General features: G+C 41.9%; 1 long non-coding RNA gene across 2 annotated transcripts; it reads left to right on the top strand.

Annotated features, from left to right (window-relative positions):
- The first annotated feature begins 37689 nt into the window (after nucleotides 1-37689).
- Nucleotides 37690-143817, top strand: LOC121488277. 2 transcript variants are annotated; one of them, XR_005987008.1, is made up of 5 exons: nucleotides 37690-37756; nucleotides 58208-58280; nucleotides 58538-58607; nucleotides 60758-60935; nucleotides 143703-143817. It is a non-coding gene; the product is annotated as an uncharacterized LOC121488277 (long non-coding RNA). The 2 variants fall into 2 exon arrangements; XR_005987009.1 differs by lacking the exon at nucleotides 60758-60935 and having other exon boundaries at nucleotides 143703-143807.
- Nucleotides 143818-144179: the final 362 nt, after the last annotated feature.

Below are 144179 nucleotides of genomic sequence, written 5' to 3'. Positions count from 1 at the left end.
ATTTAGAAAAGGCAAACCCACCTGCTGTCATGAAAAATACCTTCTAGAAGCTACTGGGTAATTGGGTGATATTTCTGGATTTGTCTCCCTGTCTAATGTACATCAGTTAAACTTTTGACTCTCCAGTGCTTTCTGGAGAAAGTAATAATCAGAAACTAAATCGACTTGGTTTTTTTTTTCTCCCCCTTTGCCCCGTATTTGTAAAGATTAATCTTCAGTATCTATGAGTGCTGGGTGATTTGCAGAAACTGCAGCTGCTTTATCAATATCAACCTGGCCTCCATTGATCAAACCCTCATTTAGGTGCTTGCTGCTGCTGGCTGCTGCTGGCTGCTGCTGGCTGCTGCTGGCTGCTGCTGGAAACAGCTCAGGGACAAGGAAGGAAGGGGAAAGGCAGCTTCAGAAGGCCACTTTGCCTTTGAGTTTCTGTTTTCTGAGATGATCTTGAACGGCACTGGGCAGTACAGTCAATCAGGGAGGGGCCTTGAGGTTGGTGCTGTGGTTGAGTCGCAGTGTGGGAATAAATCCCAACGGTGGCAAATGCAAGTGAGGTGGTGGTTGAACTATCCTGGCTGAATTGTTTCTCGTCTTTCCCTCCCAGCTCTGTGTTCCCTCTGCCCCTGTCTGTGATCTCCTGGAGTGGGGGTGAGGACTTGCAAACGAAGAGATGTATCTCCCTTTGGTTGGAGGAGTTCTTAGTGTTTATCTAGAGGTTAAACAATACTCACATATAAATGAGATTGCACTGTATTTGTCCTCATGTGTATGGCTTATTTCACATAGTATAATGTCTCCAGGTTCATCTTCAGTGTTGCAACTAGCAGGATTTCCATCTTTTTAAAGGCTGGATAATATTCCAGTAGATGTATACACTGCATTTTCTCTTTCCATTCATCTACCAGTGGGTACTTAGGTTGTTGGCTACTGTGAATAATGCTGCAAACACGGGAATGCAGGTATCTCTTCGAGATCCTGATTTCAATTCCTTTGGATAAATATCCAGAAGTAGATTTTATGGCAGTGCTATTTTTAGTTTTTTTGAGGGAACTATACTGTTTTCCATACCAGTGGTACCATTTTACAGCCCTACTAACAGTGCACAAGAGTTCTACCTTTTCTACATCCTCATCAACACTACCCCCCCCCTTTTTAAAGCCATTCTAACAGGCATGAAGTAACATCTTATTGTGGCTTTGATTTGCATCTCCCTGGTGTTTCATTATGTTGAGTACCTTTCCTTATACTTGCTGGCCATTTGTGTGTCGTCTTTGGACAAATGTTGGTTTAAGTCCTTTGCCCATTTTGAAAATTTGTTCATGTTTTTCCTAGTGAGTTGTATGAGTTCCTTATATATTTTGGATATTAACCCCTTATCAGGGGTTAATATCAAATATTTTCTTGCATTCTGCAGCTTATATTTTTATTTTGTTGAGTGTTTTATTTCTTCAGCAGAATGGGAGGTGATGGTCAAAGAGTATAAAGTTTCAGTTATGCAAGATCAGTATGTTCTGGAGATCAACCATACAGTATAGTTTTTCTAGCTAATAATACTGTATTACACACTTAGCAGTTGCTAAGAGGTTAGATCTTATGTTAAAATAATATCGGCAATTGTAATAGAGGATGAGAGGAAACTTGGGGAGGTGATGGGTATGTTTATGACCTTGATGGTGGCAATAGTTTCACAGGTATGTAGTTATCCCCAGACTCCTCAGGTTGTACACATTAAATATGTACAGCATTTTAGATGTCACTTATACCTTAATAAAAATGGTTTAACAAAAAGTGATACAATGCTTATCATTTTTTGAACAGCTACTACATGTTGCTCACTTTGTATAAACTAAGTCTAATTTTAGCAACTTATGATGGCTCTGCACTGCTTCTCTAATTGATATATAAAACCCCATTAGATGGGATCCCTATTTCTGCCACCTTATCATTCATCACCTTCTTTTTATCTACTCCATTCCAGCCATACCAAACTTTCTGTTGCTTGAATTGATTTTGCTTACTTGCACTTTAGGGGCTTTGCACATGCTATGCTCTGGGCTTAGAGGATTTCACTTTCATTCCCTCAACTCACCAGTATCTTGCATGGAGTAAGGGGCTGCCCATGGCTGCAAATATTGGAAAGCTCTACTATAACAGCATGATTGGGCATGGTTTCATTTGGCTTGAGAGATAATAAGCTCAGCAGTAGACAGACTGTGGCTGGTAGAGTGAGTCAGAGATGCCATCTGGGACCCTGGCTCTCTCATCTTCCTATTTTGCCATACAGCTCCCACCCTCATGGTTGCAAAATGGCTGCTTTACCTCCAGGTATCATGTCAGCAGGCATGGAAGCTGAGGAAGGACAAAGAGTGTACAGGTACATTCAGTCTTCCTTTCACCTGTTAGAACTAGGTACTTTTATTCTGGAGGAGGAAGGCAGACAAGAAACAAGAAACAAAGTTAAAAAAAAAAAAACCAACCATAGTACTATAGAAAGTAACAACTGCTGTGGAAAATACAGAACAGGTTGAGGGGTTTGGGGCATGTAGTTGGGGTGGTGGTGGCTGGGCTTGGCCTCACTGAGACAGTGGCAATAGTGTGAAGACTTGAAGGAGATGAGGGAGCCAGCCAGTGTGTCTGAAGAAAAAGCACAGGGTCTGAGGTTGGAACCTTTTGTGTTTAAGTAAGAATAAGGGAGACTGTGTGGCTGGAGGTCAGTGAGTGAGGAGGAGTTGGAGGTGATTAGGTAGGTCTTCATGGGAGGAGCTTTGTTTTGGACATGTTATGCTTGAGCTCCTCAGGGTCAGAGCTGGCATTTGGGCCCCGGCCTTTCAGCCTTTCCCATTTTGCCACATCTGCCTGCCAGGCAACAGGAAGGCCCAAGGCTCAAACCTGCGGGGTTGGAGGAAAGGCCTCAGTTTTACATGGACAGACTATTTGGCAGCCACTTAGGTTGCAAGCAGAAGTGCTTTGGAGTAAGTGATTCCACATGTGATGATTATCTTTGCCACAACCAGTAGCAGAGGCCTGCATATGAGATCATCCTTACAAAGAACCAGGGTGTGCTTTGGGTCAGGCAGAGTACTTGGTTCAAACCCTGGCTCTGCCTCTCATTAGCTGAGTCACTTTGGGTGAGTGATTTAACCTTTCTGAGCCTCACTTTCTTAACCTGGAAAAATAAGGTAATAATGGTATCCTTCTATTTAGGGTGGTGGAGAATTAAATGAACTGATGAATACACATGGCTTAGCATGGTACAGGTCCATAGGGACAGTTATGACAGTGGAATGGGAGACCCCAGAGGGAGCCAAAGAAAACTCGGGGCTACTGAAGGAAAGCACATATCCTCTCCCATCGTCATGGTGTGATGGGTACATGGGGAACAGTAGATGTCTTGCTTATCCCAGAAAATCCACACCTCCATAGGGGGGCCTCATACTCACAGCAACTGAAGAGTGAGTTTTCAGCAGTCCAGACTTACTGACTTCCCAGCCTCATAGAATGTGGCATTTTTCAGCCGCCTACCCTTGCATGTCATGCCCCTCATTAAAAGTGTCCTTCCTGCTTCTTGATGGCTAGATATCTATCCCTTTATGACCCAGCTCAAATTTCTCAACTTTATTTTTTTTTAATTTCTCCACTTTAACATGCCTTTTGTTATTGTTCCAGCCTATAGGATGCTGTTTTGTCCAGCTCCCTTTTGCATTGCTTGCTGGGACCCATAGACACACCACTAGTGAAACTTTTGGGTAAGGGTTGGGGAAGGGGGGCAGGGATACGGACTGTTCATGGGATGATGGCAGGGATCACCACACGATGGCGCCATCGAGCCATCACTGTCATTTGGGGCACCCTACAGCCAACGTGGTTTGTCTTTGTTACCATTTTCTTTCTTGATGAGACATTTGTGACTTCCAAACTGTCCCAGAAGAAATGGAACTGTCTGGTCCTACGTGCTGTTAACACGTAGCTCTGATAGTCCAGTCACATCAACCACTGTTAAAATGTCCACCCCCACATCCAGGGGAGTCAGAAGGAGAAAGTTAAGTACTTGCTCCTTGCAAGTAATTTGGTACTTGCTGTTGACCTTTGATATCCAAAGACTGCTTCCTCTTTTTTTTGGATTGTACTTATGTCTGGATTAGATTATAAATCTCTGGAGGGCAGGACATGGGATCCATGCTAACTCAATAGAAGTTCTATAAAGTTTTGTTGACTGTTGCCAACTTCTCCAGGGTATAAAATCCAAGCAGACTCTTGGAAAGCTAGAAAACTACCCATTTTCTTTGAAGCAACTCTGCTCCATTTCCATACCGATGGAAAGGAAAGCAATAAATCCTTTACAGCCAAGAGCCAGTCCTCTTCATTTCCTCCTGGAAGTGCTATTGATGGTGGCTGGGTACGTCATTTGTCTCACTGTCTCTCCCTTGGCAGGGTCCGATTACTCATATCTCTTCCTTATGCTCTGTGCGGGGTGCAGGGGGGCAGTCTTCAGAGGCCTAGCAGGCAGGTGGGGTTTAATGCACACCAAGAAGATTATAGCGTACATTAAAGAAGTTGGGTGGTGTCATGTGTCCAAGCCTCAGCCCTATTGTCCCTCACTCTACCTGTAGAGTGGTCCTTGAGTAGATTTATACAGGCAGACCTTGAAGTCAAGATGCTCTTGCAAAACACAACATTATTGACAGATTTAACTTAAAATAACCAAATTTTGTAATTGATTATATGCCAAGTTGGATACCATATTGCGTTGGATTCTTACACAGACAAGTAGAAGTTGGTGCCAAGACTGAAGGAAAAATCAATGGGAGAGAAACAGAAATTTGTTTAACAGTTAAAACTTACCTATTTTCAAATTTTTCTATTTTTAGGATTTAATCATTCCTCCAGCCACTCATTCATGCACATACTTTTTTAACAGGGTCTTTAAAAATCATTGTTATATTATTGTTTATCTTCTTTTAATTAATTATTACAGAGTGGGCACATGTGCAGGGGTGGGGGGCGTGGCAGAGAGAGAGAGAGAGAGAGAGCGAGTGTGCGAGCATCTTAAGCAGGCTCCATGCTCAGCAAAGAGCCTGACTTGAGGTTCAATCTCACGACCCTGAGATCATGACCTGAGCTGAAATATAGTTGAATGCTAAACCAACTGAGCCACCCACGCACTCTTATTATTGTTTATTAATAGACATTACACAGCCCAAAATTTGAAAGATAAAGAAGATTTTATAGCAAAAGGTAATTTCCACTCCCACCTTTGTGCCATCTGCTCTGTTCCCTCTTAGGGATAACAACCACTGTTGATAGTATCCTGGGTTCCCTTTTAAAAATAGAGTATACTTGTAAATGCATATCCATTATCTGTTCGTCCATCCATCCATCCATCCACCCACCCATCCACCCACCTCCCATCATCCATCCATACTTACATACATACACTTTGGTTTTTTTGTTTGTTTGTTTGTTTGTTTCAGGAATAAGGAAAAGGCAAGCATTACTTTATGGCAGACCAGTCTTGTTCCCTTGATCCATTGGAAAAGAGATTTGGAACCACTGTCCTTGCTGTTGAGCCAGCCACTCTAAGGCTAGAGTGTTGGAATGTCAGAGATCTGTCAGGGAAGACTGGGCATTTAAAAAAACCGCTAGGTGTAGCTATTCAGGCTTAATTATTGTCTAGCCATATGGTCTTGTATTTGATTCCAGGGGATAGGGAAGCATTCAGTAAAGGAGTGAAGGGAAAACAAAAGTTAGTGAGGAATCAGTGTTTAGAATCAGATATTCTTTTTTTTTTAATTTTTTTAAAAAATTTTATTTATTTATGATAGTCACACACAGAGAGAGAGAGAGGCAGAGACAGAGGCAGAGGGAGAAGCAGGCTCCATGCACCGGGAGCCCAACGTGGGATTCGATCCCGAGTCTCTAGGATGGCTCCCTGGGCCAAAGGCAGGCGCCAAACCGCTGTGCCATCCAGGGATCCCAGAATCAGATATTCTTGGTTCCCTCACTTGGTTTCCTCACTTCTCACTGTGTCAAGGACCTCTGCTCCTGGCAGCATCCCTGTCCTGCCACTATCTCTGGGTAGGGTATTCGTGCTTCCGGCCTGGGTTGTGCCCTCACTCCTTGCAGCCTTGCCCTCTTTTTCTTTTTCTTTTCTTTTTTTCTTTTTCTTTTTCTTTCTTTTTCTTTTTCTCTTCTTTTCTTTCTTTCTTTCTTTCTTTCTTTCTTTCTTTCTTTCTTTCTTTCTTTCTTTCTTTCTTTCTTTCTTTCTTTCTTTCTTTCTTTCTTTCCTTTCTTTCTTCTTTCTTTTCTCAGCCTTGCCTTCCATCTGCCTTCACTGTTGCATGTATTGGATCTTTCTAATATACTAGTGTCACCTTTCAACTCCCTTGGTTAGAACTCCCCATCACCTTCAGGATACATTTAAATTCCTTAGCACAGGAAACCTTTGCTATGGACTGAATGTTTCTGTCCCCCTAAAATTCTTATGTTGAAGCCTAATCATCAGTGGGATGGTTAGGAGGTGGGACTTTTGGGAGGTGATTTGATTATGAGGGTGGAGCCCCCATGAATGAATTAGTGCCCTTATGAAAGAGGCCAGAGAGCTAGTCCCTGGATCCTTCCACCATGTGAGGACAGAGCGAGAAGATAGCCATCTGTGAAACCAGGAAGGGGGTCCTCACTAGACACAAAATCTGCCAGAACCGTGGTCTTGCACTGGATTTCCAGCCTCCACAACTATGAGAAATAAATGTGTGTTGGTTAAACCACCCATCCCATGGCATGCACCTAAGTCTTGAGGTTTGGTGCCTTGGCATGCACTGTCCCCTCTCCCTGAAACCCCTGCCCTTTCTTTAGCCAACTCTCTCTGTTCTTCCTTCAAGACTCAGCTCAGACAGTCCTCCACCAAGGTTTCCATGACTTCTTCAGATCAATGCCTGGTCTCAGTTTACCTGTTGGGGGTACAGTGGGCGCCTCCATATATCTCTTTCGATGAAGTATCTCAAAGGGGAGAAGAGAGATCAGAGGGTGAGGGTTAGGGCTAGAGGTCTTATAAATCCATGAGGGTGGGAGCTGAACCAACTACATTTGCTTTTGTGTGGCAAGGCTTGCTGGGAGTGGTCAGCAAACACTGAGAACCCCACTTTTTTCAGCAGAGTGGTCCTGTACCATTTGATAGAGGGTGAACATCCACTATATATTTTTTTTCATCCACTGTATTTTGATTTAATTTTAGTTTTTGTTGTTTCTTTTTGTCTTTGTTGAGATTTTAAAATATATATATTTGGTAACAGATAGGTATATAAATAAATATAAATGGAGTCCCAGAATTGGCAGTGCCCTCCTTTTTGTATTACAGAATGAGTAATTCTGTAATTTGAGTGTTACATTTCTGTGTTACGTTTTATCTTGTTTTCAGGCTGCTATGTCAAGCATATTGTATGCTGAAGTTGAACTTAATTATTTTCATCAAGCTGTACATTATACAGAGTAGATTTTCTGTGGTCTATAAAATGAAAATTCTTCTAATTTTGAAATAATTTTAGATTTATAGAGAAATGTCTGTGGTAGTACAGAGTTCCTGGTTTCAGATCCTCTAATATTATCAATTTATGTTGCTGGGGTATGTTAATCACAACTACAACACCAACACGGGAACCAAATATTAACCAAATGCTAGATTTTATATGGATCTCACCAGTTTTTCTATGAATGTCCCTTTTCTGTCCAGGATCTTAGCCAGAGCCCCATGTTGCCTTTAGCCTCTTCTCTCCTTAGTGTCCTCTGGTTTGTGACAGTTTTTCAGTGTTTCCTTGTTTGTTTATTATTTTTTTATGATCTCGATAATTTTGAGGAGTACTATATTTGAAGAATTTTGTAGAATTGGATTTGGAGATTTTAACCAAGGTCTGGCTGCCTATTAGCCACAGCAATGAAAACCTTTCTTGGAATTCACCAATGGCATGAAAATTCCAGGTGAGTCCACCATCTTTGATGTCTCTTGAACACAGGAGAGACCTGCCTCAGGAACAGAGCACTCACAAATCAGGTGTTTTCTCTGGAGGTGATTTTGTCTGTAGGTTCAGCACAAAGTTAGATGAAATTTTGGCCAAGGCCAGGGCAGCAGGATCTGTGCTAAAAAATTCCAGATCTACTTCCTTGCTATGGGAGGCTGAGTTCCAAATCCTAGCCTGTGTGCAGCCAGCTTCACCGAATAATGAGGCACTGGGTACTTTTTAAGGCAGCTGACCTTTGGAGCAAATTATCCAAGGAAATCTGATTAGCTAGTTCACTGGGTTCCTGCAAAACGGATCTTGGTGTATTTCTGCAGCAGAAATGTCAGCATAATTGGAGTTCCTGGAGCTCAAAGAGCTTCTTTCTCATTGTTTCCATCCTTTAGAGAAAAAAAAAAAATAAAACACCAAATAAACAAAACCCAAACCTCTAAAGAATTATTCTTTGACTTATATTCTTTGCTTTTGCACAGTTCAGAAGCTGCTTCTGGCTGTGTTTACGACTTTATTAATCAGGGGAACAGCCTGAACATCATTTAAACAAACAAGCCAAAAAAAAAAAAAATTCCATCCCCATGTAGATGATGTGAGCTTAATAGAGATGGCCTAGCCAAAGACCTAAAATAAATAAACTGACTTTAATTTGAGCGAAAGAGCATGGGGTGGTAATTACTTGAGGCTGTGTGCCATGCAACGTAACCAAATTCGAAACTCACTAATTTCATTATTTTAATGGAAGTCTGCATCCCATTCATTAGGCTGACATATGAGTAGCCATTAGTAACAGTTCATTTCCAAAGCTATGGTGGATAAAGGAAATGAGTGAGGGCCAGGCCTGGTGGAAGTTGACAGTGCTCAGAAGGTAATGTGTGGTTGGCGTTGGTGGAAGGGGTAGCAACAAGGAGGTTTATCAGTTTGATAGGAGGCAGCAAGCTATAGAGTCGAAACACAGGCCCTGGATCCAGAGAGACCTGGGTTCACATTCTAACCCTGCTGCATACTAGTTGTGTTTTCAGGGCTCATGGCAAGCATTTAATTAATGGTAGCAATATGGCAACCATGATGGTGGTTTTGCTGGGCTTGGAGGTTTTACTGAGGTGGAGACTGGGGTTGATGGGAGTAAAGTAGGTTGTCTGAGTTTTCCCTGTTACTCAGATCCCTGATTCCAAATATGATGCTAATTTTAAAATGCGTTTTTAAAAATTATTTCATCTCTGAGTAGGCAATTGATTCACATGATTCAGAAGTTTAAAAACAAGAGTACATCAGGGTATCCAGTGAAAAATGTCCCACCTACTTCTGACACCCCTTTCACAGACAGCCATTGTTTGTAGTTTGTTTATCTTTATAGAATTTCAGGCATATAAAAGCAAATACAAATATATATACATTTCTTATGTTGTGATACAGATAGTTCTGTATCTTGCCTCTTCTACCTACCATGTATCTTTCTTCTCTGTCCACATCTGTAGGGAAAGAGTTCTTTCTTCTAATTTGTAATGATATGTTTTTCTGTTGTATGGATATATCATGATTTATTTAATTTTCACCCTCTTGATGAGCATTTAGGCTAGTTCCTGGCTTTTTCTATCACAAACCATGTTGCAGTAGATAACACTGCATGTATGTCATTTTGCACAGGCATGAGAACACCTGTGGGATAAACATATATATTTTTTTAGGATAAATTTTTGAAAGCAGAATTGCTGAATTGAAGGGCAAGTGCATTTGTGATTCTGATAGTGTTCAAAGGTCCAGAGGTGCTGGGGGTGCTGACTTAGCAAAGAGCATGAGCTGCCAGTTAGTGTCCCCCACTCCACCCGCCCCAACCCTCAATCCCTGATTCACATGTTGAAATCTAATCTCCAATGAGAGGGTATTTGGAAGGGGGGCCTTTGGGAGGTGATTAGGTCGTGAGGGTGGAGCTCTCACAAATGGGATTAGTGTGCCCTTAAAGAAGGGACCCAGAGAATTTCTCCCCTTCTACCATGTGAGGACTCAGTGAGAAGATGTCTGTCTATGGACAGGAAAGGGGCTCTCTCATGACACCAAATCTCCTAGCACCTTGATCTTAGACTTCTTAGCCTCCAGAACTGAGAAATAAATGTCTGTTATTAGTCACCCAGTCTCTGGTATTTTGTTATAGCAGCCTGAATGGACCAAGACCCCTGGTTCCAGTTTAAAAAAAATTATCTGAATGGTAAGTTGTTGAAAGAACACGATAATGCAAAGGCTCAGTAATAATAGCATCATTGGAAAGACAGAAGATGGGGAAGCCTGGTTGTGTTGGGAAGAGAGCATAGAATTTCAAGTAAGATGGGCCTGGCTTTGAATCTTGACTATGCTACTCATAGCTGTGTGATTTTAGGTGGGTTGTTTCCCCCCTAAGCTGGTATGGAGCTCAGTATTCTCACCTGTAAAATGAGGATTATAGTATTTCCATCACAACCTGCCAGGAGGATTAAAAGAGAACATACAGATACCAGTTAGCATGGTGCCTGACACATAGTGGGTGCTCAGTATGTAACTGGGGCTTCATAACTAACCAGCACTATAGTATTATATAGTTTATATATAATGTACATATATTATTATACTATCCTGTATTATCCTATATTAGTGAGGAATAACTACATTTATTGAGTGTTTGCTATGTGACAGACACTGTTCTTAACTGCTTCTCATGAAACAGTCCTCTAACATAACATAACAACTCTCCGAACTCTTGTTATCCTTACTTTATGAATGAGGAAATTGAGGCATGGAAGTTGAGTGCATTGTTCAACAAAACACAGTGAGTAAGTGGCAGAGCTTTTATTCAGACTGAGGCAGCCTGTCTGGGAAGGCTTCTCTCTCTTTTTTTTTTAATAAATTAATTTTTATTGGTGTTCAATTTACCAACATACAGAAAAACACCCAGTGCTCATCCCGTCAAGTGTCCCCCTCAGTGCCGGTCACCCATTCCCCCCCCCCGCCCTCCTCCCCTTCCACCACCCCTAGTTCGTTTCCCAGAGTTAGGAGTCTTTATGTTCTGTCTCCCTTCCTGATATTTCCCACACATTTCTTCTCCCTTCCCTTATATTGGGAAGGCTTCTCTAATCCCACCTCTTATTCTCTTGATCCATGCATTATGAGCAAGAAGCTGGCTCTCCCAAAAGATGGAGGACATCGTGGGTGGCACATTTATTCCCCAGAGCAGGCAGCAGCTCTTTCTCATGACATGGTGACCAAGTTTAGCTTCCTCATCTCTTAGGGAGATACTATTCTGATCTGAAAGGGTCAAGGTTCACTTCCTGGTCATCGTTTCCCTAGATGGCCCAAGACTGATGGTGTGTGATGAGCTCAAAATCAAACAAAGATTTTTTTTTAATTTTTATTTATTTATGATAGTCACAGAGAGAGAGAGAGAGAGAGAGAGAGAGAGGCAGAGACATAGGCAGAGGGAGAAGCAGGCTCCATGCACCGGGAGCCCGATGTGGGATTCGATCCCGAGTCTCCAGGATCGCGCCCTGGGCCAAAGGCAGGCGCCAAACCACTGCGCCACCCAGGGATCCCCAAACAAAGATTTTTATCCTTATATGAAGAATACATACATATAAACAACTTAGCTCTTGATTAAAGATACCCAGGATCCATCCTATGAAGGTTGGGATTTTAGGGAAATTGAAATAAGAATACACTAAAAAGTAAACTCTGTGAGGGCAGGGATTTTTGTTTTGTTCACTATGGTAACACCAGTGACTAGAAAAATGCCTGGCACCATAGGAGACATGGATAAATGCATGCATTCAGGGGAAATAGATTTTTGCCACAGAATCCTAAGAGATTTGATAATCTTGTTGTCATAGAAACCAGGCAATATGCCTGCCACACCCAACATCAGTGACCACACATACACACATAGTCCGGTAGGAGAGAAAAGGGCCACTTTTTTGGTGGGAGTTTTGATTGGAGGCATCTCTGCCTCAGGGAGTGAGGCAGGCTTTGTGAGTGAGCTCTTGGCATCTGGTGATCCTTGGCAGTTACTTGTAAATGTGCAAGAATTTGAGATTCACTTAGACATCTTGACATGCAGTACCAAATCTCTAAATTCCTAAATTTATTTACCAACTAGGGGAAGCCTATTCCCAACTATAATTTTATTTACAAAGGGCTCTAATCTGGTGTGAAGTCTGAAGGCATGTTTGTTTAACAAGTTGCTCAATTAGCCAGCAAGAAAAGAACAAAGGAAAGTCATTATGCAGATGTATGCCCATTCAAAGCCATTGTGCCTTTAGATGCTTTCTTTATGGAGGAGAGATTCCTAGTCTGAAAGTTTTCTGTCCCTGCTGTGTTTATTGCTAATTCCCTTCTAATATTAGATCACTAATGATTAATAATATTGCATTTCAGCACTCTTAGATTTGTCAGTTTTTTTCCATCTAAAAGCATATAATTATAGGTTATTTTAAAATCTGGGAAAGGAAATCAACCATGAACCACACTCTAACTCATCCACAACCACTTTGATAGATTTCTTTGAGTATTTTTCTATACATAATTTTACATATTTGTAATCCTAGTGCATATACAGTTGTGAATTTTGCGTTTTCCACCAATGGAGTATTACAACTATTTTGATTTCTATAATGAAACTTTGAAGCATACAGGAAAGGAAATAGAGTATATAATAAACACCCATAAATATCATTGCTTAGAATTAATACTAATATTTGTTTTATTTCTTTTGTCTGTTTTTTTTTCCTCTGAAGTGTTTTAAAAAAATTACATACATCAGGATATTTAGCCCTAAAAAATGGGTACTCAACCAAGGATGATTTTGACATGCTCAGGTGACATTTGGTAATGTCTGGAGATGTTTTTGTTCATCACAAAGGGAATGCTCATCTAGTGGGTAGAGCCCAGGGATGCCACTAACATCCTATAGTGCACATGATAGCTTCCCCACAATAGAGAATTGTCTGGTCCCAAATGTTGGTAGTGCTGAGGTTGAAAATCTTTGCCCAAAGTTATGAAGAATGCCTTTTCTAAAGTTTTATAACCACAGATCACCATCACCAAAATTAAACATAATTCCTTAAAAATCATCTAATAATGAGTCCATATTTCCAAACAATTACCCTAGAACATCTTTTATAGTTGATTTTAGCAAACATTTTCTCATCTTACTAGTGCTGTTTAGAGAATTTTATTCTAAGTTACTAGAAAATTGTCTATTGTATGAATTCATCAAATTTTATTCAAATAGTACATTGTTTTTTGGGCATTACACAACCCCCTGTTTCGGGGTTGTAAAGAAATACTTCTGTAAATAAGAACAGTTTACTTCTTTTCAAACTTTATGCCTTTTGTTTCCTTTACTTGCCTTTGTCCTGGCTAGGAACTTCAGGAACAGGTGATGAGAGTGGTCATCCTTGTCTTGTTTCTGATTTTTTAAAAAAGATTTTATTTATTTATTCATGATAGAGAGAGAGAGAGGCAGAGACACAGGCAGAGGGAGAAACAGGCTCCCTGCCGGGAGCCCGACAGGGGACTTGATCCCAGGACTCCAGGACCACACCTTGGGCCAAAGGCAGGTGCTGAACCACTGAGCCACTCAGGGATCCCCTTGTTTCTGATTTTAGGAGAAAAAGGTTTAATGTTTTAGTATTAATTATAATATTAACTGAAGTTTTTTCATAGGTGTACTTTATCAAATTAAGGATGGTCCCATCTATTTCTAGTTCATTGAATGTTTTGTTCATGAAAGACTAGCGATTTTTGTCAAATGCTTTTTCTGTGTATTTTGAGATGATCAGATGATTTTTCTTTTACTTTGTTAGTGTGATGATGTACATTTATTGATTTTCATGTTATTCTTAGAATAAACCCTACTTGGTCATAATGTATTATCCTTTTTATGTATTGCTGGGTTCCATTTGCTAATATTTTGTTTAGAATTTTTGTGTCGGTCTTCATGAGAGATATTGGTCTGTTCTTATATTTTTGTCAGACTTTAGTGTCAGGGTTATGCTGGTCTTCTAGGTTAAGTGACACCTCTTCTTCTGTTTCCAAATTTGTGCAGGATTTATATTCTTTCCCCCTTTAATATTTTGTAGAATTCACTAGTAAACCATATATACTTGAAGTTTTCTTTATGGGAAGGTTTTTCTTAGAAAATTAAATTTCTTTAATAGATACAAAGTTATTTATTTCCTTTGTTTTCAAGGTTGGTAATTTGTGGTTTCATTTAGTTAGTGCAAATTATTGATTGATTCCTATAATGTTTTAATATTTGTTTATTTTTTAAAAATATCTGTAGGATCTCTAGCAGTGTTTTATTTTCATTCTTGATGTTGATAATTTGTGTGTGTGTTTTTCTTTATTATTGTTAAGACTGTATTTACACTTCAGTATTTTTTCTTCTACTTACTTTACCTAAGATGGAAGAGTAGATTATCATTTATATATATTTCTCCAATATATGTATTTAAAGCCATATATTTTCCTCTAAGCTGCTTTAGCTTTATCCCACAAATTTTGATTTGTTGTGTTTTCATAATTATTCACTTTAAAATATTTTTTTTCCCTTTTTTAATTTTTTTTTTTTATTTATGATAGTCACAGAGAGAGAGAGAGAGAGAGGCAGAGACACAGGCAGAGGGAGAAGCAGGCTCCATGCACTGGGAGCCTGATGTGGGATTCGATCCCGGGTCTCCAGGATCGCGCCCCGGGCCAAAGGCAGGCGCCAAACCGCTGCGCCACCCAGGGATCCCCACTTTAAAATATTTTGTTATTTCTTTTGTGATTCCTTCTTTAATCTATGGGTTATTTAGGAAAGTTTATTTATTTCCCAATACTTGGGGGGATTTTCTAGATATCTCATTTTTAATGATATCTAATCTCATACTATGTGTTCTTCTGTATGGTTTCATTCCTTGATATTCGTTAGAATTTGTTATATGGCTCAGAATATGGGCTATTTCGCTGAATGGTCCAAGTTCACAGTAAAAGGGTATTTTTTCTGCAGTAGTTTGATGTGGAATCCTATAATATTATGTCAATTTGGTTGAGAGATGTGTTCAGATTTTCTTTATTTTTACTGAATTTTCTGTCTACCATTCTATCAATTACTGGGAGAGGACATACATTCTCCAACTGCGATTGTAAATTTATTTCTTTTTTCAATTCTGTCACTGTGGTCTTCATGAGTTTTAGAATTGTGTTGTTAGGTGGGTATATATTTGTCATTTTTTAATCTTCCTAATGAATTGGTCCTTTTATCATTTTGAAATGTTCTTCTTCATTTGCAGACTCTTTGTCTTAAAGGCTACTTTGTCTGATGTTAACAAAATAATGTCATATTACTTTGTTTCATGGTATATGTTTTTTCTATCCTTTTACTTTCTACCTGTCTGTATCTGTAGAATAAATTTTTGGTTTTTTGAAAACAGCATTTAATTGGGTCTTGTTTTTTATATCCAATTTTAGAATCTCTGCCTTTTGATGACAGTGCTTAGTCCATTTACATTTATTGTAGTTAATAATATAGTTAGATTTATGTCCCCCATCTTGGCATTTATTTTATATTTATTTTATTTCTTGTTTACTTCTTTGTTCACTCTTGTCTTCTTTTGGGAAAATTGTGTATTTTAAAATATTATATTTATCTCTTGTATGGTTAGGTAGGATATACCTTTATTGTAACTTTTTAAGTTGCTATAAAGACTACAGTGTACTTCTTCACTGTATACTGTACAATAATATTTACTTAATAAGCAATGTAAAAACTATACTACAGCATAATTATACTTATACCCAATTCTGTGTTTTGTGCTTTTGTTTTCTTTTGACCTAGTTGTAAGTCCCATAATACAGTATTATTATTTCTGGATCATGCAGTCAACATTAATTAAAGACAATTTGAGAAAATATAGACAAAATTAGAGGTCCACAAAAGGCCTTTTCCATTTAAACACAAATATTTACCCTTTCTGATGCTCTTTATTCTTTTTAACAGAGCTGAGGTTCTGCCTGGTATAATTTCCCTTCAATCCGAAGAACTTCTTTCAGCAACTCTCAGCTTTTGTGTCTCTGAGGATATTATGTTATCTGTTTTGAAGGATATTTTTTACTAGATATAATTTCTCTGCTTCCATTTTTTCTTTTAATACCTTATTTTTTTAAAGATTTTATTTATTTATTTGAGGGAGGGAGGGAAGAGAAGAGAGAGTGAGAGAAAGAAAGAAAGAAAGAAAGAAAGAAAGAAAGAAAGAAAGAAAGAAAAGCAGACTCCCTGCTGAGCAGGGAGCCTGACATGGGGCTCTATTCCAGGACCCAGAGATCATGACTTGAGCTGAAGGCAGACACTTAACTGACTGAGCCACCCAGGTATCCCATTCTTTTAATAGTTTAAAGATATAATTAGCCATAGTTTTCTGGCTTCTGTTTCCTAGCTTCTGTGATAAGAAGTCAGATATCATTTATTTTCTTTTCCTTTATATAGTATGTCATTTTGCTCTTTTTTGCTTTTTAGGTTTTCTCTTTATCATTAGTTTTCATGATTTTGACTGATGTGTTTAGATTTAATTTTCTTTATATTTATCTTGCTTGGGGTTTCACTGAGACTTATAGATTTATGGATTTATGGATTTCATCCATTTTGAAATGCTTTCAGCTATTTATTATCATGTCAAATGTATCTTCGACCCCATTTTTTTTCTCTTCTTCTCTGGGACTTCCTTCACACCACTTGATACCAAGTTAGACCCATTGATATTGTTCCACAAATGTTGAATATTATGTTCTGATTTTTTCATTATCTTTTCTCTTTGTGATTTAATTTGGATACTCTATTGGTCTTCCTTTTAGTTAAATGATAGTTTCCTCTGTTTCCACCCCCCCCCCCAGGTTTCTCATTTAACAAATTATTCATTTCTAATACTGTGTTTTTCTTTTCTAATTATTCCATGTGATTTCCAACTAACATTTCTAACATTTCCTGCTAAACATTTCTCTGCTTAAATTTCCTATCTCTTTATACATGTTGTTTACCATTTCCATTAGATTTTTTAAAAAGATTTTATTTATTTACTTAGAGAGAGAGAGAGAGAGAGAGAGAAAGCACATGAGTGGGGAGGAGCAGAGAGAGAGAAAGAAGTGGACTCCCCGCTGAACAGGGAGCCCAACATGGGGCAGGATCCCAGGACTTTGGGGATTGTGACCTGAGCCGAAGGTAGATTCTTGCTTAACATACTGAGCCACCCAGGGAACCCCCCCCCATTAGATTTTTAAAAGCATTTTTATTATAATTATAATTATTTTAAAGGACCTATCTAATAATTTCAATATCTGGATCATTTTTGGCTCTGTTTCTTTTGATTATTTGCTCTCTTAACTCTGGGCTACATTTTTTTTTAACTTTTAAAAATCATTAATGTCTTTTAATATTTGTTTACTGGACTTTTTGCATTAGAGATCAGTAGAGACTAAAGTAAAATAATATTTACTTCCAGAAAAGACTGCGCCTTTTCTTATGTTAGGCCGTTAGAGTGGGAGCTGAGTCCACCTGACCTGTAGTTGAGTTCAGCCTGGACTTTGTTGCAGCTTAAGATTTTTTCTTTTTACCAAGGTTTGAAATGTTTTGATGATGAATCAGAACTTTCACTTTAATGGGTCTTGGGATCTGTGTACTGGTGAAATTACAAAAAAACTGCTTGAGATTCAAAGCTGAGCCATTAGCTTTTGGAGCTATAAGGAACTTCTCATGCTTTAAAGTTTTAGTGCCTGCCCTCAGGGTCATTGGAATGCTCTCCTTGCTCTCCAGTCTCATTTTCTCTGCTTTCTGAACCTTGTGAGATCTGTTTTAACCTTGGTGCTCTGCCCCTGGGTATTCTGAAGGGGACATTTCTACTCGTCATGGAGTCCAGAATACCTTGAGAAGATGTTCCTTTAGTTCTCTTGCCCTTCCTCCGGGCTTTTCTGGTTGCAAGCCTGGAGAGCTTTAGAGCATCTCTGTTGCACTGCTTGTCCAGAATGCTTCTGGTGGATCTTTATTAGCTCCTTTACCTTGCCTGACTCCTTTTGTTTCAGAAAAAACAGCTGCCTTTCACTTTGTGGAGGCTTTACATTTTCAGGGAGAACTCTTTCACTTTTCACTCCTGTTTTGGTCTCCTGTCCCCCAAGTGTTAGTAAAGACCTGTGAGAAAGTATTCAAAGATGGGTGAAGATCTGCTTTGTGACCAGAGTTCCTTGGGATTCTTTTTTTTAAAACATTCATAAGCTTAAAAAAAAATAAACATTCATAAGCTTTTTAATCGACCCATATTGTATTTGTTATCCTCCAACTTCTTTCTATTATGATTAGAGTAAATCCTTAAAATGAAAAGAGATTTTTATTGGAGCAACTATATTTCCCTTCACACATGGTGAGAAGAGGCTGAGGGGCAAGTGGAGAACCTCTGGAGGCCAAGTAAATGGTGGTCTCATGAAGATGGAAAAGTTGATGTGCCTCTTGGACTTTTTAAGCTGACCCAGAGGAACCACTGGCTTCTTAAACTGGTCAAGGCCTTCCCTGATTAGGAGTAGAAATGGGAAGAGGATGCTATCTTTTCACTTCTTGTAGCCAGATGGGTAAGTGAGGGAGTTTGCACTGCAGACCTTTAAAAATAATGAGAAGAAATTTGTGGGCAGGAGTGTGTGTGTGTGTGTGTGTGTGTGTGTGTGTGTGTGTGTGTGAAGCCATGGCTGCCAGACTGTCTTCCTTGGGATTCTAATCTCTTGTGCTAGCCTACACAGGGCCATTACTAGTTTTCTGGGAGTTCAGCTGTTTTCTCTTTACCCCATTTATCACTGTTCTTCCTCCTCTAGTTCCGCCAGGGATAAGATCAGTGGTAAATTTCTTTTCTCCCCTAAAATGATACATGCCTCCTGAAATTTAGTTGATTTGGGTTTATATGTGTCCTTAGCTCACTGAAGGGTTTTTAAAAACTGGTTTTGTAGCTTATCTGGCTTGTGTGTGTGTGTGTGTGTGTGTGTGGTGAAAATAACATTCTGTTGTGATTTTCCATTTCTGAATGGGTGTGGAATGCCAATTGATTATATTTCATTAAAGATCTGCATTCATAAAGCCTTTAAAAATATTTATGATAACTTTCTTAGCATAGGTTCTGGAAAGTAGGTAAAGGGTTGAAATATCTACAGATTTCCATGATTCTTAATAAAATGTGGTGCTATTACTTTTTTAAAAAAAATGAAGAGAAGAAGGAAACAGTACCAATTTTCAGTGAATGAGAATAACCATTTTGATTCATAAGCTTTGAGTATTAGGACTTTATTTTGCAAATTCATTGGACTAAAATGTTATATAAATTCCACATCTTTAATTTCAAATATTGTAGAGGATCAAAATCTTATGCTCATTTTTTTTTAAAGCAGAACTGACTTTACATGGAGATTAAGTGAACCCATCAAGCATCAGAGTTGTTTGAGTAGATACTAATGGCTACTGCCACTTATTGAAGGATTATGGGGGCGGGGGGGGGGGGAATGGTGATTTAATCCTTATAGTTACCCATGAGGAAGTAAGTATCGTTTGATTGCTTCTTATGGAGGACTTACTCCTTATAGAGAAGAAAACAAAAGCTCAGAGGTGGTGGGACAGGATTAAATCCAGACTGGCCTGACTCCAAAACCTCAGTCAGCCATCTAACAGTGATGTGATTTTTATCCTTTCTGAACCCAGCCAGTATTGTTAACTGTATCAGTCAGCTGCTGCTACTACAATGCTATACAACAAACAACCCCTAAACTCAAACTTAAAGCAATAGTCATTTATTCCCACTGATCTGCAGATCAGCTGTCGCAGTTCTGCTTCAAAATTCCTCATTCAAAATTCCTCAATATTCTCCTTTTAATCATTTATTGAAGAAAAGTGTACTGAATACCTCATATTTCCCAGGCACACTTATGGGCTCTGGGGAAAGAAGCAGTGAATAAAAGGGTAAAAATTCTACCTTCATGGAGCTTATATGCTAGTGGAAATGACAGATAGTAAACAAAAAAATAGAGTATACCATAAGTAAGATGGTGAGGATTTCTAATGAGAGAAATACAGCAGGGGAGGAGGATGCAGTGGGTTGTCAGGTTGAGATGGGAGTTGTTGTGGCAGTGTGTTTTTACCCATCACCCCATTTCTCAGCAAGCTGTCAAACCCCAGCCTTCCTGTTCATTTTTATAATGCAGAGCTGTTTAGCTACCTCTTTGTTTCACGGTCTCCTTCTAAACTGTGCCCTGGGGGGGCTCTCACTTTTCATAACCAGAGCTGCCTATCAAAAAATTTTGCTAAAGAAAATATATTTAGTCTAGAGAGAAATAATGTCTCTCCCTTAGGGGCAGAAGCAGCTGCAGTCAGTAGTAGTTTTAAAATAGCATTTTTTCCCCTCTGTCACTCATGATTGCACTCTTTTCTTTATTTAAAATTGGGGATCAGAGGTGAAGATGTGTATGGAACTTACTAGGGAAAGGCAACTGATATTTTGGGGATACCTACTAGGTGCTGGACCAAGCAGGTATCTTCCTAATAATCCTTGAGTTACACATTAGTATTCCCATTTTCCTAATGAAAAACTGAGTCTTGTGCAGGCAAAATAATCCATCCCAGACACACAGCCAGCAAGCTGCAGGTACACAGTGTGATTTCTTTTCTTTCTTTTTAAAAAATGTTATTTATTTATTTGAGAGAGAGAGTGAGAGAGCAAGAGAAAGCACAAGTAGGAGAGAGGAATAGGCTCCTCACTGAGGAGGGAGCCCGATTTGGGACTTAATCCCAGGAACCCCGGATCATGACCTGAACTGAAGGCAGGTGCTTAACTGACTGAGCCACCCAGGCACCCCCAGTGTGTGATTCCTAAGCATGCCCTCCCTGCTCCCCCAACCACCCCTCTGTTCCTTTGGACTACATGTGAGAAGTGTTTATTCTTGAACTGTTGTGGCTAGTCTGGGATGCTAGCTTTGTGATCTCAGGTCTTTCTCTTCCATGTCATTGTTAGTCTGCGTGGTACGGACCCATTACTACCATAATGCAAGGAGGCCAGCAGAGCTGGGGGAAATGCAAGAGTTCCCAGGGCACTAGCCAAATGAATGAATTCCACTGATCTTGTTTGGTTCCTTATGGGATCATCCATCATGATTGTAACAACCTGAAGTCCTGAGAAGCTACAGACAGGCTTCCTGCCCAAAGCCACGGAGACAGTGTAATTGGTGGCTGAGAAACTGGTTTATTCTTCTGTTAATATTACCAATATCATGCCTATTATACTACATTATATACTATAATATAGAATTTAGACTCCCTTTGACTTCCCTGCCATTTGCTTATGGGAGACCTTGTTTTTTCCTCGTCCTTTTGTAATTCACTAAGGAGAACAGATTCGTGGAAGTAATATAAGCAGATATTTGTTCAGGGCACACTGTGTGCACAACAAATGGCATATACAGAAAAGCTTTGGTTTTGTTCTTGTCCTCAGGCAATCTATCCTCTTATTGCTTCATCATTTAATTTATTTTAAGGCAATATTTAAAACACACAAAAGAATACATATAAGGTATGTAAGTTACAAAGCATGTTAATAAAATGAGGACCCATGGAATCACTTATTAACTAAAATTGTCCATATTGCTGGATCTGCTCAGATATTACTTCCCAGTACCATCCCCTCCCCATTCTCATACAGAAATCTACTATCTTTCCTCTTTTGTGTTTTTCATTCTTTTTTTGCTTTGTTAACTTTATCATGAATGCATTATTCTCTCTTTTTGCTTGCTTTTGAACTTTGTAAAAATGGTATCATATTATAAATATTTCTCCTTTCAAATAATAGAACTTCACAATACTTTAATGCCAGCATTTTCCTCCTGACTTAAATGTCAGTGTTGTAATTGTTTTAATTTTGTCTGTTTTTAAAATCTTACAAGTTAGAATTTTATCATTAATATTTAATACAATGTTTTATATTTACCTACTGGTTTAGGAGTTTATTTGCTAACCATTTCTTCTTGCACCCAAGATCTTTTTTTCTAACACTATTTTTCTTTTTCTGTTTCATTTAGAATTCCTCCAGTGAAGACTTGTTAGTAGTTAAATCTCTGTTTTTGCTTGTATGGAAATGTCATGATCTCACACTCATTTTTAAAAGATAGGTCTGCCTGGTGCACAGTCCTAGAATGATGGTTATATTACTTTTGAAACTTTGGAGATTTTAGCCTAGAGTTTTCTGGCTTTTACTGCTATAGCTAAAAACTCAGTTGACGACCTAACCATTGCTCTTTAGAAGGTAATCTTTTCCCTCTTTTTAAAAAAACCTTTTTCCCCTGGGAGCTTTTACGTCTTTTCTCTTTGATATTTTGTGGTTTCATTGCAGTCTACGTATTTGCAATCAAAGTATGGATTTCTTTTAATTTTTCTTGTTTATATAATGTCATGCTTGTTGTATCTGGAGAGTTATATGTTTTGCCATTTCTGGAAAATGCCCATCCACCATCACTTTATTATTTATTAATTTTGGTTTTGATTTTTTTATTTTTTGAGAGAGAATATTTTAAATTAATTAATTTTTTTGTATATTTTTTATTGGAGTTCGATTTTCCAACATATAGCATAACACCCAGTGCTCATCCCGTCAAGTGCCCCACTCAGTGCCCATCACCCAGTCACCCCATCCCCCTGCCCACCTCCCCTTCCACTACCCCCTTGTTCATTTCCCAGAGTTAGGAGTCGAGAGACTCTTAAGCAGGCTCCATGCTTAGGCCTCCTGACACAGGACTCAATCTCATGATTTGGATATCATGACCTGAGCCAAAATGCCTAATCAACTGAGATACGCAGGCGCCCCAACTATTACTTTTTACACTATATCTCCTCTAATCTCTCTACTCTCTCCTCCTTGGACTCCAAAGAGACATGTATTAAGTAGTCTGTCTTGCTCTGTCCTCTTTTTAGGAACCTATGTAGAGATTAAGCCTCTTTAATAGAGGGGCTGACCTCTCTATTAAATGGTTAATAGTGTTCATCTCCCTGTCCGTGCTGCATTCTGGATAACTTCTTCAGATGCATCTTCAAGTTTCAGTTCCCTTTTACTCTATTTTAAAAAATCTGAACTGAGTTTTTAAGTTCAATGGTCTCTTTCATTTTTTGTATATTTTTAAACATTTTGTTTGGTTCTTTTGCAACTATGTCTGATATTTATTTATTTATTTATTTATTTATTTATTTTGTCTGATCATTTTTTATCATCTTTGGTTACTTTCTCATTTTCCTATATTCCATATTTCATTTCTTTAAATACATGTGTTAAACATGATTATCTTATGTATTTGGTTGTTCTTGTGTTTTCAGTATCTGTTGTCAGTGGAGGTAAAAGTATATTGTTTATTTTTTCTGTTGATTCTCACAGTTGCTTATTTCCTAATGAGTTTGATGGCCTTTGTGAGCTCATGGAGGTTTGATCTTAATCTGTGGAAGTCCTGAGGGCTTCAGTAGGAAATTCTTTCCAGCAGAGATAATTTGTGTTTGCTTCTCCATGGGGACCTTGTAGGGGGTACTTTGTCTCCCTTTAGAGCATTGGGCTAATGTGGGAGTCTCTGATTCTAGCCCCACTTTGCTACAGTCAATGATTGGCTGTTATTTTAATAATATTCACTTATGTGGGTTTTTGTTTGTTTGTTTTTTTAATGACACACCTGTCCTGGGTGTTTGACAAACAGTATTTCTGACCCTCCCCATAACCTTGTAACCCACTTCACTGATGAGGAGATAAAGGCTAGGTGAGGTGGGAATGCTCCCATTGTCTTGTATTTGCACACAATCTCTCCTCATCAAGATCCCTCATTTCCTCCACCATGTGGCTCAGGTGCTGCCTCCTCAGTAAACTGCTTAAACTGAGTTTAGGTTCTTGCTTCCCGTGTGTTCTCCTAACCCTTAATGTGCCCCAGCTCTTAGAGTATTCAGCCCGTTTCGTGGATGAAACATTTGAGGTCGTTTATGGATGGTCGTTTGTGAAGTACAGGTCCCAAACTTACATGTGTGTCAGAGATTTACTATTGTAAATATGTTCCCCCAAGACCCACTGAAAGTTCCTTACTCCTTGGGCCTGCCCTGATCCTCTAGTTATCTCAGATAAACAACCTTTTAAGTAGGATTTTGATCACAGATTGCACTTGGAGTATTTTTAGTGGGTCACCTTGGTGCTTCATGAGTTTTTTTTTTTTTTTGACACTTTTATAAGCCAGATCTTTGACATTTATTGACCTATAGTGTTTCTGCACATGACTTAAAGAGATCTTCAGAGAATGTTTATTTTCACCTCTTTTATTTGTTGACGGACATAAGCATTTCTGCAAACACCTCAGGAGCAAGTACTGTCACTTTTTTTTTCTTTCCCGAATTAAATCAGAATTGCTTGAAATTCCACCCTCAGGGTTGGCCAGAAGTCCCATATTACCTTTTTGGGGCTTTCTTCTACCATGGATCATCCAAGAATCCCAGAGTTCTGTGACAAGCCCCAGATAACATCATATTGAGTGGTAAAAAATTGGAAGTTTTCCCTGTAAGACCAGGGTTCTTATGTTGTTAAGAAGTCCTCCGGGCGCCTGAGTGGTTCAGTCAGTTGAGCATCTGTCTTCAGCTCAGGTGGTGATACTGGGCTCTTTGGATTGAGCCCTGCATCAGGCACCCTGCTCTGTGGGGAGTCTTCCTCTCCCTCTGCCTCCCTCTCTCTGTGTCTGTCATGAATAAATAAATAGAATCTTAAAAAAAGAAAAGAAAATAGAAGAAGTCCTTCTTCTTCCACTCTTAAGAGAAAAAGCCCTGGGATTTGTCATCGTGTTAGTGCTCGTCACTGCCACAGATGGCGCTGACGAGCACTGATCTGTCACTGTTGGGCTTCACTACAACGCAACCTGATAACTCTTATAGTCATCCCTCTCCAGTCACATCTGCATTTGACTCCCTGGGCTCCCCTAGCTACAGCTCTTGGCACCACATTCTTTCTTTCTTGCACAGAGCTTTCTGTCCCAAGGACTCTCCCCTTAAGAGGTCTCGTGCCAGATCAGATTTGTGTATCTATCCACCACCCCTGTGCCTTTCCTAGGGACAGGAAATTAAGGAGGATCAACTCAGGCCCAGGCCATTTTTACTTAAGTCCCTGAAAGAAAAAGAGAAATTAATCTGGTTCCCTTTTCTGGACAACAGGCATTTACTGTGGCTTTTGTTTGTTTGTTTGTTTTTAAGCAATATGCAGTGGAAAAGGAAGGACTAGACTTTAGATCAACAAATAAGGGCAGTCATCCTTCGTGGCAGAGAATGCTAGTTATATCCTGGCACTGATTTTATCCTATTCCTATTTCTAAGTAGAACCTCACAAGCTCTAACTGAGCACATGGCCATCCAGCGAGAGACTGTTTCCCAGCTTCTCTTGCAATTATGCATGGGCATACAACTAAGTAGCTACCAATGGGTTGGGAGCAGAAGTGATGTGTGCAACTTCAAGTCACGCCATTTGAAAGGAAAATGCTTGCATTCTATCCTCTCTAACATCTTCCTGCAGGTGGGGAATTTAGTGGGGTTGTGGGAAGACAATTTCATTCAATCGTGTGAATGAGGACAATAATCTGGAAGAAAGAACAGTAAGATAGAGGGATCCTGGGCCCATGGCTGATTGCAAAGTGCAGAAGAACCATGACAGCCTCAGAGTATTTACCTCTGGACCAGTATGTGAAATAGAAATAGATCCCTACCTTATTTGAGCCATTTTATCTTGGGTTACCTGTTCCAGCAACTTAGCCAAGTGTTCCAACTAATATCTTCCCTAGTGGGATTGGAGAATGTAAATCTCTATTTCTTCAATGAGTCAGCCTCTTCAGGATAAACAAGAATTTAATGCACACTTCTTCATAAAGCAGCAACGAACAACGCACAAGCGAGTGGGATACTTGACTGCATGTTATTTTTGGGTTCTGAAGCCTGTCTATCAAATGGAAGGAGGAAGAAGGAGATAGAGTGATGTGGCATCATAGTCACACATGCATAGAAGGCAGAATCATTTGGATAACAGCCTGCAGCGGGGAGAGGGGTGCAGGAGGGCATGGGCTTTGGAGTCAGATCAGTAGCCAGTCAGACAGGGTTAAGTCTTGTTCTCCACCACTTTACTGTGTAGGTCACTACTTCCTCATCCATAAGAAGGGAATGGCAAAGCATACCTTATGTACTTGCAGAATTAAACAAGATGATATATCTATAGGTTCTGGCACAGGATTTGTTAAAAATTAGATGCTAAATGGAAATAAATTCCCTTCTTATGTCTGGTGTTTCAATCATTGTACCAGGCTGTCTCCATAAGGCATGTATGATTCTACAGGATTTGACCCACTTTTACCTCTTCAGCTTCATCTTGGACCACCTTTTCCTGGCCCACAACTGTGTGGCTACCTCAAGCCCACAGCTAGCTTCCCTTTAACACTGTTTAATACTCCCAAGTTCTTTCCTGCCAGTGGATCTTTGCACTTCCTTTTCCTTCTGCTTGTGTCATTTTCTCATTTTCACGTCTCAGAGAAGCCCTCCTAAGGCCTGTTGTATCTAAAATAGCCCTGTGCCCCTCATGGCAGGTGGGATAACAACCTATGATTGCTGGATGTCTACATCAGAATCTCTCCAACCTGTGAAAATATGTTAGGTTGCATGGCCAAGGAGAGTTAAGATTGCAGATAGAATCAAGGTTACTAATCTCTGTATGTGAGGGAGATTGTTCTGGGATATCTGGAAGGGGTGAATGGAATCATAAGACTCCTTAAAAGTGGGAGAAGGAAGAGTAGAGTCAGAGAAAAAAGTGTGACAATGCAAACAGGGTCACAGAAATGCTCTGTTGTGGCCTCTGTGGGTGGAGGAAGGGGCCAGGAGCCAAGAAATGCAGGTGGCCACTAGAAGCTAGAAAAGTAAGGGGAACATAGTCTCTCTTAGTGCCACCAGAAGGAACACAGCCCTTCCAGCACCCTCATTTTGACCCTGTGTGACCCATGTCGGACTTCTGAACTATAGAACTATAAGATAATAAATTTGTGTTGTTATAAGCCACTAAGTTTGTGGTGACTTGGTACAGCAGCCATAGGACACTAATGCTGCCATATACCAGCCCATATCTGGCACTCTGTAACATGTCACTCCCTCTATTTCCATCCTAGCACTTACCAGAATCTCTAATTGTCGTGTTTATTTGTCCATTCAAAGACATCACTCAAATGTGTGTTTTATGGAGGCAGAAATGTAGGCGACCTAATTCACCAGCTCACTTAATAGATTCAGTATTTACTGAGTGAGGGCACAGGTGAAGAAATGAATGGAACCCCTAGAAACTCATTTTTAAAAATCTATTGGGCCTCTTGTTTCAGCATGGACATTCAGCGTTCCTGAGAGCCACAGGGTGACTGAAAGGTAGCACAGCTGGGGACCATGCCATAGGAAAAGCAGACCAGGAATTCTGACTGCTGGCCAAACCAAGTCCTAAAATTCAAGTTCTGTTGGGAAGTGAGACAGGATGGAGGAGATTAAAACCCAGCCTATCTTTTAAGAGCTTTTTTTCCAGCCTATTTTTAATCGACTATAAATCTTTAGTGACCATCAGGAGGGGAGCTGAACGTTCTGCATGCTGCCTTTTCTCGGGAAAACTCTTCATGCCAGGACACTCCAAGTTTTAACTATCTGCAACAATTCTGCTCATTCGCAGTGAGACCCAGCCCTCTGCCGTGGCAGAGTGTGTGTTTGTTTAATTAGGGCGCCGAGTACAGCCTCATCCGGTGGCAGATGTTGCCATGTGTAATATAATAAATAAAAGTCTTTATAGGACCCAGCAGGCAGTGGAGCCTTCAGTTAGCAGATGGCGAAATATTAAACTGGCAGAGCAATAACTTCACTGCCAGAATCAGCTGGTCCCTGCCCAGATTTGCTCCGACATGAATCAACTTCATATAGGATGTGTCACTCAGCTGTAGATTCATACCCTCACCTGCCCTCCTCCCTTTCCCTGCTAGCACCATTCTTTCCTTGGCATCCCATTATTAAAGTCAGCTTCCTGGGGAGTCGAATCTTGTAACCCCATTAGCTGGTCGATGAGAGGAGCTGGCTGGGCTGGGCCGTAGGGTTCCTTTATGGGAGAAGGAAATGCAATAAGCCTGGCGGATGTCCTCCAGCGCCAGTTTCTGCTTGGCTCCCAATTAGCCAGATATTAGTTACCTGGCCCTTGGGCCCTTGTGGTGAGGGAGGACCATCCCACTTGGCTCCAGGAATCCATTCATTTAGGATGGGGTCAGGGGAGGAAGAGGATGGCTAAGTTAGCTCAGGGGAACCCCAGTGAATTGGAGAGAACAGGCCATTTTGGTATGAAAGGGATTGACTAATATCTATATAGTTACTCAGGGGGGAAAGGGACATTGGATTTGTTTACCAAACACTGGATTATATTATTCATGTTTATAGAGGGCTTGCTCCATGCCTGCCAGGACTCTGGATGTGGGTTTTACAGACATAAATCCATTCAATCTTCATGATAACCCCATGAAGTAGGAATTACAAACCTTTTTGGCACATCCAGTATGCCACACACTGTTCAAAGAACTTCATGTACCTTATCCTTTGAGCCCCCCAAACCCCAAACATTAAACCCATTTCTCACATGGGAAAACTGAGGCGTTGAGAGGCAAAATCATTTGCTGAAGCTCACACAGCTAGAAGATGTCAGAGCTGGGATGCAAGCCAACTCTGACTAATTTGGAGGTTTTGTTCTTAGCAACTACATCATCCTTGACTCCAGGAGACTTAAAAGTAAACTTTGGCAGAATATAGTGAATATATAGGCAAAATACTACCCAGAAAATAGTGCAGAGATTTGATACTAGGAAGGAGGACAGGGGACCTGACATTTGTTGATATTTACTGAAATGAACTTGACTACTTTGGGGCAGATCTTTGAAATACATTCTCTCCTTTAATCCTTATAACAATCCTTTGAGGCAGCTACTATTATAATTTTACTGATGAGAGAATTGGGATCAGAAGGATGATTTTACTTCCCTAGTGTGGCACAACCAGGAGAGAAATTGAGAAATTACCCAAAGCCCCTTAATTAAATAAATTATGGTATGTCTATAACTTGTAATATTATGTAGAGCCTGTCTAAACAAATTTCGTTATTCATGCAGTGGTTTTTCAAAAGGCTTCTTGGAAGAGGGTTTTGGACATATGAAGAATCTAAATAAATAGAAATGAGGGAAAGGCATCCCAGGTAGAGGGAATAGCATGGGCAAAGGCCTGGCAGGTGAGGACAGTTGGGCATGTATGTGTGTTCTTGTGTGCACTCATGGAGATAGAAATGAAGCCAATTGCTGGAGACAGGGAACTGTAACCCCATGACCCAAAGACAATCACCGTCAACCTTGGGTACATTTCCTTACAGTGATTCATACAGACCTACACAAAACACATACACACCTGTCTCTATGAAATGTATAATTGAGATCATATTGAATATGTGATTTTGTTTCCCAGTTTTCCATCCTTGTAAAATCAGTACCAATTTCTTATGTCATTAAACTGTTTTGCAAAAATCTATAGGTATGGAAAAACACTTCAAAATAATATTATGAGGGAGAAAATCAGGATCCAAATTCATAAATTTGATATGCTTTCAGCTGTGTTAGCTAACTACACATGGGTGCATAATGCCTACACACTCAAAAAAACCCCACATGGAATGGAAGGACATCCTCCAAAATGTTAATAGAGGTTATCTCTGGAGAGTAATCTTTATTTTCTTCTTGACATCTTTCTGTATTTTCCACATTTTCAATAGTGAATTTTTTTACTAGAAAATTTTACATAGCTACATAATATTCCAAGGTATGAACATACCCTAATTTAATTATAGCCCTATAGTCCTTTGTGTAATTTATAATTTTATAATTATAAATAATGCTGCATTAAATATTCATTTGTTTGTTCAACAGGTATTCAAGAGCCTGTAATTTGCTGTATTATTAGCTTATGTTGTGCAACTTCTGTCATTTCATATAAGAAGAACTGAAGAGCAAAGAAATCACTAAGCTAGTTGGGGCAGACATGGGTCTGTGCCCTTCAGTTCTTCAATTCTGAGACTATCTTTGCCAGATTGACTCCCTCAAATCTCTAGCCTGCCTTTTGCAGAATCATGGCAAATCAGGAGGATCACTTTGGGTATACTACATCACAGATCTTCCCTCTCCCTCTGACTCCAGCTTTATTGAGATATAATCAACGTATAACATTGTGCAAGTTTAAGGTGTATAGCATGATGGTTTGATGTGATACACATATATATTGTGAAATAATTACCACAGTAAGGTTAGTCAACACCCTCATCACCTCACAGTGTTACCGTATGCGTGTGTGTGTGTGTGTGTGTGTGTGTGTGGTGAGAACTTTTCAGATCTATTCTTAACAGCTTTCAAATATACAATATAGTATTGTCAGCTGTAGTCACCACACTGTACACTAGATGCCCAGGATTTATTCATCTTATAATTGGAAGTTTGGATTTTTTGATCAATATTTCTCTATTCCCCTGCTCCTTCTCCCTCTAGCCCTTGGTAATCACCATGCTACTCTGTTTCTGTGAGTTTGGATTTTTTTTGATTCTGCTTATAAGTGTTTGTCTTTCTGTAGCTGGCTTATTCCACTTAGCGTAATGTCCTCCGGATTCATCGGTATTGTCACAAGTGGCAGTATTTCCTTCTTTTTATGGCTGCATAATATTCCTGTGTGTGTGTGTGTGTGTGTGTGTGTGTGTGTGTGTGACATTTTCTTTGTCCATTCATCTACTGTGAGACACTTAGACTGTTTCTGTGTGTTGGCTATTGTGAATAACACTGCAGTGAACATGAGGGTGCAGCTACCTCTCTGAGATCCTGTTTTCTTGTTCTTTGGATATATACCCAGAAGTGGAAGTGCTGGGTCATCGGGTAGCTCTATTTTTAGATTTTTGAGGAAACTCCATACCATATTCTGTGGTGGTTGTACCAATTTCTGTTCTCACCAGCATGACACAGGGGTTCCCCTTTCTCCATATCCCCACCAACATTTGTTATCTCTTCTTTTGATAATAGCCATCCTAACAGGTGTGAGGTTATAACAGATATCTTTGAATAGCATGTGGAATAGTACTTACCTGTTTCCACCTTATGCCTGGTGGCGTCCTTCTTCTATATGTGCAGATCCAAGCACATTGGCTCCTGTGCTCTTAAACCACTAACATTTGCCTTCATGAGAACTTGTTCTCCCTCTGCTTCACCAATGTACTTTCCAATGTGCTTATCATAGGTGTGGCTTTGTGACACCCAGTCTATCTGATTGAGATGTTCCTTGCTTTCTGGCTTGGTGCCATTTGAGATGATTCATTTGAGGTCCAGCTCAAATGTCACCTCCTCTCTGAAGTTTTTCAGACACCTTCAGACAAAGTTTACAGCTCTCTATGTTTCCTTAGTGCTTCCTCAATGGGCCCATTTTTAGTCACATCATTCTTATTTTTTTTAGTTTTACTTATTTATTCATGAGAGACACAGAGAGAGGGAGGCAGAGACACGCAGAGAAAGAAGCAGACTTCATGCAGGGAGCCCGATGTGGGACTTGATCCCTGGACTCCAGGATCACACCCTTGGCCGAAGGCAGATGCTCAACTGCGGAGCCACCCAAGCATCACTAGTCACATCATTCTGTGTGATAGTTTGGATTATTGCCCAGAAGATGTTTATTCCCTTCCCCTTCCAGTTGTGGTTGGAGTTTACTTCCTTACTCCATGATTTTGGGCTTGGCTGTGACTTCTTTTGGCCAATAGGATATTAGTGGACATGACACGAGCAGAGGTTTGAGATGTGACTGAGTTGTTGGGCTTGCACACTTCACCTCTACCTCAGCCATGAGAGTAGCATACCTTGACTAACCTGCAGGTCACAGAAGAGGCACGTGGAATGGACTTGAACTGAACTGGTGGCTGGTGGCCAAGCCCTGCCTAGGTCAGCCAAACCCAAGCCAAACAGTAGATCCATGAGCAAGAATAAATGCCCATCATTGTAAGCCACTGGATGTGTAGCATAGTCGATGAATACATTCTATTCTACTTTCTTCCTAGTCCTTGCCTTTGACATTCTATATTTTCTCTTTAGGGCACATTTTCCATGACAAAGGAGCCTGTCCCTTCTGTTTACTTTGTGATCCTAGCACTCAGGATATAGAGGGTGCCAAATAAGTATTTATTGAAGGACTGGCCACCCCTAAGAATACTTAGCACAGTACCTGTACCCAGTCAGCGTTGGCTGAACGGGATTGTCAAACCATCCAAATCCGTTTGTGTTGTTTCCCGACAAATACATCTTTAAACTCAAGTTGGCACGTGGGCCAGAAATGGTTAGCGGTGACACATTTCTCCCCTTTCTTGCTCTTGTACCACACAAAAGATCCTCCTTGTGAGGTTACACACACTGAAAACAGATGATGTGTCAACTCAGTAATTTAAAGCGTGAATCTGTACTTGCTTAAAGATGAACTTGTTTGGAAGAAAAATGAGAAAAATGCCTGTGACCGTCCAACAGAGTCCCTGGATAAGTGCATCAATTTTGGTTCTTGGCAGGTCCGACACACATAATAAAAAAAAAAAAAAAATGCTGAGGTCAGCAGCAGAGGGAAGCCACACTTCGTATTCTCACAAACACAATTTTGGGGATGGTAATCATATCTATTAGCAAGGGTGACACCAGTGTGGGCCTGGCAGAAAAATGAGCTCTCCCACATTGCAAAATGAGCAAAGTGGAGATCGATAAATCATAAAATTAGTTGAGACATCATCTATCTTTCATGGCTTTCCCTTTATTCCTGCCATGGTCCCTTAGGACATTAATTCATTTGTTGCATTCTATCATTGGGAAAACACGTCAAGGTTTAGAGGCTGCTTTCAAGTTAGGGGAACAGGGGCAATAATATGTGTCATTAATTAGGCAAGATTGGGAGTTTCAATCCAAACTCTGGTCTTCACTGACTTCCATAAATTGAGTTTTAGGACTGCTTCTGTGTCTTGTATTAGTTCATCAAAAAGAAGTGTTATTGAAATATGCCCTGAGAGGGGAGAGAGAGAGAGGGACATGTCCTCCACTCGCCCTGAAGAAGCAATAAATTTAGGAACAAACCAGGTGATAAGCCAGATGCAGTCTGAGTTGTCTAAAGATTTGTTCTGTTATCTACATGTAATTGAAGTAAATGTGATAATCTGGAGGACTTGGAATGTATGTGTCATCAAGTGGCCATATTCTTGATTCTCAGATTCTAAATCTGAGCGGATTTTTAAAGTTTCTAAAATCATGATGTATTTTTCATTTGTAATGTGCATTTAATGCAGGCTTATTACTACACTGAAAGAATCCTGGAACCCAGGAGACTAAGTAGTTATTAGATTGAGTGTCTCAGTTATTGATTGCTGCATATAAACCAGCCCCAAAACTTATTGGATTGAAACTAATTTATTATTATTGTGATTTTGGAGGTTGGCTAGGCTCAGCTGGCAAACCTTCTGCTCTATGTGACGTTAGCTAGAGCTGCAGTCATGTGGGAACTCAACTCGGCCAGAGCCTCCAACGTGGCTCGCTTACATGGTTGCAAATTGGTGCTAGCTCTTGGCTAGGAGCTCAGCCCGAGTGCCTCAGTTCTCTTCCATGTGTCTTCTCTATGTGACTTGGGCTTTCCCCAGCATGGAAGCTAGTTTTTAATGGTAAGAAAATTAATGTTGCCAGTTCTCTTAAAGGCTCGGAGGGTCTGGCACATTGCTTCTATCCCAAAGCTGTTCATAAGGCCAACCCAGCTTACAGGAGAGGGGAAAACAGCCCTGCCTCTTCACATGAAGAATGGCATGTATGTTAGGGGTCATCTTTAGAAACTAGGAACCCAGTGGACTCTGGTGCAAAATCTAACATAAACCTACTTGTGTAAGTGGTCCTTTTGTGAATCGAAATGTCTCCTTTCTTCTCTGTGCAAGGAAACTGGGTTTAGCTAAAGCAAAGAGAAAGTTTTTGCCAGAAGGGAAAGACTGTGCTCTGGAGATGAGTGGTCAGTGGTTTCCAATATCCAGAATAAAACTCAGACCACTTCCAATACCCAAAATAAAACCCAGACCACTTGCTCTGGCCTGCAAAGGCCTTTTGGATCTGGAACCTCTATAGCTCTTGCCTAGCACTCTCCTTCTTGCCTTACTGGCCTTCTTCCTGCTCTGTTAGCTTGCCATAGTCTTGTGTACCTCAGGGCCTTTGCACCTATTATTTGTCAGGCTCTAGTGGTGCATCATCAACAGGCCCTATTCTTCTGGAGCTTTCAAAGAGGAAACACAAAGAAAACCTGTCAACAGGCAGATAGATGTCAAGAGACAGCATTATGAGGATAAATAAAATAGGTAAGGGGACAGAGAGTAGGTGCCTCCCCCCCCCTTTTTTTAAAAGATTTTATGCATTTATTTTAGTGAAAGAGAGAGAGAGAGAGAGAGAAAGAGAGAACATGAATGGGGGGAGTGGCAGGAGAGAGAAGGAATCTCAAGCAGATGCTCTGCTAAGCGTGGAGACTGACACGGAGCTCGATCTCACAACCCTGAGATCATGACATGAGCTGAAACCAAAAGTCAAGACACTCAACCAATGGAGCCACACAGGTGCTATGTGGGTGCCTCACTTTTGATAGAGTGATGAAAGAAGACTTCTCGAACAGCTGGCTCTGAGCAAAGACCTGACTAAACCAGGGATGAGCCATGCAGATACCTGGGGTGGCAAATGGGGCAGAGGAAGGAACTAATTCTAAGGCTCCAAGGTGGTCAGATAGCTGCGGGGCTTGGAACTGGAGGCTATAATCATAAAACATGCAACAATACGGCAGCCCGGGTGGCTCAGTGGTTTAGCACTGCCTTCAGCCCAGGGCATGATCCTGGAGACCTTGGATCGAGTCCCACGTCAGGTTCCTGGAGGGAGCCTGCTTCTCCCTCTGCCTGTGTCTCTGCCTCTCTCTCTCTCTCTCTCTCTCTGTGTATGTGTCTCTCATGAATAAATAAATAAAATCTTTAAAAAAAAACTTGCAACAAACAATAGAAGTTTTGAGATTAAATAGGAACGTCACACAGCTGAGGCAGTGATGAGTTCTTTGTGGGGGCGTCCATGATGAGGGGCTCCCTGAGGTAAGGATGCTCAAAGGAAGTACTTGGTGACTTGAATGGAAAGGGCCGGTCCTCAGCTTGTGTTCTGCTCTTCCCACTGGCGCTTGGTGTTAGGCTCAGTGCTTGATGAGGCTCTGCTAACTCGGTTTCCCTGGCAGAGCAGACTGCTGATATGATCTCTTGGTAATGAAATCTTTGTATTCCTGTTGACACTTCTCAGAAGGGCAGAAGAAGAACTACCAGTTTCCATTTTGCTTTTTTATTTATATTTTGTCACTTCTGAGGAGATCTATCTGGAAGCTTGTGGGATCTGAGCTCAGATGGAGCTGGACTTGAATTCTACCCAGGTTGTCACTGCTGTGGGATTTTGATAAGAGTTGCCCAAACCTAGACTACATGCTGATGGTTCTCAAATTTGGGTTATTTAGGCCTAGTGTTATGTCTCTTTCCTTTCTGTTTTCAAAGTTTGTCTTAGTTTTAGACCCGTAAAGCATTTACTTATTTCCAAACCAAGAATGGTATTAAAAATGTACCCTCAGAGCATGGGGGCAGGGTGCAAGGTAGTTGCCCTGGCAGGAGTGGGGTGTTTGAGCACCCACGCTGTTTAGCATTGTCAAGACACGGTGGTAATAGAAAGCACAATACCTTGAGTTGCTTCCCTCCGTCTCTTTCCATAAATGCCCGTTCATTCATCTGCCATTCAGCATATCTCATATATCTTTAAAAATAAACCTTTTATTCTGGAATAATTTTAAATTTACACAAAAGCTGGAAAGATAACACAGAGAATTCCTATATATACCCTTCATCCAGTTTCCCCTAAGATTAGCATCTTATGCAGTCATGATACCTTTGTCAAAGCTAAGGAATTAACATTACTATAGTACTATAGAATACTATTAAGCTATGTATACTTTATTCACATTGTACCACTTTTTCCACTAATGTCACTAATACCACTTTTTATGGCCCAGGATCTACTTTAGGACATCACATTGCATCGTACTTAGTTTTATTATTATTATTTTGTAAAGATTTTATTTATTTATTCATGACAGACACGGAGAGAGAGAGGCAGAGGCAGAGGAAGAAGCAGGCTCCATGCAGGGAGCCCAATGTGGGACTCCATCCTGGGTCTCCAGGATCACGCCCTGGGCCGAAGGCAGGCACTAAACCGCTGAGCCACTCAGGGATCCCCTTAGTTTTATTATTTTTATTTAAAATTCTCTACAAACAATGCACCTTATTGGCAGCCTCTAGTGGGGTAGACCACCCCCACACTCCTCCTTTCTTGGTACTCTATTCCATGCTTTGCCTCCAAGAATGCCACTTCCATTCCTGTTACTCTCTCCACCCAGGAGGACCATTTTCTGCTGGTTTATCCTTCTATTGTTTCAATTTGCTAATGTAAGCAACAATATTTTCTCATCTCCTTCCTCTATAAGATCATGTACTTTGGGATGCCTGGGTGGCTCAGCGGTTGAACGGCTGCCTTTGCCTCAGGGCATGATCCCGGTCCCGGGATCAAGTCCTACATCAGGCTCCCTGTGAGGAGCCTGCTTCTCCCTCTGCCTGTGCTTGTGCCTCTCTCTGTATATCCCTCATGAATAAATAAATAAAATCTTTTTAAAAAATCACGTACTCTCTTCTGAACCTTGCTTATTTCATTTAAAAGTTATAAATTGGAGACCACTTTATATTGGGGGTATTGAGTCTTATTATTTTTAAAATATTTATTTATTTATTTAAAATGAGAGACTGAGCAAGGGGAGGGGCAGAGGAATAGAGAGAGAGAGAATCTCAAGCAGGCTCCACATTCCGCACAGAGCCCAACCTGGGGCTTGACCTCACCACTTTGAGATCATGACCTGAGTCAGAATCAAGAGTCAGACGCTTAACCGACTAAGCTACCCAGACACCTCTTCCTTATTCTTTTATTATGATTTTTTAGCCCTCTGTTGGGTGGATATGCCATGGTTTATAAAGGCATTTCCCTACTGGTAGACATTTGGGTTTGATTCTGTTCACTGGGTATTACAGTGCTGCAAATAATCAGTTGTGGGCAGAGAGATTATGCTGGGAGGGGAGAAAAGTGGCAATCATTCATCCTACAAAGAATGAAACTGAAATGCCTTTTCTGTGGAAACCAGGAACCCCTAAAGCAAATCTGACTCTTTCCGATGGCAGTGTCCTTTGCCATCCTTGACTGGGGGCAGATTGTGAAGTTGTATCCTTGACGGTAAGCGAGGGACCCTATATGTGAGGCATCAAGATCTGTACTCGCACTTGCTCTGCAAAGCTGCTGGGGGAAAAATATGCCAGCTCAGGAAATGGACTCTGGTCAATAAGGCCTTCAGTGCAAATATTCTCCTGGAATAATTTATTAACTCCCTGCAGACCTTGTGGTCAGGCACAATTAGAATCTTCTTCCACAGAGGCTGCGTGCCATTTACCAGGTGGTGGCTATGGCCTGCGACAGGAATTGAGGAGGCCCCGGGGACGCCCAGGCCTGAGGTGAGCCCAGATGGAGTGGAGGAAACAGTTCACTGTTGAGGAAAGAGCTGGGGCCGTAAGGATAGACAGACCTGGGTTCAAATCTTCCCTCTGCTGATTTTCCAGCAGAAGTTACTTTAGCTCTTCAGTTAGATGGGGGTAAGGACTGTTGTGGGGTTTAAGTGAGCCAAAGTATGTAAAGCATTTACTATACTGTATATAAGAGATGACAGGTAATTTGGGAAGGAGTTTCAACTCCATAGGATTGAAAGCCGAAAACGTGCACAGGGAAGTGTTTGTTTTTTATCCTATTATCAACTGTGTGCTAAATCTCCCTACCCCCACTGGGTGGCAGATCTCTTATCTTTCTGATTCGTTTAAGCTATTAAAAATCTCAGGCCCAGTTTAAACCTCCCATTTCAGACCCAAAGAAAACTCTCCCTTCCCCAGTGGCAGGGACCTGAGAAGGTAGGGGGTGTTCAGCTCTTTATACCTCCACCTCTCTCCTTGATGTGCTGAGAGGGAGGAGGGAGAAGGAAACTGGAGGCATAACCCTTCTGTGCCTTGGCAAGGCCGTTGCTGCGAGCTGGCATTTCTGATCTCACTCTGGCCAACACCAGGTCTGTTTGCTTGCTGCTCGAGACTTCAAATGCAGTAGCTCTGTCCTTGATGGTGGGCTAGGTTCCAGCTTTCCCTGTGCCCTATCTATACCTAAGACTCCAAGAGAAGGCCAGCCATCCTCCCTTTGGCTCCTTTCTTTTAACTTCTTATACTTTTTTAAAAAATTGAGTTATAATTAACATACAGTGTTGTATCAGGGAAATGCAAATTAAAACACGATGAGGGGCACCTGGGTGGCTCACTCAGTTAAGTGTCTGCTGTCGGTGCAGGTATGATCTCAGGGTCCTGGGATCAAACCCCGCATCGGTCTTCCTGCTCACTGGGGAGTCTGCTTCTCCCTCTCCTTCTCCCTCTCTTTCCCTCTGTGTGTGCACCCCCCCTCAAATAAGTAAAGTTTAAATAAAAATAAAGCCACGATGAGGTATTGCCTCACACCTGTCAGAATGGCTAAAATAAAAAACACAAGCAACAAGTGTTGGTGAGGATGTGGAGAAAAAGCAACTCTGGTGCACTGTTGGTGGGAATACATACTGGTGTGGAAAACAGTGTGGAAGTTCCTCAAAAAATTAAAAGTGAAATTGCTCCTTTCTGTCATCCATGACTCCAAACTCCCAAACTTCCCGGCTCCCTGGATGCCTCCTAGCTTTTCGCTGGCTTCCTCCTGTACCATAGAATCATGGACATCCCGAAAGAGCTCTGAGGGCATAGGGCTGAGAGGAGGGATGCTCTCTGTATCCTCTGCTTTCATGCTCTGCTTACAGAAAACATTCTTGAGAGTCCTCACTTGGCTTTGCTCTGATGACAGCACTGGAGGGGCCTCGTGGTTCTGTAGCTCAGGGATTGGGATGCCAGGCCCCCCTTCCTTTGGTCACCCCCATGCCCAGCTCCAGGGTAGTCGACCGTATAATTTATTGTTTAAACTTGGATGCTACTGAGCGTGAAAGGGAGTGGAGAGTTATTAATAGTTATCTTAAGACAACAGGTATAAATTGGGACCATCTTGGGCAGGCATGGGATGTATGATCCTCTTCCCCAGGAGTAATTTTTCTCAGAGATCTCCTGCCCTGAGCTAGAAGCCAACTGCTTGCCATAGTCATCAATTCCAGAACAATTGGAAAATTCACACTTGATTTCCTGTTACAGCAGCAGTGATAACCAGGCAGGGCATGGTGGTGAGCATTAATGGGAGAGCCCATTTAAAGTGCCCAGCACAGCTGCCAGCACACAGTAGATGTTCATAGTAGGTCCTCTTGCCTTCATTCCTTATTCCACCCCACAGAACTCTATCTGACCAGTCTGCTCTGAATTCAAAGCTGAATGATAATAGTTCATATTCATTGAACACTGACTATGCGCCAGGACTATGCTGAGTACTTTATATGTCTTACCATTAAGAATCCTAACAACCCTAAGGTAGGTAAGTATTATTATATCCATTGTATGGTTAAGCTGACTGAGGTTCAGAGAAATTAAGTGCCTCCCTGAGGTCACACAGCACACAAGTGGCCGTGCTGCTATAGAAATACGAGGATTGCCTGACTGCACAGTTCATGACTTTTACCGTCGTGTTGCATGAGGAATTGAGAGAATGTAAGTATAGATAGGGTTTGAGCCTTTTAATTCCTGAGCAGACAAGCCAGAGATCCCAGGCCTGTAACCCAACGGAGGGAAGTACAGAAATTGTCTCTGAGTTGGAAGAGGAGCCATGTGCAAGAGTGAGAGATCAAGAGAGTTCTTGGATCTCTTCCTGAGGGGTCTGAGGCAGTTGGAAAGGACCCAACCATGTGCAGGAGGATGGATGGCATGTGAGAACTAAGACTGGGAAGCTTGCCGCTGCATCATCTGTTTTAAGTCCTCTAGCAGATCTCATTGGATGGAGGGCGTTTAGAACACCTGAGTCTGTACAGACTGATTCAGTCATTGTCCCATTTTGCGAGCATTTTGACTTTGGTTCATTGCAGCTTTTCTCTGACATACCTCAGCTTGGCTGTGTTCCTAATCAAATGCTGATTGACATGTTTACATCAAATATCTTGAAGTGTCCAGCTCTGTGGTGATCACTTGGGAGAAATGCAGTCTGTTATGAAGGAGTCACTCCCTAAATATAAGCCAAAGGTTGCTTATATTTATGTATTGATTACTTATATTTGCCATGCTTTGGGTGTCATCCTTTACCTTTGCACGAGGGAGATGTTTTAGTTAGCTAGTGCCAGAATAGTGCCACATAACAAACCCTCCCCACAGTCTGGCATGTCATGCTGGACATGAATTGAGCTCATGCTCTGGGGAGATGGCTGGGGAGGCTCTGTGACATGTATCTGGGTTTGCTCATGCAATTATAGGTCCTCAGAGGCTTTGCTGGGCTACGATGGGCTCAGCTGGCTGGTTCTATGGCAGGTCACAAGTCTGTGGATTGGCTTGAGTAAGCCCCACTCTGTGTGTTTCTCACCCTCTTTGGACTCAGGGGACCACCCAGGCACGGTCTTCTCATGGTGGTGGCAGAGATGCAACATGGCACATCTGGCTGCCGAAACCTCGACTTCTTCTGCTTACATCATGTCTGTTTTCATCTGTTCTCAAGAGATAGGGAGAAGCTACCAAGCACATGGCAAAGGAAATGAGATCGAGCAAGGAGATAAAAGACCCAGAGGGAGTAAGAAGATATCATCACAAAAGACTCCTGCTGTCTTTTTTTTTTTTTTTTAAATTTTTTTTTTTAAATTTTTATTTTTTTATTTATGATAGGCACACAGTGAGAGAGAGAGAGAGGCAGAGACACAGGCAGAGGGAGAAGCAGGCTCCATGCACCGGGAGCCCGACGTGGGACTCGATCCCGGGTCTCCAGGATCGCGCCCTGGGCCAAAGGCAGGCGCTAAACCACTGCGCCACCCAGGGATCCCGACTCCTGCTGTCTTGATGTTGTTAAGAGGGTTGCCTCCTTTACTCCCTCCTTTACTCGTGTCTGTCATGAGTCAGCTTCAGGGGAAGTGTGCTTCCCTTGAGCAATGAGCAGCGGAGGTTTGTTTATTGGATAGATGTCATGAATATCATGTTTCCCTTGTTGCTGTGGCCCACAGGAAACCCAGAATCAAATTTTAGCTCCTCTCTACCTTATGGCTGTCATCATTATTTCTTTCATTTCAATATATATATATAATATATTTTTTTAATTGAAGTTCGATTTGCCAATATATAACACCCAGTGCTCATCCCATCAAGTGCTCCCCTCAGTTCCCATCACCCAGTCACCCCATCCCCCCCCAACCTCCCCTTCCACTACCCCTTGTTCATTTCCCAGAGTTAGGAGTCTCTCATGTTTTGTCACCCTCTCTAGTATCTCCCACTCATTTTCCCTCCTTTTCCCTATAATCCCTTTCACTATTTCTTATATTCCCTGTATGAATGAAACCATATAATGATTGTCCTTCTCCAGTTGACTTGCTTCACTCAGCTTAATACCCTCCAGTTCCATCCACGTCGAAGCAAATGGTGGGTATTTGTCGTTTCCAATGGCTGAGTAATATTCCATCGTATACATAGACCACATCTTCTTTATCCATTCATCTTTCGATGGACACCGAGGCTCCTTCCACAGTTTGGCTATTGTGGACATTGCTGCTAGAAACATCGGGGTGCAGGTGTCCTGGCGTTTCATTGCATCTGTATCTTTGAGGTAAATCCCCAGCAGTGCAATTGCTGGGTCGTAGGGCAGATCTATTTTTAACTCTTTGAGGAACCTCCACACAGTTTTCCAGAGTAGCTGTATCAGTTCACATTCCCACCAACAGTGCAAGAGGGTTCCCCTTTCTCCACATCCTCTCCAACATTTGTTGTTTCCTGTCTTGTTAATTTTCACCATTCTCACTGGTGTGAGGTAGCATCATTGTGGTTTTGATTTGTATTTCCCTGATGGCAAGTGATGCGGAGCATTTTCTTATGTGCTTGTTGGCCATGTCTATGTCTTCTTTGGTGAAATTTCTGTTCATGTCTTTTGCCCATTTCATGATTGAATTGTTTCTTCGCTGTTGACTTTAGTAAGTTATTTATAGATCTTGGAACCTAGGCCTTTATCTGATATGTCATTTGCAAATATCTTCTACCATTCTGTAGGTTGTCTTTTAGTTTTGTTGACTGTTTCTTTTACTCTGCAGAAGCTTTTTATCTTGATTAAGTCCCAATAGTTCATTTTTGCTTTTATTTCCCTTGCCTTCATAGATGTATCTTGCAAGAAGTTTATTTATTCATTTTGAGAGAGAGAAAGAGAGCACAAGCCAGGGGGAAGAGCAGAGGGAGAGGGAGAAGCAGGCTCCCCACTGAGCAGGGAGCCCATTGTAGGACTTGATCCCAGGACCTTGGGTTCATGACCAGAGCTGAAGGCAGACACTTAACTAAGCCACCCAAGTGCGCCCCCATAATAATCATTTCTGATGCTTACCTAAAGCAGCCCACCTATGGCTTCATCTTATCTTTTCCTTCTAAGACTCTCTCACTTGTTTATTTTACCCTTTTGTATTGGATATGTTTTTGTTGACAACTACAGTTCTTTTTTAGAATAAGATAGAGTATAAATGAACACACCTAAGTGCTAGATGAAGAGAACAGATAATCCATTCCACTAATATTTACTGCACCTCTATTGTGTGCCAGGCTCTGTACCTAGTGAGGTTATGTGGTTGAGTCTTACACATCCCCTGCCCTTGAAGAACCCACATGACAATAATCAGTAGCAGGCTTTCTCTATGTCAGCACTATTGACATTTTGGGTTAGATAATTCTTAGGTGTGCGTGTGTGTGTGTGTGTGTGTGTGTGTGTGCGTGCATGCATATGCATGTGTCTGTGTTGTTGTCCTGTGTATTGTAGGATGTTAGTAGCATCATAATGACAGTAGTACCTCCTCAGCCCTTATTAGGACAATGAAAATTATCTCCATATCAGCCAGGTATCCTCTGGGGAGCCTGGTCTCTCCTGGTTGAAAAGCCCAGGGCTCCAGTGAATACATTTGTAGGAGGCTGGGAGCCCAGGGAAAGTTTGCCAGCGGAGGTGAAGCTGGAGTGGAGGCCTGGAGGCTAGTTGCAGGAGCCATGGGATGGGGAAGGGAGAGGTCATTTCTGTTACATGGAGCAACAGGTGTTGGGCAGCAGTGGTGAGACAGGAGGTTGGAGATGCAGGTGGAGCTAGGTCTTAAAGGTATGATTTTGTTGGCTGTGACACACACCTTGGACTCGTTTGGTTCTGTAAGTTTGTGCTTCTCCACTTGCAAGATGTCTAAGAAGAGATTCTTGTTAAATGCAGACTCCTGGGCCTCAATCAAGGAATTTTAATCCAGGATGGTTGGATATTATGAATAATGCTGTTATGACCATTTGTGTGTAAGTTTTTACATAGACATATGTTTTTAATTCTCTTGGAGATATATATATATATATATATAGAATTGCTGGGTCATAAGTTTAACTTTACACTTAGCCTTTTGTGGAACTGCTGGCTTTGTTTTCCAAAGTAACTGCACTATTTTCAGTACCTACCAGTAGTGCATGGACAGTTCAGGTATCTCCATATCCTCACCAGCACTTATTGTTGTCTGTATTTTTTTACTGTGTCCATTCTCCCGGGTGTGGCACAGGATCTCACTGTGGCTTGGATTTGCATTTCTTTGATGGCTAGTGAAGTCAAGCATCTTTTCATATGCTTATTGGCAAACCGTGTTGTAAAGCTTCCCCAGGTTATTTTACGATGGAGGCAGAATTGGGAAGTACCCATCTGTGTTTAGGGAAAGCAGAGATGCATGTGGGGTAGTGTAGCTGGGAAAAGCTAGTTGCAGGAAGGTGAGCAGCCTAGATAGCTTAGACTTGCGGCAGGACACACTGAAAGTGTGGGACCCCCTGGAAGTCCCCACGGGAGGGATTGGAGGGAGAAGAGCGGAGAGCTCAGGGAGAAGCCTCCTGCATGGGTGAGGTGAAAGAGTCTAATGGGGGAGACATGGAGAATTGGAATAGACTTACCTTCCGGCTGATGAAGTACTGGGGCAGGGGAGAGGTGAGAGTAGGAAGGAAGATTGGAATTTGTTCTCTTTTAGTGGCAGAAATGGGGAGTCCATTTTGGGGAAGAAAGTAAAGATGAGTCAGATCTGGAATAGGAGCAAGGGAGATGTGGGAATGGAAACAGTGTAAGTTCAGGGTGCGTCCCTACTTTCTCTGAGTCCTGGCTCTGAGTCCTGGCAATTTGGGGTTACAGTCCTTTGTTGCTGGGTGCATATGAAAATTAAGTTTAGTAATGGATACAGCCTAGAAGGCTATATTGACGTGTACTTTGTTCATACATCTAATTTATTACCTTGTATTATTACTTACGTTTGGCTCTCTCACTACAAGACTGTCTTATTTGCCTTTATGATCATCTCATGTATTCATATAACCTCAGTGCCTGTAACTGATCAGAACCTGATTTACAGTTTCCTTCCTTTCCCATTCTTAGCAGTTGAGCATTCACTAGGTGCCAGGAGATGTATATATTGGTTATGTTCCCTCTGCATCCGACAACCCTGGGGGTCCCCCCCCTCATCCTTGATTTACAGGTGAGCAAAACCAGCCCTTCCAGTGTTACTTGGCTGTGGGATGAGTAAATTTATAGGGCAGCGGGAGAAAAGAATGAAGGTTTGTTGATTCTATGTTGTATGCTAGATTATGTATAGTTTTTCCTACTTAATCCTCCAAACACCCAGTAAAATGGGCATGATTATCCCGATTTTGCAGATAAGGAAACAAATTTCCCCAGACTCCACAGTTAGTGAAGTGACAGGGTCTGACTGCAAAGCCCCTTGCCCCCCACTGTAGCACACAGCTTCTCCTGATACCTTCAGGCAATGGGAGATGGGATAGGGGAGGGGAAGGGTCCGCAAGAAGTCACAGGTGCAGTACCTGCTTCAAGGAATGGCACCTGCGGTACCACCCTCTGCACATAGATGGCGTTCAAGGCTTGGCTTCCAGGACACACCTAGTACTCCAGCCCACCTCTGGTCAACAAGCTACAGGTTTTATGCAACAATTTATTGTAAGGAAAGGAAGAGACAAAACAAAACAAAACAAAACAACCCACCTCCTCTGTTTTGTTTTTGTTTCTGCTTGGGAAAGGAATCCACTGCCTCTCAGCCTGCAGTTCATCTTTGTAGTGATGTCAGCCTAACGTGCTGGCGTGCCCCTGAGGGTCGGGCTGGGAAGGGCATTGGCAGGGTGAGACCTTTCAAGCACAAAATGAAGTGAAATGGACCCATCATAGAAAGCCCCCTTCTTGACCCCTTCATCAAAGTTGCCACGGTTTATAGATGTCAGCAAATTCCCCCATCCTGGAAAACAGGGCCTCCGCCAGTCAGAAGAAGTAATTTTGTCAGAGGTGGAAAGAGTTTCTCTTTTCGAGGCTGACCCCTCATTTTCTGGATCTAGAAGATGGATGGTAAGTCACGGGTCTGAACTCCGGTCTTTCAGTGTAACTTTGCTCACCCCTTTGGTCTTTTCCGTGTGTGTGTGTGTGTGTGTGTGTGTGTGTGTGGTGGGGTTTTGGGTTTTTTGTTGTTGTTGTTGTATTTTTATTATTATTATTTTTGCCTTTTTTGCTTTTTTAATTTAAGCATTAGTTGCCCAGACTGAGATTTGCAAACATGGTGAGCGGAGTGGGTGACAGGTAAAGCATAGGGAGTGGAGAGGACTCTGGCAGGCTGGAGGTGCTATTCTCTGTTTAAAGGGTCAACTGTTATTCACCTACGAGGAGACACCGTATTGCCTTCAGAAACATTTTTTTGGCCCAATTTTTATTTTTATTTTTTTTATTTTTTTATTTTTTTTTAAAGGAAACACCTCTTTTTTTAAATTTTTATTTATTTATGATAGTCACAGAGAGAGAGAGAGAGGCAGAGACACAGGCAGAGGGAGAAGCAGGCTCCAATGCACCGGGAGCGCGAGGTGGGATTCGATCCCAGGTCTCCAGGATCACGCCCTGGGCCAAAGGCAGGCGCCAAACCGCAGCGCCACCCAGGGATCCCTGGCCCAATTTTTAAAAAGTGAGAAATCAGGACTTTTATATGATGTTTCTTAATGTTTAACAGTTTCCAATGAAATAAAAGAAGGGAGGTGGTGAAAATACTCTGTAGTTTCGGTACAAACTGGAATGGCCTCCTGTCATATCCTCGTGTGTGTGTGTGTGTGTGTGTGTGTGTGTGTGTGTGTGTGTGTGTGTGTGTAGGACGATTAGAAAGGAGAGATCAGAAATATACTTGGTTAGTCAGGTGGCCAGAGAGAAGAAGGGCTGTCTTCCCTGGAGGATGAAGCAGATCTTCCAGAGTCTTAGAGGGGTTCGTGGGACAGTCTTGGGTGCTCAGGGTTTTGTCAGGTTTGTGAGGGGGTTGGGCGACAGATGGCAAGGATGAGGGGTGGCCTGAGGGGAGTGGACATTGCAGGTAGGGTGAGCTAAAATGGGGCCCAGCACATCAAGTCAGCTCAGAAGGGTTTTGCCTGGTGGGGTGGGGAGGAGGATTGGCTGGGCTGTCAGCTCTTGGGACCATCTTCAAAGTACAGACAGAACTGTACTGAGAAACTGAGAGTCATGTCATCTTTACTTTCTACTTTTTTCTTCATGATTACCCTTAAAGCCTAAATGTGAAAAATGTGGGAACTCTCTTCATGCACATTGTGGATCTGGATACTATAAGTCTAATCAACCCCCACTCTCCCCCTCTCTTTTTTTTCCTTTGGCAGCCAGGGAGCTTGGAATCCAGTTGGAGTTGAAATATCTAAAAATTGTGCAGAACCTAGATACATTTCCTTTTGTTCTTCATCTCTTATCCCATATATATTTCCCCTGGCTTTGTCTTTTAATTACATTTTCCAATTTTATTGTGTTGTGTACCTTTTCAGAAGCTGCCTCAAGTCCTTTGTGGGATGAATAAAAATGCTTGTGTCGTGGGGCATTTTGGTTGACTGAGCTGAAGGTCTAGATGGCTTTTACTGTGAGCTGTACTTTCCTCTCCTCTGTCCCCTCCTGGGCCCTGGAGCTTTTGTTATGGGAAGTAGGGAGACAGAGGGAAAGACTGGCATCTGTTTTCCATCTTGCCCTCTGTGCTGCATTTGAGGTCCTCTGATGAGAGGGACAGAAACGGACAGCTCTTTGTCATGGGAGGCTTGTGATATCCTAGGCAAGATATCGTGGCCAGAAGTTATCAAAACTGTCAGAGGGTCTCTTTATGGCTCTGGAGACAAGCAAAGCAGCTTCAGGGTTGGGGTAACAATTGACACAGGGCTGGTGAGAGGGCCATTCTCCCAGGCTCTGCAGGGAATCTTGCCTTTCACTATTCTCAGGCAGCTCAACAGATTGGAAGCTTTGGGGGCATCTGGAATAATCTGTTGGCTTGAAACAGCAGTAAAGCTTCCCCCAGCCTCTTTGTGAGCAAATGTGTGCCAGAGCAGACACAAAAGAGCTTGGTGGACTCCAGTTGTTAAGTGCAGATGGACACATCATGGGCGCTCTTCAAGTTGACTAGAGACTACTTTGAGAGAGGTTAATTTCTGCAAACCAGGTAAATGGGGGCACATTTGTTGTCATTTGTGTATAAAAGAAAGTGTGACTAGTTTCTCAACATCTCCATTAATGCAGCATTTCTACTTCTTGGAATCTGTACTACAGAAATGTTTAGGTATGTGTGGAATGACATATGTTCAAGATGTTCATTACAGCATTGTTTGTAATAGTGAAAAAGTGGAGCCACCTAAATATCCATCAGTAAGGGAGTGGCTGAATTACCACTGAGTGCCATGAGATGTTAAAAAGGTGAGATAAATTTATGTGTATTAACATGGAAATATCTCCCAATCATAACTAAGTTGATTAAACTGTTAATTTATCTTCATATATATAGAGCTACATATAATATGTAAGTAATTAATATATAAAGCTACACATGGAGCTATATATAAGTAAATACATGTGTATATGTGTGTGCATACATACGGTGTATGATTTTATTTATATACAGTAAACATGCCCCCCCCTCAAAGGAATGCATCTGGGTTTATAGACTGACTACTGATAACTGATGTGGTAAATAAAGGCAAAGAAAAAAAAAAAAGATTTCCTGACTAGTTATAGCCCATTGACGAGTCCTTGAAACAAGCAGAGTGACCTTCCTCTGGGAACTCAGCTGCCTCGATGTTAATACTTTGCTAAGGGCAAAAGGCAATCTTAGCTGATTCCCCTTCTTATCCCCTCCCCCCCACTCAGGTGTTCTGTGAGTCTACTTTAACACGTAAAAATTCCTTGGAAACTTCCTTTATCTCTACTCCCCAAGATATATGTTGGCCATCATCCCCAAGCATATGAGCCACCAATATACAACTGAAGGGTCTCATGACTGAGTTTTATACTAGACAGTAATAAATTATCTTTTCCTAATGATAGCTAGTCCCCTCTGGAAACCTTGATTCCGGTATACCTTGGAGATTTGTGCTGTCTCTAACCCCCTCCCAACTTGAAAGTATATAATCCACTACTCCTCATGACCCCAGTGCAGCCCTTTCTGCCCGCAGGTCCTGTCCCCATGCTTTAATAAAACCACCTTTTTGCACCAAAGAAATCTCAAGAATTCCTTCTTGGCAGTGGCTCCATACACCAACATCTTTTCTTCATCAGTAACTAGCTGATCATAAAAAGCCATTGTATGTGGTTAGGGTCATAATCAAAATATTCAACCATTCACGGGCTATGGGCATTGACTCACCAGAATGTTGGGGTGCATCCTGCAGAAGCAATCCTTACTGTAAGGTGTTAACCTTTAAGTTCTTAGGTCAGGGTGGAACAGGGGTCTGGAAAGTCCCAAGAGTGGCTGTTGACTAACAAATGTGCAGGGATTTCAGTACTTTAACCCCTGGTATGGCCATACTAATGCTCCTTGCTAAAGATCGGCCTTGCCACTGGTAATTATATTTTAAAATTCTGTTAAAAATATGACAGGCTTACTCTACCTTGGTTTACTAGTATCTAGCTGTGAAGTGGGCTCCACAGAACGTAAGTGTCTGTGGGTTTCCTGGCCTTGACCTGTGGCCTTGCAGCTCTGGGAACCAGATCCCTGTCCTGGACATTGCCTGTGAGTCCCGAGATATCACAACCTTTAAGAGAACTAACCCAATCCTGCAGAAAACTTGGTATAATTAGTTGTTAATACCCACAGCCCAGGTTCCCCACGGTGCAAATTGTTTCCGTATTGATCTCTACTTGCATTGTCAGCACTCTGGAAAGATTGAACTTTAAGTGCTTAATTCAGCCCCATTCAACCGATAATTTTGGTTTTGTCCTCCAAACAAAAGCACCGTTGTTTGTTCTTTTTTCCTCCCACAAATAATAAAATCAATCAATTTCTCCCCCTTCCCCTGCCCAAACCTAGTCTGCTCCTGTAATCAATACATTTCGAAATGTCAATGTATTCCTCTGTGAGGAGCTGGGGAGGGGCCGAGGTGGAAGGGACTGGAGCTGATGGGAAGACGGCTTTGGAATCCCCAGACAAACAGCTTGTGTTTAAATCTGCTCACAGCAAATCTCCACCCACATCAGATCTCTGTGCTTCCACACCTGGGGGTCTGTGGCCTTAGAAATGGCCTGTTGGATGTGGTTGACCAAAATACACATCTGGCACTTTCACATTTGCTTCACAACCTCAAAAGCAAACTGGCAAGCTTTTGGCTTCTTGTATTTATCAAGTAAACTGTTTTAGGTTTACCCTAACTCCAACCCAGATCACTTACCCAGAGTCCTAACTTTATCCATGAAGCTTGTGTCAGTGGGAGGCTATGGAAGAAATAGGGGAGCAAGGATGGGGAGAGACTCAGACCTGGTCTGTTGGATAAGTCAGAACTGAGCCAGCCAAGCAGAGGTCCACTTCTCCAATTTAAGAATTTAATAATGTCCCTGAATAATCAGAGTTTGGACAAGTTATCAGAGGTCATTGTCTGGGGAAAGAGGCATTCACGTAGAGTATCTACTGTCTGCCAGTGATTTTATAAATAGTCTTTTCAATTATCGCAGTAAATTATTCTGCATCCCAGAAATGAAGAAATAAATGGAGACCAGGTGAACTGCCCTGAAGTCATGTAGAAGGTAAATGACAGAACCATATTAAGAACTGAACTATTCTGACTCTAAAAGTGTGTGTGTGAGCGCATGCACATGTGATCTCTATGTGCCTCATTTGCCTCATCCAAAAAAAAAGAACAAAAATAGTTCCTCCTCATGGAGTGGTTACAAGAATTAAATGAGCTATGCTTATAAAGTGTTTAGTCATATTAAGCACTTAAAAATAGTTTGCATTGTTATTATCAGTGTTATTATTCCCCTGATATGCATAAAACATTTGCTTTCAGTAATTTCTGGTTTGCTCAGTTGCAAAAACTTAAAAAAATGTTTTTATCCTTAAAACAGGAGTGGCAATGGAAATAAGACAGAGTCTCTATCCTAAAGAGATGGCCATTTGATTTTGGGGGGAGACAAAGAAGAAAAGAGCAAGTTGTAATACTGGGTCATATTTACTCTAGAAGGAATATGTTGGAGGGAACACAACAGAAGGAGGCCTAACATAGCCTGGGGAGGGGAAATCAGCAAAGGCCCACAGGGGGATCTGAACTCATGAAAGATGATAATTAGGGTGAGCTGAGCAGCCAAGGAGTGGGAGGGAATTGTGGGCACAAAGAACTGCATATTCAAAGGCATGGAGGTGGGAAAATGCATATGGGGGACTTGTAGGTCAGTAGTGGCATGTCACAGGAAGGGGTTTGCCAAGAAATGGCCATAGATAGAGCTGGGTTGGTGGGCAGGGCTAGATAATGGTGAGCCTTCCTGGCTGAGGAGCAGAGATTTTATGTTGGAGGTTTCCTGAATCCTTGAAGGGTTTTTTTTTTTTTATTTTTTTTCTTTATTTATTTATGATAGTCACAGAGAGAGAGAGAGAGAGAGAGAGAGAGAGGCAGAGACACAGGCAGAGGGAGAAGCAGGCTCCATGCACCAGGAGCCCGACGTGGGATTCGATCCCGGGTCTCCAGGATCGCGCCCTGGGCCAAAGGCAGGCACCAAGCCACTGCGCCACCCAGGGATCCCCTCCTTGAAGGTTTTTAAACAGGAAATTGTCGGAATCAGAATCATGTTTCAGAGGATGACTCTGTGCTGCATGTGGAGCTCTGCTGGGCGAGACTAGAAGTAGTGAGACCACACTGAAGCTGCTGTAATATTCAAAGAAAATGCTCTGAGTGTCAGCTGGGAATGGAGAATAATAGGCTGGGAGAGCCATTCAGACCTGGAGTCCCTAAGAATTGGGGATCAAATGGATGTGGGAGTGAGAGGAAGTCTAGAATGATTCCAGTTTGGGTGGTCATTTGGGCCACTGGCCAAGAAAGGAGGCAGGAAGAGAAGCCATGTTTTAAGAGAAAGATGGAATGTCAAGTTTTGGGCATTTTGATTTTCAGGCATCTGGGCATCCAGGTAGAGGTGAGCAGTATATATGCTGCCTTAGCTTTATATGTAGAACATAGTGTTGGGCAGCAAATAGATAATAAATATTTGAGGGAATGAGTGGATGGCTAAAACCTCAATGTGGATGAAGTTGTCCAGGAGGAACATGACTCAAGGAGGATGCAGAGGGAAGAAGAGTCCTGGGGGAACATTGACTTACCTCACGGAGCCCCAAATGTTAGGAGAAGCTTCGTATTCAGAAATCATAAGCATATCGATCAAGAAAAGAAGATTCAGGGTATGGAGAAGAGTCATTTTCAGTACTGATGTTGGCTTATAAAATTTATAGACTAGCTAACCTTTTTCTTTCTTGAAAGTAATAGCCAACGTTTTATTGAGTACTTTCTGCGTGCTGGGCCCTGTGTCAAGAAGTTTCCTGTATTTCTTCACTTAGCACTCACGACCTGATGACAGTGGGATGCTAGGTTTATTCCTCTTCTAAAGATAAAGAAACTGAGGCTTGGAGACATTTATTGCTCAAGTCCTACAGTGTGGGTGTGCAGTGAGATCCCCCCACCCCCGCCCCGGTCAAGACTTGACTCTCAGCCAAGACTCTTTAGCACTCCTATCTCCCTATATTCCCAGCCATTTAAAAATTGAGGCTGTGGAAAAGGTGCTTTGGTTCTTAAGATAGTCATGTTGAGAGAATGCTATTTTGGAGGAACGTGGGAAATACAAGTTGCTGTGCTATCCCTGCCTATTTTTGTTTGTTTTTCCAATAGTGTACCTTCCACTTGTCTCATCTCATCTCTTATGATATTAAGCTGATGGCTTTCTCAAAGCTGCCAGCTCTAGGGGAGTGGTGGTCTGTTTTCCAGCCATTGCCTGGAGGATTTTTCTCCTTCTGGATGATCTGGTGAGAGCACTGAGATCAAGGATGAGCTAGTCCCAAGGTCAAATGGATGAACAGATCCTTTCTTTTGTTGGCCTGTGGAAGCCAAATTAGTAATTGTGGATGAAGGGATTCAATTAAATGCCTTCAATGAGCTAAGTCAACTAGGGACAGAGGTCAGTTCCTAAATGAAGTGAGGGCCTATCTGGACTCAACATACCCTTTGCCCTGGCTTTGGTGGCTTCAGGGCAGCTCTTTCAAGGATCGTGCAGGAGAAGGTCTACCAGGACTCCAATGCATTTATTTTTTTGAGCAGCTTGTTTTCCTCAGTTCCCATCCCATAGAGTAGAAAAAGCAATCTTTAGAGTCACACAGGCATAGCTTTGGCCTCTAGTTCCACTTCTGACTAGATGCACATACTTGTGCAATGATCAACCTCTCCAGATCTTTGTTTTTTAAGTCTGAAAAATGGATCTAGTAGAGCTTACCTGGCCATTCCCTCACAGTGGACAGGAAATGGGATACCAATTTTTTAGGCACTCATCATGGGGCCTGCTACTGTGAAATGCCCAATGTTTGTGAGCCCTTTTTCCTGAAGGTGATGGATGGTGTGCCTCCTAGATGATTTGTAGCTGGATACTTATTCCATTACCTCTGGAAATTCTGATATTTTCATTGAAATGAAATCTGATATTAAAATGGCCTCCATGTTTTGTCACCACATTGCAAAAGCTATCAGAAAATTTCCCAGAAATTTAGATTTCGTAACAACTACTTGCAAACCATTGCTTCTCACTGAGTGCAGGGGCACCTGATAGAACTCCATATGTGCACTTCCATATTACTTGTGCAGAACCACACAAACTGTATTTCAGTTTAAATGAAGAATACCCCTGACCCCTGAGAAAGCACAGGGGTGGTACAAGATGTGCAAAGCCAGGCTGACATTCACAGCCACACATGGACCTGTGGTCGAAGGTACAACACTAACTGGAACTTAAGCCAATGATCCTGTGAATCTGGGACATTTTTGGATGCTGGTCACCTTCCACAGGTAGATGTCCAGACAACTCTGAAGCTCACAAAGTGTGACGTGATGTGATGTAAGGTTGATATAGGGACAGGTCCTTGCAAGACCATGTGGGAGAAGACTGGGTTGCATCTTGACAATTAATTCTTCAAGATGTTCTCTCAGAGAGTCTTGGAATGGCAGAGTAAAAGATATAGAAGGTGCAGGATGTCCAGAATTTAGTTAAGGCATCCTCTGTCACTAGAATCTAAAATTAATAAGCACTGGATCAAAGAAAAGAACTATGATATCACTATAACAACAACAGCAGCAAAAATGACACATAATGCTAAGTGCATACTGTATGCCTGGTCTTGTTCTTGGCTGGGAGTTCATCTAAGTTTGGGCAAACATTCTAAAGGGGAGAAGACACAATAAATCAGAACATTATTTTGTATAATAGATGATATGTGCCATGTGAAACAGAAAGAAGACAGAGTGCAAGGTGAGGTCGCTATTGTTGTGTCAAGTAGGCAGTTATGGGGGGTTTCAGTGAGTAAATAACACTTGAGCAAGATGTCTGCTCAGATCCTGAGAAGAGCTTTCCATAAGAGGGAACCCCAAAGTGCCTAGGCACTGAGGCATAAGCATGCTTTACATGTTCAAAGAAGGGCAAAAAATCCAGGGTAGCTGGAATGGAGCAAAATTTAGGCAAGAACAGGGTGATGGGAAATGAAGTCAAGGAGCTAAGATTGAAGTTTCCTGGGATTACCAACTTGATGTTCATCCCACTGAAGGGCTTACTGTCGTCATCATCATCTTTCCTGTTTTTATCACTCTTTTCCTTCCTGTAACATTTTGCTAGGCACTTGGACAAGCACATGACTTTAGAATCTTCTCAGTCCTCATAACAACCCTTGGAGGCCGATTGAATGTTGTTCCTATTGCTCATACAGAAATCAAGGCTTAGGGAGGTGAAGTAATTTGTAAGTCCCCCCAGCTCAGTGGTAAAGGCTCAGTGCATTTTCCATCATGCTGGCCTGTGTCCACTTTCAAGGCAATGCTTGTCTGTGTCCAGCCTTCCAGATTTTGCTCAGAGCTTTTCAAATGAGAGCATTTGGGGAGATCTTGTGTATTCCCGTCATATTTCGTCTTCCTTCTTTCTGAGAATTGGTAAAAAAGGAACTAGCAGATGCAGCTTCTTTGGTCCTTCCTGTCATGGACTGCATGTTTGTGTCTTCCTCAAATCATATTTTAGAGCCTCAGCCTGCAGCAAGTTGGTACTAGGAAGTAGGGCCTTTCAAAAGTGATCAGGTTTACCTGGGGTCATAAGGGTGGAGCTTTTGTGATGGGATTAGCCTACTTATAAGAGAAAGAGACCAAGGTGTCCTCCCTCCTCCATGAGAAAGTGGCTATCTGTAAATCAGGAAGAGTTTTCACCAGGGCCTGAGCCTGGTGACACTTTGATCATGGACTTCCAGCCTCAGAACTGTGAGAAATGAATTCCTGAAGTCCAAGCCCAGCAGTCCATGGCATTTCTGGTAGAGTGGCCTGAGCTAAGACACTCCCATTCACTTTGCACAATATTTCCCTCCTGAGTTATGGCCAGGCGACTTTGTTCATAGCACCAAACTTCCCTGCATGCTTGGTGATTCTTAGTTGTGAATTTCTACCAAATTCTCCCATGCAGAGTGTGCCCTTTCTCTTTACTTGATCTTTGCCATCCAGCTGCTAATTTTTGTTTTCGTGTTTTTTTCTCTCCTTGGGCAATGTGTTGAGGCAGGATTTGTCAAGTGTTCATTGCTGCCCATGGAAGCTTTCCTTTTTTCTTTTTTTAAGGGATTTCTTTTTTATTAGAGAGAAAGAAAGAGGGTGAGAGAGTGAGCACAAGCAGGAGGAGCGGCAAAGGGAGAAGACTCTGCTGAGCAGGGAGCCCAATGCTGGACTTGATCCCAGTACCCAAGGATCATGACCTGAGCCAAAGGCCACCCAAGCGTCCTAGCCATGGAGCTTTCTTCCTCACTTTTATAGAAACTGCTGTGGTAGGAACTTTAGGTGTGCCACTGTCTGGTTTCTTTCTCTTGGGCAGAGAATGATGCTTCTCTGCCCCTCACATGAGAGGTTAGGTCCTGTGCACGGAAGTGATGTGTGCTGCTTCTGGGCAGAGACATTGCATTAGTGATGAGGAACCCACAGGGCTCTTCCCCTGATGGAGGCACAGCTTGAAGCATCTATTGAGATGGAGGTCCCATGAGCTTCACAAATGCTGAGCCACCACACAAAGGACAATGGTCACCCGTCCTAGAAAGCTGCCCAGGCTCAGGGGTATGAGTGTTACTGCATCAGGGTACTGTAATTGTAGGGTGTGTGTGTTGTCACTGTCAAGTTCCCCAGCCCATACGGAGGGACTCCACTTCTTCTGCAGATTCACATTGTCATGTCTGGCAATGCCCTGCTTTTTTGCTCAGCAACATGGTGTGAGGTTAGAACTGGAGACTTTTAAGCAGGCAGACTTGCACAGGATGACCCAGAACAAGTGACTTTACCTTTCTGCATTTTCTGCTTTTCTGCAGGTGGGAGAGATGTAGACCCACCTCTTGAGGCATTAGTGGGAATTAAGTATAGTAACACATACAAAGTGGGTGGCTTATAGTAGGTATTTATGAATGCTTGTTTTCTTTCCTCTTTTCCTGCACCATCGTTAACATCAAGATTCTCTGCCGATGTGTCTTCTCCCAAGGATTCCACTCCTTTCCCATCAACCAATGTTTCCTTGTTGCCAGGATTTAATGCCAAGTAACCATTTCCCCTGCCACATCCTCTGACTTGTGAATGATGAAATCGTCAGTTAGGCAAGGCGGGGATTGATCAGATGAGACGCCCAGCAGATGTCCAGAGAGTATGAGTCCCCACTGCTGCTCCGTCTTGCTTCCATGCCAGGTTTGTAATCTGTATTAGGAGAACATGGTCTGGTTGATTGCCCTGTAATAGACGCTCACAACATTAGCACTTGTTTCTCTTTCTCCTAGTTCTCTGCGATATTTGTTTTCACTTCCAATTTGCATTCCATTCAATTAGATGCTTGTTTTGACTCAGACAATGAGCTGGGCATGCAGGACACAGAGGTAGATTAAGGCAAATCTCCCGCCTGCAGGAAAGTCACTCTGGTGAGGGGAACAGATCTGTTAGCCAAGCCAGCCAGACACCCAACCAAGAGAACAAAACTCCAAATGCTGTGATTATCACAAAGATGTGAGCAGCTGCATGATAGAGAGAGAGGACTCAGAAGGAACTCGTGTGTTCTACTGGGTGCAGAAGTAGGAGAGGGATGAGGAAGGCTTTTTCCAAGAGGTTATGTTTCAGCAGAGTTTTGGTGGGTGAGCAGGAGTTTACCAATTAGAGTGTGGAGAAAGAGCATTTGGAAAAAAAGGAACAGGGATCCCTGGGTGGCGCAGTGGTTTGGCGCCTGCCTTTGGCCCAGGGCGCGATCCTGGAGACCCGGGATCGAATCCCACGTCGGGCTCCCGGTGCATGGAGCCTGCTTCTCCCTCTGCCTGTGTCTCTGCCTCTCTCTCTCTCTCTCTCTCTCTCTGTGTGACTATTATGGATAAATAAAAATTAAAAAAAAAAAAAGAAATCTCTTGGAAAAAAAGGAACAGCATTTGCAAATGCCCAGTGGTATGAAACACGAATAGCTTTGGGCAATAAATGAGATTTGGTATTTAACAGAGATAAAGGCCCAAGTGGGAAGTAGTAGGAGATGAGGAAGAAAGTTGTGCCAGGCAGACCAGGGAAAGATGTCACATTTATGAGTTTTATGGGTATTTATTAGAACTGATTCTCTTTGAAGGGTGCCTGGGTAGCTCAGTCAGTTAAGCATCTGACTCTTGGTTTTGATTCAGGTCATGATCTCAGGGTTGTGATATCAGGCCCAGTGTCAGGCTCTGTGTGCAGCACAGAATCTGCTTGTCCCTCTCCCTTTGTCCCTCCCCCTGCTTGTGCTCTCTCTCTCTTTCCCTCTAAAATAAATAAATAAAATACTTAAAAAAAAAACTGCTTCTCTTTGAGATTTACCTCTTATTTATTTATATTAGCCACAAACTCCAGTTATCAGAATTATATTTGTTGCCTTGCCTTATAATTTTGGATGTTGAGCCCTCATAGGTTTGGATGTAGTAGAAGGCTCTGGAGATGTGCTAGAAAGAACATTGAGTCAGGATAAAGATTGACTCATGTTTAATCCTGGCATGCTTTATTTGACCATGTTCTTGAGTAGTTACCAGGAGGTTTCTGGAACCTCTGAAATCATGCCTGCCTCCCTGAGCATCGGTGAGGATTAAAATGAAAGAAATATTTGAAAGACCCAGCTCAGAACTTGGCATCCCTTGGGTACTCAGTACATCTTCCATTTGGAGAAATCATTTACAGTAACTCCCTCCCCCACCCACAGTTTTGCTTTCTGTGTTTCAGTGCCCTGCAGGCAACTATGCAGGCAACTATGACCCAGAAGCAGATGATCCTCCTCCTGATGTGCAGTCAGAAGGTCAGTAGTAGTTTAACACTAAGTCATAGCACCTATGTCACATACTTTGTTTCATGTCATCACATGGGCATCTTATCTCACATCATCACAAGAATGGTTGGCACAGAACAATCAGATATTTTGAGAGAGAGATCACATTCACCTAAATTTTCTTTTTACAATATATTGTTAAAATTGTTCTATTTTATTATTAGTTACTGTTAATCTCTTACTGTGCCTTATATATGAATCAAACTTTATCATTGTTTTCTCTGTAGGAAGAAACATAGTACACAGAGGGGACTCCTAGGCATTCACGGAGGGGGTCTTGGAACGTAATCCCCACAGGTAAGGAGGGACTGCTGTATTTGTGTTTGGGAATTGTGTTCAGCTCACAGAAAAGCAGCTGAAAATCATTACGATTGATCTACAAAAATACAATTATGCTTTCTTTCTTTTTGAGAGAAGTTTTTGATTCTTTTTCATGACAAACCTTTCATTGCCCTCAAAGGAGGAAAACAAACTTCACGCAAAAAAAGAAACTTGAAACAGTATGACATTTCTGTGGTATCAAAACCTCAGAGGTCTTACCTTGAGATTATTTTGGTAAATCCATTTACATTTTTTACTCTCTCCTCCCCCCACAAATGTCATGTGTTAGAACACACTGCTGTTTTGACATCTCCATTGTGATATTTATTTTAAGCCATCAGTAGAGTTTTAAATATCTCAGCAGTGAACTCTGTCCTTTGTGGAAGGCAAACTAATTATTTGCCAAACTATTCCATAAAACAAGCCCCTGGTATTTGTTTTCTGGCATCTTGGGAAGGAAATGAAAAGCCAGTGGCTCTTTAAGGAAGAGGATGTGCAGTCAGACAAGAGCTCAGGAATTTGGAGTCTAACGTCAATGTTGTCTACCATGTTTCGAGAGGAAGTCCTAAGTTCCTGGAGAACAGCTGAGACCAGAGTTTCATACAAATGGTTTTGCAGAGGACTTATGCTAAACAAAAGTTTAGGTGGTAATGGATGAGATACAGGTTTGTCGTGGCAAATGTCAAGGGCTGACTGCGGTTTCATAGTATCATCTGATGGTTCCAGCAACCCTGTGAAATATGAGTTTCAGTCTAAATTTATAATTGTGGAAATGAGTCTTATTTTTTTTTAAAGATTTTTATTTATTTATTTATTCATGAGAGACAGAGAGAGAGGCAGAGGGAGAAGCAGGCTCCCTGCGGGGAACCTGATGTGGGACTCGATCTTGGGACTCCAGGATCACGCTTTGAGTTGAAGGCAGGCACTAAACCACTGATCCTGAGTTGAAGGCAGGCACTAAACCACTGATCCACCCAGGGATCCCCATGGGAACTGAGTCTTAGAGAAAGTAAGTCTCTTACTCAAGGTCAGAGGGCCAGGAAATGGAGAGCTGTTCCTGTCTGACACCAGACTGTATGATCTTAACCACCTGGTTCTGCTGCCTGAGGGTCTTTATGTTGTGTGACCTTGGACAGCTCACCTGGCCTCTCCTGAGTGTGTTGGTTTCTTCTTCCATCAGATGGGGAGGACAGTATCTCCAGTCTACCTCATAGTTGTGATGATCAGATATAATTCCTGAGGTAGAAACACCTAGAGAAAATAAGTGAAAATAGAACATTTGGGTCAATTGGGTTTTGAATGTACTGGCTTCTGTGTCTTACATCGTTCCCCACTCCCTCCTATCCCTTATCTGGCCATGAGTTTCCTGTCATAGATGGTCCCTGCCTTGGACCATAATACATGTCCCTCATACCGTTTTATCTTTATTCACATCCCCATCTCAGGCTTTTATTTCCTGCCTAACTTCTGAAGTTCTCACTGATGATCTCCTTGTTAGAGTTATTACATGTTTCCTGGTGAAAATAAGCATTCGAGGTTTCAGGGTACGTAGAAAAGAGATAACTGACCAGCTTGGGAGTTTAGTGGAGCCTCCTAGAGGAGCTGACTTGTGGGGGATGGGGAGGATTTCGATAAGGGGATAAAGGAGGGGGTGCAGGGCATGGCAGGCTTGTGCAAAGGCACAGCATGTTCTGGGAGCCCCCAGTGTTTGCACCAGATAAGGTGGGCGTGGTAGAATGTTGGGTTTGTTTGTTGAAAATTGGATGAATATTTGTTCCCCTTGTCTCTTCAACTAGACTGTTAGTCCCAAGGGAGCAAAGACTGCACCTTAACTCCATGCCCCTGCAGTGCCCTACCTGGGGATAGGTACAGAGATAAAGACTCAGCCTGTCGACTTATTAATACTCACATGCTAGAGAGCTGGGTTGTACTGAGTGAAATGGGCAGCATAGCAACACAGAAAGCACATAGGCTTTGGAGTTCTTCAGACCTCTCCAAGCCACTTACTCTCTCTGAGCTTCACTTTCTTCATTTGTGAAATGGGGGTGTGCATATGTACCTCAGAAAGGGGTGGACAGAGCAGATTCAGCCTGGGTTAGTTCTTATTGTTTGGCTGCTTTTCCTAGGAATTTATCCTAACTGGTTCATGGAGGCTCTGGCTTCACTGATGGCAGCTAGAGATGAGTTATCTAAGCAGAGAATTGCCAAAATTGGCCACAGCTCAAGTTCACCACTGCTGCCACACCAGGGGAAGCTGCTTTTCCATCTCTGTATCCTGGAGGTGAGAGTTTACTTTCTTGGCAGGTAAGTTAGAGGAGAACGCATGGATGCGGGAGAAGTTTTGTTTAATTACAGTCACCTCTGCCAAAGTCTGTGGGACTTGTTACAGGCTTAGAGGACCTAGGAAGTGTTGAGGCTAAATATTGTTCCTTTTAACCACAGCCTTTGACCATCCCTTGAGATTTCACCCTTTGTCTGCTAGAAAGTATGCCCTACAAGTGCAGGCATCTTTGGTTTGCATCCCAAGAGCCTAGGGCAGTTCTGGGGCTTAGAGCAGAAGCTCAATCATTTTGTTGATACAGTCAATGCACAGACGCTTTCCAACCACTTTCCCATATTTGCCCTCAAGATGGAATTAGCTAGATCATGTTGTCTCATCTTGTTACTTCTTTCTTCATTTGCATGTGCCTGTTTTTTGCTATAATATTATTAGCATGGAAGGTGGTACATAGGCAGGGCAACCAGGAATGGAGTTCTGTGACATCCAGACATCCAAGCAAGGCCTTGTTTACTGCCTGCTTCCTTTGGTCAAACTTGACATGAGTCCTGGGCCCAGATTAGCCACATGGCTGCAGAAACATAATGCTCTGTGGTGTTTGATTAGCATGCTCCCGATGTCCAGCTGACCTGTGCATGTGCCTTTGTTTAATGACTTGACATACTCTCAAGTAACTATTCCAAATGGATGGATTTATCTCCTTTTAATAAAGGATCCATGTGTAACTTTACAATTCATATTATTGATGGTGTCAGCAGTAGAGTCCCTCCCCTTCCAACCCTGAGAAACTGGGTCAGATCACCCGGCACCAAGCACCTACTATGTGCACTTGGTCAGAGGCACTCACTGTCCATTTTCTTTCCCTTCTTCATTGGTATTTATTTTGTCTTCAGGCACACAAATACATCTATGAAATGGATCCACATGTCTACGTGTGTACCTGTGTCTTAAAAGTTCTCTTGGCTGGTATTCTAAAAGACGGTTGAAATGATGGTAGCTGCATTAATCTTGAAAATTCACTTTCATTTGATTTTATTATTCAGTACAATGTGACATTTTCTTGTAAGGGATATTCCAATTTAGGATCCAGAAGGTGGGTTAGCACCATCATGATAAGAGTAATAACTTGCAAAAAAATATATAGAATTTTGGAAAGAATTAGTGGGTACAACTTGTCTTTCTGAGTTTTACTGTTAATTACCACTCTGCCATCCCTCATTCTGAAAGACTAACTCATTTCTAGCTAAGCTTCAGTTTACAGTGTGAGGCTGATGATCAGATGCAAGCCTCACATAGAGTAAGGACATCAGGAGAAAGGGCTCCTCTAGATGAAGCTCACTCACTGCGGTGGAGCATAATGAAGTGGGAATCTCAGGGATGCAGGCTGGAGTCTCCACTGGCTTTCTGTTTTTATTTCACAATCAATAAAGCCACGAATGAGAGAGAAATATATGTTGGTTACATTACTTTAAAATAGCCTGGCAAAAATATAATTTCTTATTGATTAGTTTCCCATCGAAGGCAAGGTCTGTGGAGAACAGAAAATTGACTGTTGAAAATTCTAAAATAAAGAAAGTAAATGAGGGAAGATGTTTAAATTTTTAAAAGGGAGTAAAGGGTGTAATCGATGTACTCGAATCTGCCACTTACAAAAGCGCCGCTGGAACTGAGATCTAAGTTGTTCTTGATCTGATTGACTAACTTTCATTCATGCCAATATTTAAAAATGCGAAATAGACTAACTGGCTTTGAAGAGCAAAGGCCATAGAAAGATGTTTTCAGGTATCCTGGAAAGTAACGAAATGTAGGAGTGAAAATTATTCTTGGAAATTTGAGGGTTCATTTGCTGTCTTGACTCTTTTTGGTTACAAGCAGTAGAAACCTGATTTGAGCTGGTTTAAACTAGTGGTCCTCAACTGGAAGAAATTTTGCCCCTCAGGGTATATTTGGCAATGACTGAAGATCTTTTTTTTGTCATGGTTGAGGGGTGAGAATGGCTATTGATTGACATCTAGTGGGTAGAAGCTGGGGATGCTGCTAACTATCCTACAATGCACAGAACAGCCCTCACTCAGGCAAAAAAATGTTGATGGTGTTGAGGTTGAGAAATCCTGGTTTAAGAAAAAAAAAAAGTGGTATTTGTTGACCCATAACTTAAAAATCCAGGATAGAGCTAGCTGGACCCAGATGTGCAAACAGTCATCAAAAGCATCTTCTCTCTGGCCTGCTACTTTCCCTGTGAGCTCATTCTTGGGAAGATTTTCCCCCCATAGTCCCAAGGCAGGATTCAGCAGTGACTCAAGGCTGCTACCAGCTCAGGAATTCTTGTGAAAAAAGAGCTTGTCTTTTTTATCGGTTTTCCCCCCAAGAATTCTGAGATTGACTCTCATTTGACTGGGCTTTGTCCCATCATTCCTGAACACTCACTGTGGGGTTAGAGTATGTTAACAGACCAGACCCAGGACACACACCTGCCTCTGACTCTGGGGGTGGGGTGTTAGATTGGTCCCAATCTAAATCACTTGAATTAAGAGGGTGGCAGGTGTTTCTCCAAAAGGAAAAATGGGGTGCTATTTCTGGAAGAGGAGAGAATAGATGCCGAGCAGCCAAACTATGGGTGTCTGTTACATTGATTCTCTGAGGAAATTCAGAGGAGTGGTGGCATAGGAGACACTCAGGACTCCTCTCCTCCATCTCTTTCCTCCTCTATCACCCAAAGTTATTTTTAATACTCCTATGATCATCTTTCTATCTCTTTTCATACCAATGTTACATTATAATAAGCTTTTCAGTGTACATATCCACCTGTTCCCCTAGTCTGTGAAGTCCTAAACACAGGAGTTCTGTCCAATTTACATTTGTATTCCCAACATCTTGCACAGTTTAAGATAAAACTTTTTTTTCCGTAAAGAGTGATAGCTAAAAAGTCAATTTGGTCTTTTCATACTATTGATCATTCCTGAAGCAGATGTTTATTTAGCAGCTACTATGTGCCCAGCACTATGTGTCAAGCCCTGAAGACACAGCAGGAAACAGTACACGTAGGATGGAACATTGCTGGGGTGGTGGCCATTTCTGGACAAGCAGCTGAAAATGAATTGCATGCTGCAAAGTAGAAGTTCTAAGAACTATGGAAACCCCAGTAAGGTCCACCTTAGAGTGGGAGTCTGTGGAAGTGATACTCAAAGAGGGCAGTCCAGAAGGTGGGTGAGAGTTAGTTTCACAGAAAGTAGGTGGAAGAGTTTTCTGTGCAGAAAGAACAGCCTGAACAAAGCCTTGAGATGGTGGTGGGGCACATGGTTGTGGTTTGCAAGATGGGGTTGCATTTCAGCTCTTATTTTAGGAAGGGTGGCCTCGGCTCTCCACCCCAATGCGTCCCTCAGGCAGTGATATTTAATTTCAAGGAACAGACACTCATTAAAAGAAAGTACAGTGAATAGGAAGTTTTATTGTCAGGACACCGAAGGTTCTCAGGATTCCAATGCAGTGGCTCTACCTCATAGGACTTGGAATGTTGTTAACCAACCATTGTCTCCATCTTGCTCTCTGGAGCTTATCTCTGCACATCTGCTCCATCCTCCTCACTGCAGATTGGCATCTGACATCAAGATCTCTTACATTTTGTTCTTGATCATTGTCCACTTGCCCATAGCTCTGGCTCTTCCTCTTCATGATCTTACTATTCCAGGTTCTAACACACTCTGACCAATTCAGCCTCTGTCTCCATTGCAAATTTCTAAATGTCAGAATCGGATAGGCCGCGGGAGGTGGTTAGCATCTGCTCCGGTCCAGTCAACTGATGCCAGGTAAGGGGTGTCACATGGGTGCCTCTGCCATGTGTAGGCTAGAGAGGGGATGTGGTGAGGAAAGGATGCCAAGGGGGCAGAACTCACGGACCTTTCTGGAGTAGTGTGGCAAGACACTGAGGATGATGACGACAGTGTTGAGCTGGTGCTCAAAATGTGCGCAGCTTCTCCACTAGCATTATTCTGGGTAGCCTGTTTAACACAACCACCAAGCAAAGGATTAATGTTTTTCTCTTTTACCAAGGAGATAACTAAGATACAGTAAGGCAGACAAACATTGCTTCCAATGTTGTATTTGTGAAATGTTAATTGTCTAACATGTCTGGATTCTAACCTCCGGGGAAATGTCACCCCCAGAAAATTGTCTGGGGTATACAGCCACAGTAATTCTCAGCACACCGGTCATTCTCTCTTCACTCAGAATACTCGAACCATGCTTGTGTTCTTCTGGTTTCTCAAACACATGGCCTTTGCACCTGCTGTTTCCTCTACCAGAAATGAGCATCTCTCCCATCTTGACTTGGTTGACCTTTTTGTCCTTCAGACAAGCTGAGACATTATCTTCGAAGCAAGGTCCTTCTTTACTCCTTGAGCAGTATTGGTTTCACCCTATTTTTTCCTGGCTCCTGGCATCCTGTTCTTTTCACTTAGCTTTTATCAGAATTTATAATTTTGTATGTTGCGCACAATTATTCTGCCTAGATTGTTGATTCTTTGAAAGGAAGGAATTCTCTGTGACTGGCATCTGGTAGGTGCCCAATATCGGTTAAATTGATCAAGTAAATGTAATTATCCAGAGGGAAGATCCTTTGGAAATGCTGTTTACAAAGTGTAAAATCTTAAGTTCTTGTTTAAAATGATCCCAGCTGGGCAGCCTGGGTGGCTCAGCAGTTTAGTGCCACCTTCCACCCAGGGCCTGATCCTGGGGACCTGGGATCAAGTCCCACGTCGGGCTCCCTGTGTGGAGCCTGCTTCTCCCTCTGCCTGTGTCTCTGCTCTCTCTCTCGCTGTCTCTCATGAATAAATAAATAAAATCTTAATAAAATAAAATTATCCCAGCTTTCTGTGGAGGCAGGAGAAAACCTTATGTGGGGATAACTGTGACGTTTGCTAAGGTCATTAGATTAAAGATGCCCATGTCACTCATACATGAATTAGGACGATCCATTCTCTTCTCTGTGGTTTTTCTTTTCTGTTATTTTGGGAAGATTCACAGGGTCAATCTGTAGCAAAATTTGGGGAAAGTCAAGGGAAACTAATGTTTATTGACAAGCCACTAATGGCCAGGCATTTGTGAAGTACCATCTCATTAGATTCTCTTGATAATCCTTGTAGACAGTCTCCTTCAACCTCAATGCCACCTCTACTGCAGAGGCTGGGGAGCCAAAAAGCACATTTCCTGGACTCCTGCGTCTAGGGTCCTGGCTATGACTCAGGTTCTGCAACTTAATGCACTTCCATGAATCTTGAATGTGGACTGTGTTAGAGCAGAGGGGGGTAGCCCCTCCCCATCCAAGATGTAGCCCATCTTGCTGGTGGGGTCGCTCCAGAAGCAGGGTGTTCTGCAGGCTTTTGCTCTAGTAGCAGCGCTTGTAGATTCCCCCTGTCATCGTAATGTAGGGATATTTGGGGAGCAGGTGTTTGTTCTTAAGAGGTCCAACTCTTCGAGTGCTTCCATTGGTTTTCTAAGTCGCCTTACCCCGGTAATAAATTCCTGCTTTCTGCTTCAAGGAGCTGGAGGGGTTTCTGTTGTGTGCAACTGATCACTACCTGAAAACTGGTTCCCCACACCTTGCTCCGAACCCTTCTTTTACAGATAAGGACATGAGGTCCGAGAATCAGAGTTCGCGTGAATTGACCTGGTTTCCACAACAGGTGAGAGGTGGAGAACTTGAAAGCAGACCAGCTGTTTCCTTTTGCCCATCTTCCATGCTGCTCCCCATTCTTTTTTGTGGGCCTCTTTTATCTCTTTCTCTTTCTCTCCTTCCATATCCTTCTCCCACACCACATTTTGTTCTGGACAGGTGGGATCTGGCAGGCCATTCCAAGGCCTTAGGGCCATGATATAACCCATCCCAGTCATTTTTGAGCCTTTCAGGGGGCCAAAGGGAGAAGGTGATGCCGAGCCCTGGGGCATGCCTCCTAAATGGAATCCCAGAGTCTTTGGCCGCTGCCTGAGGCGGAGGGTGAGGGGGGCAGGGAAGAAGTGAATGGAGGGGCTGCAAGGATGGTCCAGAAGAAACTTGGGTTCTCCTTTCTCAATTATCCTGGCCTGATTTCCTCTAGGCATGTGCTAATCTTCCCAATTTGCTGACAGGGGCTTGCCCCAGGGGGTAAGCTTCCTAAAGCTTTGGATTCAGGTTTATAAGCCTGTTGGAGCACAACCCCCCTTTCTAACGGACCCCCAAGAGCTCTCCTGTCAGATTCTAGACATGCCGGCTAATTCCTTTCTATAGATTCGCCTGGCTTTATTAGGAGTAATGGTATCGAGGGTATTTTTCTTTATAGACATTATAATTAGTAATTGTTTTGAAGGGCAATCGCTGTTAAACTACTTATTTTTTCTTTTCCTGGAGGACAGGACAACTTCCAAGACTGATTATTTCACAATTGAAATTCCATGTTTCCCAGAGGTAGATTTTTACAGCGGTTGATAGAAGCAAAATTCTTTCTTTTTATTTTTTTCCATTACACATTCAGACACAGACACGCACACATACACACAGACACACACACAAAAATGTTCCTGGGAAGGGAAGTGGAAAGACAAAGCCTCCACTGAGTGTTCAACGGCTTTTATAGACAGTCGCCTGGCTCTTCGGCTAATGGGATAGATGATAAATGCTCCCAAGATACCATTTCAGTCAATTAATTAGTTAATGTTTAAAGATGGAATGTGTCATGTAGAGAGAGAACATTATGAGTTTCTTAACAAAAAAGACTTAAAGTAAGAAAAAATGGGAATGAGAAGATAGTGCAAGTTCTGCCTTTGGACTATAATGTCTCACTTTGGTCCTATAGCTGTAAGCAGCTCCCCATTTTCTCCTCAGGAGAAAGTTCCTTACTCGGGTTAGGAAGTTTCAGGATAGTCAATATGGTTGAGGTAACTGATTATTTTCTTATCAGTGGAACTTGAGTAGGGAATATCCAGAGCTGAGTGTGTTGTTTGGGGCTCCAAAGCCAGGTGGGAGCAGTTCTCTAAAATCAGTCCTGCTCAGAAATGACTGGAAGATAGGGCATGGCACACAGACCCTATCTTTAGGAAGCCCCAAGTTTCAAGATCCAGAAAGTAAAATCCATTCCTTTCTTGTGAGGCTCTTGAGCTTTGAGCTGAAGACAAGAAGCAAAGCAAAGAGTGAGACCCTTGGGTGAATATTACCCCAAATGATATTCATAAAAGGAGAGGGTCCCAGAAAAATAATAACTACCAATGGGGCTGCGGGATCTGGTTCCCATGATTTTGCACCACCCACTTCCATGCTGGGTGGGTGGTCACATTAGTGAAAAGGTTTGGGGTGAGTGCAGACAGCTGCATAAAAAAATGGAGTTCGGCAAGTCCACCTGCTGCAAACATCACCTGCCTGTATCACCTACTCTGCTTTGACTTCATTTGCTTATTGAGAGTATCCTAGAGAAAAGGCATGCATCAGAGAAGTACAGACACAATAGTTTCTTTTTTTCTTTTCTTTTCTTTTTTTTTTTTTTAGTTTCTTGAGATTTCCATTCTATCCAGTTATTTGACAAATTAGCAATGTTTGATTTGGAAGACAGGTCCCAGGTATGACATACTCATGATTGTGGGCTGATAAAAGACTTTTTCTTTCCTTGTCACAGCTGTGCAGACATTTTTCATGAACAGAAGTTGGAAAACAATTGATTAAAGCATAATCTCCTGTCTTCCCACACAGTACCTGGAAAATTTCAGGCTCTTGGCATTAGGTAGTTCTGTGGTCAAAAGTCAGGCTGTTACCTCCTGGCTGTATAAATGTATGGAGTTTTCTGACCTGCTCCAAGCCGCAGCTTCCTCATCTTTAGGTGGGGATAATGAAAATACTTATCTTGGGGGAGGATTCAAGAGGAAGTTATTTATTCACTCACTCCACAAATGTCATGGCAGGTGTGTGTTGGCATGTTGGTCTCACGAGAGTCAGGCAGGAAACTTCCTTGCTTTCATGAAGTTTATATTCTCACAGGGAGGCAGACAAGAATTAAATTAATTAAAAGTGGCAGTAGACTCTGAAGAAAATATGGTAAAGGAACCTGGTGGAGAATGGGCATGGAAGGTGGGCAACCTGACTAGAGAGGACCTTTCTGAGAGGACACTGAATTGAGCAGTGAGGGATAACAAGGAGTGAGACATGAAAATATCTGGACCAGAGCATTGCCAGAGAGGAAACAGCAAGCACAAACAACTTGAGGTAGGAAGAATATAGAGAGGGCCAGCGTGGATGTAGCATGTTAAGTGTTACGGGAGCATGGGCAGAGAAATCATCAGGGGGCCAGATCAAGTAAGATCTCGCAAGCTGCAGTCAGGAGTAAAACCTCATTCTCTACCCTGGTGCCTGGCCCAGAGTCAGCACTCACTCATCTGTTTCCTCTCTTAACACCCCATTTCCCTTAAAGTAAGTTGAATTTTGGTCAAGGTATCAAGTTACCATATGACTTCTTCTTCCTCTCCCAGAGCTGAGAGGATCTATTAGGTTAGTGACAAAAACGTCACCTCTGTTCACCATGCCCTAGACCATGGGAAGGAATGGAAAAGGAACTTCATGTGTCTTGGAGGGAGGATCCGAGATGATTAGGAGACTGTGAGTCCCTACTGAGTGCAGAATATGAGACATTAATCAGTTTGGATTTAGGGATCTATAAATGAGTCTCCACCATATTAACTAAAATACAGTATAACTTATATGAGCTGGACTTCAAGAATCAGGAACATATAACAGGACAATAACAATAACAGGACAAACACTCCATCCTTTGCTCTTAGAAGAGGCAAAGACAAGGAATATGAGTGTTAGCAAATACTTTTTAAAAATAAAAACCCCACACTCCACAAAGATCTCTGCTGATTCAAAGCTAATTTCTAACAGCATCTTTAGTCCTCTGGCCTGCAAGATGCTCATCTCTCTCAGACTCAATTTCTTTGGGGGAATTTATTTACAGTGGGCAGCAATGTGGGCTAACCTATTGATTCTTTTTCCAAGGAATAAGGGAGGAAATAAATGGCATTTTCAGTTTTATCCCTTAGCTAACCAGAAAAAAAATCCCCCCAAACAAAACCACTGTGTGCTGAGTCCTGGTTAATCAAGTTTTTGTCATGGTTGGCAGACAAAAGCTGAACAGATTTCTTCCAAGTGTGGTGCAAAATATGACTGGATTTTTCTATAATTTTGTCATTGGGACCAAAAGAAGAAATCACATCAATCAGAGATAATTTCCCTGGGCTTCCCAGAGGGGTATTAAAGGAAGAGTGAACTCCCTGTTGCTCTGAAGTGGCAGCGAGTGACCGTCCAACAGATGAATCGAACAGATGGGAGGAAGTGTCAATGTGAAATTGATATGCACCCTGGTGATTGAAAAGGAGAAGCTGTTTAGATAGTAATGCAGGGGAAGCATAGAGTGGAGATCCTGCCGGATACCAACGGCCTGCTGTACCCTTCCTTTGGCATCTGGAGAATGACAGAGTATGGGGAAACATTTGGCCAAAACCATGCTAGAAATAATTAACAATGAAATTAATCACTTTAATAAACATTCATTAAGCATCTACTATATGCCAGGTACTTTGCTTAGGTGGTAAGATAAAGAAGTATATCGGGCTTCTCCTCTCCCAAAGGTCTGTCTTCAAGGTGATGGTGGGGGGACAAATGAATAGAGGCAAGGGACATCAATGATTAAATTCAGCATGATGAGGACCATGACAGAGGGGACCCAGAGCTCTGGAGGTTCAGAAATGGCTTTCTAGAGAAGACAACTGGGATAAAATATTTTCTTTTTTTTTTTTGATAAAATATTTTCTAATTATAAAAGTATTACATGCTTTCTTAAATTGAGATCCTGTATTAGTTATCCCTTTATAACAAATCACCCCAAAACTCAGAAGCTTAAAACAATTTACCCTTATTATCTCATGGTTTTTGTGGGTCAGGAGTCTGGCTGTGGCTTAGTTGGGTCCTCTGCTTCATACTTTTGCAGAAGGCTGCAATCAGGTGTTGGCCCAAGGTCTGTTTCTGGTCTCATCCAAAGACTCAACTGGGGAAGTATCCATTTCCCAGCTCAGTGTTTGTTGGCAGCATTGAGTTCTTTGCTGGCTCTTGGCCAAAGGCCACCCCCAGTTCCTTGTCACATGGGTTTCTCCCACACAGCAGCTTGCATTATGAAAGCATGCAAGGTGGGAAGATTATAAAGTGTGCTAGCAAGATAGAAGTCATAATTGTTTCTAACTGAATCATGGAAGCCACACTTTTCACTTTTGACTTAGAAGCAAGTCCTACTCAAGGGAAGAAATTACACAATGTCTTGAACACAAAGAGGTGGAGGTCATTGGTGGCATGTCAGAAGCTGTTTATTGCAGATTCCAGAAGTGGATCCTGGAATGAGAACTCATTTTAAACTGATCTGTGAGGAAGTGTTTCCAGGAAAAACAGAAGCAAGTGTGTGATAACAAGCAAAATCCTGCAGAGGAGAACTTTGGCTCAATCTACAGAGGAGATCTGCAGACAGTACATTTTAGATTTATTCTTATCAAGGGACAAGGGAGGTGGAGTATTTCTACCTCTGCACCTGCCATTCTTTGGATAAGGGCTGCTTTTGTGGGACATACATTCCCAGGAACTTGTGGCTCTCCAAGCACAAAGAGAAAGTGAGTTTCAGTAGCCCAGTAGTTGAGAGTGATGGCACATGGGGACTGGTATGCATATCAGTGTCAGAAAGATCTTCAGGATGGCAAAGCAGTGACAGTGTCTGCTACTCATGTTCATTGTAAGAAATTGTGAAAATATAGGCAGTATAAAGGAATGGATAATTCTGCAGGAGTAACTGCTGCAGAAGTGAATCTTAAAGGCTGAGCAGGAATGAATCCGGGAAAAAGAGATGGGAGGGTGATGTAGGCAGAGGAGAATCAGAGAGGGAATTATGGAAGTGAGTGAGCACAGTACTGTACAGGAACACTAAGTTGATTACAAAAATAGGTTCTAAGTAAGCATAGGGTAGGGATCCATAGACCACAGAAGGGGTTTGTCTGGCCTGCATATGTTTAAAATTTTTGAGCCAGTACAAAAAAATGGCAGATCCTATAAAAAAAATCTGAATTTCCTGATTCATATGAAAACTTGGAAGCACTTGCAGTGCTGAGTCTGTATTCCTGCTGGAAAAAGGGGCTGGGCCTGTAGAATTGCTCTGTTTTCAAATTGGGGCATAAATTGGGGCACACTTGCTGTTTTCTCTGGGTCCAGGACCCTCTGCTGTGTCCCTGTATACCATTGAGATTGGGACCCCTAGTCTGAGTGTGTCAGGGGAAGGCTTCAAGGGGAGGCTGGCATGAGCTACATCATTTAGGGCCTTAAACATCATGCTGAGTACTGAGGAGCATGTCCTGGGGCACTAGGGAGTCATAGAATATTTAAGTAGCAGATGATATTGTGAGATTGGTGCTCTAGAAAGTCCTCACCACTTGACCTGATTGACCCAACAAACAGATCTGGGGATAGCTATGGTCTACATCAAAGACTTTAAATGGATCTCACATGTTCAGAATTAGGTTGATTAGAACCCTGTTCTTGACATACTGTCAGAACTTACCTAGGAATTATTCTCTTTAATTGCCTAAATATTTAATAATCTAATAAATGCCCTTGCATGTATCACCCAGCCCAGGTGCTATAACATTGACAACAACCTATTCCTAACTCACCTGTTTGTGGGATTTTCTCCTTTTTGTTCATCAACCATTCTCCATCAGAGTAAATTGGTAAAGGTTAGATAAGCTTGGAAGTCACCTGATCGGGCTATTTTTAAAGAATCTTTGCATCCAATCATGGGAAATGCACTACTTCTGTCAGCAGCCAATTTTAGTTAGAAAGTTGAGCTTGCCCGTAACACCTGTCCCCTGATTCTAGCTGTGCTGTTAACTTCCTTCCATTTACCTGGAATCTGGTAAACATCATCATCATTCAACATGCATTAAGCTCTTGCCTTGGATAAAGCACTGTGGGGAATGCCAAGGTGGTTAAGACAAGGTTTTCTGCCCCAGTGGAGTTCAGAGTTTAGTAGAGAAGACAAATACACAAATAATTGTAATACAATGTCAAGATTGCCTATGTACTATAAAGAGAGGAACAAGCAAAGTGTTATTGGAATTCAGGGAGAGAGGCAGAGATTAATTCCTGATAGAGGAATTTGGAACAGCTTCACAGGGGACGTAACCTCTGGGCTGTGCCTTGCTGGGAGGTAGAGATGATGGTTGTGTAGATTGAAGAGGGAGGATGGGCTGGTGCTATCCAGGCAGAGGGAACAGCGTGGACAAAGGGATGGGGGTTGGAAAGCACAGACTCTGTGGCACCCAGAGATATGCTTACGGGCATAGGCTCTCATTGAAGAGGAGTCCAGATGTAGGAGTCAAAAGTTGTGGTGAATGCAGTGGCAGAGGAGGCCACAGCCTTAAATGGTGTAAATTGCTCACCTGCCAATCCGTCTTCCCCTCTCTGTCAGCTTTATGAATTCCTCCATCTCCCCCTCCAGAATATCCTCCATACTTCCCCGGTTTGACCTCCTCATGTACTCTCGAATCTCCCTGGGCCTACTTCTGTCATAGGCGTTAGCTCTGTCCTGCCTTGTCATGTCTGTGTTAAGATGGTGCGTTTATGTTTTGGTCTCCTTCACAAGACCATGAGCAGTTGAGGGCTGGAACCATGGCTATCCCACCCTATCAACAGTACTTAGCATTGTGCCTGGCATACACTAGGTACTCAATATGTAGTTGTCAAGTGAGTGAATGCTTCCTATTCTGGTCCAGTTACTCATTTCTCTCAATCATTGTCTTGCCCACTGGACTTAGAATGTGTGTTTATTTATTTATTTTTAAAGATTTTGTTTATTTATTTATGAGAGATACAGAGAGAGGCAGAGACACAGGCAGAGGGAGAAGCAGGCTCCCCACAGGGAGCCCGATGCAGAACCTGATCCCGGATCCCAGGATCACACCCTGAGCTGAAGGCAGACGCTCAACCCCTGAGCCACCCAGGCGTCCCTGAGAATGTGTGTTTAGTTCCCTCTACTTTGCCCTCAGCTGTCACTCAAGGTCTTGACTTTGTCTTATTCGGGAGTATATTTTCATTTTATGCATTACCTCTGGACACAGATTCCAGCTCCCACTGGCCCACCTGCAAAGAGATGGTTTGGACAAATCTCCTTTATTCTGCCAACCTGCTCTGCTTTGAGCCCCAGTATATGATCCCTCGGGCATTTTCCAATTAAACATTTATTGAGTGCCTACTACATGCCAGATGAGGGCAGCCCAACAATACTCCTAGACTGACTAAGCTTGACTGCATCCCTATATCTAACCTGAAAGACTGAGGGGCTGGAGTACATAGCAAGTTTCCATGGAGGAGAGAGGCCTGAGGTGTCAACCAGATTAATTCCTCCCTTGCCACAATTAGATGAGCAGTTGGGTCCTTCAAGCGAGTCCTGATGGCAGCTATCTCTTCCACTGATCATCAGGAATCTATCTGGGCTCTTGGGCGGGGAACGAGAGATTGTAATTCTGAAGTGGAACAGAAAGAAATGTAATTGGATCAATGGGCTGTTAATGATGCTATTGAACAGCTTTCTGCCAGAGCTGGGTTGTGAATGGGGCTGGCCACAGAGAACCTGGCCAGGCCATGTGAATGCCCAACTTTGACACAAAGCATCCTGTAGACTGTAAAGTGTTTTTTGTATGCATGATCTCATGTAATTCGTTATAATCTTCCTTGGCCAGAGATGAAGTTTAGGGTGTCAAAGCAGGCACAGTGGACATTTGGCTTTGTGTGTGGGGATGGGAGGAGAGATCCATGTGGACATTTGTACTTTATGGGTTGGTTGCCAGCATCAGACAACCTTTTGTTTGTTGCTGCATGGTTTCTGATGGGGGAGAAATGGGAAGCAAAGTGAATACCTTTCATAGGATGATGGCTGAGTAAATTATGGTGCATATTCTCATGGACTAGTTTGTGCCAATGGAGGAGAGCGCAGTAGGGCTCTATCAGGTGACTTGGGGAGCTTTCTGGAAGGAATTGATATGTATGATATGATCCCATTTCTACAAAACACACAGTGACAACCCATGCTCATATATGTCCATATGTCTGCCTCGAATTAAATGAGGATGGGGAATATATGGAAAGTCAGTGACTGAGCTATTGATAGAGGGTTTGCAGGCAGGACAGGTTTTGGGATAAGGATGGAAATGAGAGGGACAAGCAGGCAAGCAAAAAATAAGGAAATAAAAATGCATGCATGCTCTCTCTCTCACACACACACACACACACGGCATTTTCAGACATATGGATGGATATATGTATCACACAAAATAACTGAAAAAAATGATCAATGAATATTATTTTTATTTCCATAACATGTATCAGTGACTGACTCTGCCAGGCACCATGCTTGGCATAGGTGATTCAGTGATAATGCCTAGGACCCATCCTTTAGAAAGTGCTTTGTAATCTATCTAATTGCAATGCAAACCAGAATGGTTTGCAATTCCAGCTACACATTAGAGTAGTCACAGGAGATCTTGAAAAATCCCAGTGCCAGGGTCCACGCCCCAGACCAATTAAATCTGAATCCAGAGTCTGGGCACCTATTCTAAATTTCCTCTGCTATGAGGGTTGAGAACCACTGTCTTAGAACCTGAATTCTAATACCTTTAGACATATTATTCTAGGCCAAAATATGTATTAATAACTCTAGGCTAGGCTTTTTGCAGACTTTGCATTTGTTTAACAAAATGCCAAAGCTAAAGCAAAAATGATAAATCAGCTTTGGCCCTTTGTAGGTAGCTCCTGAATGTCTGGCCAGTGCTGTCATTCCAAAGCTACTAAGCTAAAGGGTTCTCAAGCAGAGGGGGGATGCTCAAGCATGGGTGGAGATTGAGAAGGGGGGGTCCCAAGTCCCCACCCTCTGCTGATGGTTTTTCTTTTCTTTTCTTTCTTTTCTTTTCTTCTCTCTTTTCTCTTCTTCCTCTTCTTCCTCTTCTTCTTCTTCTTTTTTTTTTTTTGGCTTTATGGTATTCAGATAAAAGCAGCACTTGGATTAATCGGGGACTCTCCCTCCTCTAAGATGTTGGTGCTTGCTAATGAATTGTTTTCCCACTTAAAAATACACACTCACATCGCTTAAGGAGACTCAACAGGTGAAGCCCAGTAATTAAGCATCTCTGCAGGAAGGGGAATGGAAAGCAGCATCTGGTTCTCTTTAACCATGCCATTAATCAACCCCACCTGCACAGGAAAGATGAGGCACCAATCATGACAAGCCCAGAGGACAGGGCTGTGCTCCTCCTCAGGATTTTCACTGTCCCACATTTCAGAGCTATGGAAGGCCGTTTATGTGCTCCGTTTGTGCACGGAGGACCTGGCAGTGTGGATGCCGGCAGGAAAATGAAAGTTGCACTCACCCTGCAGGGGGAGCCTTTTTTTTTTTAATAAATTAATTTTTTATTGGTGTTCAATTTACCAACATACAGAATAACACCCAGCGCTCATCCCGTCAAGTGTCCCCCTCAGTGCCCATCACCCATTCACCCCCACCTCCCGCCCTCCTCCCCTTCCACCACGCCTAGTTCATTACCCAGAGTTAGGAGTCTTTATGTTCTGTCTCCCTTTCTGATATTTCCCACACATTTCTTCTCCCTTCCCTTATATTCCCTTTCACTATTATTTATATTCCCCAAATGAATGAGAACCTCAGCCATTAGAAACGACAAATGCCCACAATTTGCTTCAACGTGGATGGAACTGGAGGGTTTTATGCTGAGTGAAGTAAGTCAGTCGGAGAAGGGGGAGCCTTTCAAGAGGGAGAAGGCCTATTGAAGCTTAGGCAGGCACACTATGACATCACTTCTCTGAGATTTAATTGGTCAAAGCAAACCACGTGGCCAGCTCAGATGAAAGAGGGCAGAGGAATAGACTCCCTGCCTTCCCAGGAAGAGGAGCAATGTTGCATTATAAAGGCAAGTGCATATAGGGATGGGAGGTTTCAGTATAATTCTGATTTTGCTCATAAGTACCACCAAGACTAACCATTGCCATTTTCTAGTCCAAAAAAGCAGCAGACCCGCAACATTCCTGGGGATCCTCACATGCCTGTTACTTGCATTTCCATATTTATATAGAACTTCAACTGTCCTGTTCTTTTCCATCTTTTGACACACCTGTACATCCGTAGGGTATCTGTATCAGCGGTGGTTGGTGCCACACTTCTTCCTATCTCTGTGCTCACATTAGACATAACCCCAGCTTTCGTGTGACAGCATTTTAAAAAGTTACTGAATTAATTTTTAAAATTCCCTTTTATTTAATATACAGTGTTATATTAGTTTTGGATGTACAATATGATTTAACAATTCTGTAAGTTACTCAGTGCTCATCACAATAAATGGGCTCTGAATCCACAGCACCTGGTTCATCCATTTCCCTCATCCCCCTCCCCTCCAGTAATGGTCAGCGTGTTTCTCTGTATTTAAGAGTCTCTTTTGTTTGGTCTCTCTTCTTCTTCTTTTCTTCTTTCTTTCTTCTTCTTCCTTCTTCTTTCTTCTTCTTCCTTTTACTTAAATTCCACCTAAGAGTGAAATCATATGGTATTTGTCTTTCTCTGACTTATTTCGCTTAGCATTATACCTTCTAGATCCATTCATGTTATTGCAAATAGCAAGATCTCATTGTTTTTTAGGGCAGAGCAATGCTCCATTGTATGTATGTTCTTCATTCATCTGTTAATGAACACTTGGGTTGGTTCCATATTTAGCTGTTTTAAATAATGCTACAGTAAACACAGGGGTGGACATATCTTTTTAAATTAGTGTTTTTATTTTCTTTGGGTAAATACCTGGTAGTGGAATTACTGGATCAGGGCAGCCCCTGTGGCGCAGCGGTTTAGCGCTGCCTGCAACCCAGGGTGTGATCCTGGAGACCCAGGATTGAGTCCCACATCGGGCTCCCTGCATGGAGCCTGCTTCTCCCTCTGCCCCTCTCTCTCTCTCTCTCTCTCTCTGAATAAATAAATAAATAAATCTTTTTAAAAAAAGGAATTACTGGATCATATAGTAATTCCATTTTTAACTTTTTGAGGAAACTCTTTACTGTTTTCCATAGTGGCTATACCAGCTTGTATTCCCACCAGCAGTGCATAAGGATTTCTTTTTTTCCACATCTTTACCAACACTTGTTCCTTGTGATTTGATTTTAGCCATTCTGACAGGTATGAGGTATTATCTCTCTGTGTTTTTTTTTTTAAGATTTTATTTATTTATTCATGAGAGGCACAGAGAGAGAGGCAGAGACACAGGCAGAGGGAGAAGCAGGCTCCATGCATGGAGCCCAACGTGGGACTCGATCCCGGGTCTCCAGGGTCTTGTCCTGGGCTGAAGGCGGCACTAAACCGTTGGGCCATGGGGGCTGCCCTCATTGTGACTTTGATTTGCACTTCACTGATAATGACTGATGTTGAACTTCTTTTCATGTGTCTGTTGGCCATCTGTATGTCTACTTTGGTTAAAAATCTATTTGTGTCTTCTACACATTTTTAATTGGATCATTTGTGATTATTTTGGTGTTGAATTGTTTAAACTCTTGTTTTTTTTAAAAATTCTTTATGTATTTTGGATATTAACCCCTTATTGGATATATCATTTGCACATATCTTCTCTATTTGGTAGGCTGTCTTTCTGTTTTGTTGATGGTTTCCTTTGCTGTACAAAAGCTTTTATTTTGGTGTAGTCCTAAGGATTTAATTTTGCTTTTGTTTCCCTGCCAAAAGAGAAATCGCTAGAAAAATATTTCTACAGCTAATGTCAGAGAGGTTACTGCCTATGCTTTCTCCTAGGAATTTTATGGTTTCAGGTCTTACATTTAGGTCTTTAGTCCATTTTGAGTTTATTTTTGTGTCTGGCGTAAGAAACTGGTCCAGTTTTGCATGTAGCTGTCTATTTTTCCCAACATCATTTGTTGAAGAAAAATATCTTTTTCCCTTTGTGTATTCTTACTTCTTTTGTTGTAGATTAATTGACCATATATTTTGGGGTTTATTTCTGGGCTACTTTTTCCATTAGTCTATGTATCTATTCTTGTGCTACTACCATACCACTTTGATTACCACAGCTTTGTAGTGTATCTTGAAATCTGGGATTGTGTTACTTCCATTTTTTTTTCTATTGCTTTGGGTTTTCAAGATCTTTTGTGGTTCCATACAAATTGTAGGATTATTTATTCTAGTTCTGTGGAAAATGCTGTTGGTATTTTGATAAGGATTGCGTTAAAGCTATAGGTTGCTTTGGATAGTATGGACATTTTAACAATATTAGTTCTTCCAGTTCATGACCGTAGGATATCTTTCCATTTATTTGTGTCTTCAATTTCTTTAACCAACATTTTATAGTCTTTTTGAGTACAGGTCTTTTACCTCCTTGGTTAAATTTATTCCTAGGTAATTTCTTACTTTTGGTACAATTGTAAATGGGATTGTTTTCTTAGTTTCTCCTTTTGTTACTTCATTAGTAGTGTATAGAAATGCAACAGATTTCTATATATCGATTTTGTATCCTGTAACTTTATTGAATTCATGTATCAGTTGTCAGTTATAATAGCTTTTTTTGTGGAGCATTAGGGTTTTCTTTATATAGTATCATGTCATCTACAGGTAGTGAAAGTTTTACTTCTTTCTTACCAATTTGGTTGCCTTTTATTTCTTTTTCTTGTCTGATTGCTATGACAAGGATTTCTAGTACTGTGTTGAGTAAAACTGTTGAGAATGGGCATCCTTGTCTTGTTCCTGATCTTAGAGGAAAAGCTCTCAGTAGGGAGAAAGCTATGGAGTATGATGTTTGCTGTGGGGTTTTCATATATGGCCTTTATTATACTGAGGTTATGTTCCCTCTAAACCTATTTTGTTGAGAGTTTTTATTACGAATAGATGTCCTTTGTCACATGATTTTTCTGCATCTATTGAAGTGATCATATGGTTTTTGTACTTATTGATGTGATGTATCACATTGATTTTTTTTTTTTTTTTGCAAATATGGAACCACCCTTGCATCCTAGGAATGAATCCAACCTAATTGTGGTAAATCATTTTTTTAAATGTATTATTGAGTTCAGTTTGGTAATATTTTGTTGAAGATTTTTGCATCTGTGTTAATTAGAGATATTGACCTATACTTTTTTTTTTTTTTTAAAGTGTAATCAGGATAATGCTGCCCTCAGAGATGAATTTGGAGGTTTTCCTTCCCTTTCTATTTTTTGAATAGGTTCATAAGAATAGATATTAACTCTTTAAATGTTTGGTAGAATTAATCTGTGAAGTCATTTGTGTGTGATGACATTATTATGACATAAGGAGTACTTAGATCTGGTTACCCTGGGCCTGGATAGGGGGAACCCTTCTTTGTGATAGATCATTGTTTTTTTCTAACTGTGCCTTAGCCATATTATACTTCTTCAATCCAAATCTTTCAGACAACTATGCAGTTATATTTCATGATCTCCTATATATTTCTGTTGGTGTTAAACCAATTTCTGTGATTGTCTGGGTACTTTTGACAGAAGCCTATTTTTCCATAGGTAGTTAGTTAGGCCTATCTACTTAAAAAGTACAATTGAATCTGAATACCCTAATCTTCTTTAGGTCTCTGTTCAAAAATCACTTTCCAAGTGAGTCCTGGCCTGGCCCTGCTATTTAAAATTGAAACCCCTCCCAGCCAGTCTCAAGTCTTTCCCTTTTATTTTTCCTCTCCATAGCACTTAACACCAAATGTCATTCTATATGTTGCATTTATGTATGATCTGTCTCTCTTCCTTCTGGAATGTAAACTCCAAGGAGGTAGGGGATGTTTTCCTGTTTTGGTTATTGTTATATCCTCAGCACCTAGTAGATACTCAGCAAATATTGAATGAATGTCTTTATCTCTATTTGTCTATATCTAATTGTCTACATCTGCTTATCTCCATCTGTCTACTGGACTATCCTTCGTTCCTTTGTTCCTTCTTTCTTTCCTTTCTCCCTCTCTCCCTCCCTCCTTCCGTCCGTCCCTCCATCTAGTGAGCCTGCCTGGTTAACACACTAATATGGCTTAAATAATAATCAGAAGAACTGATAGAACAGATCAATTAATATCAGATTTTTTAAATGGCTTTTGCAGGCTTCCTGTTCTTGCTGAGCATCTGTCTTTGAGGTGGGACAAGAATGTAGTGGACATAAAGGCAATTCTTTAGCTAAACAGAACCCAGGCCCTGCTGCAACTGAGAATTATCATTAGGGAACAAAAACTTTTTCATTCCTGAAACTTTAAAACACTGAACCAGAAAACATCAGAGAATTTTTCCTTTTAATCACTTTGCAGCTGTGGTGGCGGGGATGGTAGTGGGCCAGGGAGGGTCATTTCAGGGAGGTGAGAATCATTCAGTCTTTAGATTATCCTTGGGGATATTTGGGAGGTGTTCTCTGCCCTTTATACTTCTGTTTTTTTAAATTTTATTTTAAAGTTTTTCTTTTTTTTTTAAAGATTTTATTTATTTATTCATGAGAGACAGAGAGAGAGAGAGAGGCAGAGACACAGGCAAGAGAGAGGCAGGCTCCATGCAGGGAGCCCAACGTGGGACTTAATTCCGGGTCTCCAGGATATCACCCTGGGCTGAAGGTGGCGCTAAACCGCTTAGCCACTGGGGCTGCCCTATATTTCTGTTTTTAACATTTGCTGAGAGATTTTTTTTTTCTTTGTTTCACATAGTGAGACAAAGGTTAGCGGGGAAATACATTCAGGTTGGTTTGTTCAGGGCAATGCTGCTTTAATATGAGAAAAGGGGAAGGGTCTCCTGTAACCGGTAGCCATACTGTGCCTCATGGGGCTAAAATAGGAGTGTTTATAGGGCTTCTTTTCCCTGTGGTTGCAGCCCTGAAAGCAGAGTTGCAGCACAATGCCCATGGCTGTATCTTGGTCAAACCATTGTTTTATTTGACTGATACAGTGTTGATTTTATTTTACTTTTTCTTTTGGATTAAGGCTCATTACATTTCAACACTTGTCTTTGCAGGGCTGCAGAGTGAGTAGGAGTTAATAGCAGGACAGAAGTTGCCATCTTTAGAAGGGCATGCTTTTGGGCTTGACCCTTGACTGACACCAGGGAACTCAGCTTTTGGATTGTTCCAAATGCTGACAAGGCTCTTTTGCCCACCAAGGGCACTAAATACCTACTTCCCTTTTAGGATCCTGGGATTTCAATAGTGGTGTCTGGTTGTTGTGCTTAGTGACCATCCCCCAGTAAAAGTATGCTTCCCTGGACAGAAACACTGCACACATGTTGCTGGTCTACACGCACATATTTCTATTTCTGGCTTTTCTGAGATGTAATTAACATCTAACACTGTGCCAATTTAAGGTATATGATGCACTGATTTGCTACACTCATATACTGCAAAAACGGTTACCACTATAGTGTTAGTTAACACCTCTGTCACATCACATAAATTACTATTTCTTTTTTTGTGGTGACATTTAAGATTTATTCTTTTAGCAACTTTTAAGTATGTAATACCTTCTGTTTTTTAGATTGCCAGAACTTGTCTTATTTCTAATGTAGTTGTCTATTAATTATGGAATAGGATTCTGAATCAATATCTTATTTATTTTATATTTTAAGTTATCAGGTAGTGCAGTTGACTCTCTTTGAGGGGGTGGTGTAGAGAGCTATGGATCTGAACATATACATAGCTTCATGTCACCTTTCTCACCATGGTCAGGATATCGAACACATACATTACCCTGAAGAATTCCCTCAAGCTTTTCCTTTGTCACACTCTCTCTCCACTTGTAACTCCTGGTGACCCCTGGTCTGTCTCCCTCACTATAATCTTGTCTTTTCAAAGGAGTCATATAAATGGGATCATGCAGTATATAACATTTTGAGATTGGTTCTTTCAGTCAGAATAACACCTTTGAAATTCATCCAGATTATTGCCGATATCAGTAGTTTGTTTTTATTGGTGAGTAGTATTCTGTGCTGTGCAGTTTGTTTATCCCTTCACTCACTGAGGGACATTTGGATTGTCTCCAGTTTTTGGTGATTATCATTGGAGCTGCTAATAAACATTTGTGCATTTATGTGTAGGTTTTTATATGAACATAGGTTTTCCTTTTTTAGGGTACTCAGGAGTGGAATTATTGGGCCATATTATAAGCATATGTTTGGCTTTTTAAGAAACTGCCACACTGTTTTACAGACTGGCTGTGTCATTTTGCATTCCTATCAGCAATGTATGAGCATTCTTAATTGCTCTTCATGTTTGCCAGTACTTAGTATTGTCAGTTGAATCTGTATCTTTTGAAAGTGCCCCCTCCATGTTTTATTTTTAGTTAAGGTATAATTAACATAAAGAGCACAAATTTTATGTGTGTAGCTTGATATTTTGCATATGTATAGACCCCTGTATAATTGCCACCTAGACTAAGATACAGAATATTTCGGGCACTGCAGTAATCTCCCGTGTGCATCCTTATAGTCTGTCCTTCCCAAATGGATGACTTCTAATAGTATCGATTAGTTTTGTATGATTTTAAGCTTTATTCAGAGAATCACTACATCCCATTCTGTACTTTTTGTGTTTGGCTTCTTTTGCTGAACATTGTATCCGTGAGATTCATTCATGCTGCATTCAGTTGTGGCTTGTTCCTTTTTGTTGCTGTATAGTATTCCATCATATACATGTGCATCATTTTATTTATTAACAACTGGCTTTTTCCAGTTTGGGGTTAATATGAATTAAACTGAGATGAACATTCCTGTACATGTCTTCTAGTAGACACAACATTCATTTCTCTTGACTATAGGTCTAGGAGTTTAATTGCTGAGTCATAGTATTTATATTTGACTTTAGTAGATACTGGCAAATGATTTTCCAAAAGTACTTATGCCAATGGATTCCCCCAATGTGTACATTTAAAAATATATTTTATTTATTTGACAGAAAGAACACAGGCAGGGGGAGCGGCAGAGAGAAAACCAGGTTCCCCACCGAGCAGGGAGTCCGGAATCATGACCTGAACTGAAGGCAGACACTTAACTGACTGAGCCACCCAGGCACCCTGAATGTGTACATTAAAAAAAAAATCATGAGTGTAGAATTGTCCTAATTACCTCATGCTGGTTTTTTTCTCTCCTCTCTGCCTTTCATTGTGGTTGTCAGGTCTATTTCTACTGCTGTTTGTACATCTAAAATGTCACTTCTAATACTCTGTGTTGTTCACTTATCTACTTTTGCTTGTCTCCTTCCCCAGTGATGGACACTCTGTGGCCTTTAACTTCCTAAAACCACAAACAACATCGTGGTGATTATTTTCATACATGTTGTAAGGAGCTTTGTAAGAATTTCTCCTAAAACTACTGGTCCATTGGGTTTGTGACTCTGACTCTGATTAAATAGTAACATGTTGCTTGGGCCACACCAGTGTCCATTCCCACTAACCGTGCATGAGTGTTCTCACATCCCCACATTCCTGCCAGTACTTAACCTTTTTGATCATGTCACATACCAAGTATGAAATACCTCATTAATATTTTAATATGCATTTTTCTGTATACACGTAAATTTTAGCATCTCTTTGTATATGCTTCATGTTTATATGTGTGTGTTCTGGGCTACTTTAAAGCAGAGTTTTTCAGCCTTGGCACTTTTGACTTTGGGGGCAGGGATAATTTATTATGGCAGTGGGCCTGTCCTTTGCACCACACAGCATCACTCCGGGCATCTGCTTACTAGTTGCCAGTTGTGACAACTCAAATGATTTAGGCATTGCCAAATTACCCTGTCGGGGTGGAGTGAGGTGCAAAATTACTTCCAGTTGAGAATCAGTGTTGTAACAGGGTCAGAGTAAAGCAGATATAAAGATAAAATATGCAGTAGCATAGACCATAGTTTCGTATTTAGGGATAGTGGGGGTAGAGGAGCATAGACACTTTTATATTCTCAGACCTAACTAGATCCCAGTGACATCTAGATCTGGAGTTGTAGTCTCCCACATTTTATTTATCTCCCCATTACCCATTGGTTCTTGTCTTGGAGATTTTCGGGCTGAGAGCCAGGCAAGCCTGGTTAACAATGACACCCAGAGGGATGCTGATATCGGGGATTGAAAAGGCTGAGTTAGTGGGACACACACAGGGTGGCCAACCAGAGGGAGATTCCAGTTGAGATGGAGAAGAAATGAGAAAGCTGTGACCAGAGCTGCAGTGTCCTTCATGGGAGCCAGAGATGGACCTCAGACTCTGAAGCTGGGTAGATTAGGAGAGGATTAGGCGAGGAGCCTGAAACAGGGCAGAGAGAGCAGCTCTGTATGTCCTGAGAATATGCGAGGCTTGCTTTTCAGAAGGCCAGATGCACCACTGGACTTCTTTTCTTCTCCCTGAAAACGATAAGGCTATTTCTGCCTTAGTGACTCAGTGTGTGACTTTTCTTGTGCCCCAAATATTTGTCTTTTTGTGCTCAAGCTAGCCAGCAACTTCTCATCACTTAGGACTTGGCTCAGCTATTACTGCAGACTACCCAGTTATTTACTGCCATATCCTCGGCCTTGAGAACAGTGTTGAATGGAGTATGATTTTACCATATTCATAATTTCACAGATGAGGAGAACAATTCAGAATGCTGAAGAACCTTTCTTAAGGTCACACAGGTATTAAGTGGAAGAATTGGGATTTGAACTCAGAGCTGTTTCAAGGCATGGTCTGTGTTATCATTATAGTACACTTATTATGAGTGTAATATATTTTCCTATACATTTTGTTATAGTTATATACTTATACTAATATACTACCATTATGTTCTACTTAACCTCCATCTGTGAAATAGGATAAACCTTGTACAAATTAGTAAATATTCACCTAGGAGGCTGGCGTGTCCTTGATCCTGAAATAGAGAGGAAGGCAAGGGCTCTGGCTTCATAGAACCCACAGTCTGGTTATACTGACATGTTATGAAGATGGTTCCTTTACAGCGTGATGAGTTCCAGGGCAGGAGATGCATCTGGTAAATAGGAGTTGGCCAGACTTGAAGAATAGGAAGAGAAATGTTACATGTGAGAAGAACTTGGTGATGTTGAGGAGCTGGAAGGAGTTCTGCTAGGTTACTGGAGGGTAGAGGACCTATTGGAGTGGTGAAAGTGGGAATCCAGGGGATGAGAACTGTCAGAGAATTTGAACTTTGTCCCAAAGTCACCAACCTGCAACAGTGTCTGAGGTGGTATATTACAGACATCTGAGGTTTGGGTTTTTCTGGGTGGATCTTAATTGACTCGATACCCCAAGTACCCAACACAGGCTTTATCAGAGTTTATTAGCTCAGTAGTTACACTGGGCCAGGCACATGAGCTGAATTAACTAATCACTTAATCAAATAACCAATTAATTAACTTTAAAAATTAAGTATTGAGTGCCTAATCTATACCAGACACTTCTAATTGACTGGTGAGGCAGCAATGAATGAAAAAACAGAATCCCTGCCTTCAAAGGTCTTATATACTATGGCAGGGAAGAGAGAGTAAATGAATAAGTAAAGGGGAGCCTTAGACTGGGTGACTCAGTATGTTAAGTGCCTTTGGCTCAGGTCATGATCCCAGGGTCCTGGGATCAAGCCCCTCATCAGGTTTCCTGCTCAGTGGGGAGTCTGCTTCTCCCTCTGCCTCTGCCACTCCCCCTCCTCATGCTCTCTCTATCTCACTCTCTATCCCAAATAAATAAAATCTTTTAAAAAATGAATAAGTAAAATGTTCAGTATGTCAGGTAGTATGTGCCATGTGGAAGAATAAAGCAGGGGAGGGGCTTACAGAATTAAGTAAGAGAGAGGGACATTCTCACTGAGAAAGTGACATTTGAGCGAAGCCCAACAAGGCATTAGTTGGAGAACAGGTACAAATGACCTTGAAATGTCCTTGACATGCTTGAGAAGCACAAGGAAGTCCATGGGCCTGCAGTGTCATGTGGTGTGTGTGTGGGGGGTGAGTTGTAGGAGATGAGGACAGATAGAATGAAGCCAAGCCCACCATCTCTGCAGCTTGAAAGGTGAGTGTCCTCACAGTCCCCTGGAAATTATAGCAAGGTTGTTCAGGCTGTGGACTGTCAGATGGGGCAGTTGGTGCTGAATGGCTGGTGTTAATTACACATCTCCAGCTTGAGTTCCCAGCCAGGGTGGCTTAATTTAGATTAAGTCTTTGATTTAATACAAGGTTTGTGTCTCATGTGCTTAAGGATATGGCTTGATTTAACTGTTGAATCTATAAATTGACCTTCTAGTTGGGGGTTTTCTTTTAATCTTTCAATTAGATTTAAAGATGCCAACTCTATTTGCAGAGGGATAGATACCATAGCACGTCAAGGACTTTTGCATCTATACGGACAGCCCAAAGGGGGAATTCAGTTGACTTGGGCTAGCTTTAGGAGAAGCCGTAATTGTTGTGGGTTAGAATAGTTCAAGCCTTCTTCCTGGAAATATGCACCATATGCCTACAGGGGGACAAAAGGACCCCAAACGAGAACTTTAAAGGGGGGAAGGCAGTAACACAGAACCTCAGTGTTCTTTCACATTGTTTTTTGGGTTAAAAAAAAATAAAAGGAATAAAAGGAAGGAAGAGATAGCTCCACATTTGGCCGTTCAGTCATTCAAAGAATATTGAACAACTACTACATGCCAGGCACTGTTCCGGGTGTTGGGGTGTAAACAAAGTCGACAAAAATCTTGACCTTGCAGGACTTACATTCCAGTGGGGTGATAGGAAGCAAGAAACAATTTAAAAAGTAAGAACAATATGTTGTATGTTAGATGGTGGTAAGTGCTATCAAGAAAAATAAAACAGGGCCAGGGCATGTTGACAGTTTTTGGGTTCCAATTTAAAATAGGATGGTTAACTCTTTTTGCTTGCAATGAAGGGAATTACTGGGAAAATTGGTGAAGTATGAAAAAGGTTTGTTGAGCTGATGATAGTATTAAATCAAAATAAATTTCCTAACTTTATATAGTAGTTACAAGAAAGTGACTTTGGTCTTAGGAAATAACACACTGAAGTGTTCAGAGTAAAGGAATATCATGACCTCAACTCACTCTCAAGTGGCTCAGAAAAAAAATAAAAAAAATGTGTGTATACAGAAAAGACGATGTAGCTAGTGTAGTAAACTATTGACTGCTTTGGGGAACTAGATGGAAAGGGCATATATGAAAGTTCTTTTTGTGAATCTTATAGCTTTCCTGTTAGCATGAAATTATTTCAAATCTAAAATCACATGATAAAACCAAGCAAGCAAAGTGATTGAGGGGCCATCACAATTTGACCTGCTCATCTTCCACCACTCTGCTCTCCCATGTTGCACACAATAGCTTTTCTGAATTATATGCCATCCTCTTTTCTTATTCTCACTCACCAACCTACCAAACATGTTCTTTTACAATTTCCTGCCTTCAATTCCTCCACTTCTTCCTGGAAAACTCCTATTTATCCTTTAAAAACCTTCATCTGTGAAAACTTCCTTGTGTCCTCTCCTGTCCTCTCCAAAGAGAATACATAACCCTTCCTCTATCTTGTTTTTTCTTGTGTCATTGCATGGAAAACACAGTTCTATTTTTATTTTGGTGTAAGTTGTTTACCCTTTCCTTCTGACACGAGTGCCATGGGTCTATAGGACCTGGATCTCATCTTTCTATCTCCAATCTGACCTGATGCCCAGCTCCTAGTAGAAGCTCAGTAGAACATTGTTGATATGAATTGAAGGGTCTGAATGGAGAACAGGAGCTTAGGAAAGGAATGGCATGGTGAAAGAAGGGGTCCAGTTGGGACAACCTAGCAGTCATTTGAGTCAAAAGAAAGACCTTTTTATAGAACTAGATAATGACCCCTCTGCAGTTGATTAATCGCAGTGTAGGGAATACTATAGGGCAGGGAGACCCTATAGAACATTTATCCTAGAGCTGGCTGAGAGTGATTGGGTGCAGGGCAGGGAAGGATGGTGATGGTGGTAAGATAATGGATAGAATTATGATTTAGGTTGGTCTGAAAATAAATTGATAGTGAGCGGTTGACTAGTTAGCCTTTTTCATTAAATGATCAAGACTTCTTTTGACCAAGATCCTCATAAGTTCTTTCACTATGCTGAACTAAAAAAAAAGAAAAGAAAAGAAAGAAAGAAAAAATCACAAGAACTCAGGGCTCAACAGAAGCTCACAGGTCACTAGTCCAGACCTCACGGCTTGCTGGCACCTCATTATGTTGATGCCCCTGGCCTTAAAGCTCAGGAGGATCCTGAATGTTAACCTTTCAAGTTGAATGTAGAACACAAGACTATTAACAGGCCTATTTCTGTCTCGATGGGTACCCTGGGAATATTCTATGTTGTATGTGAACAATTTTAGTTGTTTGTGGCTATCAGTAGAGTTCAAGCAAGTCTGTTCTCTAAAGTTTGGAGATCAGGCACAAATTGATTGGAACAGAGTAGAATCATGTAGTGTTTGTACGGATCTGCTAGTGAGGGAGCAAAATAGAATGCCGTGGAACAGAATACCATAAAAGAAGAAGAGTTTTAGAGACCCAGAGCTCTGGGCTTGAGTCACAACCTGGCCACTCACCAGTTGTGAGACCTCAAGCAAGTCACTGGTCCTCTCTGAGCCTCAGTGTCCGTATCTGTGAAGTGGAGATAGTCATTGTATCTATTTCAAAGGTATTTCAAAGGGTCCACATGAGGATTAAATGAGTTAATACACCTAAAGTGCTAGGGTAGTGCCTGACACATAATAAATGCTCAGTAAATTTAGTTAATAATAACATAATAAAAAACAAAAATAAAATCTCTAATTTTCTTGTGTGTCTCTTATATTTCATGAGCACTTCAGGGCAGGGGCTGTGTCTGTTTTCACTCGGATACCCCACAGTTTCTATAAGGGCTAGCACAGAGAAGGTGCTTGATGATTGCATTTCTGGAACTGAATTAGACTCACCATCCAGATTTTGTCTCCAGGAATGGCCCTGTGCCTATCTAGCTCACAGCAGTATTTTGAGTACCTAGCATGGCAGCTGGTATATAGTAGGCATGCAAACATCTGTTGACTGATAGAGGAATGAACATAAGAGGCAGTGAGCATAGTTTCTGAAAGGTGTCCGCGGTAACACCACATGCATGCCTCAAAGACTGTTCGAGGCTGCTGGTCATTCTGGTGTATGTCTCACCACTTCTATATAAATATATAACATTGTATTAAACATAGTTTGCTTATATGTGAACAGTAAATATTGTAAAAGGTTATATGCCAAACCATGACCAGCAGTTTGCTAAGGCATGGGGACATTCACCATTTATTCTGCATTTACCTGTTCCTTGATAGTTGGATGGTAAGCATGTATTACTTTGGTGATTAAGACACTAAATAAGATAAATAAACTCATGAGTTGCATAGGTAGCTGAAGAAAAGGAGTGGCAAAAGATGAGGAAGAAGGAAGAGAAACAGAAATGAGAAGATTTTCTAGAAAGAAAAATATCAGGCACAGGTACAAAAACCATTGTGTGAGTTTTGTCCCTGAAAACCTCAGGTGTTAACCCCTTACCCCAAAGAAGCTTCTGTCTTTTCTTTAAATTTCTAAGTCCCACAGAAGAGGAGTGAACTGGGCATTTTTTCACACTTAGAGGGCAGTATTTTGTTTGGGATAATGCTAAGAACTTATGAGAAAAGCTACCAATTATGAACACTCACTGTATACCACATCAGCTGAGGATAGTGTTTATTAGGAAAAATTTTACAGTTAGACAGAACTGGGTCAGAGTGCCTGTTCAATGATTTGCTGGTTTGTCTTTTTTTTTTTCTTTTTAAGCCTTAAGCTAAAATGTAAAGGGGCATTAGTAAGTATCTACTTTCTGCATTGCTTAGAGGTTTAAATGAAGTAGTGCTGTGATACAGCCTGGTTCTTGGCACATGGTCAGTACCCTCAATAACCATTCTCAGGACAGCAATGATGACATACAGTTGGTATGGATAGCCAGCCAATCAACTGCTAAGTCACACTCATATTTCTTTTATTGTCCAAAGATTGAGCCTCTGAACTTGTTTTCCAATTCCCAAATGCTTTTCTGGAAGCTACATGTGCTGTTTTTAACATACATGATCTTCCCAAGAGGTCCCAACCTGATCATCCCACAGAGTGCATTTGGAAGACCTACTCTCAATGAGCTTGCAATAGTTTCTTTAATCAACTCTTCTGTAAGCCTGCTTAAATCTGCTGTTTTATGATCTGTTCAATAATTTCATCAGAAATCAGCAGTTGCCTCTGGTCCTTGGTTATCCACTTTCAACTCCTCCCTATCTCCTTTGTGGCCTCCCTAGTTTTTTGGATTGTCTTAGAGATGTCAAAGCCCAGATCTTTGATAGCAGCTCCGTGGACATAACCGTGAAAATTGTGAGACTTTGTTCCTCTGGCCTCTGAACTCATTTAAAGCAATGCACTCCTATTGCTGCTTCTTTAAGTCAGATTTCACATTCTTCCTAATAGTGTGTTTTTCATCTTTTGCTCTTAATTCTTTTTTTTATTACCGAAGGGATGGTCTTGCATGAATTTGTACTTTTCTCTGTTATCTGGGGATCAGCTATTATTTTGCTTTCCAGTCTCCTCTTCTTCTGGTACCTGCTTTTCTTCTGGAAAGAGATTCAGATGGTGTTCAGTACTTCCTGGTCTCCAGGGTGGGCCATGTGTTCTGGCCCGGGCAGTCAGAACCTTGCTTTCTCGTAACTCCAGTGATTGGTTCAGGGATGGCATGTGACCCAGACTCAGGGTCTTAGATGTTCTTGCATCGGTAGGGGAAAGAGGCAGAAGCTCTTTTTTTTCTAGAACTGCTTGTAATAAGGTGAAGTGAGCCTAGTTTCCAGGGGCCACTATCCAGGGCCTGGTGTTGAAGCCAACACAGTGGAGAACTGAGTTAAGAGAAAGGAAGTCAAGATATTAGTGAGCCCCAGAACCAATCTATTCCAGAACTCAGTCCTTCTTCTGGATTTTTTAATTCTGTAAGCCAGTAAGTAAGTCCCTTCTTTTGCTTTATGCAGTTGGATTTGGGGTTCCTGTCAATTACAACAAAAAGAGTCCTAATCAACACACTTAAAAAGAAACAGCCCCCAAACAACCTCTCAATGATGAATTTTGAAAACTCAATTTTTGAAGAGTTTCAAGTTTTTATTTAAATTTCAGTTAAGGGCAGCTGGTTGGCTCAGTGGTTGAGCATCTGCCTTTGGGTTAGGTCATGATCCTGGGGTCCTGGGATTGAGTGCTGCATCCGGCTCCCCACAGGGAGCCTGCTTCTCCCTCTGCCTATGTCTCTGCCTCTCTCTCTGTTTCTCTCATGTTAAGTAAATAAAATCTTAAAAAAAAAAATTCCAGGGGGATCCCTGGGTGGCTCAGCGGTTTAGCACCTGCCTTTGGCCCAGGGCATGATCCTGGAGTCCCAGGATCGAGACCCCACATCAGGCTCTCTGCATGGAGCCTGCTTTTCCCTCTGCCTCTCTCTCTCTCTCTCTCTCTCTCTCTCTCTCTCTCTCTTTCTCTCTGTATGTGTCTTTCATGAATAAATAAAATCTTTTAAAAATCCCAGTTAAATAAAATTCCTAACATATAGTATAATATTAGTTTTATGTGTACAATTTAGTGATTTAACACTTACATACAACACCTGGTGCTTATCATGATAGGTGCTCTCCTTAATCCCCATCACCTGTTTCATACATTCCACCCCCCCCCCCACAGCAACCATCAGTTTATGGTTTGCCTCTCTTTTGTTTTTCCCTTGTGTTCATTTGTTTTGTTTTTCTTAAATTCCTCATATGAGTGATATCATATGGCATTTGTCTTGGGCTAATTTTGCTTAGCATAATACCCTCTAGCTCCATCCATGTCGTTGCAAATAGCAAGATTTCATGCTTTTTTATGGTAGTAGTATTCCATTGTGTGTATACGTATCACATCCTTTTTCCATTCATCAGTCAATGGACATTTGGGCTCTTTCCATAATTTGGCTATTGTTGATAATAGTGCTATAAACATTGGAGTGCATGTATCCCTTCAAATCAGTATTTTTGTAAGCTTTGGATAAATACCTACTAGTGCAATTGCTGGATCATAGGGTAGTTCTATTTTTAACTTTCTGAGGAACCTCCATACTGTTACCCAGAGTGGCTGCACCATTTTGCATTCCCACCAACAGTGTAAGAGGCTTCCTCTTTTTCCACATCCTCACTGATTCCTGTTGTTTCCTGTGTTGTTAATTTTACCCCTTCTGACAGGTGTGAGGTGATATCTTGTTGCAGTTTTGATTTGTAGTTCCCTGATGATGAGTGACATTGAGCATCTTTTCATGTGTCTGTTAGCCATCTGGATATCTTCTTTGGAAAAATGTCTATTCATGTCTTCTGCCCATTTGGTTTTTGGGTGTTGAGTTTGATAAGTTCTTTGTAGATTTGGGATAGTAACCCCTTATCAGATACGTCATTTGCAAAAATCTTCTCCCATTCTGAAGGTTCCTTTTTAATTATGTTGACTGTTTGCTTCACTGGGCAGAGGCTTTTTATTTTGATGTAGTCTCAGTAGTTTATTTTTGCTGTTGTTTCCCTTGCCTTCAGAGACATACCTAGTAAAAAATTGCCATGGATGATGTCAGAGAGGTTACTACCTGTGTTCTCCTCTAGGATTTTGATGGTTTCCTGTCTCTATTTAGGTCTTTAATCCATTTTTAATTTTTTTGTATGGTATAAGGAAGTGGTCCAGTTTTATTCTTTTGCAGATTGCTGTCCAGTTTTCCTAATAACATTTGTTGAAAAGACAAAGTCAATTTTGAGAGGCCCTCGCCTTTATGTTTTTTGGCAAATTATTCTAGGATTTATGCCTTTCTGACCATATCCTTGACATTTCCTGCTATTAATCCTTGGTATTTGTTTCTTTTTTTTTTTTTTTTTGGTATTTGTTTCTTGATCATGAATCCCTTCTTATGTGTGTTGTAACATTTTAAGAAAATCCCTAGCCTGGACCTGTGACCTCTTTTATTTAAATTTTTTATTACAAAAGTATTTCATTTTGTCACACATATAAATTTAGAAATATAGGAAAATGGGAGAAAAAAAATCCAGTGATCTACTATGACTCGAAATCAGTTAACATTTTCCCCAAGTTTTCCCAACTTTTCTTGTCCTTGCATAAACTGTTGGATTACAGTCTATAATAAAATAGTTTGGCATGTTACTTTAAATCATTTTTGCCAAGTTGATACATGCATAGGACATGAAATTTCAAAGATCCCACACACTCTTCCACACCTTGCATTTTTCACTTAATAGTTAGTCTTGGCAAGAGTTTTATGTCAGTATAAAGAGACTCACCTCATTCTTTCATTATGTGGATACACCAGATGCCTAATTTAAGGAAACCCCTACTGTTGGACACTCAGTTTGTTTCCAGGTTTTGTGCCATAACAAGCCAGTGATGCACATCTTTGTGCATGGAACCTTTGTGTTAGTTCCAAAAGATGTACTTTCTGAAAAGAAAGAACAGTGTCAAATGACAGGAATGCTCTTTAAGTCTGCTGACACCATTGTGGAATTATCTCTCCAATGAACTCCTGCATTTGCTGCTTTCTCCAGTAGCAGATGAAAGGGCTGTGTATTTTTATTTAGGTCTATTCAGCACGGAGATCAATGCCTGGCACATAGTAACTGCTTAATATGTTAGATATTATTACTGCTACTCTTAAGATTTTTCATTTTTACTCTCTTCACTCTTTTTTTAACCTCATTAGTATCATTTGAGCACATATTATCAATATTTCATTTGTGTAAACCTGTCTCCTAAGCCTGCAGACTGTGTTCTTAGAAATATAATATTTTCTCTGAACTTTAGGAAATATAACTTTCCCCTCTCAGCAAAAAATATAGGACATAATTCTGAAAGAGAGAGGGAAAGCAATGATGTTTCCCTTGGATAGGTTGAGATCTAAAATACTATTTTCTCTTAAGTTACATGTTGCTTCCCATTTTTTAGGGCCCACTTCCTTAACACAGAGCCCAGCACAGAATAGGGACTTAACTTTTACATGAATGAATGATCTATTCATTGTCAGGCTCTTTGGTCAGTGTCTACATTTGTCAATTCTAAGCTTGATGAGGGACCTGACCATCTTTTCATCATTTTTATGTCTTACCAAAAACATACAATGATTATGGGTTAAGTAAATGAATAGATAAATCCAAGCATCTGGATTGCTACTGAACTAATTATAAAACAATCCTCATATTGTATGTGACTCAGTCTAAAGCTTGGTTGCGTCCTTAGCATCATCAACTTGTCATTCTTGTAAAAATTGTTAACAGATTGCTAGAGATCACTTACACTGACCCCACCAGAAACTTTAGGGAGAGGTCCAGATTCTGTACTTTTTAAAACTCCCCTGGTGCTTCTGATGTGGCTGTCCTTACAGAGAAGATCATGGACCAATGCTCAGGGTGCCTACTGGTATTTGCTCTCCCAGTAACCCATTACGATTTTTTATTTCTCAAGTGGCCTCTTGGCTGCTCTGTGGGTGATCTTATCTTTGAGAACACACTATTTCATGCTGATAAGCCACCCTGACTCTCCAGCAGCTCCCCCTGGCTTTAATCCTACTAATAAACCTGTCCCCTGGCCTCAGAGGCTGTGCCCTTTCCATCTTTCCCGTTAAGGCTGCAGCAAACAGCTTTTCCTAGCATCCAACCACAACTCAGTTTTATTACAAAGTTTTGCTTTCTTTTGGAGAAACAGACTTGATGCTGTGATTTCAATCACCAGGCTCTTGCTGGCCAAATGGCTCATCCAATTGTTTTTATGGGGCTCTAGTGATTCCACCATATTGTGCAAGTAGCACACTGGGAATTAACATTGGGCCACCTCTTTTGTGTGCAGACACTATGCTGGGCATGTTATGGGCATTTATATCCATCAGTGGGTATCTTTATTTCACTTTTTAGGTGAGAAGGCTAAGGTCAGACCCATGAAATAAATGACCCAAAGACATTGGTTAGCAAGACACTGAATGGCAGAATTTAAACCCAGGCCTCTAGAGTCCCATCTTGGAGCTGGGGGAGGGCTCAGAATGTGCAGGTTCAAAGTGGGGGGAGTGGATAAGATTCAGGAACCAGATCATCCATGGGACAGATGGACCCCTGGCTGGGAGAGTCTGAGTGGATAAGCCAGGAGGGGGTCCCTGAGGCTTTCGAACTGGGGTTGAAACTTAAGAAAGGGCTCCTGAGACTTTGCTGTGGGAAGGAGGGAGCACTAATAGGGCACTTGAGTAGCAGGTCTGTAGGCAGCTCCAGATCATACTTTGTCACCAGCTAAGCTTGGCATTTCATGCGATCACTCAGCAAACATTTATTGAGTTACCTCCTTTGTCCTGGAAGTGCTAGAGTGCTGAGAAAACAAGGCAGAAAAGGTCTCTGCTATTTTGGAGCCAATATAATAATACTATATTAATAATCATCATAATCATTGCAACCCACAGTCATTGAGCACTTAAGTGCTAGGCGCTGCTTTAATTACTTTACACATATTAATACATTCAGTCTTAACAACTAAACGTAGGAGACTAGCACTATTATTATCTCCATTTTACAATTGGCCCATGGGAGGCTCTGCAGGGACTGGGACCAGTGACTCCTGGCTTTTATAGTCCTTCACCTGATCCACTGGATTCTGTTTCCTCTCATTTGGCCACTGGCCAGTTTCTCCAACTTCTTTCAATAGCTTTTGATAACTTCCAGTTTCATTTACTGTGTTTTGTACTCCTAATTGTTCTCACAGGCATTTCTTAAAGAGTCTGCTTTTTAAAATGTAAAGCATTTAATTGGCCTCTGTGGTGAGAAGGCAGGCACCTGCATTTTGTTGAATGTCATCTGTATGTAAATTACCAAACAGTCTCCTAGTCATTCCACTGGGTGGAATTCAGGGCTGCATAGAGACCCACTCCTGGCTTCCCCACTGACCTTCTGCCCGCCCCACCCCCCGCCCCGCCCCGCCCCGCTCCTGTGACCTGAGACATTGATTTAGCATCTGTTGAATTGCTCAATTCAATATGACACATTTTTCTTTTCTTTCCTCCTAAGTATCCAGCCCAGTGGGGTTGACCAAGACATATATGAGACAAGGGACCTGCCCTCGAGAAGTCTACAGTGTGGCTGTTGAGACAGGACTTACCTAGGATGGAATACTGAAATGATTATAGCAAGGCATAATTAAGTACTAAATCGTGCAGTAGAAATTGCCAGATGCTATGTAGATTCGCAGAAGGGAAAGAGCAGGGTGGATTTCTTGAAGAAGTGAGAGAAGTCAGGTTTTGAAATATTTGGATAGGTGGGAGTGGAAAAGGAGGCCATTCTAGGCAGGAGCCCCACAAGGGCAAAGGGATGATGCTGGGAATGGCTTGACTTCTAAGAAGCATGAGGAAGATTAACATTCCCAGAGCCTGGGGTTATGGCGGTCTTATGGAGGGAAAAGCCTTCAGTGCCAGCCTCAACAACAGTAGTAGCTAAACTTTAAGTGCTTTATATGTGCAAAGCACCATTTATACTCTCCCTTTGGATCTGCAAGACATCAAAGTACATACTTTCCTCATTGTATTTTGTGGAAACTGAGGCTCAGACAGCTGATGTCACTTGTCCAAAGCAACAGTTCCAGTGACAGAGCTGGGGTTTGAATGCATATAGGCAGTCTAGTCTCAGCCTCAAAGCTCTGGACACCTCTGTGATATTCCTAATACTGCTAATCACTCTTCCCAAAAAGGCTCAGAGAGGGGTTAAGTTACTTTTTCTTGATTATAGGCAGCAGAAGGCACTTGATCTAGTTTAAGCAGAAGGGAGTTTCTGGAAGGCCTTGAAGATGCACCGAGACCATCTCAGAGGACTGGGGTTGAGCTTGCCAGGAACCCCACCACAGAGCTGGTCTTGAAAGCCCACACTTGTGCTGTCACCTTGAAGCTCATGCTTCTGAGAAATTCCGATTTAATTGGTCTGGGGTGTGGCCTGGAGAGCAGCATTTTTAAGTTTCCCATAGGATTGTAACGTGCAGCCTGGGTTGACCTTAGAGAATGTCAACATTTATTTTTAAAACGTGGCTTTGCACTTACACATACAACTTGCCCAGGTTGTTCAGCCCATCAGAGGTTACTGCCCTTGCTGTAAAACAAGGCTAATAATATGCATTTCCTTGGGTTATATAAAATGGGGCAAAATTGTCAGATAACAAGCACTCAGGAAGCATCATTTTATTCCTTTATAATGCAGTTTTGTTTTGTTCCAAAGAGGCAGTTTCATTCATGATGAGGGGAAAAAGCCCACTTTGAGTCCTTCTCCTGCAGCTTTCATTTTTATTAAATAGTTTTAGTTTTGTCATCTTCAGGTTGCACATATTTTTATTTTGCTTTTTAAGCAAGGTTGGAATCACCATGAAATACAGTCTCTACTCTGCATTTCTTTGCTCATTTTACGGTGATGAGGTGATAAGCACTATTTCAAATCTGCTAAAGGTTTAGAATTCTGAGTATCTCGCAAAATTAGGGTGGATCTCATGGATGAAGAGTTACAGAGGATTGTCAGCCTTCTCTCTTGTGATTTTTTTGGTGACAGTTTGGTCCTTATGAGGCCGTCTTTGCAAGTTGTGGAACGTTCAGTCTGGGGATTGACTCTGAAGGTGTGCTCACCAGTCTGAGCTGGCTTTTCATCCAGAAGATCCTGCTGCTCCTTACATTACAGGGCAGAGCTGGTGCTATCTTTATGAGGGATTAAACTTTATTATTTCTGGGATGAGAGCATGTCCTCTCTATTGTGACAGCATGGGGATGTCTGCCTTCACCTCATTCTGTCAACCCCCCATTTACTCCCCAGTGCCCCAGGGCTCACACCCTTCTTCTCCCATCACACAACACTGTCCTGACTGCAGGCAGAAAGAAGCAGCCCATTCTGCATCCAGTTACCTTCACCTATAAGCTGAGCCCTTCTGGAGTTTCCTTTTCTGTGGAAGTGGCAGGGTGGTAGATGGAGAGAGAGGCCTTTAGGGATCTCACAGCCCTGATGTTGACTCTAAGATCTGCAGCTTATTCTCTCATGGACTTCTGGTGAGTTACCTTATGCTCTGAGCCTCCATTCCCTGACCTTGAAGAGAGGAACAGTATTCTCTCTCTACCTCGTAGGATTGTATGAAGGTTAAAAATGAACTAATTTATCCACTCCAAAATATTCACTGGGCACTGTTTTAGGCCACAGGCTGTGTTAGTTGCTGGGAATATTGGCAAGCAAGCCGGAGAGTTCATGCAGTTTGGTAGAGAAGAGCTCCAGGTAGAGATTACAGTCCTGGGCGGTTCAGGTTCAGATGGAAAGTCCATGATCCTCTGGAAGTACACTGTAGTGACACCCAGTGCAGTCATGGAGGATTTTAAAAGTAAGTACAGTGCACTGAGCTGATGTGGCAAATTCACTCTTACCATTTCTCTTTCATTATAGAGAAATTCTGGGTAAGCTATAACAAGAAAAAAAGAAATGTAACCAAGCTTGGAAAAAAAGAAAGCAGAACCACATTAGTAGAAAGCTAGAGGAAGTTCAAAGCCAAAGTGATGAACAGGAGCTGCATCTAGACAGCCCCAGGTGGCCTCTGCATGTGTGGAGCTCTTGGCTTCATGCACAATTTACCCATCAGTGAAACGGGAACTCTGAATCTGCTACCTGCTGGCTTAGGAGTGCAGCAAGGAAGCCACGCTTCTGTCTGGCGCTGCGGGTGGAAAAACAGTCCCCTGAGAGAAGCTGGAATCACACAGGGCCCTGTGCATGGGTGCAGGTTCTGGCTTTGCCCTGTCACACAGTGTGGGAACCCTGAGCAAATGGATTAACATAAAAACTATATCAAAGGGCTCTGGTCTGGGGGAGAGAGGTGTACCTAAGACCACTCAGGGAGCATCTTCCTACTCCAGGGCCTTGGTACAGGCTGCTGTCCCTGCCAGAGTACCTGGTCCCACTCACCCTCGAGGCTGCCCACTTCTAACCTGCTTCACCAGACAGTGTCCTGCCTCAAATGTCACTCCCTGGAGAGGCTTTCCCTGACCTCCAACATGAGATCCATGCCTCCGTTATCTTTTCCTGACTATTCCTTTTCTCTTCCATATTCTTTACCTCAAGCACAACTTAGTAATTGTGTAATTATGTGTTACACAACTGCTTCCACTAGATTGTTCTATTGGAAAAGTAGGAACCTGGTGCAATTTGTCGTTTTAGCTGTATGCTGCCAATTTGGGCATGATGCCTTGCCCAGTCAGTGCTCACAAATGGATATTGAATGAATGAAAATTTGTTTGTCCTCACTGGACATTACGTGTCCACTACCCCTATCTCCTAACAAGCTCAGCTGGAAGTAAAACAATAACAATGTTATTTTATTGTTCATGCATTCATTCATTCTTCACGCTTAGTAGTTACTGCTAAAGGAAAACATATGTTCTACTACAGCAGTGGTGCTCAGACTCTAGTGTTCATGGGCATCCCCTGGAGAGCTTGATCAGAGATGTCTGGTGGGGTCCCCCCACAAAGTTTTTGATTCAGTAGGTCTGGGACCAGGGCTTGAGAATTTGCATTTCTGACACATCCCCAGGTGACGCTGATGTGGCTGGTCTGTGGGTCAGACCTTGTGAACCACTGCTGCACAGCATCGTTACTTTGGTTTGTTTGGTTTTGAAGCCAGAGCTACAACATACACCATCAGTGAACACAACCGTAGTCTTGAAACTTAGTGTAAAAAAGCAATTAACACTATTGATGCCTGATGACATGTAAGCATTTTTCCTGGGACAGGTGGGCTTCCTTTCTGTTTTTCATGTAAATGGGGGAGCCAGTGGCATGGAGGAGCACTTGGGCTCTGGAGTCAGAGCTGCTGTGTCCCAACCCTGGTGCCACCCCTGAAGTGCCAGAACTCCTGACAGGTACGTGACTTCTCTGATCCAGTTTGCTAATCTATAAAATGGGATGAGTTGGAGGATCTGTTTCACAGGTTGTGCAAAGTTTTCTTTCAGCAGTGCCTGGGCATATAGAAATTGTTGCAAAAGTGTTACTTCTTATAATGGGAAAGGAAAGGAATATTTAACAGTACTTGGTAGGCATCCTGTTAGGAGTTGCCACACAGTGTGTCTCGTGTAAGCCTCTCAGCAACACTGTGAAATAAGTATGACTAGCCTCATTTTATAAGGGAGGACACTGAGGCATGGCGGGGTTAAGGGATTTGTTTACGGGGATGTGTATAGTAGGGAAAAGGGGGGTTGGCCACGAGTCTGTGTCATGCTGCACACTGTTACTGCGGCTATGCCAGCACTCCCAGGGTCTCTAGGAAACAGCCCTTGAAAGGATGGAGGGTCCATCCCTGTCCGCTTACAGGTGCCTCATCTCTGCCTTCAGTTTCCTTTTTCTCTCATGCCTGCGTGTGCTGTTCTGATGCACTCCTCCAGCTTTTCTGAGGCTGCAGCTCTGCCCTTTCTCATTGGCACTGAAGGGGAGGCTGACAGGGAGGAATTTGAGATGTGCCTCAGCCTGACGGCTGCTGTCCATCACACCAAGAGTGGCAGACTCTATGGGCCTCCCCCATCTGACAGCTACGAAGCTTCCTGGAGAGCCACACAGGCCCAGATTCCCGCCTTTAAAGCAGGTTCACCAGCAGCTGCCTGACTTGCAAAGAAACCAGACTCCTTGTTCCTGTCCAAGGGCAGGTGATGGCTTTGGCTTCCCTTCTCCAGTTGGGGGCTGAGTAGAGATGACATTGTCCACCAGAAATGGCAGCTCCGCCTGACAGGTTTTAAGTTGGCCCAGGATCTTTTTCTTGACTGGTTTGGACAAAATGCTTTTGAAGGTGTTTCTAGAAAAGCATCCTGGTGTGAATGGGCTGTGAAGTGTTTGCTTGGACCTGAGTCTTGGCATGGCTACTCCCTGCAGAATGAATGGGACCACCCTGGAGGTGGGCAAATGCCCTTCCTTGATTAGGAGGAGGGCAAATACCCTTCCTTGATTAGGAGGAGGCTTTGTGTACAAACAACATACGCATCTCTCTTGGGATATGGGTGGGCTACAGAAAGTTCCTGGACTTTTAGGTCTTTTTCACTTAATTTTTTAAACACATAATGGGTTGTGTTTATACTGATAGGGTTATACTGGTAACCCTTATGGCTGCCCATTGCCCTCATTGGCAAGTTCAGAATGGCTTATAAGACTGTCTTAGCATGAGTTTGCCCATAAGTGGACCATTGAGATAATGGATGTGAGAATGGGTCATTTATTTGGGAAGGATCTCAGGAAACACCCAGATAGGAGTGTAGAAGTAAAACAGGGAAAAGAAAGCAACCCATAGAAGATCACTTTCAAGCTTGTCATCACCATTACTGCCCATTACTACACTGGGCAGTTAGAGCAAGATCCTGCAGGACAGCCCTAGGGAAAGGTATAGAATATGAACTTGGGAGAGCTGGGGTATTTATCCTCCAACCCTTATCAGTCATTGATTGGGGGCTACTATGGTTTGAGAGCATGAACTCACTGGCACTTCTGGCCTGCTGAGAGTGGGGCCAAAGTGGGACCCAGACCCAGAGATGGCCCTCTGGCAAATCCATGCTGGTGCTGGCATTTGGAGACCAACTGTCTTGCACTGAGGAAGGGATACCTTTGGGGCACCGGCAACATCTAGTATGCCATCCACAATCTGGTTTAGCCTACCCCTTTAGCCTATGTACACATGCACACACACGCATGCAAACATACACGTATCCTCCCCACAATCCCCATACACACATAACCCACAACTCCCTCCATACAATCTACCACCCCCAACATAACTCAAAACACAATGCACATATAATCTATTATATACAAAATACACCACACACATATGACTCACAACCCCCACATACAACACACAACCCTCCATTACCCATAATACCCACTCATACACAGTACACATACACAACCTTCCACAGGCTACAACCGTATTGTTACCCTATTTTACACATGTGGGAAATGAGGCTCACAGTGCCTATGATTATTCTGTGATAGACCTTTAACTCTCTGACATGTTGGGACCAGGCCCTGGATCTTCTCATATCTGCTCAGGCACATTTTCCCATTTATCCCATGAGAATAGTTATGGACTTCATTTAAGTGTTTATTTTGGGAAGCTTCATGGCAAGTTCAGTAATGTGGCTATTTCTCAATAGCTCATAAAAATGTCTTTTTAAAGCAGAAAACTAATTAATATATGCTTTTCTTTAAAAATGTTTTTGGAGAAGGCCTTTGAAACAAGTCAAAAGATAGTTTTATTTCAGTTTTTAACCAAAGCAGGATTTCCCAACCTCATTTGTTCCTATCTCTAGAATAGAGACGTTGGACTAGGTCAAACTTCTTCACTGTGGGTCTGTGACACACCACTGATGAGCTTCAGGAGATCTGCAACATTCAGATATTCATGAAAAAAAAATACACGTGTGCACAGCTTTTCTGAGAAAAGTCTGTATAACTTTTTCAGATTATTGTAGTTCTGTGACCTCAAAATGTTTCTCAATCATTGTGCTAGATATTCCTTAAGGGCTCTTCCAGAGGAATTGTGTTAAAATCTTTATGAAATGTCAGCAGGTACCATAAACCTGAGGACCAACAATTATTTTTTAAGAGTTGCAGTAGGAGAGTGGGACAGAGGTGGTATATCTTGTATATTTTATAGCCAACATTCAATAGTCTTATCAGTTGACAGAGATTTTAGTTGTTAAAGCACAATGCTGGGCAGAGTCCATTTTCATCCCCTGTGGAGCGGGGGCAGAGTGTCAGTTGTCTGGAATCTTCAGGGATATACTTTGACAAAATGTCTGAAGAACTTTCAAACATTTATATCTTTGATCTGGTAATTTTACTGTTCGCCTTGTGACATGGGAAAATAAAGGATTATGTAAATGTGTAGTGCAGGAAAAAAGTATTCTATTCATCTTAAGATCATCATGGTAGATCCTTAAAAATATTTGATAAAATCTGACATCTATTACTGATAATGGGATGACTGGAATCTGAAAGTGCATTTTTTCTTCACCAAAGAAAGAAATCTATACCAAACCAACAGCTAACCAATGTTATGCCTTTTTCACTTGATATAGGAACAGGTTGCTCTTTCTGTCTTTATTTACAAGTGCCCTGGAATTGCTCACCAGTGCAATTAGAGGGAAAAATGAACTAAGGTTATATATTGGAAAGTACCTGGCAAAATAATCATCACTTAAAATAATGGGGATATCTACATAGAAAATCTCAGGGGAGGAACTAAAACCTATTAGAAATAATAAGAATTTGGTAGTTTGGTGAACCATACCTTTTCTTTACCAATAGTAGTTGCATAGGAAATATAATCACTTAAATATAATCATATATATAATAATTGAGATTGGTGACCAACAACATAAAACATCTATTAATAGATAATTGACATGCAGGACATATTAGAATATATTTATATTTTAAAAAAAATTTTTTTTTAATTTTTATATATTTATGATAGTCACACACAGAGAGAGAGAGCGGCAGAGACATAGGCAGAGGGAGAGGGAGAAGCAGGCTCCATGCACCGGGAGCCCAACGTGGGATTCGATCCTGGGTCTCCAGGATCGCGCCCTGGGCCAAAGGCAGGCGCCAAACCACTGCGCTACCCAGGGATCCCTAGAATATATTTATAAAGTGCACCAAATGTTATAAAAGACCACTAGATGTATTCTAGGGTGGGGTGCCCAGGATTTACAAAATTAGCAGCAAGTTCCTGCTAATGTATAAATTTAGCATTAATCTATAAGTTTAACATCAGTTTTTATGTGGCAAAATGATTTCTGAATTTTATATGTATGAAGGGGTATGAGAGGACATGGAGTTCTTGGGGGTGAATTTGGTGCCTACTTTCTAATCTACTTAAAAATTTCTATAATAGGCATTTTTAAATTTTTAAAATTTATTATTTACTTATTTTTTAAAAGATTTCATTTATTTATTTGAGAGGGAGTGAGAGGGCATGAGCAGGGCGAGGGGCAGAGGAAGAAGCAGACTCCCTACTGAGCAAGGAGCCCAATGTGGAGCTTGATCCCAAGACTCCAGGATCATGACCTGAGCTGAGAAGGCAGACGCTTAACCAACTGAGCCACCCAGGCACCCCAATAAGCATTTTTTAATTCAGTGATATACAAATAGCTCTTACTTTTTTAAGAATTGTGGGAAACAGGAAGGGAGTAGACGTGATGGATGGCCATACCCAGTTCCCACTGGCTTTGTGCTTTCAACAAAATGGGGTTATGGTGTAGTTGGTGCCATTTCTCATGTATTAGTGGAGAACTTCCAGAAATCACCCATTGCTTCCTTATAGGTGGTTATAGACTATGATGCTCCTGAAATGGACATCATTACATAGAGTGGGTCCTCTTAGGCCTAGTCCCTTGCCCTGCTCTCATTTTTCCCCACAAATTTACCCAGAAGTTGTGCACAGGAAATTCTAGCCCATCTCTGGGGCTGGGGAATTTTGAGGTAGGGGCAGTGGGAGTCTTTGGTGGATATTGTCTTAGTCTTTATATCTCTCTATATCTCTTCCTAGAGGTGGTGTTGGGTTCCATGACTTAAGGAAGGATATAGGGATGCAGTGACCCAAGCTAGTGACACTAGTTTTCAGGACAAGGGGAGGCTGACTGACATTTTACATAACTGCCTCAGCAACTTGGAGTCAAAACAATTCAGAAATCCAAGTCTGCAAATATCCTAAGATGCCTAGACCCATCTTGCACATGTTTCCCTTATAGCATTCATTCAGTGTCTTTTGAATATCCCCAAGTGGTTAAACATGGTGTTGTACAATTGACCTCTTTTGTTTATTTTCTTATTTATCATCCTTTTCCCTTGCTAGAGTGCAGACTCTGTGCAGGCAGGAAACTAGTCCATCTTGTTCACTGTTGTATCTTTGGTGGCATCAGCAGTGCCTGGCACATGGGGGTCTTCAGTGGATATTTATTGATGAATAGAGGTGAAAAAAGTAGTTACTATTCCCAGAAGCTCACAGTTCAGTGGGAAAAAAGGAAGGAACATATAAATCACTGTAGTGCAAAGTGATAGTTCTCTAGTGAGGGTGTGTCCAAGTGGCAAAGAAATATAAGATGGGAAGCCAAACACTAGAGGGGATTTCTGAGGGGGCCTCACCACGGAAGAGGTGTCTGGTTTGCCTTTCAAAGGAGTATTTGTCAGATGGTTAAAGTAGGGGAGGCCATTTCTGGAAGAGCGGTGAATGAGCTCAACAGTGTCCCCTGCCTCCAATTCACACGCTGAAGTCCTAACCCCCAGGACCTGAGAATATGACTATATTTGGAGACAGAGTCCTTAAAAAGGTAATAAGGCCAAATGAGATCATTAGGGTGGGTTCTGATCCAATATGACTGGTGTCCTTTTAAGCCGAGATTAGGATACAGACACAAAGAGGGAAGTACATATAAAGATGCGGAGAGAATATGTCTAGCTGTAATCCAAGGAGAGAGGCCTTAGAAGGAACCAGTCTGCTCTCACCTTAATGTTGGACCTCCAGCTTCCAGAATTGTGAGAAAATACAATTCTGTTGTTCAAACCACTCAGTTTATGGTTCCTTGTTTTGGCAGCCCTAGCAGACTAATACAAGAGTATACTGCATGCACAAGTGTGGAGGTGGGAGAGAGCATGACTTCTTTGGGAACTCTGAGTCTTTGGGTGTAACTATAGTAAAATTTACCAGGGCTGGCTGGTAAAGAAAGAAGGAAGAGCCGGAGGTGTCAGACTCATATGCCTACATGAGTGAAGCAGGCCTGGTGTGGACTACTAAGGGAGTGGTGGGGTCTGTGGTGACCTGGAGAGCACAGGCACCACTGAAAGGGGAGAGATGTGGGTTGATTCTGGCTAATGGTTGCTATGTGGGAATAGGGGCCATGTGTTGCCAGAGTTACATGTTTTCTAAGATAAATCAGAAATCTGAATTTTGATGTATAGTCTCATGATTTGTAAAAGTTGGAAATTAATTTAGTATTGTGACTCTCTGGGTTGCAAAAGGCACACAGGGGTTGGATGAAGCCCATGGGCTGCCAGTTTGTAATCCCTGAACTAGGGAAGGATTGATTTGTAAAGAATGTTTCATGCATGTATGCCAAGGCATTTATATTTTTCCTATTTGGCAGGGGGACCAGTGGGTGAATCTTGAGTGAGACGAAGACAGGTGACTTGGACTCATGCCAGGGGTGGTGGTAAGAGCAGAGCTCAGCAGGCTTTTTATTAAAGGGCCACAGAGTAGATGTTTTTCACTCTGTGTGCCACAGGGTCTCTTGCAAATCCTCAACTCTAATGTTGTAGGATAAAAACAGTCATAGATACAGTGTAAGCAAATGTGATTGGCTGTGTGCCAGTGAACTTTATTTACAGAAATGGGTGGCTGGCTAGACTTGGTGCCTGGGCTGTAGTTTGCTGCTCCCTGGATTAGAAGGCTGGAGAATCAGACTGGGGATGCAAGTGGACAGAACAGTGTAGGTAATAGATGATCTAAGGCTTTGGTAATAGAAATGAGGAGGATGGGACAGATTCTAGAGCTACTTAGCAGGTGACATTGCTGGTTGATGAGTTAGTCAAGGAGAGAGAAAGAACTAAGGTAATGGCCAGGTTTTGGGCTTGACTGAGGGGGTCAGTTTGAATCCCCCCTTAGTGCCTTTGACCTCCCATACCAGCTTGTCCCCCTTTGGGTTAACCTTGATGGACCCTTCTTCCTGTGGACCCTTACCCATTGGAAGGAACTTCTTAGATTACAGGTGTCCCCGAGTTGTCCTGGTCTACCATGGCTGAAAGGGCAAACTACATTCTTTCCATAACAGAGGCAATGAGAAAATTTATCATTGCTTGCCTCCAGGTTATTATAGAGTCTCTGGCCCCTGGTCTTGGGATGTGAAAATGGGTCTCCAAACAATTAGAGTAACATGGTGCTCTGCAGGGATCAGGGCATGCTGGGACTTGTGATGCTCATTAGCATATCTCTGTGGGTCTCCACTTTCCAGAACAGCGTGGAAAAAAGTGTCCTAAATTGTACTCTGAGCGGAGACGGCACGGCCAGGCCAGAAGTGCATCTCCTAGGCCCTGGTTCGTGCCTGCAGAACTAGGAGCCCACTTTGATGTGCCCCCAAGTGGCCACTGGAGCCACCATGGGGCATTAGTGGATGCTGGACTCTCTCTTTCTTTTCTCTGCCGGAGCCCGCCGTTACCTCGAGGAAGCAGAGCGCTGAGGAGGCTGAGTACCAGGACCTGTTATGGAGCTAATGAATCCTGCTCACAGGTTTATGGTGTCTGCTGTAGCTGCTGCTGAGAAGTGTGTGCAAAATGGTCTCTAGGCACTTAAGAGGGAGATGAGGTGAGAGTCTGTGGCCTGGTGTGCAGGGGTCTGGGCTGCCTCTGATGTTGAAGAAAGTGGCAGAACAGGACTTTGAGAGAGTGGCCCTGGGGAATGAGAGGGAACCTATGTGGGGGTCAGACTGTGTTTATTCTGAGACCCAGCAGCCCTGGTCCTGTAGCCAGAGGTAAGTGAGACCTTGAAAATCTGGGAGTCTGTTAAGAGAGATGCATATATGGGAGAAAAGAGGCTCTCAGACACTGATGTCTGTGGCAGAAGCTGAACTGGGGCTATCTACACATTTTATTATCCTCCTAGCTCCTCGAAAGCCCGGTATTATAGGGATGCAGTATAATTAATGTTGGGTGTTAGTCATGCTTTGGCTTCATCTTTTGTCTCTTATGCCTAATTTTCTCATTTTAAGAAATTATATTTATAGTTGGGGGTGGATTGAATAAACCTAAATTGAGGTCTGGGTGTGTGGGGCTTTAACCCACCATTGTCTGTGCATGGATTGATTTTACAGAGGCAAGCATTCTTCAACAAGGATGTTTTGAGTATTGTGGCTGACATGAGAGGTTCACAATCCTCTAGAGGGACACTATGATGTCTGCTCCTGAGCCCCACTAGGTCTGGGCTCTAGGGAGGATGAAGATTATTATACTAGCTGAAGGGGGCATTGCTGTAGGCATTGGTACACACACAGTGCTACTGCTGGGCCAACACAGCAAGATACAACGCTCTCTACTGGTGGACTCACATGTGGCTCCAACCCCCTCAACCCCAGAAAGGGAATCCCACCATTCAGCTCCCCAGGGGTTTTAGGTCAGGCAGTCGACATTTCCTTTTCTTCCTGGCAAAGCTAAGCACAAACACCACATCCCCTTCACAGAGAGCCTAACCCATCAAACGACCTCTGTTGTTTGAACTCCAGTTGTGGGACTAGCATTGGGGGCACTGAAAGAGACATGTTCCATAGGGTCCATAGAATTGGAGCAGCTCTGGTCAATCTTGGGGCTCCATATGGGGGAGAAGGGGGCTGTTGGTCTGGGACTTGTAGAATAGGGCGAGTTTAGAGAGGTGAATGGGGGATTATTGCAGTTGGGGCACAATGTAATGGGGGAACAGTGGGGAAACTGGCTTGGTGGAGGTTGGGTTGGGCACGTGAAGCAGTTCACTGGCTCCTCCCTCTGTGTATATCCTGTCTCACATGACTTTGTGGCTCCTTGCACCAGAGGAGTGGAATATATTTCCCTAGTCTCTTAACTTTGAGTTTGGCCATGTCAACTGCTGTGGCCAATAGAATAAGATGAGAATAATGATGTGCCAGTTCCAAGCCTGAGCTTTAAGAGGCCTCATGCATTTCTGCCCACTCTTTTGCATCTCTGTCATCATCAGGAGAAGTGTATACCTGGGTTAGTTGGCCAGAGCCGGAAGAGGATGAGACACAGAACAGAGCTAGCTACTCCAGCCGAGCCCAGAGTAAATCAGCCAGCCTAGCTAAACCTACATCAACTGAACTGCAGATGCATGAGCTATATGAATTCTTACTGTTGTGCACCACTGGGATTTTGTGGTTGTTACTTAGCAGAAAGCAAATAGCCACAGCTAACTGCTAGAGGAGTGAAGAAATTCCCTGGCACTACCCAAATCTGAAAGTGTGCACTTGCTTCTAAAGTTTGTGTGCCCATGTTTGGGGTTATTTGTATTAGCTGCTTTCCCCTTCTAGTGAAAGTTTCTTCAGAGAGATAAAGTGATTTCCTCAAGGCCACACAATTCAGCAGCAGAATCGCAGCTCAGGTAGGACACTTCTTACCTCCGGGCCAGAGTCCATTGCAGCACATGACCTTCCTGTTCTGGATAATCATGCAGAGCACACTCTGGCGGTCAGGAAAACTTTTCCTTGCAGGTTGGTGAGGTCTTAGGGTTTCAGCAGACACTAACACTCAGCTATTACCCAGATTGATGGGGCTGTTCGCTGTAACATTTAGCAACCTCTCCATCAAATAAATGGCTAGAGAGGCTCTTGACACTTCTAGTACAAAAGAAAGAGGAGCCTTATTCTGTAGCTTTACGAAGTTGGTCAGACAAGACCCATTAGAGGGATCCATGTGGGTTGAGGCTCCGTGGCTGAATTTTGGGTGTACCCCCCTTGCAGGACTTCAGGGTTTCGTATGTATAGTTCTGTAGGATAGAGTGGGGATGAACAGCAAACCAGCAAACCATGGAGCCATCTGGCTGTGTGAGTCACCTACTCTGATCGTTAGTTCCCTCACTGTCAGATGAGTGGCTTTGTTATCTGTGATTCTGTCATCCAGTGGATTTCCATCTGGAGTGATGGAAGGAAAAGGTGGGAAAAGGTCTAGAGGGCAAATAGTAGGTTTGGCGTTTAAGGATGAGGGATTCCTTGATTTCTGTTATTCCCTTTTCATTCCATTCGTTTGATCTCCCTATCATTCTGGAATTCTGTCATTCTGGTGAGTGTCCCTCAAGGATCGCGTCAGTTGGTATTCATTTCACCCCTGATACAGAGGCCCATTTGGGATCACCCGGGGAGCTTTTAATGAAACGCCATTTCCTTCTGTGTTGTGTATCTAAGTCTCTTCTTCCCTGTGCTATCACCCTTTACATGTTTAAATGACTTCTTAGCTCCCCCACCTCTCCAAACAAAAATAGTGTCTGACTCCACTTCTCTCTGGTTACAGGTTCTTTGTCCATATTCACTGCCTAATCCCTTGAACTGGTTGCCCACACACCCACCACTTTCTTCTTATACTCAATTCTAACCACCAAGTTTTTAGATTAGTTCTTTGACTACTGGTTACTTTCCTGCCTTTAGGGTTTGGCTAAGCTCTTCTCATTTCCTAGAACATTTTTCTACCTGAGGTCTCATGTGCTTGGTTCCTCCTTGTCTTTCAGGCCCCTATTCAAGTTTCATTCTTCAGAGGGCACTTCCTTTACTCTTCTGATCAAAAATTAGATTCCCACTGTTTCTCCTTCTCATAGCACACTATTCTTTGTTCTTCAAATTTCCATGGCAATTTGAAGTTATACATGATGGAATGTGCTGATCAGGAGTTAAATGAATTAAAATGAGAGATTATTAGGTCAAGCAATACATGCAGACAGGTATCCTGTAAACAAAAGTAGCAACATATAGTGGTTTAAGAGTATAGGTTCACAGCCTAAGCTCAAGTTCAAATTCAGTCTTACAATCTATATGACAGTAGGAAAATCACCTTACCTCTTTGTGTCTTAGTTTCTTAATCTGTACAATAGGGAAGCTAATAAAAATACCTACCACTAGTTATTTTGAAGTTTAGTGAATTAGTATATGTAAAATGTTTAGGACCACGCCTGGCACATATCCAGTGTTTGCTTATAATACTTAATATTGAGGAGTAAGTAACAACTGGAAGAAATTCTGTGCTAGGAAATATTTTGTGTATTTGTTTTGTTATTATAGACAGTATTGAAACAGTAGAATTAGGCAATTATAACCTGGTCACAAGATGAAGTCATTGCCAGAGAGATGGTTGGAGACCCAAGCGTGGTAAAGAAGAAGAGATATTGCAGTTGTGACATTTTCACAGTCACAGGAAAAGAAAATCCCTGAAAAGAAGTCCAGATGAAGTTTTCTTAAGAGGACAATCATTGAGATCATTGGAAAGTTTGAATCTGTGAGCAAAAGAGAATGCGTTGAGTTTTATTGCAAGAACTTGGTGGTAATGCCTTTTTCTATTGCTGTTGTTTTAACCAGCATAGATAAATAGAATGTTTGTGAATTCACCCTGCTTCACTTGTCCTACCTCTTGGCATTGATTTATGGAGGAAATCTTTGACTGAGTGATAATGGAGGTTATTCTAGAGGCTTTTATAAGCTGGCCTGGGTTATTAGCCATTCTGCTGTTTTTTTCATCTTGATTACTTTCTTTACTTTTTTCTGGATCACCAAAAAATGTCGACCACTTGGAGAGCCTAGCCTATGAAGTCAACTTCTTGGAATCATGAGCAGGGTTAATGAGTATGTCGTAACCATAAACCCTGCCCTACGAAAGGAAACTCTGGGCTTGGGGACATAGAGATCTCCAGAGAATGACATACAGGAGAAGAGAAATCTCCATGTAAAGAGAATAGTACAGTCAGGCCTCAAAGCAAGAATGATCATGGCCATCAAGGAGCTGCAAGGCCAGCACAACTGGGCAAAAAAGATCTTGGGAAATGCAAAGAGAGATGAGACTGGACAGGAAGGACCATAGCTATGAAAACATAGGCTAACAAGAGAGGGCCACTTTATGAAGAACCTTTTAAATACTTCTCCTAGGTCTGAATTTGAGAGTGGGAAAGTTACATTTTTTGTGAAAGACTTTACTGTTGTATAACCAAGTGTCAGCAGGCTCATTTTCATTTCTTAGGTCATTATTCATTTGTAAATTGCTGGGGCTGCTGCATTTTGCATATAGTGGAATTGTCCTCTTGGGGTTAAGTATGCCTAGTAACAATTTGACTTTTCATGTAATATTGGAAATATTTCATATGAAATGTGCACAATGACCATATGACAAAAATACACACAATTTGAGAGGCTGAGAGGGTATGTGTGTGTGTGGATGGGGTGTTCATGTATGATGGTGATACTGGTGGTGAGGCTGGCATTGGTGGGAGGCAGGCGTGGTTTGGAAATCTGACTCCATTCAGCTAAAGAAGGTGGAACTAAATCCCAATCTCAATTCTATGACCCTAAAGGACTCTTGGGTCTCAATTGGCAAATAGCAAGAAAATATGGAGAGGCTGAAGGACTTGACATCCTTGTTATTCAGAGTTGTCCACACAGCAGTAACAATGGCATCATCTGGGTGCTTATGAGGAATGCAACATCTCAGTTTCTGTCTCAGACCTGCTGAATCAGAGTCTGCGTTTAATAAGATCTCTGGATGGTTTTGTGTGCACAGTACAGTTTGGAAACTCCGCATCACAGGACACCATGACGCGTGGGAGACAAAAAGGATCTGGTGGCTTTAGATGGTGTACATTATGAAGGCTTGCCCAGTTTGTTGGTGTGGCATGGACTTCAGAGTGGGACAGACTTGGACTTCTATCCTGGTGCCCCTATTTGCCTTGGGAGAGTCCCTTGGCTTTGTAAAGCCTCAGCTTCCCCACACATTTAGTGGGAGACAAAAGGACCTAGCATGTAGTATTTCTGTGAAGATTAGATAAGAAAATATAAGTAAAGCATCCGGCACAAACCTGAGGGTCAATTAATGGTCATTCGGCTGTTCTTACCCCAAGACACTAAAGATTGTCCTTTCTGAATAGGTGAGCAATTAGGAGGCTGTTTAATGACAGAAGATAACCAAAATCTATTAAGCATTTTCTGGGCTACTGACAGTGTGTTAGATTAAGGATTTTAGTGTGGAACCAGGCTACCTAGTGCAAAGCTTGCCAGGAGACAACTGGCTGGTTATATAACTTCTCTGTGGCCTCAGTTTATTTACCCCCTCTGACATGGGGGTAATAAGACCACGTATTTCTTTGTGAGTATTATAGGAGTAATACATACATGTTCAGTGCTTAAGGAAGAGTCTGGAATATAATGAGTCATGAATAAACTTTAGCTATTATCAACATACTTATTTAATCCTTGCTGCAACCTCTGGAGAAAAGGATTATTTCCCCTGCTCCCTATTTGAAGAGCTGCAAGGCTAAGGCAGTGGCCTAGGGCCACATGGCTAAGCAAATGATAGAGTTAGGATTTGAACCCACCTCTCTTAGCCTCAGAGACCAAGTGCTTCATCAACTCCTAACTCTGTTGTGCTAGTATTCAGAAATGAGGAAAGTAACCCTGGAGCCAGACCAGCTGCCCCAGGAGTTGCTTTGGACTTCGTGCCTTATGGAAGCCAAGGCAAAACCAAATGGCATTGCAGGAAATCAAAGGGCCAGCCCCAGGAAACTGAAAGGCAGACTCTCCCAGCACTTGTATTGGTATTTAATGCGTCCCTTTGAAGCACTCTGCTCGTAACCTGTCAAGGGCAATTTGGAAACATATGCTCACGGAGGAGAGCGTTGACTGCTCCTTGACACTGTCTCTTCTATTATATATACAGTGACAGGCACACAGACTCAGCCTGGGCATGACTTATTTATGGGGCAGCCCAGCCCCAGGTGAACTAGACTCAGCGCTGGTAGTAGACTCCACTAGAAAAAATGGAATGTGCAATTTGGGGAGATAATCATTTTTCCATATGTTCATTAAAAAAAAAAGGGAATGTTCCAATTACCACTGGAATGTAAGAACCATTTTAAATGAAAAATTCAGGGATCCCTGGGTGGCGCAGTGGTTTGGCGCTTGCCTTTGGCCCAGGGCGCGATCCTGGAGACCCGGGATCGAATCCCACATCAGGCTCCCGGTGCATGGAGCCTGCTTCTCCCTCTGCCTATGTCTCTGCCTCTCTCTCTCTCTCTCTCTGTGACTATTATAAATAAATAAAAAATTAAAAAAAAAAATAAATGAAAAATTCAGGTTAAAATACACAGAGACCTTGCACTAAACTAAAGACCAGGGATTGGGGTCTCTGTTAGCTAGGATACCTTTCAGATCTACTCTTGTGTTTGCCTCTTACCAGCTGAGTGAACTTGGGTGCTGCTTCACAGGTCTGAGCTTTTGTTTCCTTATCCGTAAGACCAGTGTTCTGATTGTTCTGGAAGGATCAAATGAGATATCACATGTAGAAATCTTTGTGCAAAACCTGGCACACGGTAGGTACCTAATGCCCATTTGCTGGTATCAGTAACATTTGCAGTACTGGCTTTGTGACCTGGAATAAGTGGGTTCCTCTTTCTCTGTCCTCAGTTTTTAAAAAGGAGAAGGTGGGGTGAGATTATTTTGAGGCTCCTCCTAAATCAGCCTTACTGTGTATTTTTCTTCAATCCCTTTGTCTTGGTTTCCCCTCATGCACAGGAGAAAGAATCCATCTGAATGGAATCCGTCTTTGCATCCATCAATCATCTATTGTCTATATCAGATGCCCATTCTTGGAAGACTAGGGAGTAATAGGAAAAAGTCTCAAAACATTCCCATTCCTTGAGGCTAAGCAGAGTGTAAACTTGCCATTGGGGTGGATATTAAGTTTGTGGGCAAGACATTGTCTTTTGAACTTGTTACAGCTTTCCTTAGCACAGTAGAGATCTTGGAGTTGGCTTAATTGCTGGATATTTAACGGTTGTTTGACTTCCTTTCTCTCTGCCTTTGTTGATAGTTTGAAAGGAGTGGGCTAAGTCTAATAAAACCCGCCTTACTTTCAAACTTCCTCACCAAATGACTAAGGTCTTCCTTTTTTTCCCCTCAGACCAACATCTTGAAATAAAATCGTGATTAATAACACCTTTAAAGGAGGCATATTGCCTAAAATATCTTAATGGATTTGGATGAAATTTATTCTGTAAGAGAACTAACAGATGTAATTTCCATGAGTAATAGTTAGCATGAATATTATTATGCTCCCAGGGAGGGAGAGAAAAAAGGAAGGAGAGAGAGGGGAGAGGACAAGAGAAGAACTCAAACCTGAGAGTCTGTAGTTATAAACGACAGTAATTGTTCCTTGCATTTGAATGCTGCTCCGTGACACCCTAAGAAGCACTCACATTTGACCTGTCTTACCTCATCCTCACAGCCACTTTGTGAAGATGAAATGCTTTTCTCATTACACAGATTTGAAAGCTGAGGCTCTGAGAGGCTTGCCCAAATTTTCTGATCTCTAGTAAGTGAAGAACCAGGATTCCCACCTGTTTTTCTAAACTGCAAGGTCAGAATTCTTTAAACCATAGGGGGGTTTTCCTTATAGAAACCCCTGCCCCTGCCCTCATGCCCTGGAATCATTGAGACGGGGGTTATCTGGTGGACAGAATATCTACCTTACCTGGAAACTGCCCCAGAGAATATACCCTTAGAGCTAATGTTCAGAAAGCTGGAACCCACTTTATTCTAAAACTCCATAAAGAAATAAAAATCTTCTGATTCAGAGAGCACTTCAAGATCTTATAAGGCCTGAGCATCTTGTGGTTAAGAGCATCAACCATTCTTGTAAAATTCCAGGAAACCTTTCTGCTTATTTTGAGTTCCCTGGTTGCTCGTATCCTGAAAAAGCAGATGTTTGCTGAACCTGCGCCGCACTCCAAGTAAATACTCTCCTATTGCAGAGGAAGCCTCTTTGCTTTCTCCATTTCCCCTTGTGCTTTTCCAGTTTCTTGCTGTGTTGGCATATGTATTAGTCTAGAGCAATGCGACTTATTAATTAATTGATTATCTAATTGAGTCAACTATATTAAGCAGGAGGACTTATGACTAAATGTGCTGAGATGATTTCCTGTGGCTGGCCCACTTCTTGTGTGGAAGATCAGATGTGCTGAGAGCAGCTCTCTCAGTTTAGGGAAAAGGACCATGGAGGCTCCTGTTCTAGTGCAGCACCTCTGGAACTCCATCAGGGTTTTCCAGGCCACCTGCTTACCTGCACCCTCTAGTCCTTACCAAGGACTAGGGAGAGAGAGGTAGGGATAATTGAGAGGGAGGAGAAGAGAAAGAAATGTGAGGTGGGGAGAGGGAGAGAGAGAAGAAGGAGAAGAAGTAAGGAGAAAAGGGACCTGAGGGATCCCTGGGTGGCGCCAGCGGTTTGGCACCTGCCTTTGGCCCGGGGCGTGATCCTGGAGACCCGGGATCGAATCCCACATCAGGCTCCCGGTGCATGGAGCCTGCTTCTCCCTCCGCCTATGTCTCTGCCTCTCTCTCTCTCTCTCTGTGACTATCATAAATAAAAAAAAAAAAAAAAGAAAAAGAAAAGGGACCTGAGAGGGAGGGAGGGAGTCCATAAGCTGGGCAGGATGTATGGCATCTCCTCCTCAGCTTCCTCCAAAGGCCCTTGTCCTTCCAACTGGGAAGTCCTGCTTTGCATTCACTGCAGGTCTGTTGACAGAACTTTCTGTGCAGAGAGAAAGTAGTCTTTATGCAGCGTTGATATTCTTGCATTGCCAGGGTAATCCTAGGTGGATCTACGTTGTGTAAATAAATTTGCTCATCACTTTAACTGCAATGGAAGGAGTACATTTCTTGAGCAAAATTGCCCCCATCTCCCATTCCCACTTCCTGTTTTTGGTAAGACTTATGTTTGTTTGCTCATTTGCTTATTTGGCCAGTCTGCCAAGTCTGTGGGTCTGGGATAAGGGAAATAAAGAGGGTGCAAGAGACTTTGAATTGTGTTTCTGAAAAGGAAACAAATGTGAAGCTTAAATAGCATTTTGGGAAATGTGTAGAAGGGCATTCATATCCCAAACCCAAGGAGGGGCTGTGCCCACATTACTGTCTTTGTTCCTCATTGCCACCATTGAGTGGGCCCAGAAAACAAAGGAGCCATGGGGCTCCACTGAGAGCTAATCAAGGAAGAGGAGAGACTGCAAAGGTAGATTTCCCAGAGGTCCCTGACTCTGAATTCCGGCATTAAATATGGAGCCTCCTATAGTCTCTCTGGATGTCACCATGCATTCAGCCATCCTCATGGGAAATGAGAATGCTGTTACTTACATTAGAGCAGTGTCTTCTGGAATGCAAGATGCTCTTGGGTGATTCCTGGGTGAACTGAAGAAACTTTCAGGGTTTTATGCTTATTTTAGTGACTATTAGAAGACAAAATATAGCTAGCACATGGAACCTGTGTCCTCAGCAGTCACATCAAGTTTATTTTAAAGTAAATTAAGTAAAACTGTAGATTGTGTTTGGAGAGAAATAGGAAGCAGGTAACAGGGCAAATGATGCACCAGTATGGCAGAAACCCGTGAAGGCGGTCCTTCCCCCTTGCCGTGTCCAAGTAGTCAGCTGCACACGGTCTTGGACACGTGTCTGGTCACTGCTTCTGCTATAGAAGCTGATAGGTCAGATATTTGCTTTCCATGATTCATAGAGAATAGTGTGTGGGCTTTAGACTAAGCTCACCCAATAACATGCTCCTTCCCAGGACCTTGAACCTAAAGCTACCAACACTATGGCATGGATGGTGGAGGAGGTAGACACACTCTTACTAGATTCTCCTGGGGGGAGATTTTAACTATAATTTTGGCTGTTTCCCCTAATTATGCCCCATTTTCAAAGTCTGATTTTCTGTTTCCTTTTGACTATGTGAGCTACTGGGTACTCTTCTGATAATCCTTTTTCTATTTAGGCTACATAAAGTCCATTTCTCTTGTTTATAACTTGGAACCTAATCCCAGGAGCTGGTCTATCTAGGGCTTACAGAGTAGATTCTGGAATCAGGCTATTTGGGTTCAAATATAGGATCTGTGAATTACTAGTTATTGGCCTTAAGACAGATTCCTTTTTAAGCTTCTGCTTACCTATCTGTAAAATGGGGCTTATGACATCCAAAATCACATCTTTTGCAGAGCAGACATTCATAAATGTTATTATGATGACCATATTTGAAGTGATAGAGGGGCCAAAAAGACTTATTTCAGACCTTTTGTGCCTACTCTATTTATTTTGGTTATCGGTTATTGTCTGTTTCTCTTCAGTAGGACTTTATGTGGGAAGGGATCCTTGTCTGGCCCACTGATTTATCCCAAATGCCTAGAACAGTGCCAGGTACAGAGAAGGTGTTCCATAAACTGTGAAAGGGAATGAATGAGAAAGAGCTAGTCTTATTTTTAAATCTCTGTGTTTACCTCTGCTTTTGGATTTTGGGGTGGGAGAAGCTAATGTCTAGATGACAATTCAAACTAGCTAGCTTTCATTAAAATAGATGCTCTTTTGGGGAGGGGATAGCTGTTTTTCCTTTCTTCCATTGCTAATCTTCTTTCGTCTCAAAGATCCTTCTTCATAGGTAGTCCATCTGCCCTTCTTCTCCCTCCTGTTCCCAGTCACTCAGTAGAACTTTGTATATACTCAGAAGATCTGTCATCAGGGTCTGGAGGTAGCTGAATAAAGGGGCAAACCAACATGAAAATCTCATATTTAGGGAAGAGTCTTTTTACATAAGCTGGCCAAAGCTGCCTCTTCTAGTCTCTGGAATAGAATGTATACATATAAGGTTGTTACAATGAGTAGAAATGTGAATTATGGCATCAGACAAAACTGGTTTTTAATCTTTCTGCTATGTAGTAGTGTGATGACTGTTGGGAATTCATTTCACTTCTTTAATCCCTTGGTGTTTTCCTCTGCACGACAGGGATAATGGTGATACCCATCCTCCTAGGGAAGTTATAAATATTAAATGCAATGATGTACCTCTGTGTAGTCCTGGGTGCTGTGGGTTGATGGAAGCACTCAGAAGGAAATATTGTTTATTAAGATCTTCCTAATTCACTGGGGTACCTGGCTGGCTGGCTCAGTTGGTGGAGGGTGCAACTTGGGGTTGTAGATTTGACCCCCATGTTGGGTGTAGAGATTACTTAAAAGTAAAAATCTTTAAAAAAAGATCTTCCTAATTCATCTACACTAACCCCTTACCAAGGACTAGGGAAAAGTGATTATATTTCTTTCTTTTTTTTTTTTTTAAGATTTATTTATTTTATTGAGAGAGAGAAAGAGTGTACATGTGTGAGGGGAAAAGGGGGAAGGAGAGTGAACCTTAAGCAGACTTCACCCTGCGCTCAGAGCCCCACATGGGGCTCGATCTCACAAACCATGAGATTATATGATCTGAGCAGAAACCAAGAGTTGGGTGCTTAACTGATTGAGCCACTCGGGTTCACTGGAAAATGTTTATATTTCTTTTTTTAAATTCAGTTTAGTTAACATATAGTGTATTATTAGTTTCAGGGGTACAATTTAGTGATTCATCAGTTGCCTATAACACCCAGTGCTTATTCGTGCCCCCTTAAAGCCCATCGCCTAATCACCCCATCCCACTCACCTACCTCCCCTCTAGCAACCCTCAGTTTGTTTTCTATAGTTAAGAGTCTCTTTATGACTTGCCTCCCTCTCTGTTTCCCCTCCCCTATGTTCTTCTGTTTTGTTTCTTAAATTCCACTTATACATGAAATCATATGGTATTTTTCTTTTGCTAACTTATTTCGCTTAGCATAATACCCTCTAGTTCCATCCACGTCATTGCAAATGGCGAGATTTCATTTTTTGATGGTTGAATAATATTATATTTTTTATATATATAGTTTATCCATTCATCTGCCAATGGACATCTAGGCTTTTTCCAAATTTTGGCTATTGCGGACATTGCTGCTATAAACATTGGGGTGCATGTGCCCCTTCAAATCACTATTTTTGTATCCTTTAGATAAATACCTAGTAGTGCAATTGCTGGAAAACAAATATCTGGCCTATCAGCTTCTATAGCAGAAGCAGTGACCAGACACATGTCCAAGACCGTGTGCAGCTGACTACTTGGACACGGCAAGGGGGAAGGACCGCCTTCACGGGTTTCTGCCATACTGGTGCATCATTTGCCCTGTTACCTGCTTCCTATTTCTCTCCAAACACAATCTACAGTTTTACTTAATTTACTTTAAAATAAACTTGATGTGACTGCTGAGGACACAGGTTCCATGTGCTAGCTATATTTTGTCTTCTAATAGTCACTAAAATAAGCATAAAACCCTGAAAGTTTCTTCAGTTCACCCAGGAATCACCCAAGAGCATCTTGCATTCCAGATGCTCTTGGGTGATTGCTGGGTAGTAGGGTGACTCTGTTTTACTTTTTGAGGAGCCTCCATACTGTGGAAAGTGTTTACATTTCTAATGGCCAAGTACATTTTGGGGTGTTCATTTAAACATTTTTTTGGATAATTTTAGAAGGACAAGAATTTTGATGCTCTCTTCCTTACCACTCTATGCAAGCACTTTATTAAATTAGTTTAATTTGTGTTGCCTCTTTCATGCGATCCCCTCCATTTTTGGCATAAGGGAGTTTCCTTATCCAATTAAAACATTTTTGACTTAAGGCTTTGGTGGCAGTAAAATGACATGTTTGTCTTTGTTATTCACTAAGAATCTTCATCCTCTAGGGGAAATCTGATGACCCCATTATTCATACCTAGGAATGAGGGTAAACAATGAGTAAAATCATTTAGGAATCACAGAAAACAGGCTTCACTTTCTCTGGTCAAGGGCAGGCATAATATCCTACATGATCTTGCTGATGTGGGGCTCTGGCTCTGTTGTCTGGGAACTTCATTTTTTACTCTGCTCCCTTTGCTCTCTTCTACTTACTTTTTCCAGTCCCTCTGAATGCTTTTTTAAAAATTCCTTACTGACATTATATTTCTCTTATTACAGGGTATTTGTATATTCTCTTTCCTCTGCCTTGAATGATTTACCCTTCTTGTCTCCTTTCAATTCATTAACTTGTGTAAATCCTTTTGCAATCATCCTAAAATCACATTCTCCTACATCCTTTGGTATTGGGAGAAAGGCATAAATTAGTACCAAACAAGTTAAGAAAAAGGCAAGGAGTAATTCAGATGGAGATCAAAATATCTCTTTGTTAAACCAGAAAAGCTGATGTTGGAAAATAGGGCTCATTTCTGTGGGTAAGTGAGATTCTTAACACTAAACCCAGAATTAACTGCACTTACTAGAGACACTGGTCCTCACATGATCCCCAGTGGTGGGCCTGCTTCTGTAAAACTGACACATGATATGACACTGAAAGCACAAGTGACAAAAGGAAAATTGGACTACATCAAAATTCATAATGTGTGCATCAAAGGGCACTGTCAACAGAGTAAGAAGGCAACTCATGGAATGGGAGAAAGTATTTGCAAAGCATCTACCTGATAAAGGGTTAATATTTAGAATATGTGAAGAACTCCTACCATACAATAATAAACAACCTGATTAAAAGATGGGCAATGGACCTAAATAGACATTTTTCCAAAGAAGATATACAGTTGGTCAGTAACACAAGAAAAGATGCTTAGCATCATTCATCATTAGGGAAATGCAAACTCAAACCACAATGAGATACCAGTTGACAGCCATTAGGATGGCTATTATCAAGAAAAGAAAATAAATCTTGGCAAAGATGTAGAGAAATCAGACCCCTTGTGCATTGCTGGTGAGGATTTCAAATGGAACTGCTGCTGTGGAAAACAGTATGGTAGTTTTTCAAAAAATTAAAATAGGAACTTCCTTTTGGCCCAGCAATTTCCTTATGGGTATATACCCCGAAGAATTGAAAGCTGGAGGGGGCCTCAGGTGCCGTAGTCCATTAAGTGTTCGACTCTTGGCTTCAGCTCAGGTCATGATCTCAGGGCGGTGAGTTTGAGCTCCGAGTTGGACTCCAAGCTCTACAAGGAGTCTGTTCTCTCTCTTTCTGCCCCTCCCTGCCTGTGCTCTCTCTCTCTCTCTCTTAAATAAATAAATTAATCTTTAAAAAAATTAAAAGCAGAACTCAAACAGATATTTTCATCCCCATATTCCTAGCAATATTTTACAGGTTAGCCAAAAGGGGGCAACAACCCAAGTGTGTTTTGATTGTTGGATAAAGAAAATGTGGTATATGTGGTAATGGCAAATTATTTGGCCTTAAAAAGGAAGGGAATTCTGACATATGCTCCCAGGTGGATGAACCCTGAAGACAGGATGATAATTGAAATAAGACAGTCACAAAAAGACAAATACTGTATGATCCCACTTATACAAGGTATCTAAAATAGTCAACTCATAGAGCCTGGAAGTAGAGGTGGTTGTCAGGGCTTGGGGGAGGGTGGAATGGGGAAATATTTAATGGGGACAGAGTTTCAATTTGAGAAGACGAAGAAAAAAATCCTGGAGATGTATGGTGATGATGGTTGCACAACAGTGTGAATGTGCTTCATACCACTAAAATGCATACTTAACATGGGGGAAATGGTACATTTTATGTTGTATTTTGTTACAGTAAAAAGAAAAACATAAGCAAGGAGGAGCAAGAAAAGCAGATATTTCTTTAAGAGTGGACCACTGAGAGGAAGGAGAAGGAAGGGAATCCAGAAACAGTCCTCTTCCTAACTCACCAGTGGAGGAGGTGGAGGGAGGGCAGAGCTGTGCATTAATGGGATTCTCCCCATTTGGGAAGCAACATAGGGCTGGAGAGAAGTATCTCTCCAACACCATCCTGAAACTGAGATTTAGTCAGTTTCCCCTGTTTTGCTTTCACATCCCCACACTGTTTATGCATGGCTTTTAGATAATAATTGTACTTCTGTTTGTGTAATCATTTAATATAAGCCCATGTTATTAGGTTGAACCATATGGAATTGCCACTCTTATAAATGAAAAAAATGGTTGAATATTGACAATCTCATATGGCTTAGTGCTCAGCAGGGAGTGAGCCCTGGGAGCAAAAGAATGAGGCTGGTTTAGGTAACCCATTCTACACACAGGGCTTAGCACAGAACCTGGCATCATGTAGAAGCTTTGCAGAGATTATTCTACATATAAAAAGGTCTTAGGGCAGATTCTGGAACATAATTAGAGCTCTAGCAATGCCAGTTTTTATTAACATCATCAATATTAATATTGTTATTACTAATGATGTAGTAACAATCACTTGAATCAGAAAGTAGTCTCAGGAAATCAGAAGCACAAAAAAAGAAATTAAAGATAGTCAGCTAAAGCCTCAGAGGTTTCTTTTTTTTCTTTTTACCTTTTTCTTGTTTTTTTTTTTTTTTTTTTAAAGACTTACTTGAGAGAGAGAGAATGTGTGCATGAGTTGGGGAAGGGGCAGAGGCAGAAGGAGAGCGAGAATCCTCCAGTTGATTCCACTCTGGGCGCGGAGCCCAACTTGGGGCTCAATCCCAGGACCCCATGATCATGACCTGAGCTGAAATCAAGAGTAAAATGCTCAACTGACTAAGCCACCCAGGTACCTCCCTTTTTTCTGAGAGTTGATTCTAAGAGGGTGGACACAAAGCAATTTTGAATCTCAATGGCAGAAAAGGATAGTAGAAAATAAAGAGGAAGAAAGGAAAGAAAGCTTAGTTAAATTCAGTCCTACACTATTTAAGAGAGGGTCAGTGAGTTGTGCTATTTCTCTGACACTTCAAACCTTCAATACTGCTTGTAAAAATTGACTCAATCTTAAATAGAATGATGAACAAAGTGACACTGAATACAAATTAAAACAGTCAAAATGGCAGAAAATTCTGGGGACATGAGTTGGAGCAAATATGCCAAGAAGGAGAAAGCAGAACACCTGATGTGCAGTAGGCACATAATAAAAGATTGTTAGATGAATTTGTTGGAACAAAGCAAATTAGCACTTGGAATTTGGGAGCTCAAAGGCTATGGTCAAAAGTTGACATAACTCATCTCTGACAGAAGCATTTCCACCTAGACAGTAATACGGCACAGAACCTTTAGGTCGGCTCAAAGATTCCAAGACATCAAATGGAATGTGGACTCAGTGGAAATCCCTGGAGAGAAGAGAAGTTGCTCTCTGCATAGCAATATCCCAAATCACCTTGGAGAGAGAAATGACACTCTGAGCAGGATGAATTATGGATGGGACCTTCTTAATAATTATAGTGGCAAATGATAAGGGTAATGATCAAGCCCCTTCTGTGCTAGATGGTGTTCTGAGCTCTTTTAGCACGTAGACAACAATGACCCACTTACAATATCAGTCCTGTGTGCCAGAAGTCTTCTGTGGCAGCAGAATCCTAAGATGACCCCCATGACCTCTGCCTCCTGGTATAGTGCCCTGGAAGATCCTTTTCCCTTTTGTATTTGAGGACCCTGCAACTTGCTTCAGCCAACAGAATATGGCAAAGATGATGGATTCCTTGATTAAGCTATGTCATATGGGAAGGGTGATGGGATGTCACTCCCTTAACTGTTTATATGTATTTATATTTGTATGGCTCTGAGAAGAATCATTCTTACTCCTGCTAGCCTTGAAGAGGCAAGCCACCCCAAGTTCCACAGCCTCAAAAAATTAAATCCTGCCAATGTGAATGAACTCAGAAGCTGATTATTCTCCAGTCAAACCTCTAGATGAGAATGTGGCCCAGCTAATACCTTGATCACAGCCTAGTAGGTCCCTGAGAAGAGGAGCCAGCTATGCATGTCCAGACTCCTGACCCATGGAAACTGTGAGATAATAAATGTGTGTTCTAAGCTGTTAAGTGTATGGCACTGTGTTACACAGCAACATAAAACAAATACATCTTTTGTCAAGGAATTAGAGCAGTGACCTAGGTTCTGTGATTCAGATAATCCATCAGTCTCCCAAGAGGACCACGCCAGAGTAGGATGAATGACAACATGCGTTGGGCCCACCTCCTGGTATGCAACTATGTCCCAGAAGTCTCTCTACTTCTCTTCTTGTGATGCATTTGAGACATTTCAAGCTTCTTTTTCTAGTATTTCTTGTCCTATAGCACTCTGTACTTTGCCATCAGACACTTGCACTGAATCTAGCATCTTCAGCTTCTAGCCCATTGCGATGATCCAATAAATATTTTTAAATGACAATATGAGCATGTGAGTAAGGAAATGACTCGCTGTACACTGCCAGTCAAGGTATCATAGCCTAGTGATTAAGAATAAAAAGCTGAGTCATTGAGAAACCTGCCCAAGATATCATGACTAGAAAGTGATATAGAGCAAGAGTCTGCAGACTATAGCCAGCCAACCAAATCTAGCCCATCACCCATTTTTGTATTAGCCACAACAATAGTTTTTACATTTTTAAATGGTTGGAAGAATCAAAAAATAAAATAATAAAAATAATATTTTATGATGTGTGAAAATTCTAGAAAGTTCAAATTTCAGTGCCCATAAATAAAGTTTTACTGATACATAGCCATGCTCATTTGCACCAGCCATCTATTGTCGAATGTCTGTCAAATGGTAGAGTTGAGTAGTTACAACAAAGATCCTATCACCTGCAAAGCCTAAAACATGTAGTATCTAGCCTTTTCAGAAAAAGTTTCCTCTGGGGTCAGGCCATATGGATTCAAATCCCAGCTTATTTCTCTGCTGTATAGCTTTGGAATGTCACTTAATTTTTTTGTTCTCTCATCTGTAAGATGGAGATGAAACGTTGCCTAACTCAGCATAGTGATGAGAATCACTCATAATGTATGTAAATTTCTTGAGCACAAAGTAAATCCCCAATAAATGTTAGTTATCATGATCATCATCCTATTATGTCATATCATGTCCAGTTCACATTATGAAAATTTATTTTGTAAGAGAAATATTTATGTTATGAAAGGTGGCTGCCTGGTATTTCTAGATACTGTTTTTTTTTTAATTTAATTTTTTAAAGATTTTATGTGAGAGAAGAGAGAGTGTGAGTAAGCATGAACAGGGATAAAGGGGGGCAGAGGGAGAAGCAGACTCCCCACTAAGCAGGGAGCCTAATGCAGGGCTCAATCCCAGGACCCTGAGGTCATGACCTGAGCCGAAGGTAGCCACTTAGCCAAGTAAGCCACCCACCCAGGTGCTCTAGTACTTACTGATTATTGTAGTTAAGCTTCTGGTGACCAGAATGGGTAAACTCTGTGCCCATCATCTTCCTCTGTACCCACCATCTTCTACCAGTCCCTGCCAAGCATAACAGTCCATATCCTAGGCTTATTAGTGCATGTGTATGTGTGTGTGCATAATACACCTTGCTTTGGTGGATGGTTCTCCCTTTTGGTAAAATGCCATGCTTGAAAACTTCATGACCTGACAACATTGGGAATTTGGACTTACAGGATGTGCTAGATTCTAGTATCCGATACATGGTCATGCAGGCCAACCTTTATATGACTCTCTCTCGGGAGAGAGTGAGGAAGGGGATAAGGTAGTATTGTTTATAAATAGTTCAAGTTAAAATGTTTCCCCCAACCAGCCTTCATGGTACCTGAAATTCTACTACGGATATTCATTACTCAAGTTGTTTTAGTCTTTAAAAATATTCTAGCACCTAGTGGAGTGCCAGGTATCCTGTAGATACATATTTCAAGTGAAAATCAGGCAGGATTGCATAGAAATATTGCCATGCTAGTGGGTGGTCCAATGGAGGGTAAATATCTCAGAAGAAATTAATGTTCTTCAGGAATCTCATTTTCCTTTCTCTCCATGAGGCCCTCATGATGGTTGCATTTTCAGAGGAAAGTAACCAAAGGCAAAGAGAAGTACTTACTAGTGGTATCCAAGACCTCTGCCTAGAATTGGTGTTTTGGGAGGTCATCTCTCATCCATCCCAGTCAAGCTTGATCAGACTTTTCTAAAGTTTAGTGTGTATGGGAATAATCTGTCCAGCATGTTAAGAATGAAGATTTCTAGACCTCACCTCCAGGTTTGGCGTAGTGGCTTTTTCATCCTCTAAAAGCACCCCAGGTGATGCTGATGCAGATGGTCTGTGGGCTGTACTTTGAGAAAGTTTGACCTAGGTACAGTTGACTTTCAAACTCTGTTCAATCATGAGTAGACAGTGATTGTTTTTTTCCAGTATTCCTTTATGGTGATGAGTGATCCTGAAGGTGACCCTGCCTCACCAGATGTGAAAATCCAACCTGTCTCATCATAGAACCATTTACCCCAGGATTCTTATAATCCAGAGTGTTGGAATTCTAATCACTGGGCTTTCTGGTTGGATGAGTATGCAGTTCAGTGGCCTGTACATCAAGCCACTTGTTCAAGCCAGAGATGCCTCTTTAGGTCTTTGCAAATGACAGCTGTTGTGTCCTGGTCACTATTCTATTCTCCAGAAAGGTCCTCAGAAGGAAAGTTCTACTGAAGCAGTGACCACTGACTTCCACAGAGAATCCTGTCCCAGGGCCAGACTCTCACATCTGGATCTAAAAGAACAAGCAATAGCGCTATAAACTTCAAAATAAAAGATTCCTTGGCCTTAGGCAGGGAAGCATTATAAATCTTGCTGAAAACTTGAGATGCTGGTTAAACTCATTATTTGCTGTTCAAGACTCTCCTCTTTCAGTTTTCATCCTTTGTTAAATTTATAATCTCTAAATCCTTAGCCAAGATCTAAGCCTTTAGGGAAGAAGCAGCCGGAAGATTTAAAATTTATCCTGTCCCCAGGGATGTTAATGGTGAAATAGACTTTGGTAATACGTTCTTAATTGTCACCATAAATCAACATCGTACAATATGTTAAGTTTGCCCATGTAAATTGCCGATTGGAGAGCCTTTTCCGTGCTTTGGAGACAGTTGTAACTTTGATGAGACAAGTGGTCTTGTCTTTGGGGATATGGCCCAATAAACATTCTAATTCATTCCCTGAATACATGCCCTGCTCTTTACCCTCAGAGAAGGTGTCCTCCTAGCCGAAGGAAGAAGCTCCTAAAGGTTGAGTGTTGAAGTTACAGCATACAAAGAGAAGGGAATTCTTGCCCCTGGGCTATGGTTTTTTACTGAAGTCTTTTGTGCCTTAGCAATTGTTCTTTTAAATATTTCCCCCAGAATGTGTCAACCAGCTTGTGGAGTCTTTGAGAATTTCTCTGTGGATATCCCAATTACTTTTTTTTTTTTTTTTGCGTGCTTTGCTTGCATTTCCTTCCCAATTGATTCATTCATCAAACATTTGCTGCAAACCTACTATGTGATCTGTTCTTGGAAAGAAGGTGTCACAGAGAATAACATAACAAAGAACCTCAAATCCCAGAGGAACACAATAGACAACTTATCTTTATAAATGAGAATATCCAGATCTATGATGAAAATAATAAACACTCTTCATAAAAAAGAGGCTCTTTCAGGTTGGGTGGTTAAAAGAAGTCTTATCTGAAGAGTTCAAATCCGAAGCAACCTGCAGGTAAAGAGGCAGCCCTCCGCAGTTCAGGGGAAGAGTAGTACAGGCCAAAGACCAGTCAGGGTAGGGACCCCGAAGAATGAGATTGACATAGTTGATACACAGTTCAGAGGCTAAAGTGGCTGGAGTATGAGAGAGAGGGCAAGTGCAGAGAGATGGGATGGGAGAGAGGCCAGGGGTCAGACCACAGAGGGCCTGCCACTGGTGTGTATTCTGAGCATGAAGGGAAGCACTGTAGGTTTTGTTGGCATGTTGTGATTTTCATTTTAAAGAGTTCCTTCTGCAGAGAATGGCCTGCAGCAGGGCAAGTGTGGAAGCTGGGAGTTCTCTAGGTGAGAGGTGACAACCAGGAGGGGAGTGATAAGGGGAGGGCAGAGATCGGAGAGAGATGACACGGTTGATGGAGCGGATGGATTGGCAATGGGAGGATGAAGGAATGGGAAGAATCATGAGTGACATTTTAGTTTTTGGCTTAAGTGGCTGCAGGCAAGGTGGTGCCATTTACAGAAATGGGATACAGACGTTTGGCTTTTGCTTGGAATTTTAGCTGGAGGATGGAGGAGGATGGATAGGCACTCATCTGTTCCATTTTGGCCATGTGGAGTTTGAGGCACCTGGAAAGCACTGAAATCAGGATGTTGAAACTGTAGGCCATATATGTACATGGAGCTTAAGGGTCAGGTCAGAGTAAAAACCACTATGGGTGATTTGAAAGCCTCCCAACTGACAGGCAGAAAAATGACAGCTTCCCATAGCACTGATTTTTTATGAGCACAGATAATTAGCCAAGCCCCCACCTGGCAGGAGCATGAAGCAAGTAAGCAGGTAGAGAGAGTGCTGGCAGCTGGAAGTTCAAGTTGTCTCCACTTGCATCCCTGGCATCTCACTTGCATTCTTTCATGGTGCTTTCTGTATGCACATTGCTCGTTCATTTTCATTCGACAAATATTTATGTCTCCAATTGCATACCAGACACTATGCTAAGCTCTTGGGAGAAGAATATATATACTATATATACAAAGCAGATCCAGATGGAAGGGACACACACATATATATCATCTATATGATGTCCTGTAGATATAATTGTATGAAATCACCTGTGCTCCATTTCGTGTCACACATATATGCATCCTTGCCGTCTGGACCTGCTTTGCCGATTAAGTTGTTGTTCTGGGGAGTAGTTTTATAGGAGTCAGGAGACCAACATTGGGATCTCAAACCTCAAACTTGGTAGTTCTGTTTTTTTTTTCTTTTTATGATTTTATTTATTTATTCATGAGACACACAGAGAGAGACAGAGACACAGGCAGAAGGAGAAGTAGGCTCCCTGTAGGAAGCCTGATGTGGGACTTGATCCCAGGACCCTGGAATCACAACCTGAGCCAAAGGCAGATGCTCAACCACTGAACTACCCAGTACCCCAGTTCTAGATTTTTGAAGTTAATTTTGTTTTTTTAAATTGTCATATAGTAAAAGTAATTTGTGCGTGTGTCTAGGTTCTACAGACTCTAACACAGGTATGTATTCTTAAAACCACTACCATAGCCAGGGTACAGAACACTTCCATTGCCTCAGAAAACTCTCTTGTGTTCTTTTTTGTGATCATACTCAACCCCCCACTCCTGACTGCAAAGGACAGGGAGTAGTGCCAAATTCTTTCTGAGTTCTCCTTCCATGTTTCAAACTCTGTCATCAATGATCTCCAGCATTTCGGTTCATGTAGAAAAGGCCATCCAAAGGTGCCTAGCTTGAATGAGAAGAGGAATGGATACAAGGAGAAGCTGAACTTGGAAAAATGTATGGAATGGGGGCACTGCCAGCAACACAGCCAGGCTTAGAGAGGAAACAGTGAAAGCCTGACTCCAGGCACTCCACATCTAGAGTGCCTGCCTGCTCTGGTAGGAGGGCTGCATTTTATCCCTGAGTGCTCACCCAGAAAACTAGGGTGAGATGCATGTTGCCACTCCACAGAGGGGGGAAGCCATCCATGCCTGGAGGTGACCTGGTAACCTCAGGGGAAGGAGAACTCTAAAGTTCCTGGGACGCTTCCTGTGAAATGAGCTCTGGGAATAAAAAGTTCAGTTTTAGAAAAATAATTATATTTCTTGCTCATCTCTTTTGGACTCTGATTTTTTTTTTTTTTTTAACCCAAGACGAAGGATGACTTCAGAGGAAAAAGTGATTTCCTCATTGTCGGTTATGGATGTGCCGAAGCAGGAAGTAGAAATGCACATAGTGGCAAAGTTGTAAAGTAGACTTTTGAGGCTAATGGCAGCATGAAGTTACTTAGAGGATCTTTCCACTAACATCTGAGGCACAGAAGGGCGAAAGAAAGCAAATTAAGCATCACCAGGACCGCGAGTGGTGCTGAGCAGGGCTCACGGGGATCTTGGGTGGGAAGTCAGCATTTTCCCTTTTTGCTTCCCAGGCTACTTTCCCTGAATTGTATGGCACATTAAGCCCTTAAACAATAACAGCTTTCAGGATCCACGATGCATCATTAAATAAGTTAAGGAGCTAATTAAAGGGGGCCCTGTCTCCCTGATTTCATTGTACTAAATCACCTGTGCCCCATTTCAGCAAGTGTTTCCAAGCCAGGAATTTGCCCATAAAATGATCTCACATTAGCCCGGCATGTTGGGTTTCATTTCCTCTTCTGCAATTATCTATCCATAATTGGAGAAGGCATTACCACAGAATAAATAATTGGACATAAATCAGGTGACGTTGGAGTCACACTTTGGCTAAAGAGAGAGGTTCGGTGTGTCACGTATTTAAACGGTAAGAGTGCAAAGCATTCTGTCCCTGCAGCCATCCATCTTATTTTGGTGGCACGGAATTCCAATTGTTGCATATCCTCTTTTTGTACGTGAAATGCAGACCCTGAAAAGCTCAAACCGTCTGTTCAAGTGTAAGATGAGTTGGCAGTAAAGTCAGGGTGTCACCAGAAGAGTTTTAACTATCTGACAAGGGGCCTCAAAAGGTGGCTTTTATTTTGGGGATGGATTTATCATGTATGATCCAGGACCTCTCAGGCTTAGAAGCTTTCAGCATCAGCACAGGAGAGCAGAATATTCTCTCAGGTATAGAGGAGAGAGCTTGATTCAAGCAGGCTTGCAGAAATGGAGAAAACCCCCAAATGCCAGCATATTCATTTAAAATGAGGAAGGATGGCAGCCTGGAAGCAGGGTAGAGATAGTGCCCTGCTTAACTCCAGGAGCCACGATTGACACCGGGGCTCTTGCCAAGGGGACACTCTTGCCTCCTGGTCCAAGCCTTGTACCCTGGAAGGCAAGTGGCCACTTGGTTTTACAGTTAAAGAAACAGAAGCTGAGATAAATTGGCATATACCTAAGAAATACATCTACCTGGTGGCAGAACTTGGACTCAAAACCAGTTTTTCTGGTTCCTGGTTCACTTTTACCTCTCACGGCATGTTGATTTTTTAGCTTATATATCATATGACTCTATTTATAAAACATTTTTGAAATGATGTAAGTTTAGAATGGGAGGAGCCAAGGCTTAATGATGGGGAGGGGTGTGATTGGGGAACAAGGTGGGTATAGTTATGAAAGGCCAACATGAGGGATCCTTGGGGTGATGGAAATGTTCTGTATCTTGATGTGGTGGTGGAAACAGGTACCCACACATGTGAGATAAATTTTCATACAGCTAAATATGCACAAATAGATAAAAAATGGGGATATCTGAATAAGATCAGTAGATGTCATTGCTATCAATACCTGATTATGAATGATATTAGACTGTAGTTTTGCAAAATGTTACCATTGGGGAAAATTGGTAAGAGTGTATGTAGGGGCTTTCTGGATTATTTCTTATACCTGCGTGTGAATCTACAATGATCACAATAAAAATTTCAATTACATAAATGAACTGGGGTTTGCTATATAACAGCATAGATAAATCCAAAGTACACTATCTAGTTTTCTGATGCTTGAAATGTTTATTTAAATAATGCCTAAAAACATTGGGAAGTTTTTATTATTAAACTTTTCAAACCTATAGAAGAATAGAAAATATAATAGATACACATATAGCTATCCCTTAGCATTAGCATTTTGCCATAGTTTACTCAGTCATTTTAAAGTAAATATAGACACAACACTTAACCCCTAAATTTGTAACTTTGCATCTCCAAAGAATAAGATCATTTTCCTAAGTAACCACAATACCATTATCACACCTAACAAAATTAAGTTCTTTAATATCATCTATTAAGTTTGTCCATATTTAAATACCTGCAATTGTCTCAAATTGCATAACTGTTCTTTTAAAAACCAAGATCCAGGGGCACCTGGCTGGCTCAGTTAAGCATCTGACACTTGATTTCAGCTCAGATCATGATCTCAGGATCCTGGGATCAAGCCAAGCCCTAAGTCGGGCTCTGTGCTCAGAGGGAGCGGGCTTGAGATTCTCTCTCTCCCTCTGCCTGCCCCCTCAAATAAATAAATAAATCTTTTTTTTTTTTTTTTTATAAATCTTAAAGAAAACAAAAAAACAGGATCCAAACAAGAACAATGGGTTACATTTGGTGTTTATGGTTTTTTTTTTTTAGCTCTTTACAGCTAGTGTCCATTCTCATACATTGATGACAATACCCTAAATACCCAAGGAAAGCCTTGGGATGACTGTATTTTTGGAACCATCCTCCAAAAGATGGTCTTGAAAAGGCTTCTCTTATGAAGTTTTTATTAACACTATCTTTGTAGGCTATTTACCTTATGAACATATTATCTCATCTAATTCTCTCAGTAACACCAGATGCCCCAGTTTTCTCAATTACAAACTTCAAATAATATTAACTTTCATTCAGGTATTAATGAGACACTTCTTAGCCCCACTTCACAGGTGGAGGAAACTGAGTTTTAGAGTGGTTAAGCAGCTTTCCCAAGGTCACCAATACTGGCAGAATCAGACCCGTTGGCTCAGTCATCTTTCTACTGTGCCATTTCCTAGGACCACATAAAGTGAGAAAGGGAAGCCACAGCACTGCACACTGCATTCAGCCTAACACTTTCTGGAGCTGGACTACCTGCCTGCCATATTTAAAAATGTGTCTTGCTGCCAAGGGCAGAAATGGGATTTCCGCAACATGGCTAGAGGGCTGAAAGGCTGGGCTCCATCTCCACTTCTGCTTTGACTGACTGTTTTTGCAGGTGCCCTGGTGTCCCACCCACATCCCTTCTGCTCTCACTCTTTCTGTGCAAGTTGGCCTAACTTCCAGCTGTTGGCACCTGGGTCTCTTTGCTCAAAGGGTCTTTATGGTCCCTGGAGCCTACTTTGCCCATGCTCATGAGAAATTGGAAGGAGTGGGACACCTCTCATAGGCACCAACCTATGATAATTGAAAGTTAGGGAACAATTTCCAGCCCTTTTGGGTGACTCAATAGTGCATATTCCACCATGGTCCCGGAGCATGCCAGTATGGCTAAGCCCCAGTTTCCTGCAATGGTAATTTGCCTGGTAACACACCCTTCATGTTGGTTTTCTTCCCCTCCCTGTCTCACTTCTCTTCACCCTACTCATGTGTCCTTGGATCACCTCTTAATAAATTATTTTCATTTGAATCCTTAATTTCAGGATTTGCTTCTAGAGGAACCCAAACAAAAATACTTCCCTAGCTCTTTGGCTGGAACCACCAGGAGATGTGGCTTTTGTTTTCATGGGCACACAATTCACATTGACTTACCAGGAAAATGGTTTGGGTTGAAAAACCAATTGAGAACCAGAATGAAAGGTTTTCTTCCACACATGAAAGCTAAATGGCCTGGGCTATAGAAAGTTATCTGTGGTCAGATCTTGCTTGAAGGAAGAGTGAGATCCCTAAGGGAAGGACACCCTTAAAAGATATTTCACCATATCCATTAAGGGAGGCCTATAAATTCTGGGACTATTATTCTGCTTTGGGGGCTTTGCAAGTAGAGTATTCCTTTCTCCCCCTCCCTAGGGAAAAAAAAAACTTGCATAAAACTCTGTTTTTAACTAACAACATGTTGTTAAACTAATATTGGTTCATTAGGTAGAGTGAGAACTTCTGACGGCAACTTTCAAAGGGAGAAAGTACCAATCTGATCTATGTTGACTATAAAGCATCGTTTCTAAGCAGCTTAGCAGAGGTAAGGCAGGGCAGATTTATTTAGATCGTTAACCCTGGGAAATAAAACTGGAGCCCAGCACTGGGTTTGTAAGACGGCTGCCTCGCCCACACCAGGGAGCTTTACATTCCAGGGGAAGAGAGGAAGTAATAGAAGAGGCAGGACATTGGCATATTGCTGCCCATGGAGCTTTGAGTGGTCCATGTCCCCTTCTGGCTTTACCTTCTTCCTGGAGATAGTTGAACTTCAATGTGCATTACAACACATCTTTTCTCGGCTTAGACCTCTCCTTGTTGGGGCAGTTTATTGGCCAGTCTGTGCAGAAAAGCCCCAATAAGGATTTTTGGCAATACCAATGAGATAGCAGTTAAATAATCATAAATCCCAGGCAGATCTACACAAAAGGGAAATGAGGTAGAATAAGATGTGTAAATACACAGAGGTTAGCCTGCCTCTCCCAGGAAATGCAGGTGTAGTGGACGGCACAGCAGGGTTAGCTTGGATGGCCCTTATGTGCCCAAAATGTTAAAGTCTAACATTTCAAACAACTTGGAGGTGGGGAGAATCATTTTATATTTGCTGAAAATTTGTAAAGATGGCATAGATTGTTCCTGTATACCCCTTACCCAGATTCCTGTATTGTTAAAACTTTATATTATCATGGTACATCGGCCAAAACTAAGAACCTAACACAGGTGCATCACTATTAACCAAACTTCAGACTTTATTCAGATCTTGCCAGTTTTTCCATTTGTATCCTTTTTCTGTTCCAGGATCCAGTCCAGGAGATCACATTACATTTTGTTGTCATGTTTTCTGAGTCTCCTTTGGTCCAGTGACAGTTTCTTAGTCTTTCTGTTTCTTGACAGTTTTGAAGAGTACTGGTCAGGTGTTCTGTAGACTGTCCATCAGTTTGGGCTTCTGGTTAGACTAGTCATATAGGTTTTGGGGAAGGATACCACAGAAAGAATTGTCCTTCTCATGCATCATGTTGGGAGTATGTGCCATCGACATGACTTGTCACTGGTGAAGTTAACCTCGTTACCAAACCTGATTGATAGATACCTGTCTTCCATTTTCAAGGCAGTAGCATGGCAAATGGGAAACTTTTTGCAAGCAGGGGTGTCTTAGGGTAGAGTCAAATAACACATTCCCAAGGAGGATGAGGATAGCAGATCAGGGGCAGGAAGGCAAATCTATTGGCGGGATTTAAAGATGATTCTGTTGTGCCCATAACGGAGCCACTATAGGGTATCAGACAACCTGATATTATGTGAAATAACTGTTTTCCAACATTGGACAAAGGAAGCAGAGGACTTTGGATGTTCACAGACATTTTATGTGTAATATTCAAAAAAGAGAAAAACCCAAATGCCTTTTACCATATGAATGGATAAATGAATAGAAGTGGATTTGTATAATGGAATACTCCTCAGCCATGAAAAAGATAAACTGCCAGTACATGCAACAACATGGGTGAATCTCAGAAACATCACTCTGAGTCAGAAGAGCCAGACACAGAGCAGCATATACTGTTTGATTCCATTCATATTAATTCCTAGAATGGGGAAATGACTGCAGTGACAGAAAGGACTGACCATGAAAGGGCATGAAGACACTCTTTACGGTTTCATATTTGATTGGGATGGGGGTTAAAAGGGCACATGCATTTGTCTAAACTCATCAGGCTATACACTTAAAATGAATACATCTTATTTTACATTAATTATACCTCCATGATATTGATGTAAAAAAGTAAAAAAGAAAAAATAATTAAGGACACAGAGTCTTGGACATTGAAGTTTTTATGGAAAGAGGTAGAGGAAAGGTCATAGAGGAGAAGCTGAGACCAGGAATGTTAAGTCTTCCATGTAGGTGGTACATGGAGACAGCACCACGGGCTTAAAGCCACTCATCCTCCTTCCTGATCCTCCCTGGGTCTTCCCCAGGTCCTCTTCACAGTGCCGAGTATTAAATATTTCTGTATCCCTGAAAATACAGTGACTTTCATTTTCTTAATGAGACAAATGCTTTTTTTCCCTTGCCAACTTAAATATCAATTTCTAGAGATGGAGATAAATAAGTCAAATGTCTAATTACATTTAATTTAGTTAACATGCCAATTTCAATTTGGGTATAAAATAATACATTATTTTGGGGTGCCTAAGTGGCTTAGTCTGTTAAGTGGCCAGCTCTTGGTTTGGCTCAGGTCATGATATGATAATCAGACTCCTTGCTCAGCATGGAGTCTGCTTCAGATTCTCCTTCTCCCTTTCCCTCCAGCTCACACACACTGTCTCTCTCTCAAATAAATAAATAAATAAATAAATAAAGTCTTAAAAAAGTAAAATAATATTTAGACCATAGCTTTTTTCTCATGCTCCAATTTCATGAAATGATTTCATTGGGACCTTAGATGTCTTGGGGCAACTGTCTTCACCACTGCCTCATCCACCCAGAAGAGGCATTTGTTCTATTAGTGAGCAGAGGCCTAGTAGAAGTGTACCCACTCCTCTAATCTGTATGTAGTATACCCTAAAGGATGGTCTTTCCACCCAGTAAATTTGGCCAGATAGGTCACTTTCAGCTTTGATTACCCAGGAGATGGCCACTCACATGGTTTGTGAAGCCCAAAGCTCTCTTGGCAGCTACTCCTAGAATTCACTTCTGAGTCTCTGCTATAAAAGCGAGGTCCGTGGGAAGGGCCCAGGGCTCTCTCATGGCCTGTTACATTACAGATAGCTAACTAAACTTGACTTTCTAGAAGCCAAACTCAGAAGAGTCTAGGGAGGGAATCTTGTGCCCTGGGGTCAGACCCTTCCTGAATAAGTTATTTGAAGACAGCAGCTAACTAAAGACTGAATGATAATAATAAAAAATCTCAATATTGGTGCAATTTTTGTTTTAAAAAAAACTGGTTTTGAGCACTGAAACCAGTTAAGCATATAGATAATTCCAAAGAGTTTTACACATGGGACAAGAAGAGTGAAAATAGAATGTACCTTTACCTATAAAACAAGCCTATACCATATATAAACATTTGTAAATGGTTGGAATTCTATCACAGTGGCTGAAATCTCTGACAGGAGCAGCTCTAGTGTCTATTAATTGCTCCCTCCATTTGTAAGTAAATATAATGCCCTAGACAATTTATTATGGCCCGGGGATGTAATAGTTGATATGATGGCCGCTTGATGACTTATTTATGAATGTGTTTCAAGATCCCAGAACACATCAGAGTATTTTACACTCTTGTATCTTTGCACCTGATACTGATCACTTCCTCTCTATCTGCCTGGCAGGCTCCTGCTCATCCTGGGAAAACTCAGGTGAAGCATTATCCTTTTTGTGCAGTTTTCCCTAAGATCTTCCTGTCACTCCTCCCCAACCCCTGATAGTATTAACTCCTCCCTGCACTATGCTATACTGTACCTTACAAGTACTTTTTAAAATTATTATTATTATGCTGAATTGCAGTTGCTTTATTTATGTCTCTCTCCCAATAGACTAGGAGCATCTATGGAAATTAAGTGTATTTTGGGGGCACCAGGGTGGCTCAGTCAGTTAAGTAGCCTTCAGCTCGGGTCATGATGGAGCCCTGTGTGGTCGGGCTCCCCGCTAGTGGGAGTCTGCTGCTTCTTCTTCCCCTCCCCTTGCTTACACACACTCTCTTGCTCACTGTTTCTCTGAAATAAATAAAATCTTAGAAAAGAGAAAGTTATTTTTTCCACTTCTGCATCATAATGCCTAACACATACTAAGCACTCAGAAAATGTTGAGGCATAGCATTCTAAGCAAGTTCCTTGTCTGGTTGCTTACATTGAAACCTGTTTTTAAGAGATGATGGGTCACTTAGGTGACTGGAGTTCCATCTGGTAATTCAATTGTCTTTTGTGATCCTTGACCAAGGTATTGGTCAAACCGATCATCTCTCCACTCCAGTTACCTACCCTATGTCCTTTTCATGAGAATCTACTACTTTGCCACCCTCTTGTGCTCTCAGAGTTGTCTCATCTGCTGCCACCAGAAACCCAGTGGGGAAGATGGGGCCTTTTACCTTCAGTCAGAGGAACTCAGAAGTTAAGCCACTTGCAAGGTTGTATACTAACAAGTAGAAAGTAGGAATTAAAAGTTTATAGCAGCAATGTCCACAATAGCCAAACTATGGAAGAAGCCAGTGTCCATCGAAAGATGAATGGATAAGGAAGATGTGGTCTATGTATACAATGGAATACTACTCAGCCATCAGAAATGACAAATACCCACCATTTGCTTCAAAGTGGATGGAACTGGAGGGTATTATGCTGAGTGAAATAAGTCAATCAGAGGACAAACATTATATGGTCTCATTCGTTTGGGGAATATAAAAAATAGTGAAAGGGAATAAAGGGGAAAGGAGAAAAAATGAGTGGGAAATATCAGAGAGGGAGACAGAACATGAGAGACTCCTAACTCTGAGAAACGAACAAGGGGTGGTAGAAAGGGAGGTGGGCGGGGGGTGGGGGTGACTGGGTGACGGGTACTGAGGGGGGCACTTGATGGGATGAGCACTAGGTGTTATGCTATATGTTGGCAAATTGAACTCCAATAAAAAAAAGTTAGATTTTCTGATTCCAAATCTAAACGAGTGTACTTTTCAGAATGTGAAGGCTCTCTTGTCTACACATCCAGCCAGTATTATATGTGCTATGTCTCAGAGAGGTGACTGAGAAGGTGAGGGTTATTTTCTAGGGAAATAAGCAGACACATGTAAGATGCAAGAGACAATACAGAGTCAACATGGAGAATGAAGGAGAGATAAGAAAGAGAAATCCAGCACTAGACCTCACATTCACAGCTGGCCCTTGCTGCTCCTCTGGGGAACACTGGCAGTGGCACAAATGACCAACATCATATAAGACCACTGTCAAAACCTTAGAAATGGCCAGGCATCCTATTTCCTGGCTTATGGGAGTGACTTCTGCTTCCTTATCTACTTAATTTCTCTTGACCACTAGATAAGATTCATTAGGACACCCAATCATACAATTAATCATCCTCAATTCCTGACATACCCAATCCAGAGTGAAGTCCTGTTCCCTTGCAACTTCTCCCAGAACACATACTATTTAAAATCCTATAATAAGTTCTTGCTAATACTCTCTTACTAAGATGCCTCATGGCATTTTCTCCTTGGTGGGCCATTGCCCTCATTATGATGGGCCAGTAAACCCAACATTGTTGACAAAGTGTGTTCCTGGTGGTCTTCAACTAATGGGCATACAGCAAGTGGAAAAAAGTAACACTGGTTGTGTGGTGCAGGTAATCAGGATTGAAAGGATTCTCAGGAGACCTCTGGAAGTCTGTCAATTCCACTTTCCTCCATGGATCTTGTCTCTTTTCTTTTTAAAGATTTATTTATTTATGATAGAGAGAGAGGGGGCGGGGGCAGAGACATAGGCAGAGGGAGAGGGAGAAGCAGGCTCAATGCCAGGAGCCCGACTCGGGACTCGATCCCAGGACTCCAGGATCGCACCCTGGGCCAAAGGCAGGCGCCAAACCGCTGAGCTACCCAGGGATCCCCCTCTTGTCTCTTTTCTGAAAGAAGCTGTGACTCTCTTCCTCTCTCTGTTAGTCATGGCATAGAACAGGACTTTTCAACCTTGGCTGTCCATTGAAACCACATTGGTAGTTTAAAAAACTCAGATACCTGGGTTGGAACTCCAGAGTTGCTGGTTTAATTTGTGTGGGTTGTGGTCTGGGCATCAGCATTTTTTAAAGCTTGCAAGTGAGGCCAATATGCAGACAAATTTGAGAATCACTGGTAAAATGAGTTCAGTGTGTGTGTAGAACAACGTAGGATGTGAGTGCATGCTTGACCATGCATGCTTGTGTGTGTGTGATATTTGCCATAGAGGGTGAATGTGTTTACATGTGTTGTGTTAAATGCTGTATGTGTGTAAAATGTGTGCCACAGTGAGGCAGGCCTGTGTATGTGAGAGTGTGGGAGATAAGGACATCAGATGGCTGTGGGGGCCAATTGCATCTGCAGTCTATCATGAGAGTCAGCCAAAGGATGTCTGTGCCAGCCTCATTGGCAGTTTGGGGGGGGTGGGTTGCTAACTAGGGAACTGGGTGGGGAGAGGAACCCCAGTTAGCAACGTAGTGCCTTGAGCAGCTGGTGGGAGCGTCTAAAAACTGCCACCTGGCGTGGCAGTCAGGTACCAACTTGAGGAGGCTGCTCTTGTGATTCCTGTCTTCTGATTAGGAAAAGATGGAGGGCAAGATTCCTCTATCTTTAAAAACTTATCTCCCTAGTTAATTTTGCTGAGAGCAGTGGTTGCTGACTTTTGTGACTTTTGTGGGCATCTGAATCACCAGGTGAGATTGTTAAAACACAGCTTGCTGGGCCCTATGCCCAGATTTTTTGATTGTGTACATCTGGAGAGAGGCCTGAGAACTTGTATTCTAACAAGCACCAAGGAGATGCTGCTGCTGCTGCTGGTCTTGGGACCACAAATTGAGAACCCCTGGTTCAGAACAGTGGTTCTCAGTTTCGCCAGGTGACTGCTCACTGGGTCCACCTGGGAAGTTACCTGTTCCTAGTTCTTATCTTGGATCACTGTAATCAGAATCTCTGTGTGTGTGTCCGTGTGACGGTGTGTGGCCTAAGTAATGGGAGTTTTCAAAACTCCTCAGATGATTCTAATATTCGGCCAATGTTAAAACCTTGCCTGGCAGGTCAGCTTCAGGAACACAGACATTTTTGTCTGTTTCTCTTTTGTTCACTGATATATCTCTGGTGCCTAAAAATTGCCTGTCACTCAGTAGATGCCCAGTAAACATTTGTTAATGAATGAGCGAGTGTTACTTACAAGGTACCATCCCTCCAAGACTGAGAGTTAAATCACCTGTTAAATCACCATTTATCTAAGTATCTCCTGAAGGTAAGGGAGTATAAGAGTACAATTTCTTGCCTCTCCACATTGAGGTTCTTGTTGGCTTTTCTTTTTTTTTTTTTCTTTTTTCTTCCTTTTCCTTTTCCTTTTTTGTGGCAGTCAGGAACATACAGGGGTTATGTCCCTATATATGATTAAGATTTTAACCTTTATCTCTTTTAGCTCTGGAAAATATATCAGTGGTGAAGAGAGCATGGACTAGCTACTTGTCAGGTCCTCAGCTCTGTCATCCCCAGCACCCTGGCCTCAGTGACAGAGATATGCTGCTTCCAGTTCAGATTTAGTCCTGTGAAGTTGGATGTGATTTGTGTGATCAAGACCTCTTTGCTGCCAGGGCTGATGCCATGTGCCTTGATGTCTACTCTGAGTTCAGAGCTCTTTTCTCATTACTTCTATTTATTGCTTACCAAGTAAATGTATTCATAACTAGTTTTTGTTAGAAAAAGGAACAAATCTAGGAGGATGTGTGATTTTATGTCTTTTGCTATGTTAGGTCCTACTTGTTTTTAATAAAGATTGTATTCATTCATTTGTTTATTTAGAGAGAGAGCAAGAGCACATGAGTGGGGGGAGGGGCAAAAGGAAGAAGGAGAGAATCTCAGGCAGACACAATCCTGAGCATGGAGAGCAATGTGGGGCTGGATCCCAGGACTCTGAGACCATAACCTGAGCTGAAATCAAAAGTCAGATACTCAACTGACTGAGCCATCCAGGTGCCCCAGGGTCCTACTTTTAATGAAGACATCTCATTACTGTATTCATTCAGAAAATGTTTATGAAGCACTGTAATAAGCGAGACTCTAAGAACTAGGGATGGCATATGAGAAAGACCTAGAATCATAGCTAGGACAGCATTGTCCAATAAGACTGTGCTGAGGGAAATGTTTCGTATCTGTTTCATCCCCTTAAAACATGACTGGTGTGACCATGAAATAGATTTTTGTTTTAGTTGAATTAATTTACACTTAACTTTAAATAGCCACATGCTCTTTAAAGTGGCTACCAGACAGGACTGGTGAGTGAGGATGGCACATCATCTTAATATATGCTGACAGTGTCTATTATGTGTTTTGTAGGAGAAACATAAAGTGCTTTGAGAACATCTGTCAAAGGCATGGTATATCATCTGGGGGAAAAAGACTCCCCCCCCCCACAAGCAACATTTATGATCCTTCAATTCTGCCTAGAACTTCTCGTCCATGGAGGCCTCAAAAATATCACTCTGAGGACCAGATGCAGATTCACTGTTACATCCTTTTAAAAATATTATTTATTTGAGAGAGCGAGCATAAGCAGGAGGAGGGGTGGAGGGAGAGGGAGAAGCAGACTCCCTGCTTAGCAAGGAGCCAATGTGGGACTTGATCCCAGGACCCTGATATCATGACCTAAGCTGAAAGCAAGTGCTTAGCTGACTGAGCCACCCAGATGCCCCTTGTTACATTCTTTTAATTGCTCTTGGTTTCTTCTCTCTCTAGGAATCCTCCTACCACCTCTTCTTACTTCTTAGCCCCAGAAAAGCATCCTCATGCAAATAAACCCCTAAGAGGAGCCCTGCATCCACCAACTCAGATACTTCATCACCATATTCAGGTAAGTAAAAATGAAAACTTTTACTGATTATCATGTTAGTATAAATATTTTCCTGTGGCATTGGAGATGTTTTTTTTAAAGATTTTATTTATCCACTCATGAGAGACACAGAGAGAGATTGGCAGAGACATAGACAGAAGGACAGGCAGGCTCCTTGCTGGGAGCCCCATGTGGGACTCAATCCCGGGAAGGGAGAAGAAATGGGTAGGAAATATCAGAAAGGGAAACAGAACATGGAAGACTCCTAACTCTGGGAAACGACCTAGGGGTGGTAGAAGGGGAGAAGGGGGAGGTGGGGGTGACTGGGTGGCAGGCACTGAGGGGGGCACTTGACGGGATGAGCACTGGGTGTTATTCTGTAT

Source organism: Vulpes lagopus, chromosome 3 (genome assembly GCF_018345385.1).
Source record: "Vulpes lagopus strain Blue_001 chromosome 3, ASM1834538v1, whole genome shotgun sequence".
In the NCBI taxonomy this organism is placed as follows: domain Eukaryota; kingdom Metazoa; phylum Chordata; class Mammalia; order Carnivora; family Canidae; genus Vulpes; species Vulpes lagopus.
This window is presented reverse-complemented; position numbering and strand designations above follow the sequence as displayed.